We start from the raw sequence: 142,692 nt of genomic DNA on the forward strand, positions 1-142,692 counted from the left end.
AGAACCACCCGCAACACGGCAAAGAGAGCGTTTGGAACTATTTTTGGCAGTAAAATAAAATGGTTTGGCTGTTGAATTTTAAGCCGCACACAACAGCCCCCCACCCCGACTGCGTCATACAAAGTAGATGTTTAATTTTAAATGCGCTCACACATACGCACGGACGCGCTATGGTGGGTCCGTTAACACAGCGTTAGTGTAAAACTTCCCCAAGTAATGACGTTGGAGACACCAAACGACAGTGGCTTATCTTTCTCACGTGCACAATGGTATGTGTGATGATGATATGGAACACAATACAGAAGGAAACTTAATTTGAACGTTCAAAGATGAAAAGAAACAATTTTGAAAGTGGCAATACAACAAACCTTTGGTACTTTGGATCGAATGGAAGAGGATGGGTGCCATGGAATGTTTTTAGATTTTAGAATACCACGTGTTGTTTTGTACCGCATCAACAACGCAAATTTGAAGAGCATTACTTACACCTGGCCCGTTTCGTGTACTATATGGCTTCGGTGTTTATTTTGCACGTAAATTGGCACAAGTTCAAGGTAAGAACCGGGCGTGTCTTTCCGCGTGCGTTTAATCGCACCCACGTGTTATCCACACTGGGAAGATACTGTTGACCCCGCCAAAAACAGCATACCCCACAGCCCGCCTTGCTCTCTTTCTTTCGGTGCCGGAATATTGCCGGTTTATTTTAATTCTTTCATGCGCTCGGTTGTAAACTTGGAAAAACGAGACGGAAAACATATTTCGCCATACGCCCGGCTTGAATCGTTGAAAAGGTAGTATCGTTTTCTGCTCTACTACAGCTGCAATTCCGCTTAGTTGGTAGTATATGTGTTTTTCTAAATTTATCAAATAACGTTGAAGCCAATAGCCGCCATCATACGGTGTGCTCTATCTGTATCTTTGATGTGACCACCCTGCCTAGCGTGTAATTTTGACCTCTATCAGCCTCGGAAAGCTTAGCCTTTTAACGATACATTGATTTGTTTTTAAATGGTGTGCAGCACTGGCTGTTGTTGGTTTGGTTGATGTGTTGTGTTAGATGCATACCAACACTCCACCATTACCACCACCAGAAGAGGAAAAGGTCGATCGTGCCCCGTGCTCTGTTGTTTATATTTGGCAGGGGAATGAACGCCGCGCGCTCTCGTGGACGAAATGGCCGAACCTGAAATCAGGCAAGTGCGCAATTTGCTAAATGACACCGAGAGAAGAAGATAGCGAAGCAGCGCAGTACTTGTAGTAGAGCCACTCGTTTACTCGCACAGTCAGTCAGCCAGACAGAGGGGGGGGGGGGGGGGGGGATTTTTACCATCCATACTACCAAAGATTGAGATAAAAATACTCGAGAATGACACATTTCTTTTCTTATGTGTGGTTCTGGTGGGTTTTGCATGCAATGTCGAGGTGCGCGTTGTTAAATGCGTAATTTACTTTTAGTATTACTTTTCCGCGAACAACTGTATTTTAATATTAATCCAAATAATTCAGTATCACTTTTCACCATGCTAGGTAGTACAGGTTTCGTAATATTTCTTTATAAAATTCCTTGAAGACCGGAAGGGCGTCTTTATGGTATTTTTGTTAGCATACGAAGCAGTGATTTATTCGCAAAATTAAAACGGTTGCAATATATTTTCAAGCCTGTGTAAGAATTTGATTTGGAGGAGAGACTTTGCTTGCTTGCAAAATGTATCCACAGTCACGCCACCGCGTTACCCTGCTCTTCTACATACAAACACAAACATTCTATCAAAACCAAAACATTTGCAGATCGTAGTGTAGTTGTTGTAGCCCTCGGTGTATGTGTGCGCGAGTTTGGCTGTGTTTGACTATTCTGTTTTTACTTATTATTTGCCATCCGAATGTGATGTGAAGCTCTTTGCGAAGCGGACAATGTAGTTGTGTTTAGCGTAAACACACTCGCAGGGTATGGCAAGGCATCCTTCGTTCGATACTACTGTCTTGGCAGGAAAAAAGCATATACACAGCACTTTTTTGCAACCGTCAATGTGTTGGTGATGAAGGTTTGTCCGAGGGTGCGATCATGCGATCCCTTTCAACGCCTTGGCTCTCGGGAAAGACAATCAGTCGGCATCTGTCCGAGAAAATGAGCGCTATTATATTCGATGAGATATCGCGGTGAAGTCATTTCGAAAGATTTCCTTTGAAGCAACTTGAAGTGTGACTGGTTGTTACAATTTTGTGTGAAAAATTTTCATCGTATTTGCAACCATTATACCATCGGAGCTATTACCACTTACAGTTTAGTGCTGAAATCTGTTGTAAAAAATAAAAGAAAGACACAACCGGCAAACAAAATAACTTTCAAACGCAACAAACGCTTCGAACCACCGTGATCGTGTGTGTGTGTGTGTTTTTGTTTAATTTGCTGTGTAAAGTTTGAACGTTTTCAACATGAAAGTGCCAACTTCTGCATTTGTTGCCGCCGCTACTGAGGTTGCCGATACATCTGAAACGGCACATTCTGGCCGTACGATGGCGAGAACTATGACAATGTAAGCGTACTTCTATCGCCGTACATGAAACAAAATGATTGCCAGTTTGGAAAGAGTATCACCTATTAATAAACAAACATAGCTGGAATTGATTAAATACCACCACGGGAACGTGTGATTCACGATGCACTGCATAATACTTTCCATGTAATCACCAGGGTTATGTAAAGATTTGTGCTATCAAGATTGTGTGTATAATTTCAACCACACATTCGTTTACATAACAGCGTGTAGCGGATCTTGATCGTATAATATTTACCGTATCTGAGGTTACCACTGCAATAAAGCGGGGTTCTCGCTTGGTGTGACAAAATGCAAATTATTCGGAATTATTCACTAATACTACTCCTACTACGTGCACGACCTCAAATTTATTATCTTGTTTTTTATATATATATATATATATATATATAAACGATCGTACATTAGCTATGCACAATGAAGAATGATACTTACGAATTCTAAGCTGCCTTTGTCTGTCATGGATGTATTATTCTTTGTTCATTGAATAAACTAATTTTTATATGTATTCATTTATTTTTTTATCTATATTGTTTCAGTGAGCCAAGTCTTAGTAGTAGTAATCGTACCAGTAAACGTACGATTTCCTCCTCCTCCTCGTCGTCGGCGGCCTCCGACTCTTACTGTGTTTCGTTGGCTGTAGGACCGCTGTGGTGGTCCTGATGTCCCAACAATCAGGACCGATCACGATAGGGCCTCTCCCTTGAAGGGTAAGGATTATTTTCTCCCCGATATATTTTCAGCAGGACTGAAGAGGCCGCATTGCTGTCCAAGTAATTTTAAATAACTAAGAATGCGCTAACGCAACTTGTGTTCCATTGTTGCTTGCAGAATACAATCGCAAGGATTCTTTCGATTCGACAACGACCACCGCTTCCTCTGAGTACTACGATCTGGATTTCCCCGAATCAACCGTCGACTATTTGAACCATCAGGAGGCAGCTGTAATTCAAGAAGTGCTGAGTCAATCCGCCCCAACGCCGATTACTCTGAAGCTCTTCGTAACACCCCAAAAGTGCAGCAGCTGGGAAACGGTGTTTAACCCAATCGAAAACATTCTGTACGTGTCGCTGCCGTCTGCAATGTCGCACGAGGCGTCGAAACACTCGTTCATTTCGCTGCTCGAATTCGCCGAAGAGAAGCTGGAATGCGACGCCGTCGTACTGTGCATCCGCAAGGACCGCCTCGACCGCCCGAACCTGGTACGAACGTTCTCTTTTGTTGGTTTTCAGCCGCTCAGCCCGAAGTCGCCGCTAGCTCCACCACATATCGACGAGCAGCAGAAGAATGAGTATCTCTTCATGGTCTACAGCATTGAGGAGTAGAAAACACGGTCGGAAATCCATTTCACCATGATCCGTCTTACTATCCGTCATCAAGGATCATAGTATCACAAAGGAAAGGCGTGCGTGGGTACTGTTGTATTAAAATGAAATTCGTGTCTTAGATCGGTATTGCTGTGTGTGTGAGTGTTACAATATTACCATCAATAGTAACAAGCAACGATCGATCTGGATGTGAGCGGCAACAACATCATGCAGTGCTCTTAAACGATAAGAACGAAGTTGACCAACTGAGCTTCGGTTGGTGGCAGAGATCGTTGCATTCCAAATCGGTCTGGTCAAAATTCGTTCGTTTTGATACAATAGTATGATACATAGTTTAACGCAAGTTTGAAATGCTATTTAGAAAATACGCATACATTCTAGATCATCTCAATATGCGAGCATCACCATCAACTAACAACCATTATGCTTGTTGAATGGTTTCTTCAGTGAAAAATCCACCATTTCACACCCATTCTTAACAAAGCTATCGCAATCATACATATAAAGTCCAAGAAGATAACATTTCCCTTTTCGAAGATTACAATACCAGCTAGGTTCTTCACAGCAACACTTTACATGAATGGACGTTGAAGAAACTTTAGTGCGTACGTACAGTACAGTAGAATACTAATGGGAAGTAAAATATTGAAACAATGAAGAAAAGCATCATCAGAATCGGTATCACGATCTAACCAGTCGAAATACTTGCGATTTGTAATTGTTTAAGAGATATGCTACTATCATGTAATCAAAAAAAATCATTAAAAAAAAATAAGGCAAAAAAATCATAAAATTGAAAAAAAAAACCCAAAAAAAAGGTTTATTGTTTAAAACATTTTGCAACAGTTTTCTTTTCCACGTCAATATTGAAACACAACTAAGATAAAAAAATGAACTAACAAACAGCGAAAAAATAACTGTCATTCAAAATGCAATATTATGGATTAGATTTGTCAGAAGTAAAGTAACAGAGTAACAGAGAAGTAAAAACAGAGGTGTCAACATGATGTAAACAAAATGCCAGCTAGGGCTTGTCCTCAAGATACATGTTTTAGAAGCTGCGTAAATAATCAACACAACAAAGATAACCGGGAAAAGGAAAAGCGTCGACTACGAGATAGAAGACTTCTTCGGTGCGTGGCGTATAGCTAGTGCCAATGAAACAGGGAAGAGCGTAGAGAAAATGACCGATCCGGAGGTACGATTTCCCTCGTAATGCAAGTTGAACGATCATACAAGTTTGTTGGACGATCTTGTCCCGTATATAGTTGCACTAGTTGCGTTGGTTTCGTTATGTTGTCTAACTCAGCTGATATATGTCTCTTTGTGTTTCTTACTTTAATTTCTGACAAGCATATTACAACCAGTACTTACTGAGCGTTGCAATGTGTCCGCCCTATCACGAGATGACCTTAGCAACTGTTTCGTTTATCGATGAAATGATATATTTCTGGCACGTTTCCACAACATTTATTAGAGTTAAGCACTTACGTTATACCTATGTAATACATAATTTTAATGTTTCCCTTCTAATATTTCAATGAATTTGCTAAGATTCCACCACCGATGATGGTATTGTAATGCTTTGCATTGTAGCAAAATGTTCAACAGTTCCTCTCTGCATCGACACACATTCAAGCTTGTGGAAACCTATACGTTTGTAGGGTAATGGTAATCGATGTATGTTGTCAATGTGTGTGTAACAGTGCAACAGCTTCAAACCCTTTCCCTACAGACTGTGTAAGTACCATTAGGCAAACAATGAAAACGAGGCAGTAGAACCTGTAAACTTATAGCAGAAAATGTTTGAAACAACTTGACACGAAAATGGGAATGTATCTCAAAACAAAATAAGGGAAAAAGTAAGCATGAATCAAAAGGCATAACACCTTGAATAGAGACAGAAAAAGCAAGGATGAGAGAGGGGATGATTTTTCGAAACAATTATAAACACCGCGTTGTTGTTCTCGTTTACTTCTTCCCCAACTTTATATGTTGTTAATGGGTTTGGAGGCAGGAAAGTACTGTACGCAACCCTGCATATATATTATTCTTATTACTATTTTTATCTATCACAACAAAGAAAACATATAAACAAAGAGCTTTTTTTTAAAATACACTTTAAATTTCCATACGATTGATTATCTCGTGTTTTGTTTGAACTTCTTTCTAAAGACATTGTGCTTGATAACAATTGATACGAAATAAAATTTGAAGTGAATATACTTTTGACACATCATTCGTTTCTTTACTTGTGCAACGTAACAGTGACAAGTTAAGTTTCAAAAAAAGTTTGTTTTCACTCTCGTTCCGAAATAAATGTAATGAATTTACGGACTTGTGGGTAACATGAAAGAATAAACGGACACAGATTCTGTATACCAACACCGGATAAAAGTTACATACCCGTTATGAATTCTCCGAAATGATATCAACAAAATCATGATTCGGCAGCCTCGGGGCTCCATCAGCCATCCTTCCGGGGACCCTTGTCGCTAGTACTCTGTCCATATGGCATACTATAGAATGGCGATTTACGGGGCTCCCAAATCGGTGGGGCCCCAGGCGACCGCCTAGTCCGCCTACCTTTAGATCCGCCACTGTATGAATCCATAGAGATTCGTAAATCCTTCAAGGTGTATGAATCCTTTGAAATTCATGAATCTTTTTTAAGATCCATGAGTTTTGAGCGATTCATTAACCTTTGAAGATCCATTAATCTTTGGAGATTCATTTATCTTTGCAGATTCATGAATCTTTGCAGCCGAGATTCAGATTCAGTGAATAATGTCAAAGATTCCTTCATATTCATACAGATTCATGAATCTGTTCATATTCATAATATTCATTACACTGAAATCACTCACTTTGGTATTTTAAGCGTCGCGCTATCATATCCTACTTTAGATCATCAACTGCAGGCTTTTACCAGGAAAACTACTGCACGCCATTGAAATAATGTCGTTGCAATGAGAAAACTTTTATAGACAAATCCACCAGTCCAACACACATCCCATCTTTTGTGCGGCTAGGGCAGCGATCGGCAAAATGCGGCTCTTGACTTGGTTTATCAACATGGCATTTTTGCTCTTGGTGTATCTATTTGGCTGGCTCTTCACGTAAAATTCTTCAAGCATGTTTTTAGAATATTGCTCTTTCGGTCGCAAAGTTTGCCGATCGCTGTGCTAGGGCATTCAATACCAGACCCATAGTATAACTTCGCATAGTATAGGCCTCTCGATCACATCATCACCAACAAAAAGGTAGCAGCAGCAGAAGAAATTATGACAAACCTGGTTGAGTATCGTAAACGAGGAAGGTAAAGACAGGTACAATCCCAAAGGAACAATTTCATACAGCGGAATCACTTTCCCGTGATATTGATCCAGCTGTGCAATGTTGAGGTGCGAATTTTCCATGGGTTTGAAGCAAAGTGACCCACTACCCTGTCTACTCTTTAGCATCGCCTTGGTGTCATACGAGACGCGAGGATAAACAACAACATCCGTCACACGATATTCTACAGATCTTTCCACTACGTTGTCTTCGGATCATACGGATGACTTTGTTATCATCGACCGAACGACTGCAGATTTATGTGAGGCGTACCTCAAACTCGTACGTGAAGTATTGAATTGGTGAACAATGCCGGTGGTTCAGCCCGGGATTTTTTTGGAACGATCGCATTGTGTAGGGAAAGTTTTCTATGATCTTTACCGACTGCTAAAATCCAGCAGACTTTGAGACCGCCGGCAATGTGAACTTTATCTCCGGATGATCATTGACGACATGTTCGAGCATGAAGTGAGGAGGCGAAGGACGAGCCACGAGCTTGCTAAGCTATACGGCGAACCAGACATTGTAAAGGTGACTAAGGCCGGCAGAATTCGATCGCCGAAGGCGGATCTATCCGGAGTAGTGATGCTTGCTCCGGAGTGAACCTAGTAGGTTTGTTCTGTTCCATAAAAACGAAATAATCAGAACTAGACTAAACATTCTGAACTTAGCAGGTCAGGACAGGACAGACAGGACAGGAACGGTTGGATGGGTTCTAATTAGGCATGTGTAAAATGAACGAGAATCGCACCGTTCGAACAGTTCGGTAAAGTGCACGAACGAACGAGGTTCTTAACAAAAAGAACGACCAGGACTTTTGGAAGAAACTGACTACACCGAACGCGTTCGAACGTTCCGTTCAGTGTTCGACGGCACACATAAATGTGGTAATGAAACGTGCAAAATCATATTGCTTTCTCGCTCTTTCTCGCACCGTGCGAACGGGTCGTCAGAGATCAAAATGTACCCTGTTGGTGTTGAAATCGTACCCATACAACTCAATTCCTCGAACGCCGTCGAATTTGTCCAGCAGTGTTCGATACGTGTGCTGTTGGTGTGGAAATCGTATCTATACGACTGAATTCATCGAACGCGTTCGAACTGGTGTTCGATCTGTGTTCTGTTGGTGTGTAAATCGTACCTACACAACTGAATTCATCGAACGCGTTCGATCTGATCCGTTAGTGTTCGTTCTGTGTTCTGTTGGTGTATAAATCGTACCTACACAACTGAATTCATCGAACGCGTTCGAACTGGTGTTCGATCTGTGTTCTGTTGGTATGGAAATTATACCTATACAATTCAATAGATCGAGCCCGTTCAAACGGATTAGTCATTGTTCGCGAATGAACTGAACTGAATTGATTGCGCTCATCATGTTGATCCATATTTAAGTAGATTTTTTAAATAGAATCCTTAAGTGTGTATAAGGCATGGGGTACAATATATGCAGGAGACATTTTTGCTCGTATTAGTTTTTTACATGCTAGTTTTTGGTCGGTTTTGCGATGGATTGTGTTGACCAGACAGCCAAGTGTTTAATGTTTTTAAATGATTGGTTTCAACCGCAGAATGAGTACTTCTTTGGCTACAGTATGCGTCTATGGTGGGTAAATGAAAAAGATAACGAGCGTTCTTTGTGAATAAAAACCTCATGAAACAAAGAACGAAAGAATCGTCGTTCGCGTTCGGTTCTTTTTGGTGAGCGAACTAGTTCGTTCGCGTTCGGTGTAAAGAATCGTTTTGCCCATGCCTAGTCGGAACGATCGGAACGGTTATTTGAACCGATATTGCGGCGTAACGGTAACGTTAAATGAATCCCTTTGATTCGGAGCCTTGGGCCAGTTTTTGGGCTGTAAAAAATCTCAAATTCATTGCGAAAAAAAGCAAAGAAATCACACATATATTGTATTATTATTTTTCGGTAATGGTTATAAGATATTTTGGGTTAGAATTAATAGAGATTAGGTTTGATGAGTGTGTCAATACGGTACGATTGTAATTATTCTCATTGTCGGAGAGAATGAGTTGGTTTTTGGATGTGGTTGTGCTTAAGTTAATTTGGCAATTATAATTATAAGATATTTTGAACGATAAAACAAATGTAACTTTAATTACACAGGCAACCATGTCCGTATTGCACACGCACCACTTTCAAACGTTGTTGCCTATTCAGTCAACTGTGGTCTTGCATGAACGTTTGTGTTAAGAAAATTGTATCGCATTTATTGAAATGTCTGTTCATTGACGGCATGTGGTGTGTAAATTAATGACCCGTTATTGCATAGTTTATTAGCAATAAATGTTTGGCAAAAAGGAGCCAAATTCTACAAACGTCGTTCCCTGTTGCCTGGCGGCATAAAAACCACACCAACCAGCTCTATTGGAATGCTCGGTTCAGCGTCCTTTAAACAGCGGCGCAAGTGCGATTGCATCGAAGCTAGCCGTAGAGCCTAGCCGTCATTAATAAATTACTACGCCCTGATAAGATTGTTATCGATAAGATTGAAAGTCGCGGGTGGGAGACCACAATGGAGCGCGACTTATCCGCGCAACCTTCGTCAATACGGTTTATCAGAAAGGGAATCGTAATCCACACCATCAATCTACCTGTTTTACTCTTCAAACACACACACTAACGCTCTCTTTCTTTCCCTCTTGCTGGACGAGAACAGGCGGTGCGAAGATAAGATCCGGTGCCGTCCCTTAGCGATCGTCTTGATTCTCAGTTTTCTTCAAACCACCCCCCTTGGTTTGACGCGTTTGGCGCGAACAATACCTGACCAGAGTTCAATCAGGGCGTTTCGCACTTAATTGCTAGGGATTGATCTACGCCTTTCTTTTTCATTTTTGTTTGCACACCCATCCACACCTGTTGCGGCACAGAGAGAGAGGTACTTAAAATTCTTTCAAGCCCTACCTCCCCCCACCCCCTCGCGCCTCAAGCTGGTACCATTGACATAATGTGTTGATAAAAATAGCCCTGCAAGACGTGCAAGTCTTATTAGAATTTAAACCATTGTTACAAGTAGTGATCACTTTTAGTGTATAGAAATAGGGCAATCAATAAGGATGCGTTTCGTAAGTAAAACTCCCGTGTGCGTTAAATCATGCTTATGATCATTTTCGAAGTGGCCACAGTTGCATGATAGCAGGACTTTCGGTACAGCTCACAAACAGTGGCGGATCTAACGGTAGGCGGACTAGGCGGTCGCCTGGGGCCCCGCCGATTAAGGGGCCCCGTAGATCGCCATTCTATAGTATGCCGTATGGACAGAGTACCAGCGACAACGGCCCCCGGAAGGATGGACGTTGGGGCCCCGAGGCTGGCGAATCAATTTTAGAGCCTATGACTGTTGATCGTAGGGCCCCCCGACGGCGTTCAAACTCTCAACAGCCAGTTTAATGCCGCTAACACCCTCCCCCCCCCCCCCTCCTCCCGGACCACCATTTACCATTTACAGGGGGCCTCAACTCATCTTACTGCCTAGGGGCCCCGATACCCTTAATCCGCCACTGCTCACAAAACAACGAAACCCCGTTACCATGGAAGGGTGCGATCGATCGATTGTCGCCAGCTCAAATCCGATAGGGAGCTGCAGTTTAATCGATCTCGATATTATACAATCGCTCCAGTGCACCCGGTGAGAACAATGTGCAACACCTCCCCAACACCAAACAACGCATAACTGGCCTTAAGTATGCAGTGTACAATAAACCTATATCTTCGCACAAGATAATACTAAACAATACAACAGCAAACCAATAAAAAAAACATGTACGAAAGCACACCAGCAGCAAAATAATGTATGGATTAGGTTCAAAGAAAAGATTACGGTACGTGTGCTGGCGTGAGGGGGGGGGGGGACTTGAGTTCTGATAAACTTAATCGGTATTACAGTGCCATACGTTGTTATACACTACGCACAATCGTACAACACTACTAGTACACCTTCCATTCTCTAATCTGGCGATTTATCTTTATAGTACCCGACAGTAAATCAGTAACGACAGCAGGAGCATTTTGATCAAAATCTATAAAAAATATATAGCATCGAAATCCTCGTTAGCGTATCGTAGCACAAGGTAGCGAAAAGAAAACCAGGCAGAAAACCTATGCGATAAAGGCAACGGGAGGTTTGTAATCTGGCTTCTTTACCCGCTGGGGGCTCATCCTGCACTGCAGTGCCGTGTCAAAAGGTTAGTACACAGGTACCACCACGTACGAGTGGTCAAACCCGGTGTCGTGTTGTAGCAAATTCCAGTGACCGCACCAGACCGTGTGCCGGACAGTGTTACCAGTTGCTGTTGTTACTGCAGCTGCACACAGGCTGAACCATGTGCTGCTGTTCGAAGCGATATTCCAACAACGCCAAAAAGCTATGGGCCTTTGGCGGTGTGGTGGCCATCTTTGCGGCGGCCGCCTTTTTCGGCTTCGGTCTGCCCGCCATCATCGATGCCGTCGCGCTGACTGAGTTCCGCGTGAAGGAGGGTGCCCGCGTGTACGAGAACTTCTTCGACGGTGAGGTGCCGATCTTCTTCGACATCTATCTGTTTCACTGGACCAACCCGGAGCAGATCCGGGACCCGAACGTGCGGCCCAACTTTGTGCAGATGGGACCGTACGTCTTTTCCGAGCGCCACGAGCGTGGTATGGTATCGTTCAACGACAACGATACGATCACCTTCAACCAGAAACGCATCTGGCACTACATGCCCGAACTTTCGAATGGTGATTACTTCAACGATCGTGTGACGACGCTGAATCCAGTGCTGGCGGTAAGATATGGAGCCGTGTGCAAGCTGCAGGTCTTTGCTGACTAATTGAGCCCCGCCCCCCTTTATATTCTTATCACCACAATCAGACGGTCGGTAAAACGCTGGAAGGTGACCCTTTGCTGCCCCTGCTCGATGGTATCATAATGGCGAACAATCTGGCCGAGTTTCTGTACAAGGATGTGCCCGTACATGAGATGCTGTTCGATGGACATCCGGACACGCTGCTAACGACGTTGCGCGATTTGCTGGGCGCCCTGCCGCCCGGCACTGTGCCCGACATCAGCTTGCCCCCATGGGAAGGGTTTGGATGGTTCGTTGAGCGCAATGAAAGTCTCACGTACGATGGGACATTCCAGATGGGCACGGGCACGGATAATCACATCAACACGGGCGTAATGCGCCAGTGGAACAATGCGCCCCAGGTGCCGAACTATCGCGGAGTCTGCGGGCAGGTGCGCGGCTCGGCGGGTGAAGTGTGGCCACCGATGGGACGCAATCTGGGCGATAACATTCGGCCGCTTAATCTCTTCCTGCCCGATCTGTGCAGTGCGATCACGTTGCGCCATGAGCGCGAGTTTACGGTGCACGGGCTGGATGGTGAGCTGTGGGTCGGCGATGCACGAAACTTTGACAACGGACACACCATCCCGGAAACCGAGTGCCAGTGTACATCGCCCATCGACCAGTGTCCGTTCTATCGGCCCGGTGTGCTCGACGTGTCGGAGTGCAAGTTCGGTGCGCCGCTGGTAGTAAGCTATCCGCACTTCTACCTCGCCCATCCCAGTTACCGGACGGCTGTGACGGGAATGGAGCCGGACCGTGCCAAGCACGAGTTCCGCTTCGCATTGCATCCATTCTCCGGCATCCCAATGGCGGCCAATGGTCGCATTCAGTACAATATGCATCTCAGAGATAATGGCATGGCGTAAGTAGTTTCTGTGTTTTTGTGTGTGTCATTCGCTTTGTGAATGTGTGCTAACTGGTGCACCTTTCCACTGCAGGCTGTTCCGAGACGTGCCAGACGTTATCATTCCCGCATTTTGGATAGAGCAGCGCATGGTACTTACCAAAGATATTGCCGATGATCTGAAGGTAGAGTTACTGTCGCACCATTTCAATACTTTGCGGTACATTTTAACGAAAAACGTTCTCATCTTTCCAGCTTATCGAAGACCTTCGATGGGGATTCATCTATACTGCTTTCGCACTGTGCGGTGTGGCCGCTTTGCTGCTGGGACTGTCGCTCTACGCTGCATTCTTCGTGTGGAAAGACTAACACTTAAGCTATATACTGTCGGAACGACAAACCTGACCGAGTGATTCATTATCTATTTGTTTTATATACTTATTCCTATGGTTTTCTTTTTAACAAATAAACTCTGGGCTGTGCTCAAGTTTTGGATAAATAGTTTTGGAGTTTTTTCCCCCTTTTCTGTGGTTATCAATCTTTTATCTCTACCTGGATGACCTAAGCGTTTAGTGTAATTTGTATGAAATGACCATCACATCGCCGACTAGCCTTCCGGAGGATAAAGTCACTACAAGATAACAGGATGTTTACTTAATCCAGCGTATAAGGAGTCTTTAGGAGAGTTAGAGATTAGAAGGAAAGGGAGAACTTTTTCTCTGGATATAAAATGATCGACTGGCTTCCAGGGCTTTGAGCGACGTTGACTTTAAAATTAGATGACTATGACTTTAACTAGACGACGTTGTTGACTCGTCTATATCTAGAGTTGCTTTAGCTAACACCATTCATTTATATTGTGAATTTAGTGTATCTTGAATCGTGAAACCGGATGAGATCGACTCGAGCCTTAAGGGATTTGAAGTGCTTGAAAATAGCCCGATCTCATTAATTGGACTTTTAACTGCCTTTCAACTACAGTCTAAATCCATGCACCACAGATTACGCTTTAACGGCTGTGACACACTGTCGTCCTCGTGGACATTGACCGATGGCAAGTCCAGTGGACTGGGATTAAGGGCCCTAGGCAGTAAGACGAGTTGAGGCTCCCTATACATGGTGAGTGAAGGGGTGTGTAGCTGGCTTCTAGCTTGCTGTTTGGAGATTGAACAGTCTCTTTTAATTGCTGTGGGTGCTCATGGATGGACTGACCGGGGGAGGGGAGGGTTCAAGTGATTCGCCAGTCTCGGGATCCTAGTAGTCCTAGTCTCTGTCATCTTTTATACATACTACCGATCTACGGAGCCTCCAAAAGTGACGGGGTCCTAGGCGATCGCCTAGTCAGCCTACCGTTAGAGCCGCAGCTAAGGACGGCACGGCAGTCCTTCTTATTGCAATGTGATTCGCCTATCTTCATCTGATCAACGCCTAAAAAGCCTAATAAAATAACTCACCTCTTGTGGTCAAATACACCCCAAGCGTCACAGATCAAGCTTAAACGACAGGATAATAAAATTTCCAAAACGAAATTATTTAGAAAAAACGAAAGCTTCATAGCTTCACTGGTTTGCTCAATATATGGCGTACTCCCCAAATGCCACACATCCACTAAACGACTTCTAAATGGGTTCTAAACGACTCAAGCTCTCAGCCTAAACGGAATATAGAAAGACTTCGTTTAGCAGACGGCAAACGACTCATGCATTCTAAAAATAGCAAAAAGCTGGTGGCGCCATCTGTTAGTGGGATACCCAACCAGTGGAGCTTCCACGCTTGGAGGAGAGCTTTCTCATTCCCTCTGTACTGTTGTAATGTAAACCACCAGCACTGAAGCAAGTGAGATTTGAGTAATGATCGTTGGTGTTGATACCCACGTATCTGACCACCCGACCATTCATATAGATTTTTGCTCGGAAAGTTAGAAGGTTATATAGGTAATGATTAGATAAAATTTGTCGAATCACATTACAAGAAAAGGACAGCAATATAATGATGATATGTAACACGCCATCTATTGAGCAAACAAATGAAGCTATGGAGCTTTAATTTTTTTTCTATGGATATACAATTTTCCAGTCGTTTAAGCTTAATATATAAATATTCCTCTGCGCATGCCCGCGTTTTATGCCGTTGCTGCATTGCTCGGTATGCAGTATTCTTATGTTTGGTCACTTGTCTGCATTCATCGTCGAACCAGCCAGATTCGGTGTTGCCACGACGTGGTCGGAGTATATTTCTTGCACAGTCTATTATTTTTGTTTTTAGAGCGTTTCACCTCTCGCTCGTAGTTTCATATCTATTTTCTGGTAGTAGAGAATCGTCTAAAGCGGTCTTGAATTCCTGTTGGACAGTAATGTCCCTTAGAGAGTCCGTGATGAGCCGAGGCTGCGTGTTTTCTCCGCTCCCATTGGCGCGGGGGCGGGCGATTCTACAACGTATCACTAAGCCAACCAAGTAGTGATCGGAATCGATATTGGCTCCTCGATATGTTCTGACATTTAACAGACTCAACTGTCGGCGGCATAATAACAAGTGGTCAATCTGGTTGAGGGTTACTCCATCTGGGTGCGTCTATGTAACCTTATGGATTTTGTTGTGCGCAAATTTGGTACTTCCAACAACCAAATTGTTCGCTGCGGCCAATCTACTACCATCAAATTGTTACTGAGGTGTGGGATAGCGAATCGATGCCTTGTGATTGGAATCTCGGCATCATCTAACCCATATACAAGAAGGTAGACAGGTTGGACTGCTACAACTACAGGGGTATTACGGTGTTGAATACCGCCTATAAAATATTCTCCCTGATCCTTCAGAATCGCCTTGTTCCGCACGTCGAAGAGATAGTCGGAAACTATCAAAGAGCCTATATAGTACCAGTACTCACATACGCCTCTGAAACATGGACACTGTCCAAATCTGACGAAACCCTCTTAGCCGCGTTCGAGAGGAAGATGCTCAGAAGGATACTTGGCCCTGTATGTGTGGAAGTGTTGTGGGCAGCCGTGCCGACCCCTGGACTTGCCGTGGCAGTTGCGCTGCCACCGGTCAACGTCCAGGAGCAGCGCAAAGCTCTCGGCAGGGGCGCTTGGTGGGGCTGGTGCGCGGCCACCGCATTTGTGATTTAAACACTTTATTGTTTATTGTTTGTGTCAATATGTTTTATTTATTCTGTACGTTGTGTAAGTGTTTAAATAAAGTAGTAAACTGCAGAACATAACAGGAAGGACAATTGAGGAGCCGCAATAATAACGAGCTGTAGGAGATGTACGGCGACCTCACTGTCGTACCGCGTAGTAAGCTCGCCAGGCTTAGTGATGGGTAAATACAATTTTTTCCGGAGTAGGACTCGGAGTTGCTCCAGACTGTGTAGCGTGGGTGGGGGGGGGAGGGGAGGAGTGCGCACGAGAAAACCCTCGGACACATCGACACCGAGTCCGGATCAGTCCGGACACATCCAGACTGATCCGGACTGATCCGGACTGATCCGGATTGATCCGGGCTGATCCGGATTGATCCGGACTGATTCGGATTGATCCGGACTGATCCAGACTGATCCAGACTCATCCGGACTGATCCGGATTGATCTAGACTAATCCGAATTGATCCGGTCTGATCCGGACTGATCCGGATTGATCTGAACTGATCTGGACTGATCCGGATTGATCCGAACTGATCCGGAATGATCCGGAATGATCCGGATTGATCCGGATTGATCCAGACTCATCCGGACTGCTCCAGACTGATCCGGATTGATCTAGACTAATCCGGATTGATCCAGTCTGATCCGGACTGATCCGGATTGATCTGAACTGATCTGGACTGATCCGGATTGATCCGAACTGATCCAGACTCATCCGGATTGATCCGGACTGATCCGGACTGATCCGGATTGATTCGGTATGATCCGGTATGATCCGGACTGATCCGGAATGATCCGGAATGATCCGGACTGATCCGGACTGATCCGAATCGATCCGGAATGATCCGGATTGATCCGTATTGATTCGGACTGACCCGGACTGGTACGGATTGACCCGGACTGATCCAGACTGATCCGAACTGATCCGGACTGAACCAGATTGATCCGGACTGATCCAGCCTGATCCGAACTGATCCGGACTGATCCGGATTGATCCGGACTGATCCAGACTCATCTGGACTGATCCAGATTGATCCGGACTGATCCGGACTGATCCGTATTGATTCGGACTGATCCGGACTGATCCGGATTGATCCAGACTGATCGGACTGATCCGGACTGTTCCGGATTGATCCGGACTGATCCGGATTGATTCGGACTGACCCGGACTGATCCGGATTGATCCGGACTGATCCGGATTGATCTGAACTGATCCGGACTGATCCGGATTGATCCGGACTGATCCAGACTCATCTGGACTGATCCGGATTGATCCGGACTGATCCGGACTGATCTGGATTGATTTGGACTGATCCAGACTGATCCGGATTGATCTGAACTGATCTGGACTGATCCGGATTGATCCGAACTGATCCAGACTCATCTGGACTGATCCGGATTGATCCGGACTGATCCGGACTGATCCGGATTGATCCGGTATGATCCGGACTGATCCGGAATGATCCGGACTGATCCGGAATGATCCGGACTGATCCGGACTGATCGGGACTGATCCGGACTGATCCGGACTGACCCGGACTGACCCGGACTGATTCAGACTGATCCGGATTGATCCGGACTGATCCGGATTGATTCGGACTGATCCAGACTGATCCGGATTGATCCAGACTGATCGGACTGATCCGGACTGTTCCGGATTGATCCGGACTGATCCGGATTGATTCGGACTGACCCGGACTGATCCGGATTGATTCGGACTGATCCGGACTGATCCGGATTGATCCGGATTGATCCAGACTCATCCGGACTGATCCAGACTGATCCGGATTGATCTATACTAATACAGACTCATCCGGACTGATTCGGACTGATCTGGATTGATTCGGACTGATCCAGACTGATCCGGATTGATCCGGACTGATCCAGACTCATCTGAACTGATCCAGATTGATCCGAACTGATCCGGACTGATCCGTATTGATTCGGACTGATCCGGACTGATCCGGATTGATCCGGACTGATCGGACTGATCCGGACTGATCCGGATTGATCCGGACTGATCCGGATTGATTCGGACTGATCCAGACTGATCGGACTGATCCGGACTGATCCGATCTGATCCGGACTGATCCGGATTGATCCGGACTGATCCGGATTGATTCGGACTGATCCAGACTGATCCGGATTGATCCGGACTGATCCAGACTCATCTGGACTGATCCAGATTGATCCGGACTGATCCGGACTGATCCGTATTGATTCGGACTGATCCGGACTGATCCGGATTGATCCGGACTGATCGGACTGATCCGGACTGATCCGGATTGATCCGGACTGTTCCGAATTGATTCGGACTGATCCAGACTGATCTGGATTGATCCAGACTGATCGGACTGATCCGGACTGTTCCGGATTGATCCGGACTGATCCGGATTGATTCGGACTGACCCGGACTGATCCGGATTGATTCGGACTGATCCGGACTGATCCGGACTGATCCGGACTGATCCGGACTGATCCAGACTAATCCGGATTGATTCGGACTGATCTAGACTAATCCAGACTCATCCGGACTGATCCGGACTGATCCGGATTGATTCGGACTGATCCAGACTGATCCGGATTGATCTAAACTGATCTGGACTGATCCGGATTGATCCGAACTGATCCAGACTCATCTGGACTGATCCGGATTGATCCGGACTGATCCGGATTGATCTTAACTGATCCGGTATGATCCGGACTGATCCGGACTGATCCGGACTGATTCAGACTGATCCGGATTGATCCGGACTGATCCGGATTGATTCGGACTGATCCGGACTGATCCGGACTGATCCGGACTGATCCAGACTGATCCGGACTGATCCAGACTGATCCGAACTGATCCGGATTGATCCGGACTGATCCGTAGTCAAATCTGGTTATGATCCGGAATCAGAGTCATATTTTGCGCACCGGAGTCGGAGTTGATCCATGACTTCGCTCCGGATTACCCATCACTAGCCAGGCTCCGGTGGGCTGGTTATGTTGTACGCATGGAATCGGACAAGAGGCGAATGAGGCCAATTGGCTCAAAGTCTCTATAAAAATAAAGAAAAATAAAATGGAATCGGACGACCCAGCCCGTAAAGACTTTTTAGACCGTCCACAAGGACAAAAGATATCTACCGGGATAACGGACCGGCAGACCAAGGCGCGAGACCGCGAGCGGTTTCGGACACTCCTGAGGCAGGCCAAGACAGCAAAGCGGTTGTAGCGCCGGATAAGTAAGTAAGTTGTTATGTCTACGCTCTCAACTTAACTTGACGGTAAACAAAACATAAACAGTCTCAGATTATAAAACTTATATCTATTACAATGAAACTTATATTCTACAAATCCTTAGACGGAGACCCGCTCACGTCTATCTCTCGGCTCGGCTCGTGGGGGAGTGACCTCTTCGTGCTTGCTTCGTCTCCAGGTGACAGTCCCTGTCACCTGAGAGAAGGAGGCCCATGCAGCATCTGCACCTGTAAGGCCGTCTACACGAGGGCACTCCCCAACATAAGTAATGCATAATACAAAGTTTTCACACACACTAGATCGTTTAATTCCCTCGTCATTTTAAACATTAAACCTAGAGTTCTGTTTGGTAGAGGTAAGCAGTACTAATGCTGCTACCTGATACGCACACATGTTTAACGAACACAACTATTCGGGTTGGCTCGGTAAAGGTCGGGTGGGCGCCAGAACGCAAGGGAGCAGACTTTTTCATGAGTTTGTATGACTTCGGCTATTTTGGACCATACGTGTAGGTGCTGACACCCGATTCCGTGTTCGGAATCAATTCCATAGCCGATTCCAATTTCGGAACCGATCCTGGAACCAATTCCGGAGCCGATCCTGGAACTAATTTCGGAGCCGAATCTGATTTCGGAATCGATTCCGGAAACTGGTACCGGATCTACTATCCGGAATTGATCGCAGAAAAATTAGGAGCTGCCGGAATGGATTCCGACGAAAAGTTCATTTTTCCCATCACAACTAAGCACCACTAACTGGCTATCCACCCAGCAACAGATGGCGCCACCAGCTTTTTTTAATTTATTTTTTAAATGATCCAGTCGATATTCCCTGCACCCAGCAACAGATGGCGCCACCACCTTTTTTTAATTTATTTTTTAAATTACCCAGTCGTTATTCCCTGTTAAACGGAAACCTTTAAGAATTACTTCTAGACTGAGGGCATGAGCCTTTAACACCCCCTTTAGACGTCATTTAATGCACTTGTGTCGGTTTGGATATGGAGTTCCTTCCTGCGCCAAATAATTTGAAAAATGCCCTCTGGGATTTCTATTTGTCAGCCAGGGGTGCCAAACGTGTGGATCAAAATAGGTGGCACTAACTGATTACAGTTAATTGCAATTGATTACTCAACACACATTGCAGGATAAATTTACAAAAAATAAAAAGGATGCATTTTTACTTTTTACAGATATGGCAAGATAACTATTAATCGTTGTGATATATTCGAGGAAAAAGGTTCTTGTAAATAACAATATTAAAATAAAGTTTGACATCTCTGACACCGTGGAACGGTTTGACAGGCAACAATATTTATTTCCTTGGACGTTTCGCTTTGTTTTCATTTGAGTGGCGTAGGCAAAGTGGTGGAATCATTGTGTAGCGGGTGAAAATAAAGGTAAATTTTTAGTGTTGCATATTGTGTCCCTTGTTAAATACAACAGCAATCTCTTTCTTAAACCCATGTGAAAAAGATACCTACCAAGCAATATAATGTATCGATAGGTAAGCTAGTGAAAGTGCACGATAAATAAGTGAGTTCGCACGGAAAGGGTGTGGGCGATTGAAGCCATAGCTTATGAAACCAAATTTAAATCTCCGTTCCAAGCAGCTCCAAGCTCTCATTTCTAAGTCGATTTTATAAAAGCACTCCAGATAAATATCAACTAAAGTGCATTTGCTCCTAGTGACGCAAATAATCTAAAACGGCAGCACTGTGTCTCGCTCAGGTCAAGGCATGTATGGGGCACCGACGCGCAAATACAAACATTGGTTATCAGTGAAACTGTATGCTCTTCACCGTAATCAATTTCTAACCGTAGCCTTCAAACATTCATCCGGCAATGCAAAGCTTCGATGATACTGCTTGTCTAACGTAGATTGAGCCGTATCGGAGACGGCGGCAGAGTGATGCGATCTCGAACTTGCATCACACAGCCACACGTAATGTGGCTCTGTGCTTGAGCGCTCAGTTTCTCTAACGCTAAAGTTTTACGTTCCAGCAAGGTCGTTTGCAATGCTGTAACTGCCCGTCTCAACCTGTCCGCGTCCTCTAGAGTCATGCGATGCGATTACCGGTAAAGTAGGCTTCGATGAGTCAGTGGTGTGACGTTCTTCGCGGCGTGGGCACGAAAAGCATTGTGGAAAAGGTTGTAAGAGAATTTAAAAGTTTAATTCAATTATCAACCGAAAACATGCGACAAATTGCATAAATGCGATATTGCAACACAAATCCATTTTGTGCTTTGTTCGTTTATTGCTTGAAAGTAAGCAGTAGTACTCTGCGCAGCGTGTAACGTGCTGTACGTAGTAGCAATATGTAATCACATCACATTTTGCATCCCATAACCTAATGAGTATCGTTTGATGCTGAATAAAACGGGTTTTTATCATGTGCAGCAGCGCCACACACTCATGTCGAACAGCTTGAGCTGACACATTTATGATAAAAGTAAGGGTGACTTAGCGATAAGGTACAAAGGAGAGGAAATCGGCACTGAGAGTGATTCTTTGTTTCCGCTTTGGCGTGCGTCTGTGACTCATTGCAAAAAGTCATGAAAACTCATGACATAATGACCGTTTTGCTCACCGGTTTTGACAATGGCCTTTCCACTTTCACCAACCATTGTTCATCCATTTCCATCGTTTCATAATATTTATCTTTTCCCCGCAGCACACTGGATGAGCTGATAAGAGAGACAACAGTGCGCGTGACGACACCAAAACCTACCGCCACAAGGACAGCGGCCATAAAATACCAAAGCAATATAGAGGCGTTATAACGCAATCTACCCAAAAAAAAGTATTGCCCTCAGCTGCAAACTACAATGTGTTCACCATGTACAGACTTTCAGAAAAAGTTTATATCACTAGGATGTTCGTCCTTTCTAATCTTGCTAGCGATTACACTAGGCGTGCTTTGGCCATCCCTGTCCGAGCAGGTGCTGCACAATGTAGGTTCGCTACTCAACCCAATTTGCATACTGTTTCTGATTGCGTTCTGTTTTGCCGTTCTACAATCTATAGAAACTGGTCATTAAAAATGGATCGTCGAACTATGACAACTGGATTCGGACACCTATACCCATGTATCTGGAGGTATATTTCTTTAACTGGACTAATCCGGATGACGTAAAGACGAAGAACGGTACAAAGCCACACTTTGTAGAGATGGGACCGTATACGTTTTCCGAGGTTCACGAACGTGTCAACCTAGTCTGGAACGCTAACAGTACGGTAACATATGAGCAGCGCAGGACGTGGCATTTTGTACCGGAGCTATCGAAAGGCACACTGGATGATCAAGTTACAAATTTGAACGTTATCACCTTGGTAAGTAATAAGTAGGCGGAAAGCTATTTTCAACCATTTTTGCACATTTAATCATCAAATATAAATTACCCAACGTAATCTATTTGTTTCGTGCCTCTTTCCAGAATGCTGCACATTTTTTACGCAATACATATCCCCTGCTTAGACCACTAATAAATATATTCCTTAAAACGGATGGTTCGTTGCTGTGGAAAAACAAACCAGTGCGCGAGCTGCTGTTCGAAGGCGTTAAAGATCCACTGCTAGATCTGCTGAAGACTATCAATAGCACATCACTGAACATACCGTTTGATAAGTTTGGCTGGTTTGTTGGGCGTAATCTGAGCGACACGTTTGACGGCACCTTCACGATGAGAACGGGTGCGGATCGGCTGGAAAGCATGGGCTTCCTAACGCAGTGGAACGGTTCACCCAACACCGGCATGTACCGGGGAAAGTGCGGCGAAGTGTACGGTACGTCCGGCGAGCTTTGGCCAGCCTCTAGCAATGTTCCGGCAAACATTACACTCTTCCCATCGGACATTTGCCGTTCCATTACGCTGCAAGGCAGGGAACAAGTTTCGCTGTACAACATACAGGGCACGAAGTACGTTGGCGACGATCGTGTTTTCGACAACGGTGTAAAATACCCCGAGGCTAGCTGCTGGTGCAACTCCAATCCCACCCAATGCCCTGACCTTAAGCCGGGTGTGTTTAATGCTTCCGCCTGCAAATATGGATCGCCAACGTTCGTATCGTTTCCGCACTTTTATCTGGCCGATGAAAGCTACCAAACTGCTGTAACGGGACTGCGGCCAAATCAAACGGAGCACGAGTTTTACATGGCAATCGAGCCATCGACTGGCATTCCGTTGGACGTTCGTGCCCAGCTGCAGATCAATGAGCACTTGCAGCCGATAAAAGGGTTTAGGTATGGTGCACCATGTTAGCCATCGATAATCGTGAATCAGATAAATGTTAACACTTGTTTTTTTTTATATCTACCATACAGTTTCTACGAGCATGTACCGGACGTAATGGTACCGATGATCTGGTTCCGACAACGTGCAACCCTGACGCAAGAGCTGGCAGAACAGGCGAAGGTAAGGTGTTTTTGGTTTTGCGTGACTTAGTTTGCTGTCTTAATATCCACATTGAATTATTTGTCACAGCTTGCACTGGCACTACCGTCGCTCGGCATCTACGTGGCGGTCTTCTTTGGCTCTATCGGTATTATCATGACGTCCGTATTCCTATTCTGCAGTATCAAAAAATGGTCCCAAAGCGCAGAGGTAGTTCCTTACGAAGAGCTACAAAATTAACGTGTTAAAAGCATCGACGCAAACAAAAAATATCCAGCAAAAGTGCCTTAAAGTGATAAACCAATTGGGCAATTCCAAAGAAGATGCGGAAAGACATATTTTGTTTCGTTAGTAATGCGTGTAATACTCTTTTAATTTGAGCTTCATTTTTACAACTTTTTTCTTGCCTCACTTTTACTCAGTTCTTAAGAAGTGCCAAAAAAAAGATAAAAAAATATCCGAATGCACGGATAAATTAGTTATTTCAATTTTGTCTGAGTTAGACTAAATACTATTGTGGTTGCAGTAGTTTCTATAGGCACTAGCATCTTTATAATTGTACTAAAATTGCTCAATCAAAAGCGTGTTTCGTTACCGATTGGATTCCTTTGCTGCATAATATAGACTGAGAATTACGAGAAATGTAGTAATTTACGATCGAGTTGTATATAAAACCGATAACAAAGAGTAAAAATGAATTAGAATCTTAAGAATAGGCATTCTAATCTGAAGACAGGTTTTGTATATTTACAAAAAGTACATAAAATATATTTTACTTGGTGAACGTGTGTTTTTTTTTATTATGTAAAATTAGACTCTAATAAACAAAAAAAAAGTTTAAAACGTAAAAACTGCATACTTTTATTTTGTATTAACCCTATTACCATCAATCGGTTATCCGTGAAGCTTACCCAATTCTTATTATTTCTATATTTTATTGTGCCGTTCACGGAGCACATAAAGAGAGCTTGATTCTGAACTATTATCGGGAAACTGAGTGAAACTGATCCTAAACCCATACCGGTTCTGTTACCGATTCTGAACCTGTAGCAGATCTAGCAATCGCGTATTACTTTTCGACCAAAAGAGCCGAATCCTACAAAAATTATCCGTAGAGTTCCACATGAAGAGCCTAATAAATAGGCCAAGAGTAAAAATGTGTGAACGTTCTATGAAATACAGTATAACCTCACTGATTGGCTATTTTTTAGTTGGGTTGTTCACTAGTTGGCACCTCAATAGTTCGGTCGTCTCCAACCAATGAGGTTGTGCTTTGGCAGAAAGTAACATCGGCATGGTTGCCATGGAGGCTATTAAGCAAAGCCATTGCGATGAATTTCAGTTGGAATAACTAAGTGTTTAGAATAAAAATTGTTTTATGCTTTGCCGATCACAGTAGACTGTAATTGTATGAAGTAATAGTTAGTCTTAATAAAACAATCAGCGAGCTCGGACCTCTTTAGGTTATCGGCGTAGAAAAGCAGAAAGAAGAGGAATGGAATCACGGAATCCCGCAGTTTTCTGGAATAGGCTACGACACTTGGAAGTTTCGCGTTGAGATATATACAGTGAACCCTCTCTTATTTGAGAGGCGATGGGACTGTCGAATAAGAGGGGTTTTCAAATTACAGAGGTGGAAAGTGAATGAAAGGTCCATCCAAACAAGAAAGAGACAGAACATTTAGTATGCAGCCTTAACTGTTGCTATAGGAAACTGCGAACAGGATTGCCAATTTGAGCATACATCATTCAATAACCATGGCAACACCATACACAAATAAGAGGGACACAGATTTCAGAGGTTTTCCAAATTAGAGGAACAAAAATGTACTGGAAATCAAGGGACTGTGCAAAATGTTCAAATAAGAGAGGTTTTTCAAATTGGAGAGGTGTCAAATAAGAGAGGGTTCGCTGTATATACAGTAGAACGTCGATTATCCGGGGGCGGATTAACCGGCGGGCGGCTTAACCGTGCGCATAAATGTGACAGCTGTTTAAACGTACAGCGAACATTTGCAGCGATAGTCAAGTGGGCAACCAGATTTTTGTGTAGCTGTGAGGTGTCTAAAGGTATTTTCGAAATTCAGTTTTGTTCATGAACAGTTGTTAAACCTGTAGTTATTGATTAAAATATTATTTTAATAACGATTAATCGATTTATTCAAGTTGGATTAATCATAAAACTAATCAAAAACTAGTAATATAATAATTTTTATATGAAAATGACATTTCTTGGACCATTATCCGTGCAAATCGATTAACCGGCAACCGTCCGGTCCCGAGCTACCCGGATAATCGACGTTCTACTGTATATATATATGAAAGCTTCGAAAGTATGGGACGCAATAGTGTAGGATATTCTAGCAGCGGTTAGTGAGATGGCCAAGTTTGAAGAAATGGAGGCAAAGGGCATGTCCCTGCTGGTGAGTTTCATCTCCGAGTAATACTTGCCATGCATTCAAGAGCAGTCCACGGCAAAGGAATTTTGGGAAGCTCTTAAAAATACATTCGCCAAGATGTCCTCGGGAAGGTAGATGGATAGAAGGATCCAGATTGCTGACTTTAAATTGAAGGAAAGGACATCGTTGCGCAACTGCTGAATTAAGGACCTAGTTTGGCAACTTTGAATGCCCGAATCGAAGCTAGAAAACACAATGTCTGCTCGGCCATAAGGGTAACCCTGCCAGAAACCTATCACCCCCTTGGAAAACCTACCCGAATCCGAAGTGACGTATGAGATGATCAATAACCAGTTGCTAGGTGACAAATGCAACGGCTTGGATCTTTCTCGTTTACGATCTAATTGTAAGTGTTTATTACAATTCGAAATTATTCTTATATTCTATCTTACTTTCTACTCAACCCCGTTTTGCGGGATTTTACCCTTATTTTGCCTGTATCGTATTTTTTTGTTTTACGCGAGAACCGATATGTAAATTTACCGCATTAGCCTGTCCTTTACCTCGCATGGACATTTTTACCGCGATTCATTTTGAACTCGCTTAAGCGTCACTTTTTTTTTTGGCGTTATCTTTTTTTTAACGTATACCCTTAATGTAGTTTTTAAAGGTGAATATGTTTGTTGTTCTGCATGCAGGTGTTCGAATGGATCAATCGTCATATGCTAAATGTGTTATAAACCTTTTATCTTGATTCAAAGCTTGTTCAGCTGCGTCAACGTTTTGAATATGTTGTAAGTTTAATTATTTATGTATCGATTCTTATCGGATGCATCGATTTTTATTACCTTAATCATATGTTTGTTCTTATTTGCCATCGTCGCTATGAATCTTTATCGTAACCATCTGGCTTCTCGGTATTTTATTATTATCACGAATAATGAAAAAACGGGTATTGAATGGGTATTGACCATTTTACATCGTTTTAAATTCAAACAATTCGTCCAATTTAATATTTACAATTTAAATTAAACTGTGAAGTTCTGAGCAATGTAAGAAAGCTCATTTCTGGATGCTGAAATCAAGTGCCAGTGTCCAAATGATTAGTTTGAAGCAGTATTGTTCATCAGTGAAAATCTTGAACCAACCAATGTACATCGATGTACCGAAGAATCCAGAATCCCTCGTGACCAAGGAAACAAGAGTCATTAGCAGCATGAGCAACCGTGATGTTCTCATGAGCGCAGATTTTGTTCCTGTCCGTCCCAACTCTTCGGAAAAACCTCTTGTTCATCAAGAAGCTGACGCAGCCTGGAATGAAAGTGCTCTTTTAAGAAAAATAGATGATCCTGTTGATGAATGGTGAAACGATTGCGACAGGGAATCAGAAAGGAAAGTGAGCCTATGTAAGTTTGGCTGAAGTGAGGCGTGCCGTCCAAAGACATCGTCCTCTCGTTCACATCTTGGTTAACTTTACTCTTGATGTGTGGAGCACACAGAAAAAGCATGCGAAAATGATCGTGTTTGCTCGTGATAAAGAGAACCTGGTGGAACCACTGGACTAAAAGAAGATGATGGACTGCGACGAACGTTTGACGTCCAAGGACCCTTAGTATGTACATGTTCTTCGCGAGCGTCTGAAGGCACTGAATTAAGGCTGAGAGGAACTGCACCAGATGTTGGAAAACAGGTGCATAATGATGCAGACAATCGCAAATTATCTTGAATTTGTTAAAGGTTAAAGGATGTTAAAGGTATATGTCTTAACAATCTCTTACGAGCACGATGGAAGTCTGCGGTTGAAAAGAAGTGTTGTAGACTTAAGCACTATAGCCGATCACATCAGGCTGTAATAGTATGAAGTAATAGCTAGTCTTAATAAAACAATTAGCGAGTTCAGAACTCTTTAAAACCCATAGCGGTTCTGTAACAAATCCTGTAAACTAATCCAGTCCGATATTGAACACAAAATGTTTCTGATACTGATGCTGAACCTATACTGTTTCTAGGATAGATACAAAAACCCATAACATTCCAGGAATTGATTCTTAATCAATACCGTTCCTGGAAAAGATTACAAACCCATGCCGGTCCTAGAACTGATAATGAATTCATATCGATCTTGGAACTGAGCATAAACCCATATCAGTCCTGGAACGAATCACTAATCCATAACGGTCCTGGAACTACCGATCCTGCAACCAATAATAGACCCATCACGACCTTAAAACCGATTCTAAAGCCATACCTGTCCTAGAACCGATCACGAAGCCATAGCGACCTGGTAATCAATCACAAACTCATACAAACTGTAATGACAAAACCATTACATATTTCCCGCGTGTCAGTAAATAGTCGATCATCAAGTGTAATGCATGACGTTTCTTCATACGGTCCATGAAGTTCCAAAATGGTTTTGGACAAGCCCGAATGGATATCTGGATACGGCGGATGTAATTAGCATACGATTTTTGATTATGAATCTTGAGGCTGCAAGGATCTTCAATCTGCTAGGGATCCGTTATTATTGATGTCTAAGAATTTTAGTATATATTCAAATTTTATTGACTTGTCCTTTTGTGTCCCGAAATGTACAAGTGTCATACGAGACTGCATTACGTCTAATTTTAGAAGTCCATAGTTTATAAGACATTTGTTGTAATTGTGTATGTAGGCCATGGTCATGAAATCCATCACGAAATTAACACCGGTCCTGGAATTGATGCTGACCACACACCGGTCGTTTTACTATCCTTGAACCTGTTCCGGATGTGGAACGAATCGTAAACCTGTTCCACACCTGGAACCGATACAATGCCTGCTTCGGTTCAGTAACCGACTCCGCAGCTTGACGACCCGATCCGAGCAGTTTTGTGTTTCATAAGAATTAGCGTAAAAATTAAGCGGATACACCTTTTCCAGCTACGTTCGAGTCTCCTGCCGTTTGCATCGAATCGAGAATCGCCTGCTTCGAATCGCATGCCACTACGATCGAATGCGTACTGCTACGGTTGAATCACATACCAGTAAGGATGAATCGTGTGCCACTACCATTATATTTCTGAAAGGTAGAGCATTGTAAACCGTTGTTTTGCGTTTGAAAGCTGTTTCCTATTTGGTCGATTTCCAATTTGCCAAATAATTTGAAGCCGTTTCGTACAATATGTTATTTTTTCATATTTTTTTTTCTTAAAACGGACGAGAAAAGTTTTGTAAAAGGTAGATACACATTTTCTGGATGCATTTCATCCATTTTCGTGACAAAAAACGATGATAACTTACTTGATTTCCGGCACGAGATCCGGCACGACCATTCCGTTCAATTACCAAAAAATCCTCCACCAGCTGCTTCCAGATGCGCTAGTGGAAATCGAAATTACTCTAGCGAGTACGTATAATGTATCCCGGCCTTAAGATCGTGAAAAAGGAAGAAAAAGTGAAAGAAAGGTTTATAGTGCACATTTGTGAAGCATAAAAGGATAAAAATAGAACGATGGAACGACTAGATAATGTTGGATACCATCTGTAATGAGAAGAATGTTCATAGTGAGAAGAGCCGCAAATTAACTCATGTGCCGTTAAATTTAATGTTTAAATTTTAAACTGCCATGTTCCTAACAAATGCTGTACGAAATATGGCATCAAAAATGTACGGAATTGGAATTCTTACGATAACTTCCATTTAATGAACATTAGAAATCCTCATACGGTTTTGTTTTTCACGTTGCTCGATTTCTATTTAAATTTCCATTGATTTTCAATTTTATATACAAAACATACCTTAAATATTCATAATTTGAATCAAGAAAAAAATTGTTTAAAAAATTATATTCTGTACTTTTGTACGGATTGTCAAAATATTTCATTATATTACACAAATCGATCGTAGCAGAACAGGATCTTAAATTTCTCTCTGTATATCAAATGATTCTTATCAATAAAAACCTATCAACAACGGAATCAAGCGGAAGGCACATTGTTGTAATTAAACCTAACAGCTTTTAATTTGTAACAAAAACATTTTATTATATTTTTTTTACTGCATTATGACTGCATGTTATGCAACCTAACCTGTTTGACCTAATTTTGCACTGGTTAGAGACACATAGTATCATAAAAATATGCCACTTTCAAGAGCACCAAATCCAATCAGCACCTTCGACGTACTTACGCATGCAAGTCGTCAATGTTTAGCAAGTGCCGTTTCTCAAAACACACATTTTTATTAAAGTTCATGGTCAGTTTCTTACAAGCAACATACGCCCGGCTGTTGCATCGCTGCTGGGAAATCAATCAAAAAAAAGGGGCGAAAACAAAACACACAAAACGATCCTTTCCAGCCTTGCGTAAAGCCTGTCAACAGGAAACCCTACGCCAGCCGTCACGAAGTAATCGTCCGGCATCCGTCCACCTTAAAGAGCAAACGCAAGCACAATTCAATCCACAAACCTACCTCACAGCAGTACCGTCTGGCAGTCAGTTGGTCGTGCCGCTCGGTCACGTGTTTCCGCCGTACGTGGATAGATGTTGGCAGTAGCGTAGACCCAAATGGCCACTGCTACCAAGGACCAAGGAAAATCGATCTGATCACATTACCCTAATTGATGGGAAGAGGGAGCCGAATCATCGCCATCCAGTCTAATCCAATGTCACTTTCAACGAACATTTGCTTACGGTTCGTAGTTTCTACAGACTTCATTACAAAAAAAGGAACCCAAAACGATCGTAAATGTGTCAATAATAGGCATGATGCGCCGCAACATTTATTGAGCTTGACTTCTTGTCCCTTGTTACGAAACACCAAGCGCCTCCTTTAACAGGCATCAACCGAGCTAACTCGGGGCACACATTTTGATCCATCTTGTTTGTGTCATAGGCAATGTGCGGTGTGATTTAAACACTGTTTTACTATCAAACTATACTCACGGTTAACGGCCAGAGAAAAAGAATGTCGGGGAAGCGGATCCTCTATGGAGATCCTGCTTTCTCCAAGTAATTATTCCCAAACCCCGAACATGCCCAACACATGCTTTGCACAAAAACAAAAACCTTGACACGTGCTGTTTACCGCCAAAAAATGTTGCCGAATGCCACGAGTGTCCGTTGCACATTTCATGCATATACTCATCCATATTTGGGGGCTTTTCGCCAAAAAAGCAGAACGAAAAAAAAACATCCCGGGAGGGAAAACGTTCCACCTACCAATTGTAAGAAGCACTTCTTGTTCGTACGCTCGTGTCCAACGGAGCGCAAAAGACGTGTGGCCGCTCATAGCCTGCTGCCTGAATCACGAGCACACCAAGACACCAAACCGACGCACAACAGGTACAGCAACAACGGCTGTGACCGATCGATGGACGCATGCCGAACGGAGCTGACCGGCGAATGGCAGGATTCGGACCACGCGTAATTGGATCAGCAGCAATGTGTGCGACGCAACACCGTCCTGAAGGGAACGTGCGGAAAAAGCGTATAAATGGCGCCGAACCCACGGTATCTAATTCAGTTTGCGTTCATCGACAGGAACGACGGTTGTGATCCCTCCACTGGTGGTGACACGAATCATAAGCATTATTTCATACCTAAAAAACAAAATCTACAAAAAAAGCTTCATTCCCATCGAAAAAACTTTCTTGTGAAATCAACCGAGCTAACAAACAACATCCTGTGCAAAATCTAGCAGTGAAAGTGTGATATCGTATACCTGTACCTGTAAACCGTTGTGCGCGTGTGTGCCTTTGTGTATCAATTTTGTGGAAAACAGAAAATACATCAAAATGGTTTACAATTTCAAAGTCTTCAAGAAGTGCGCCCCTAATGGAAAGGTTACGCTGTACATGGGCAAGCGTGACTTTGTAGACCACGTTTCCGGCGTTGAACCGATCGGTGTGTATTCAAAGTTTGCATGTTTGGTGGCTAGAAACGCTATGCATCCCCCTGTCTGCCTCCCTCGGGAGATACGTTATGCAAAGGAGGCTTCTTCGGCCTCATCGTTACAAAACCGTTACCAAGAAACCATCATCAAAGCAATCATGTCATGTTCATATTAAGGATATTTTATAGGTTTACAATACCCAGGTGTATTACACGCCGAAGCCAAGCTCTGTTCCTTTATTTTAAATTGCAATTAGATGCGTTAGATAAATCAGATTTATCGGTTAAGTGTAATTGAAAATTTTCATTTAATTTAAATGTTAAGCCAATACAAATGCGCTGTGATATTAAAGTGATTGAAATAGCACTGTTTCTCTCGCCCATTAGATGGTATCGTCGTCCTCGATGATGAGTACATTCGTGACAACCGTAAGGTATTCGGTCAGATTGTCTGCAGTTTCCGCTACGGCCGCGAAGAGGACGAGGTGATGGGACTAAACTTCCAGAAGGAGTTATGCCTCGCTTCCGAACAGATCTACCCGCGTCCGGAAAAGTCGGACAAGGAGCAGACCAAGCTCCAGGAGCGACTGCTGAAGAAGCTGGGTTCGAACGCCATCCCGTTCACGTTCAACATCTCGCCGAATGCCCCGTCTTCGGTCACGCTGCAGCAGGGCGAAGATGATAACGGAGACCCGTGCGGTGTGTCGTACTACGTGAAGATCTTTGCCGGTGAGTCGGAAACCGATCGTACGCACCGTCGCAGCACCGTTACGCTCGGCATACGCAAGATCCAGTTCGCACCGACCAAGCAGGGCCAGCAGCCGTGCACGCTGGTGCGCAAGGACTTTATGCTAAGCCCGGGAGAGCTGGAGCTCGAGGTCACACTAGACAAGCAGCTGTACCTGCACGGGGAGCGAATAGGCGTCAACATCTGCATCCGCAACAACTCGAACAAAATGGTCAAGAAGATTAAGGCCATGGTCCAGCAGGGTGTGGATGTGGTGCTGTTCCAGAATGGTAGCTACCGCAACACAGTGGCATCGCTGGAGACTAGCGAGGGTTGCCCAATTCAGCCCGGCTCCAGTCTGCAGAAGGTTATGTACCTCACGCCGCTGCTGTCCTCGAACAAGCAGCGACGTGGCATCGCCCTGGACGGTCAGATCAAGCGTCAGGATCAGTGTTTGGCCTCGACAACCCTGTAAGTACCAGCGTAATAAATGTTTTCCCTTCAGTATTGTGTACCAACAATACTTATGCAACCAACAATTCTTCCATTTCCTTTCTGTAGCTTGGCTCAACCGGATCAGCGAGATGCTTTCGGCGTTATCATATCATATGCCGTAAAGGTTAAGCTTTTCCTCGGCGCACTCGGCGGCGAGCTGTCGGCGGAACTTCCATTTGTGCTGATGCACCCAAAGGTAAAATTATTTCAACTCAAATTATTTTGTATACACGACAAATACGACGAATGTTCATTTTTTTCCTTCTTTCTACAACGCCCACCAAACAGCCCGGCACCAAGGCTAAGGTCATCCATGCCGACAGCCAGGCCGACGTAGAAACTTTCCGACAGGATACAATCGACCAGCAGGCATCAGTTGACTTTGAATAGACGACGCAACGGTTTGGAAATGCTACCTACTACCCCAGGCATGGGCTAACACGACGAACGAACTACTACTACTAAGCATAAAAAACAGGAAAAAAAATGGAAAACTTAAAAAATGGATCATACAACCGAACGCAAACGACCTACGACGATCGATCTCACTTCCCCGTCTTTTTCATCCTAAGCAATAGAACGATGGTAGAAAAGGAAGATAAAGATGGAGAGAAAGTCACGTGTATCAATGACGACGATTACCAAAACTAAAGACGTAACACACGTTCCCCAGCGAGCGGTAACTGTTCTGTTCTGACACCTTCCGCTCGACAATGTACCTTTTAAAAACATACAAATTAGAAATCGTCTTCACTACCTTCAACCAATCCGGCCACTTTGGTATATACTTTTCATAGAATCCTTCTGAGCGCAAGGACCCTATTGAAATTCAGTGTTATTTTGTAACTGCTACCAAATGCCTAGCTGAATGTTGTTGAACGAGTTATGTACATCAAATGATTGAATAAAACAAAACAAAAATAAGAACATTGGTTTGAACACATCCAAAAGCGTTCGGTTGACTTGACTTATTAGTGCAGAGGAATCCCATCACAGGTCTTTTTACCACCCTTCATTCGTACCCCTACCGTTGAACGATTACACTACTTCCCCTAACGTGGATTTAGTAGAGGAAAACAACATACGGAGGCAGTCGAAATAATAAGACATTTTTGAATACTTCTTGTTTCTAGATTTCATGGATCTTACCTTTATTGCGATGACTTAGTTTTTTTTTATCTCTTCTTCACGATATACAATATTCTCATCTGTTCACGCCCTATACTCCTTTTACCATGCATATACTTTCCCTAGTTCACTCGGTTCCAGTCTGTGTGTCATTGAGTTGTGGGGAGGCGTATATTGATCTAAAACGACCCGTCCGGCGCTACTATTTCAATTACAAAGGAAGTACAGTACACACGCACCCGGGTATACACACCTATTCGGTCCAAATCATTTCGGTCCAACCCTTCACAGCACCGCTCCGCCGCGCTACGTATCTACGCTTGTGAAGAGTCTTTTCTTTTCTTATTTGTTCACAATTGTTCACCGGCCACGAATATTTGCAATTATTTCCTGTTTTACTTTATTATTTATCGTATTCTATATTACTTGTATATTTTGGTATTAGGATGATTCATTTTTCATTTCTATCGTTAAACCGCGACGCCTGGTTCTGCGGCTAATTATCTCTTGCGCTGCTCAATTGCCTGCTCGCCCAATGTTCCCTGTCTTCAATGATTTTATTGGCGATGAGTCCCGTGTTTTGCTCGTTCTCGATCGCTTCTCGCTCTCGGTATGTGTGTTTGCTAACGCTTACTTAACATAATGCTGTCTTAAACGCGTATGATGAATGTGAAGTAGCAAAGAATAGCATATATTTATGATTTTAACGGGGAGTTTTCTTATCCTGGAAGAGGTTCTCGTTCAACATCTTGATGATCATAGCTGGGGTGAGGAATTGTTTGCAACACACACACACACATACGTACATTCAATTGAAGAGGATTGGCTTCGATTGGAAGAGATTCGATTAGCGGGGATTGTTTCTAGCGAAAATTATTTTCTACAATTTCACTACTCTTGTCCTCTTACCCTAGGGTCAGCAATTATATCAGCAGTTGCCGTACAGAAACATAGCTAACTTCGCTTGCTGATATTTGTGTTGTTGTGTGTGTGTGTTTTATATTGATAAACTTCAAACTTATGCGGCGACACTATTTCGTCCGCATTATCTTGCATACGGGCTTGTCCAATAGACTTTTCAAGCGAAATTAATATCCAGTAAAACATAAAGCAGTTAACAGAGCTAATGTGTTTCCAAATGCTACCAGATTACTTTTTGTTCTCTGTTGCTCGGTCTCTCTTTATCTCTCTCTCTCCCTCTATCACTCTTTCTCTCTATACTTCTATCGCCGTTTGTTTCGCTCTTCTTTGCAAGTTTGCTTCGTGTTACGTGCTGTTAGGGACTAAATCTCTTTTAAAATGGCACTTAGCAGCCCATTTCGTGTATCCTGCAATACAATCACCTTACGTCCCCAAAGGCATGTCCGCGAAATTCGATTATTATTATTACTTTTATTATTATTATTCTATTTTCGTACACCTATTACACTCCGCATCGTGGGTATGTGATGTAAGAAGTAGGTAGTTTTTAGCTATATGTATAACGTCGATTCGTTCGCTCCATCCATCTTTACCTCGCAGAAAATTAGTGCCAATGGTTCGATATTACGAGCTCTTCCAGTTTTAGTTTTCCATTACTTTTTTCACACACTTCAATACACACTTTACCAAAATCTGTCGATAGGCTCGCACTTCACAGGCGCTTAATGCATACTGTCACAGTCGCGCAAGCAACGTAGAAGGATCGAATTTGTTTACATTAATGCTTTTGCGATGAATGAATGCTAATGTAGATCACATCACCATAAGTTGTGACTCAATGTTAGAAACGAGCTCTTTATCTTCACTGTGAATTTGGTGTAAAACAAAGCCGTTTGGTAGTGTATGGAGGAGTTCAGCCAATTTGAACAAAAGTATGGAACCGCAAACTCCAACCCCCTTCAATAAAGGTAGCAGTGACAAGTTCCCCATGAGTTGGAAAGAGGAAAGGGTAGATAACTTCACAACACCAATTTACGCTTATACTATACGCTAGACACGCGTATCTTACGGCGAAACGTTTAGACAGTCTGTGGCCGTTGAAAGCATCATATGTCGATGTGCGTGTGTGTCTTTCTTTTATGACCAAATCAATTGCTTTTCCTTCGTCGTTATAAAAAGGAAGTATCAAAATTACTAATTCCATCACATCGTGCTACCTTGTATAAAATTATCAGACCATCATCGCAGTACCATTCTTGGCGTACCCAACTACCGTGTTGAGCGATGTGTTTTTTATCTTCTTCTTCCGTTCCTTAGCACGTTGCTGATCGCCCCCTTAATCATGCATATCATGAATCGACTATATTAGCAAGGTTACGAATACGTTTCTTTAACGATACGTTTAGCGGTGTAAGCAAGGAATGAGAATGCTAAATGGTATGGAGGAGGAAACCTTACCCCAAAGCATATTTCGTTATTACTTCTTCTGTACACGAATGAGTATGGGTATAGATACAATGCTGCCACATTGGTTTACATATTTATGATAGTTGCATTCGGATTAAAACGGGTAAAAGGCGAACCACTGTGTCTGCTATTGAAAGCGCGACCAAACTGAAACAGAAACAACAGCACCATTGCATGCAATGTAGCTCCTTTTCCACCGAATCGATCATTTGAAAATACTGCTCTGCAGCACGCTTTAATGGTGCAAGGGGTGTTTCGTGGTATTTAACTTGGTGTGCATGATTTATCAATCAGATCAACATTTCTAGTGGCCGGATTTATGTTATGGTGTAAGAGTACACATCGGTGTCTGGAAATCAACACTCATTTCCACGTTTTTGACTGTTCCCTTGTTGTCGTAAGCACAAAACAAAAATGAAACGAGCTCTGAGACACAAAGTGAAAGTACCTTGCTAATCTGATCCATTGCCCTGATAGGTGATTCATCAACACAAATAGATGCACGAAATAGATGTACTACTATTTCTTAGTTTAATCCTTTATTGGCTTGATTTGCATCTTTTCCAATGTAAATCTATGTATCGTAGACGCTCACACGTATTCTGACTGTGGGAAGTACGGAATCTACTAAACAGAAACAAAATAAATGCCTACAATTGCATATGCGTCGTTGCGTTACTCTTGAGGATGGACCGATGTAGCAATTCCTCACGACTTTAAATTGCCATGGGGACGTTACACCATGTTGTAAGGATCTAAGTACGGTTCTCGTACACGTACCCATAATTGTATAATGAATGGTTTAAAATATTCACCCCTTTGGTTGTCATTTGAACTATGTTTACATAGCAGAATTCCTTTTAATTTAGTCTCATTGAATAGACGCAAGCCAAAGAAACCGTCTATTTTTCGTCTACTCATGATTGAAGCATTTTTTTTTTTCGTCTTCCTTTCTTAGTCGGTGTTCGATCTCTCACGCATTTGCGGAATGCTAAAAATAACTTCAAAATTATTTTTGCAGTACGTCAGAACAACGCTCGCTCAGAATATTTTTAACCGAAAAATTGTCTTATATTTTAAAATTATTTTCACACAATACATTCCGGCCAATCCTAGGTTAGCCAGAGCAAAAGAAGAAGAAAAAAACTACTGTTTTACTAAAGCTTAGCTGCTTTGAAATAAATTACTACGGTTATAATTATCATTATATCGAGCTAGCAATTCGAAGAGCTCATAATTCACCGATTTGTTGCAATGTGTCGTGGTTTGCTACAAAATTGTACACCAATGAGATCATTTCTAATGATCCCAATGGTCGTAAGATTCGATGTTACAAAAAAATATACACACGGTTGAAAAATAAACTCTTCATTTAATCCTCTCGCGAGTGCACCACACAGCGCATGTTGAGTTTAAAAAGGCGATACACTAAAATTCGCAAACACATGAAAACTAAAATTCACACAAGCATAAAAACGGCTACAAACAAATAAAATCATTGAAACAGAAGACTACTTGCAAAGCATAAAATAAAACAGACAACTTCATTTCAATACCGCCACGATCATGAACACGAACATGATTTAAAAACAAATCGGGAATCAGGCAACCGAGTTGAGTAAAAAAATTGCGACATTAACCTATCGAACGTTGCGCATCGAATTATCTTATCCACTTGCACTTTTTACCGCACACGTCTTTGTAATGCTATGATGATGGGTCATCTTTGTCCACTGTTTTACCTCACACCCCCAATACGTGGCAAATTTGACCATAATATGCTTACTAGCATCTCCAGGAGACTTTTCCATTTGCTCGCAGTTTTAGGTACCATTTGCTTTCGGCAATGGTCGAACAAGATACAGTTTTTCGCCTTGCTTGTTAGTGTAAATGGGGGCTCTTTGGTAATGGTCCACTAGTTGATCCAGTGTGTGAAATTTGCGCTGCCCGATGCAGTACATATTACCTTCGACGTGCACGCGGAAGTGCTTGTTGCGTCCAGGAGCTTTTAGCGAAACGGAATAGTCACCCAGCTGTAATACAAAGCATTGATTAGATCCACCGTTTCTAAACATACCATTCTGCTTGATGAGTTTCTTTGGAATCGACGGAAAAAAGGGTAAAACCACTTACGTTCGTTTCACTATCGCGAATCAAGTAATCTCCATCATGTCCGTGAGAGTTTAGCACCGTATCACATTGACTTCGAGTAATAGCACCGTAGTACCAGCTTTTCCCTGTCAGATGGGGTCTTTCTGGTTGCTGAGAGTTGTTGTTGTTGCTGTTGTTCGTGTTGGAATTGTTGTTATTCGATTGCGCATCGTTAGGCCGTCGGTCTAACGAATCCGGGCCGCTTCCATTGCTCCGAAATGGTTGAGCTAAGTATTCAGACAGTTCCTGTAAATAGTTACGCGGTACGAGCCCTATCTGGCCATTATTATTTCGGGCTTTATACCTGTAAAACAGACAACAAGTAGTTGGTTATTATTTTTTAAATTCAATTTAAATATTTGTGAGGTGGCTAAATTGTAATGTTCATTCTTACCATTCGGGATCAGCCGCTGGTCGATCAAGAATTTCCAATCGATCGCCCTTTTCAAACGATAGCTCGGTATCGTTGTTAGAATTGAATGAGTATAGCGCCACAACAATATCAAGCACGTTTTCTGCCATCGCGTATGTATGCAGTGTATCGTCTTCGTTCTCTTCCGTCGTGTAGTTGCTAGGAAACCAGCCGGTCGCTGAGCCGCTCTGGCCACGCCACCAGCCGTCGTTTGATTTCTCCAGGATCAGTATTCGTGTTCCCTTTGTCAACGACAGCTCATCCTGCTGTTGAGCTTGGTAGTTATACTTCACTATGGCAGTACCTATCGGGGTAGAGGCTATAGAATGGTAATAGTACATTTGTCCGGTAGACACCATTATAGCATCGATACAGCCAGACAGCGCACATGCACGAAGTAGAAGATGTTGATGATGTGTCCCAGAAAAAAGAAAAATGAACGATTAGAATTTGTAAATAAAATCAATTGTAGCGTGCAAATCTGCAAACATATTCGCACAATTTCCTTACCAATAGCCTCCGAAGGGTCCGGTGGTAATCTTCGGCTCATTGTGGGACTATCGACCTGTCTGGAAGGCGAGCAGTTCGGAAGCGTTTTGCTGCCGGAACCCTTTTTAACCTTCTTCTTGAAGCTGTCGAACAGTGAGACAGATTTTTTCTCCTTCTTAACGTAGTTACTCGGCACGTAACCCGACTGATTGCGTGTATTCTGCACCCTCCACCAGTGCTTGCTGTCGTCCAGCAGAAGATAACGATCGTTTTTCCTCAGATCTAGCTCCTGGGCACCCTGTGCCTCATAATCGTACTTTGCTACCACGTAGCAGACATCCTCTAAAAAAACAGAAGGATTAGAATACTGGTTCATAAATCTTTATCATTGGTGCAATTTTTTCACGCAGTATGTACCTTGCTTAATGCTTCCCGCCATTATACCGCGATTTGATTTGCTTCAGTTTGGAGTCTAGTATTGGTGCTGCTAAAAGTGTCGTAGGTTGTTCCTCTTTTATGGATGCAGATCTTCTTAAATTAATGACTAAACGATCCACCGAAGGATCAATAGGGGTTGTCAGTGCTTTTCTTCCCCCCTTGTTGTGCTAATGCTTGATCCACTCTTATTTGATCGTTACGTATCCGTAACAGCCGAAACTAAATTTCAGACACTATTTTTGTGTTTTTGAGTTGTTAGCTTGTTTAAGTATCACCGTGGCTTAACGTGCTACGTTCATTGTACCAAAGTTTCGTAGCACTTCAGGACCTAAATGAAAAAAAATATGTCAAAACCGTGATTAAGTTTGCAAGTTTGTTACACAATAAATGGGCAAATGACGTATTATTTCCTAGCCATATGTGTAGAAATTTGGAAATTTGACTGTATTACCTAGGACCATCTATAAACTTTATGTTAACTGGGCTATTTGGAACGGCAAAACAAATAATATTAAAATAATCACGTAATTTATATTATCAAGCCTTGTCGCGAAGCTGAACACATTTTTGGTTCAATTTTGGTAACGTTTGTTACCATATTCACCCACGCCTTCCGGTTGGGTCGAAAACGTAACCATCAAAGCCCGGGGCTATTTTACTACAAATCCGCTCAGCTGGCGATCGTACACGCTACGATCAATGTCTGAAGGTCTCCCTGGACCTAAACATATTCGTCGAGGGTTAGCTGCTGCTGGGCTCACAGACGCGTTTCTCTCGTAAACAATGAAGTAGAGAAAAAGGTTACCACGACCATTCTGAGAATCAAGTGAAGGCCGGCCGCCGTACTGATTTCCAGAGCTTACATCGTAGGTGCCCCGTTCATCACAAGTGGCCAGTAAAAAAAAGTTAAACTGCCTTAAAAAGCGCTGGCTATGTTGAGCTTCGCACAAATATAGATACAACATTTAGTTACATCAATAGCTTTTTTTCACCGACAGTATGGTTCAAACTCTATTGAAATATTTCAAATGTTTACGTATAATCAACGTGTTAGGATTTTTTTTTTGCTAAGAATGTATGATCTTTTAAGATCGTATAAGATGCGTTCAAGAAAGAAATCAAGTCATTCAATTATTATAGATTAACTTTCTTTTTTATTTTTCTTACGCACGATCTGGTCGTTCAAACCGGATCAAATAAAATACTATTAGTCATACTCATCGTTAAACATAACGTGTGATAAATGCAAATTAGGCTAGTAGGTTAGTGCAACATCTGTCGCCAAAATGGTAGATGGTCATTACTAATAAAACAAAAATGCTGCCATAAATGAAAACGCAACCACTCATCATATACTTAGCACACCACAATTCATCGCAGTCCTGGTATATGCGAGCATCGCATCGTGCACGAACCATGATGAGCAAAACGCAAAAATCGCACATACAGCACGCCCGCACTCACGCACGACGCTGTGGAGCTTCATATGCACGCATTTTCCTTACGTTGGGTTTTCCTGGGTAGCGTGCAAAGAAAGACCACCACCAGCAAATCGTGTAGGCCTTGGGGGTTGGTTGCTTGGTTTGTTTTCTTTACCCGTCGGTTGATGAATTGATAAATTGCTTCCAGACAGACACACGCGCACGTTCGGGAAAGTGTACCGCCACAGAGCTCAACCATATCTCTACATCGGATGAATTTAAAAGAAAGAAGAGCTTTCGAGAAGCATTGTTCAGCTGGTAAAAAATGATAAGGCACTGCTACTGCACCGTTGCATGCCTATCCATCATCGGATAAAAGGGGGTAACTCCTTGAAATGAAAGCCCTCTCGGATTCCCGGGAGCGTGATGCAGTAGTTACACTACTAGCAGAAACATCCAATTCAGAAATGATAGCGAAAACAAAACAAAGGTACCTTCTTTGGCCGGCGATGTTTCGGCCATGGGGGAGCGAGGAAGGGGGTTTGGGTTTCAGTAGAAAGCTGTCACACACATCTACCCAAACCGCCCAACGTTCGGTTCTTTCCACATTGCGAGAAAGCCGGGAAATCGGCAGCGACAGCCAGAATAATAACCTTAGTATACGCACCGCACTTTGCAACAGAGACACCACGAGTGCAAAGTGCAAAGGACACGCTCCAACAACAACAACAACAACCAGCAAGGAAAACTGTATCCGCCCATCTAACACACTCAAACAACTCGAACAAACCCACACGCAAAGGATACGTCGGGACGATGTTAAAACATCGCACGCGTGCACACACATACACCAATGTATACATACATACTCGCACTTGCACACACCTACACATTTGTGCGGCTCTAGCCGACCAGTCGTCCTTTTTACTCCGAGCTACCACCGTTCAGTTCGTCGCTGCTGTCGTTAACACAGTTGCCTCTGTATGCAAACTAGATTCATACACGCACACACACACACTCTCTCTCAAACAAATATACACACTATTACACATCTGCTTGTGCTTGAGCCACCCTTGGCTACCAGGAAACAAACGCAACCTCCGTCCACTTCAGGCGTTATTCCATTTACAAAACTTTCGCACATAAATCACACATTTCCGATTGCATTCCAAAAACCAACAGCGATGATAACCCTAAATGCATTGTGTCGTGACAGAAGATGATGCTACGTACCAATAACTCATTGCCAATTACGCTGTCGGCGATGTTTTGCACCCCTGCACTTCACACTACGTCCGGGTACGGGTTCTGGAACTAATTTTCTGAGCTAAAAAGCCGTTCCTGTTCACTTTACCATTGCATCGATTAGCACATTCGTTGTCACATCCATTCACTAGCACACCCCCGTTGGTGCCGACACCCCCGAAATACCAAGAAAGTTCCAGGGACTGGCGTGACGATGATGACCGCACACCGAACACGATTTTACCGATTGTGTGGTGCTGGCCTACACTCTCTAGCTATTCCAGGGCACCCGAAACCAGACACAGAGCTGTATCTTGTAGACACTGTCGCACCGGCAGGTTTCGCAGCAGCCACACCCGCGCAGTGTGTTTACCGTGGAAAAATCAAGCTCCCTGGCACGTGGAAATGTGAATTTTCCTATGTTTTACACCCGATATATTTTCAGTCTTTTTCTGACTAAAATTCTACACCAGGCTATTCGAGCAGTTGTCCGATATCGAGACGTGAAGTTTGTAAAAACTGGGTTGGTACATCACAACTGTGCGTGCGAACTTCGAAGTATCATCTGACGTTTGTGAGTGACGAATTGCTGACAGTGTGACATTCCTGCTGTTCTGTTCAGTTTTCGTAGGAGAAATGCGAGAAAGAATGGCCGAAAAATATTTGTTTCTTTTTTAACCTTATAATGTATTTATTATTGTATGTATGTCCTTTAACTGTAAAAAAAAACTTAAAAAGAAAAACAAACATTTGAGACCGATAATACACGGACCGGAATTTTGCGGCCGCGGAATTCCACCTGCTGTCAAACCCATGTACAGGCGGTCCCCGAGATACACGGTTAATGGGGACCGAAAACGGCCGCAAAATACCGCGTATCTCGAATTTCCGCGTAAGTCGAATCTCGTGATTTCCAGCTAAAATATCACTAATGTTCGTGTAATTTTGCAAGTAAGGGGTGGTTTTAGTCACTTTATGAATTATTTGATAATATTCTGACTGAATATAACTATTTTAAACCTTTCCCAAGCGCCACAGATTAAGCTTAAACGACTGGAAAATTGAATATCCATAGAAAAAAAAGAAAGCTCCACAGCTTCATTGGTTTGATCAATAGATGGCGTATTACAACTCATCATTATATTGCTATCCTTTTCTTGCAATGTGTTTCGACAAGTTTCATCTTATCATGACCTAAATAGCCTTATAACTTTCCGAGCAAAAATCTACATGAATGGTCGTGTGGTCAGATACGTGGGTACCAACACCAACGACCATTACTCAAATCTCACTTCCTTCAGTGCTGGTGGTTTGCGTTGGAGTTTAGTATTTAAACAAGCGTATCGCCGTTCTAGTTCTAGCGATTCATAACTTCAATGCGAAACCATACAACAGTACAGAGGAAATGAGAAAGCTCTCCTCCAAGCAAGGAAGCTGAACTGGTTGGGTATCCCACAAAAAGATGGCGCCACCAGCTTTTTTGCTATTTTTAGAATGCATGAGTCGTTTGCCGTCTGCTAAACGAAGTCTTTTTATATTCCGTTTAGGTAGAGAACTTAAGTCGTTTAGAAGCCGTTTAGTGGTCGTTTAGTGGATTTGTGGCACTTGGGTTTTAAATAGTTTTTAACATTCGATCAAAACGGAAATTATTTGGCAATTTGCAATTGATGTGTCAAATCAGTACAATTTGCTCAAAGAATTGTCAAATTTAGAAATCCGCGTATCTCCGAATCCGCGTATAAGAGGTACCGTGTATCTCGGGGACCGCCTGTACAAACATCCCAAATAGCCAGAATTGCTTAAGCAGCTCATTTTGGCACGCTAAAGATCGCTGCTCTAATTCGCCTTTTGCAGTAGATAAACAGCATCAAAGTTCTATGTGGGTCTTTCAAACAGCGCCTAAGCAGCTTCCTTATGCCACGATGCCAGGGATTATTTTTCTTTGTGTTTTATTTTCAAGCAAGCGTCATCGATGAAATAAACAACAAGATTTGTTTCGTTTAAACACATATGTATATTTTTAAATCCTTTGTATTGATGAATTACACAAAATTTTACACAATTTACTGATAATTCACAATCACTTCACTCAATATTCATTCTTCAATTAACGAATCTAACTTGTGCAGCAGCAATGAGATTATTGCCGGCGTCCGTCTTTGACACTTTGACAAGAGCCGCCTTGTACCGATGTCATGCATTAAAAAGCTATAAAGTTCCACCAAGTTCAGTACTCTTTCTTAACAAGCCTTCAAGTTCCATCATGAACCCTACACATAGTGCTAATCAGCCGCAAAGTTCCAAAGAGTACCATGTGCCTGTTAAAAAGCTCCATAGTTCCGCAAAGTACCGTCTATCTCTTAATCAGCCACAAAGTACGACATCGGAACGATTTTTCGTTAAACAGCCCTAATTCAGCTATAAAGTACGAGCTGGCTATTTGGGATACATGTACAAACATACAGCAAGCGAAATTCCGCGGCCGCAAAATTCCGGTTCGTGTATTTTTGGCCTTAAATTTTATCATGAAATGGTGACCCAAGCGCCACAAATTCACTAAACGATCCCTAAACGGATTAGGCAAACGGACCCGCTAGAGCTAGAACAATACTATATTTTAAATACTAAACATCAATATGAAATCTTATGCACAGAAGCAAACGAGATATGAAAGATGGTCGATGTTGTTGATATCCGTGTATCTGATTAATGGCCGTGTGATTAATATAAATTATTGCTCGAAATGTTTGAAGACTATAAAACATATGACTGGTTGAAGGCAGGTGAACACATTGCAAAAAATATAGCAATATAGTAGTTATTAAATAGCGGCATCTATTGAGCAATCCAGTGAACCTTCAAAGCGTTCGTGGTTTTTGATGGACATTTAATTATCCAGTCATTTGTGGAAATTAATGGCGCTTGGGGATGACCATGTTAAGACACGTTTCATGCTCTCCTAAGAAGAAAATAGGACAAATCTAGGAACTAGGAAGCTAGTTTTTTTTTTTTTAATTTTATGTTTCCGTTGATCTCTCTCGCAAAAAAGTGTTATTACAAAAAAGCATAAAATGGGTTAAATGACTCTGTTTCCGAAATTAGATATTTATTGGCTAAAAACGCGAAACTTCCGACTTAAGCGGAAATTCGACACACCGTTTCTCCGTGGTCAAGATTAATAGCGTTTTTCGAGAACAGCCTGTATGCCATTTTCGAGCAGTCTAGAGTTTCGAACTTTCCTCTTGTAATAAAGGTGCTTTTATACTGGGCGAGAATTGCATACAACTGCATCGAGCATTTCTACTTGCTCGTTCTATGCTATTAAATTAGGTAGGAAAATTTGATGAGCAAGAGTGATTTTAGGCTTTATTTACTTTAGACGCAACCGCAGATGGCTATTACAGCCGGTGTGGAATGCCGCTCAGAGGGAGGGGGGGGGGGGGGTGGATTTTTGATCAAAATTTCGCTAAATACAGTGAATCCTCTCTTATTTGAGAGGCGATGGGACTGTCGAATAAGAGGGGTTTTCAAATTACAGAGGTGAAAAGTGAATGAAAGGTCCATCCAAACAAGAAAGAGACAGAACATTTAGTATGCAGCCTTAACTGTTGCTATAGGAAACTGCGAACAGAATCGCCAATTTGAGCACACATCTTTCAATAACCATGGCAACACCATTCACAAATAAGAGGGATACAGATTTCAGAGGTTTTCCAAATTAAAGGAACAAAAATGTACTGGAAATCAAGGGACTGTGCAAAATGTTCAAATAAGAGAGGTTTTTCAAATTGGAGAGGTGTCAAATAAGAGAGGGTTCACTGTACAATGGTACCGCTAAATATCCACTCTCCACCCGCTTATGAACTTGTGAAGTGGGGAATGAAATCCTACATGGAGGGAAAAACTGCAAAAAGGTTGAAAACAACTGGTCTACTAGAACTTTTTAAAAGGGTTAATTATTTGTCTATTTTTCTTACCTATTTTCATTACTGTGTATGGTGGTGACATACACCTAAGGAATCGAACCAAACATGTACAGTGTAGTAAGTATCGGTCATTGATATTCTTCAACATCGATGTCTTTTTTCTTTGCGCTAATGCTAACAGAAAATCTTTTAAATGTTATTGTTTGATTCATTGTGGTGATTTGTGATCTTTGGTATACTTACATGCATTACCATATAATCAGTCATTTCTTTCGTGCTAATGACCTTTCATCGATTTTAGGTACATAAAGTGCATTTATAAATATTGACGATTAACAACTTTTTGTAACATAGACCCTTAACCAGACTAATGCAGTATTAGCAAGATCACCACGCAGCAAGCACCTACACAAAACTATTAAGTAGCAAAAACAACGGCAAAGGAACATACTCCTGAAGGATGATGCAGCTTTAGTAATATGCTTCGTGTGTACAATGAGAGCACACACCTTCTCAAGGAATCATTCCCTCCTTTGCAGACGGGGCAATTGATGGCGATGACGGTACGCTGGAGGGCAAGTTACATCCGACCTGCCGTATAACCTTCCCAGCCACTTTACACCCGTATCGAATGCAGTCCACCAATGTAGGACTTTCGTCGTTCATGAATTTGTACAGAAACCCGGCCACAAACGAATCCCCGGCTCCAGTTGTGTCGATGACAAGGTTGCCCTGAATCACTGGCACAGGGTAGCATTCCGCCACAAACTTTGACCCCGCACCGTAGTATAACCGAACACTTCGACAACCGTCGGTAGCGATGAGAATTTTGTTGCGATTATGCTTTCGATACGGTTTTATCAACAGTCGTGCGAGTGCGTCAACATCATCACAGTTGTAAATCTGTGCTAGTGCAATGAATTCGGCCAAATTTCCAAACACCAAATCGGCATGCTCCACGAGGAAACGCATCTCTGTGGTAAATTCTTGCAATATGTACGATGCATTCAGATTCGTTACCAGCAGGTTGGCCGTACCTTTGCAGTACTGCTCGTAGATGTACGTGCAGATGTGAAACTTTTCCGGCACAAAATAACCTTCGATGTAAAATATTCGCACATCCTCATCGATGTTGGTGTGGGCAGCTGATTTGCACACTCCTATCTTCGACTGGCACCAGCGTGAACTTACAAACTCCTTCTTGAAATGTAATGACGCACCAATATTTGCATTAAGACTTCGTTTGTCGCCGCTAATGAGACACATGCACGTTCCGGTCATTTCATCGGGCAATGTTTGTATACTGTGTAGCATAAAAGAAAAGGACCATTAATGAGAGTGTTATACGGCGCATCGCACATAGCACTTGCATCGCCTACCATGTGTTGAGGGCGCAATCCTTCAAAATTTGCTGCAATATTTGACCATTTTCGTCCACACCGACCGCTCCGCAAAAGATTATGTTTTTCTCTCCCAATGCACGCAAAATGCGGCACGTATTAAGTGCCGATCCACCCGGGTTATAGATTGGATTTCCGCACCTGAAATCAAGACCATCGAAATGAAATGTAAATTACAGCAGCTACACGGCTGCATGAACTATTTACATCGCGCTAAATGCGTATGTACAGGCCACACGCTACCTAAGGCCTATTTACGATACATGACATGCACGTCCATGCGTATGAGTCTGCTACAGTAGCGTGTTTTGGAGAGCACTTGCCATTGACCAAATACCTACGTTTCTACGGCAACGGAGACAAGGGCAGCCAGTTTGTCTGCAGGAACTTCCCTTTGATCGTCGGGTTTCAGATCAAAATCATGTAGAATTTTTCCATCCTTCAGTTCTACACTGATGTCCAGCAGAATATTGCCAAATGCAACCATACGCGGGCATCGATCGCTAGTTAAGGAGAAAACAAACGAGAAACACGTTGGTTAGAATCGCAATCCGACATAATGCTTGGTCGCACATGCAGCATGTTTATCTGATGTAAGGACGTGCAACAACTGCATCCAACTTGCGAAATACCAAATGAACTTACCAGCTTGTGATGGAGAGATCATCATTTTCATTGGTCATGTTGGCCAATATTACTGGTGCAGTTTTCACTGTGTTTCTGATTCTGCTGATCGTTCCAACGTCGATCTGCCCTAATATATATATGGTGCAATGTTACATTCACCGTCCGCTAAAATGCACATGCACGGACGAACTTCGCAAGGACGATTATGTCAAAATTAGTCACCGTATCTCCCTCCTTCTCCCCTTCACCCACAAGTACTATTCCAACCGGTTACGCGCGCACACGCACGGATGCCTCAAAGCATGCAAACATTGCCATCAAGTAATGTAGAGCACTGATATTTAGGGATGATTTTTAGCATAGTTTACAGCTAGCACTGATTCACTAACTGATAAGATAAAACATTTGTGAACGAAATCTGATTTTTGTGCACCAAAACGATTGCGTATGTTTGTGTTTTCTTGTTGTCAATATAGCCAGTGTGGCCAGATTATTTTGGCGATTTTCGGTAGGCGCTTCAAAATTTTATCGGTAGTTTTCGGTAGGTTAAAACTCGAAACTTAACTCGAGTTAAAAGAAGTGAAAGCGAAATAAGTGTTAAGCGGGATTGGGAGAGGGGAGGGGGGCGGTGCTAATGCGCAAAATGAAAGTTCCGTCTCACGAGAATATGCATCCTTTATCTAAGATATGGATTAGATTTGGTTCAGCGGTTACACAAATGATGGTCTTTCTGAAGTGTCGATCGGAAAATTGTACAGGCGGTCCCCAAGATACACGGTTAATGAGGACCAAAAACGGCCACAAAATACCGCGTATCTCGAATTTCCGTGTAAGTCGAATCTCGTGGTTTCCAGCTAAAATATCAGTAATGTTCGTGTAATTTTGCAAGTAGGGGGAGGTTATAGTTACTTTATGAATTAGTTGATATGATTCTTACTGAATATAACAGTTTTAAACCATTTGAAATAGTTTTTAACATTCGATCAAAACGGAAATTATTTGGCAATTTAAAATTGATGTGTCAAATCAGTACAATTTGCTCAAAGAATTGTCAATTTAGAAAACCGCGTATCTCCGAATCCGCGTATAAGAGGTACCGTGTATCTCGAGGACCACCTGTACTAGGAATTTTAAGTCAAAGAAGGACTATGAAGGACTGACAGCGGACTTTTCAAGTTGAGAAAAATTCTGTTGCTCGAGGCAACAATGCTCTTTTTTTTCTCAGTGATGGAGCAATTCTCGAAATCCACACAACTGACATTTTCTACTTATTATGAACATTAAATTTTAACGGATAAAATTTTGAATTCAAAATACAGTAGAACGTCGATTATCCGGGGACGGATTAACCGGCAGGCGGCTTAACCGTGCGCATATACCTGACAGCTGTTCATACGTACGGCGAAAGTTTGCAGCGATAATCAATTGGGTAACCAGTTTCTTGTGTAGCTCTGTAGTGTCTAGGGGTATTTTCGTAATTCATTTTTGTTCATGAACAGTTGGTAAACCTACAGTTATTGATTAAAATAATATTCTACTAACGATTAATCGATTGATTCTAGGTGAATTAATAACAAAACTAGTGAATTTAATATGTTTTATATGCGTTTGACATTTCTTGGACGATTATCCATGCAAATCGATTAACCGGCAACCGTCCGGTCCCGAGCTGCCCGGATAATCGACGCTCTACTGTACATGAAGCATTTTTCAAGTGCCAGGCAAACAAACGTGCATCAGCGCTATACGTAACAAATGAAGATAGCGATCCTTGAAACAGCATCCCAAGCGCCACAGATTAATCTTAAACGACTGAAAAATCAAATATCTGTGATTTTCGGTAAGAGCGTTTCTACATACACCGAGAATGCAGCTGAGAAAATAACTGACAGCATGCTTTGACAGCGACTGACAGCATTTTCGGTGAGAGAATTCTCCTCGGCAGAGCGTTTCTACATACACCGAGACTGCAGCTGAGAGATGGCTGTGAGAGAATTGACAACCGGTTTCTCACGCCGGTGTGTGTAGAAGCTCCGGAAAGCGCCGAGATGAGACTTTTTAAAATTATGTTGTAAGAATCCATTTGAATCGCTAAAATGAAGTAAAAAAAATTCTTTTACTTTTTAGTAAAATTTCTACGATTATTAGACTGCAAAAATACAAACAATAATTGATCGTTCGACATAAACTGCCAATTTAATTTTTTCTCAGCTCCATCGTTCTTTACATGCTGAAGAGATTTCTCTCACCGAAAATGCTGTCAGTCGCTGTCAAAGCATGCTGTCAGCTTTTTTCTCAGCTGCATTCTCGGTGTATGTAGAAACGCTCGCATGCAAAGAACGATGGAGCTGAGAAAAAATTGAATTGGTAGTTTATAGCGATCGATCAATTATAGTTTGCATTTTTGCCGTCTAATAATCGTAGAAATATTATTAAAAAGTAAAAGAAACTTTTTTGATTTCATTTTAGCGATTAAAGTGGATTTTTTCAACATCATTTTAAAAGTCTCATCTCGGCGCTTTTCAGAGCTTCTACACACACCAGCGTGAGAAACCGGTTGTCAATTCTCTCACAGCCATTTCTCAGCTGCTTTCTCGGTGTATGTAGAAACGCTCATGCGCCTACCGAAAACCGCCAAAATAATCTGGCCACACTGGGCGAGCATATCGCAAGAAAGAACTATGGGACGGAAAATTGGTTAAAATTTGGAACAAATTGACAGATATGACTGCAGGCTGACAATAAGCAATAGAAAAAAATTCCATTACGGCATCGCCAAAGGAATGGACGACTGATTACTTGGAGCAATTGGAAAATTGCAGCATTTGTGAAAAGTGAAACAGTTTACCGACTCCTATCTGGTTCCATGCTACTCCTGGTAATGTGAAGGAATTCACAAGATACAGCAGTAAAGTGAGTGCGTCGGGGGGCTGTGTGTGAGTGTATGTGTGTGTGTGGGCCGCAAGGTTACCGCTAAAGGGATCGCGTGCAGGATTTCAGGATATAGCACACGCGCGCCTGATAAAGAAAGGGATCGAAAATGTGCGGCACAATCGTGTGAGAAGGCAGCAGAGCGGGCTAGAATAAGTAAAAGTGAGATACAATGGGCAGGATAACGCGACGGAGATGGGTTTTTGATGTCGAAGCCCACGGAACGGCGCGCCCGTATGTGCGCGAAAAAGAGATAGGCAACGGTTTCGGGTATAGCTCTGGGTAGCTTGATTACCACAGAAGAGCAGCACGGCAAACGGAGAAAAAAAAGCGGTGGCTCGAGAAAACGGTTCTGAAATTACATAAAACAGAATCGAGCTCAGATCGGTCGTATATCGTAAAAAGGTACATTTTCACGTTGAACAGTGTGGCCCGGGTGTGTGGGGAGTATGCGCGTGAGGGAAGAAAATCTATTACACGCGGTTTTGGCACGGATGAGGTGCGTATGGAGTATTTTTTATATTACGCTAGTGCAAAGAAATAACCCGTTCAGCATAGCTACGGCAGCAGAGAGATTGGTTGATTCGGTAAAGCAAGTAGCGGGAATGGCTGCTAATATTCAGCTCAGTATGCTAAGCTTGGAGATAACATGCCGTTCTGTTCAGTGCCACTGTCCGGGAACGAAGAAAAGTAATCTCAGTGGAACGACGGTACCCTGAAAAGGGTTTTCCCCACTAGCAGAAAGACCGCACCGATCGCAGAATAGTAGGCGATGGAGCCTACCGGGCGTGATGGCAATCCTGACGAAAAAAGGAGCGAGCGAGCCTGAATCGTTGTGTTAGTTTTAGTGTTGGAAGATGAAGGAATTATTATTAAAGAAAAAGTGAGGAACTTGGTGCATTATCCTGAAAATGTTGGAAAGTCCATTAATACTCCAACACCATCCACGTTGTTACACATTTCTAATCAAAGGTGAAAAGTATCTGCCTTCCTGTGTTTGTGTGCGTGTGTGCCTGTGCGTGTGTCCTTGTGTCCATGGAGTGTGTGCTTCAGTGTCCTGAATGCTCCGGGTGGATAATTGTCAGGATACATTGAACTGGCAATTAAATCACCATCGGAATGTACGCTATTTTGGTTTGCAACCGAGGTAGGAAGAATTGGGCTTGGCTTGAGACTGTATGCTGTACGTGTGAAATTGGTTTCGCCAGGCACGGCACAGTGGAAGAGCCTACTGCCGCAAGCATCTTATGCGTATGATTATGTATGGCTGCAGACTGGCATCGGGATTGAAAGAGCAAGAGTGCTAAACGGGATGTATAGTACAGCCAAAGAGTAACGGAGAAGGAGAAAGTCTGGAAGGGCAGAAGGTAGAAGAAGAGCAAGACTAAAAAGGGAGATCAAAAGAGCATGTGGATCAGTGTGTTTGCGCCGAAGAAAAAACCTAGATAAAACAGAGAATAGAAGAAAGAGAACGCACACGAGAAAAAGAGAGCGAGGAAATGAGAGAGATGCTTGCTCTTTACAGTAGGAAAATGTGTATTACGTTACGAACATCCGCGAAGTAGTTTTCATTTCGTGAGATAAACACTTACGCACCTTCAGGGGTTTACCACATACCGCTGGCAATGATTTCAAAGGACATTCGTACACACGGTTCCTATACGGTTCCACAGATTTTCCTATACTCGACACGTTGGGTTTTCCTATACTTTCACACCACAATGAAAACAAAAAATCATGTATCACACTGCCTTAAAGTTACAACTGTACAAGAACTTCAATCAGAAGAAAGCTCATTGCCAAGCCTATTCGCCAAGGATGCTGTGTTATACTGCAATGATGTACGAATAGAAGGCAGGCTGTGCTGGAGGATCAACATAGGAGCACTACTGTTGACATATGTTGATAAGGAACGGTATTTATACTACATAGTTCGGAAGGTTAAAATATTTTGAATAACAACATATTACGCTTTGCAGCTTACGAATAATATATGTGAAATGGCAGTGGTCGTTTCGGAAGTGGAACACAAAGATTGGAAAAATAGAACGCTTTCGCTTGTAAGGAGCTATGCGGGACATAGTTTCCCTTTCCTGGTATTCCTTGACCTCGCGAACGTTTGAACCGTCGTTGGTTCCTGGATCATTTTTTTCACGTTCTACTATCCATCGAACCAGCGGCCTGAAGGACTCGTATTATAATTTTCGCTTCCCATCGCCCGCCCTGCTGTGTTGAGTAAACGTAGCAGTAGTTCGAAAAAATCACGCGAAGAATTTCAATACATAACGTAACGTAACGTGGTGTTCTGCCCATTCGTATGTCATGTCGTGCGTGACACCGGTGACGGGAATGAATCTGCTTACGGTAATACTGGCAGGCAAAAACATGATGGGTCGTTCAAGGGATTGGTCGACCCAGGGCAGGCTCAGATGGGGACTCTCTCGTGCAGATTCAACAACACACGGTGAACTTTGCGGTATAGAGATATTAGGCAATGGACAGCAACGGTTTTTTTTGCAGCTAAACAGTGTGTCTATTGATTTTTACCCCCATTTGTTGGGCCAGTGTATCCGGCAATCCAAGGTGTTTCTGACATCGTTGGCTAAATGTTGAAAAGTTTGGAAGATTTCAATCCTGTGCCTTTGTGTCGCAATGTAACCTAATCCGTCCAAATCGTTCCAAATCGAGCTTCTCATTTTGATGTCGCATTGTAAAGGGTGGCTGCATCGAATCCGGAAACCAAAGGAAATGAAGATTTTCGCGAGACTATATTCTGTACGCCAAAATGTGCTTTATTTTCGTGTCTCGTGTGCTTTGCTGGTTTGGTACACCGTAGTTTAGCTACTGGTGCTCTTCTTGTGCCATAAAGCATTTTGCTGTTCTTTCGCTGCTGTAGTGATAGTAAACCGACCCCTTAGCCTCTCTCCTATCAAACGAATCTGACAGCTAGAGTGTTTGACAAACGCTTAATTTGCAAAGATAGCCTCAGACGGTATAAACAACAATTGTAACAAGAATTACAAAACTAGCAAAACTACAAATTATGTGTTATTCCAAAGTGTGTACACTGCTTTAATTTAAAAAAAAATCATGTTTTAGGTGCACATCAAACGCAGTACGCAGTAATTAGTTTATTAATTTAGTTTGAATATTCGTCGAACGCGCACTGTCGAGCATGCCGGTACGGGGTGTAAGGGGTCTAAACAAGGGAAAAAAGTACTTCGATTAAACTGATCTAATACGCCCTACTGCCAGTGTTATCTACTACCTCTTTCTACAACTATCTTTTATTCAACCAGCAGATTTCGTTGGGCCGCGGAGAGTGATGTGTGTTAGTGAGTGAAGTGCAGATAAAGCGCAAAGAAGCAGCATTGAAGCACAGAATGTGCCGCAGCTAGTGAGCATCGGTAGAAATGTTGTGGAGTGGAATGAAGAGATAAGTGATCTGTGCCCCCGTGTAACAGAGAGAGAGAGAGAGAGAGAGAGAGAGAGATGTAAAGCACACGTGTGCTTTTGTGCGTTAATGATTTGCGGTTCATCAGGTTCACCAAAATATACGTGGCAACACAGCAAATAATCTCAACCCAAAACCAACCGGCTTCGTTTTCTCTCAGCCCCCTCTGCATCCTCCTGTTATCAGTTGCAGGTCGAAAATAAAAGTTTGCGCTGAGTAGCAAACAAATAGTGTTGCCGAGAAGTGTTTCTTGTTGTGTTTGTGTGCGTGTGTGTCGGTCTGGTTGGTGGCTTGGTGCGTGTGTGCGATTGGTACAGTGTTTGTGTGTAGTATAGCTTGCCAGTAGTTGCTATTTCCTGCCTCAAAACGGATCATCCTCGCAAACGGGGCAGCCCTCCTTCATCGGTCACCGACGAGTCCTCGTTACCCTTGTCAGCGTCCGCCGGGGGCCGTGGGGGAGGAGGAGTAGGAGGAGGAGCTGGTGGTGGTGGCGGCGGAAGTGTTGCTGGGGGTGCTGGTAGAAGTGGTAGTGCGGGTGCTAGTGGAAGTGGTGCCGGGGGAGCATCAGCAACAGCGGGCGGTGCAGCAGCTGTAGAAGGTGGGGCCAGAAGCAAGGGAAGAAAAGGGAGTACCGCAGGTAGTGGTAAAGGAGGAGGTGGTGGTGGTGGTGGTAAAGGTGCTGGAGGTGCTGGTGGTGCTACTGCTGACGGAAGTGTTGGCGTCGGTGACGCAGATCGCAGCAGTGGTGGCGGTAGTTCGGCGGCCAGCCATCGACACCAACCAGGATACCATCGCCATCTGCAGCAAGCGTCAACGGCGGCGGGTATAAACCCAACGGCAACGACTACGACGACGGGCTCATCATATGAGAAGACCAATAACATGGCTTCATCAAATCACCGCGGTATACAGATTGGATCCGCCTGGTTTCAACGCAAAATCAACCTACGGCCGCAGCATCGTGGCGTCCACCTGGTGACGGAGGAGATTCTACGGCAGATGCCCGAGCTTGGTCAATTTTCTGTCGGATTATGTCACGTTCAAAGTAAGTGTGTTGTGCTTTTAACAGCTGTAGCTTGTTTGATGTCGTACGGCTGTATATATTCCGCCCTGTACGGGCTCGCTTGCCAAGCTAATTTTGTTCCACATTTTCTATGTCAGACAATGAATTGCACATTTTGTACGAGTAATTAAAATGTTATCTGGCAGCTTCCGCTGCCAAAATGAAGCATTGAGTGTTGGCTTAGAATTGTTTCAAGAAGTATTGTGCCTAAATAATTAAAATGTAAAATTTATAGATTTGAATAAGCTAATTCCTGGCCAGTTAGATGGACTTTAGCATATTTAAATTTTTCTTTATCGTTTTTCTTTTATTTTTGATTTTTTTTTCGGAGTACGGATTGGTCGAACGACAGTATAACATACATGCTACATACATACATGAACGACAATACATGCGTTTCATGGGATCTAATCCTTTCTGGGGTAAGCCTCCCCAGCAGTCACAAAGAGTCACAAAAAAGAAGAATTTGTATCCTCCCATTTACTATGTTTTTAAAACTGTAACATTTTAAATTTATACTATTCTACACTTCATTCACAAAGGTCTAGGTTTGTTCATATTTTTAGCCAATAAAAGAAATTAAATTGTAGGCAAATATTATAAGTAACTGATGCGATAAAGAATTTACGCTATGATTCACACAACACAAGTTAAGCTATGGATCCCAGCTTGTTTATGGTTGCTTCATTTAAGAAAATAAATAAGGCTTGATAGAAAATATGGTTTGGTGAAAATATGTGAAGAAAATATAATTGTTATGGCTACCCGATAGCTATTTTAAAATACCATTTATAACTTTAATCAATATGTTTCTTGTTACCCGAAGTTATAAAATGCTTCGTTAGTTATTCGACGTGTTTTCAAACAATTATATCAATGTTATTAAAGTCCGGTTTCGCCAGCTTACCGCGGCCAAAAAGAGTGGGGGTAACACAGTGCATTACAAAATGCAACGAACTTGCAGTTTAAAAGCCTCGTTGCTTTTTGGTTGAGTGGCGCTCGACTCCCATTCTCGTCGATAATGATACGGCACTTAACGTGTGCTGGTACATAGCAGTAGATGGCTAATTGCAAAATGTGCTGATAATTAAAACCGATAAACAGCAAACTATTTGAAATATGTCTTGATTACTTATTTAGCTTGCACGTCGTTGTCGAAGGGGCGCTGAAAGTAGCCGTATGAACGATTTTCTTACCGAAAGCGCACTTCTCACGAGTGAAGGAAATCGTTTTTCACCCGTGGCAGACATCGCCCACTTTTGTAGCAGCGGGCTTGGGTTTGGCAAGTGAGCGAACGGAACGCCGGTGCGGAAGCGCGCTTGGCCACCATTTCAATGCTTCGTTACGTTGCGCCCTTTTCAAACTGCACTTTGTTGCAATGTGGCTAGCAAATGCGCTGGCAACGGAGAACCACCGGCCAAGGGTGTGTGTGTGTGTGTGTTTTTTTTTTTTTTGCTGAAGGAGAATGTAAGTAGTCATTCGTATCCGATTCAAACGGTGATAGGTTTAATGGTTGACATTTCCTTGCACGGCCTGGCCGGTCTGGTTGGGGCACGGTCGGTTTCGGTTGTGTGACCGAGTGTCATCGTCAGTTATTCCTGATTGTGTGTTCCATGTGGCTGCCCGGAGACGCGCATCCGTAACCCGTTGGTGAGCTAATTTTGAATTATTTACCGACTTTGTGCGGTGCACGCTTAACGAGGAGTGATGAAGCAACTCATGTTGACAGAAACGAATGCAGAGAAGGAGAGTGCGAATACCTCTTATCACTCAACGGCTACGACGGCGGTCGTAGCTACGTCTTGAAGTGTACTACTTTATTGAATGCCGCTAGTTGTAGATGGGAAAATTACTTGTGCCTTAGTGAATCTATGCAGCCGTTTTATTTTATCACGGCTGGTGGTAATTTGCAAAAAAAAAAAAACAAATTTCTGCAACAAATGACTTGTGCACAATTTACCAGTTCAAAAATGTGCCACTAAGAAATACAAATGCTCATGCGATGCATACAAAAAAGATGGTGTATTAAATAGAAAACAGGACAAAATTGGTGTACACAAAACATCTTATGATGGTAGTTTGAGGGGTTTCAAGTTTCTCAAACATCCTTACGATCGAAGACACATCAGCTTTTGGAATCGCTTCTGGGTGACACGTAGGCGCACATGAATAAAAAATATTATTCCGCAGATATAAATCTAAATTATGAAAAAGAAAACGGGGAAAGGTTCTCTCTTCTGAACCAGACCCACAGATGTTTTAGGTCGCTGGGTTGGGTTTAAAGCTCAAACGGCGATTACCATTTATGTGTATTCTACGCGCAAAAAGGGCAAGAAAAATAAAAATCCAATAACGTATCGTAACGTTGTTCAATTATTAGTTATACTGAGTTGTAACTTGACTAAGGTAAATAACAGAAAATGTAGTTGTATACTAATAATGTATATTAGAGTATGTTAGTTCTTCTACATCTCCGTTTTAATAGGGATGTACTCGCAAATAAACAATAGTGTGAGGTATAAAATTAAATTATACTAAAAGTTGAAATACCCTCTAGTTATATTCATTTTATTAATTAAAAGTATGGTTTTGCTTGAGACCAAAAATAATGAAACATCGGCAAACTTTTCCTCAGAGTGTATTATTGGACAAATGTGCAATGTACCTTCGGATCGATCGTACCAAGAATTGCTGTGGGCGCGCACTATATTTTGGCCTAGTGTACGTACGTACATTTTTCATACATCAATAATAATGTTCAATTTCCGTCTGTCTTTTTCGCACCGCTGGTTGGCTTTATCCTTCAAATGGTAAGCTATCCTTCCTAACGCTCTCTAATTCAGGACACACAATATCGACCACTCAACAAACCCGCGTCAAGATGCCGGAAGTGTGTGGTGGCTATGGTGGTGGGGTGGGTAGCAGTAGAGTGGATGAAATGAAATAGTGCTTTTGGCAGTGAATATTGTTATTGAATAATAGTATCCCGTAACAAGCACAAGGTTCCCTTAGTAGTGTTATGGATATACACATGAAGCCAACACAATTGCTCGTGTACCTCTGATATTGGACGGAAGAAAAGTGTTTCCTCAGTTTAATAAATAATTGCCAACGCATTTACGTTAATGAATGTAAACATTGGTTTTTAGAGAAAGTTTTAGCATTAATGCTCGAAACTGTTACTGAGTCATTTTAATGCGTTATTTTAGCTATACGGTTACGCCTTTCTTTATTTCCTTTTGAATGTAACCATGTTTAATTTTAAATAAACATGTTCATTCATAAGTAAGTTTGAAACATGACCGCATTGCAATGCTAAAGATGCTCCGGTGCAATAGGTCGGTGCATTTGCAGCTCGACTGCTACTGCTACTACTGCTGGTTCGCCAATCACGAACCAAGGTGCAGTGGAGGTAGCAGGTGGAAAGACGCTTCAATAGGTCGTTCCCATTTATGCTGCAGCATACTATCGGGTCATCGCTGTGCAGTGTGAGTTAAATGCCAAACGCGGTCAAATAGAATGAGGAACTGACAAAATTTCGTGTCCATGACCTGACTAAAGTAATCGTAACGATGGCAGTGTACCTCGTTCTGTTCTTTCTATCTCTATATGTATGTGTTTGGCAGTTTCACTCTCATGCATCAGTTGTTTACGCTACGTTATGTTGTAATGATAGCTGCATATATCAAGAGAGAGAGAGAGAAAGAGAAATTAGGATTTTCAAGCTAAAATGCCAGAGAATATTTTTGCGAAAGAGAGTTTGGGGTTTGGAGGGCTAAATAGTCCGGCGAGAGAATGGATCCTAGGCGTGTTTGCTCGTTTGCTCTCTTTCGACAAATGGAAAAAAAGGATATGTGTAAATGGAAACTCCGATAGATGGAACCGATTTTCAGATCTCCATTTAGAGCTGTCAAATGGTATAATTTCATAACCATTTCACCTCTTCAAGATCAGTGTCACAGTATCTGCTGTAACTATTCTGTTCCGAACATATAGTTGCAAAAAACTATAGGATTACGATACAATAAATCTTTGAGAGATGATGCATTTTGCAAGTCTCATTGCAGAGTGATATCGCAACACGGCTGCATCGCCAAATGTTGGGGTACTATTAATTCCTCGGTGTGATTGTAGAGCACTCACTCGGAGAATTGTATTGCCCTATAGACTGAGATGGCTTGTGCGTGTGAGTGCATGTCAGAATGAGATGTTTCTCTACCGTAGGAAGATAGTAGAAAATGGTCAGAGAATTCGAGAGATTTGTTGAGAAAAAGTGTTGATGTACTAAGAACTCCAAGAGAGGAAAGATGGGACTTATTTTGTATGAGCTGAGCGTAGGTGTTTGTGCAGAGAAGTGAAATACGCTAGACCGCATAGGATATAGCGCGAAGCACAGGTGTATAGAACGAGCTAGAAGCCAGATCTAGGGATGTATAATTTGTTTTCAGTAATGATCTGTCCCCGGTAAACGTACATACATTAATTCACTGCAAGGGATGCAGAATGAAGATTCCAAGGGGTGTTAGACAAAACAGGATCAAATCAGACAAACAGAACGTAAAGAAATAAATGGTATGAGTGTATAACAATTTAAACGAATTAAACTGATAATACATATATTGCATCATACCATACAATCTATACAACCAAGTGACCCATTGCCAAATTGTTTTGTTTTTTTTTATATGTTTTACTTTGCCAACCAACATATAACAAAAACTCCTCAATTAAATTTGCTCAATGAGGTTTCTCACTCACTGCACTGATAAAGAACATTGTCACGTTGTTAATACGCAAACCACCTGCTTTTGGGGAATTCTCATCAGCACATCTTCAAATGATCATGTACGATCCGCAACATTTGCCTGTTGGTGAGTGGTTAATACTCTTTCATTGATCGGCTGGTTCATTTGATGGATTTGATCGTATTTTTTTTCTGTTTGGATCAATGAAGCATTAATTAAATAAACATTAGTCGATAACCAACTAGTGATTTAACTCGAATTAAACTAAAAAAATATATATATTAAAATGACGTAAAAGATCGATTTGTACATGATATTTACAGGATATACATCAGACTTTTGATGTCTGCAAAAGTGGTCAAACCAAATATAGGGTATAATGCCAATGATTTTACAGTTAAGGGAATAGCTAATGTATTGCATATGTAAGAGATGGATTCAACCACAATACTTATGTTATGTTATCTATTCATGGATATGCAGGTAAAGCATGGATAATGTCAAGAAATAGTAATTTCTAAACCTACTCAAAAGGTCAATTATTAAAAACTGACAAAATCTCCAATTTCTATTATTGTACACTTTAAAAAATGGATGTTTTTCAATAGAACAGTGTTTAGTATGATAAGAAACGCTGTTACACGTTGGTCCTTGGTTCAATCCGGAATTCCGCAAAATTAGTAGTAAACCAACATCTGCTATCGCACGCCAATGATAAAGAAAACACTAGAATAGACGTAACGCATAGACGAACATAAATGTGTTTTTTACATCAACATTTAAGCAAATTAGTAACTTTTATGAATGTTTCATTAATATCTAGAAATTTTACAATTTATAAGCAGTACACAATAATTAGATGGTGTTGTGCAACAATATACCATATTGGGTTAATTTTATCCTAAAAATATTAATTACTTTTTCTTACTTTGCGCAGCAGTCGTTATCGGTCAAGGTAGACCTTACCACAAACAGTCTAGACCAGCGGTCGGCAAACTTTATAACTGAACTAGCCAAATTCTACATTAATGTTTGTAGAGTTTCACGAGAAGAGCAAAATTGTTAAACCAAGAGCAAAAATGCGCAAAAGTTCTATGAAATATATGAACTGTTCAAAGAGCCGCACTTTGCCGATCGCTGGTCAAGGCTATCAGTGACTTTTTGATTAGCCATAGCTGGATAGTCAGTGCTACGTATGGGGTGGAGGTATGGTACTGTGGGTTAAATATTCCTTAGAATCTTCGATGAACTCCGGTTTTTTGGGCCGCATATTACGAATAAAATGTATGTTATTCTGTAATGATAAGCTTTTCGTAGCAAATAGGCATTTACTATTTTTTTGATACATATAAGGGCTCGTAGGAGCATTCAAATATGTTTTCTAAGTTCATATTGAGTAAATTCAAGTGTGTTTATTTGTTCCACTTCGATTGGTAGTGTCTTTATTTTTGCTTTTTAATCTAAATGCATTGAACCAGTATGTTAGTTGCCTTTCATGAGCGTTTATCAAGCTCATGTTTTTCTGTAACGTACTGTACTACAACAATGCTTGCGTTCAGCTGCAGGGGTGTCTATTTGTTAGCAAGCGCGAGCGCCAGTGTTTTGAATGAGGAACAACGACAGCACTTGCAGTACTGGCTTTCATGTCGCATTAAACCGCACATCTATGACACCGCCGGCAGTGGCCACTTCCGGCGAGAGGAAGTAGTATAGTTTCCGCCGGCTCGTAGGTTGGGCAACAGGAGGGTAAAATGTGTACGTTGCCTGCCTAGCCATTCGACAGAATCGCCGCAGTGAGGTAAAGCAAAATGTGTATCTCTTTTGTGGTGCAGACAGTTTGCCTAGGTAACGGTAGGCATTCGCAGAATGCAAAGAATCATGAATGAATGAAAAGCTCTCGTATTAGTAAGAAGAAGAAGGCGCAACAACGATGGGACGATGGAATCCTAGCAGGACTTGGAATTTCCCGCTTTCCTTTGGGTTCCTTCTATCCTTGCAATTAACCAAGTAAATGCTTTCAAGTGTGTGCGCGTGTTGGTCAAGTGAAACGAGTGTGCTGTAAACAACTTCCTTTCTCCTTTACATTGTCGTTTTGTCCGTTCAGATTGTGTATCTCTGTACTGTAATGTTAACTCTTTATTATGTATGTAATTTTCAATGGAATGCAAGAGTTTACATGATCTGAAATTGTTTTGTCTCTCATATTTTAAAATTTTGCTAGGAAAATCTTCTTTTGTTTTAATCGGAATACATAAGTATTGTTTTATAAAATATATTTTATTTAAATTTGTCAAGTAACAAGTGCATATGGATAGTAAAAAAGCACTTCAAGGATTTGTGCAAATCTAGCAAATCTAGAGGAACTGTGTTACAATGTTTACAGTGTTTTACTTTAAGGAATTGGGTTGGATGATCTGCCTTAAGAGCAGAGTTTTATTAATACAGGATGTCCCTGAGATACACTACGGGTAATTTGACCGTTCTTTGAGCAAATTGTACTGATTTGACATATATAGTGTCAAATGCAAAACAAATTCCCTTTTGGTCGAATGTTATTACTCTTTGATGGTTTGAAAATTGTAATATACAGTCAGAAATGTATAACATAATTAATTTATTAGTTAAAACCAACCATGTCAAGCAGAATTACACGAAAATAATTGGTGTAATGGCTAAAAACTGTGAAATTCGACTTAAGCGGAAATTGAAGATACAAGATATTTTGCGGCCGTTTTCGGGCCCATTCATAGTATATCTCGGGGACCGCCTGCATTGATGCGGACCGTGAATAAACCGCGTAGCTCGAATTTCGCGAATTCTATCAAAGTGGGTTTGCTTTAGATTTGACAATTGATTAGTTAAATTAGCCCATTTTGCTCAAAGAGCTGACAAATTTAGAAATCCGCTTATACCACCTATGATGTATTGATGAATTGAAGATATGACTCTTAATCATGTCATGCTACAATTGTTCTATTGATTAGTTATAAATAAAAATGTAGACTGTTTAATGTAACTATGGTTTTTTTTTTTACTTTTTGGTAACAACTGCCAATTTTAGCCAATTAGGTCCCGAAATAGGACCGCTACGTCTTGCTATTAGAGTTGATTTGTCCTAAAAACCTGTTTAATCATTCAGGCCTTTATATAATCATATAATGAAATAGTTCAATCACATAGGGCAGTGATCTCCAACCTGTCCCTGTCCGCGAACCACTTGTGATCCGTGGAGTTAACAGATGCAGTCCACTAAAGCATTTATTTTTGAAAAAGAAAAGGCTATTACTATAGATATCGTGCATTATTTTTCCCACAATAATGATTAAACTTTCTACAGGCATGCTCAGAATAAGATTTAAATATTTTTTTTTTTATCAAAAATTTTGAATTAAGTTTAAAACATGTATGCCCTCGATGGATGGATGCATGTATGAAATGCATTTTCAAAGCCAAATGGTCTGCGATCCTAAAAAGGTTGGAATGTTGTAAGCATACTGTGAAAATTTCCAACACTAAAATAGGGTGGTGCATCCGAACAGAGGAATTTTGCAAACATACTGTGAAGCAGTCACTTTGGCAGCCGATGTAATTTTTAAAATAATTAAATAATATGGGATCGAATTTTATCTATCTACTCGATCAATAAAACGTAGATCGATGGTAATGTTTGCACCAAAGAAGAACGTATATGCTTTTAAGCCAGAATTCATAACATGTATATGGTGTAGTAAACTTTGATGTTTTGCACAAATTTTGAAATACATTCGTATTTGTGCATTTACTTTAATTCTTCTCTTTAATTCTCTTCTTCCAAAGAAGAAGGCACATACAACCGTTGTCGGTCAACACCAGCCATTTAGTTGAATCAGTTTTAAACTTACTAGTTTATTTTAAGAGGAATACGACGCCAACGCTTCGGAATAAGATAATTCAGGAATGCGTGCTACAATTGCGACTATCAGTGGAGATATCTATGAGTTTATTAAAGATTAGAAATCCTACATACTTTGTTTTACTATAGAATTACTATACTATAAACAATTCGAGACAATATAAACAAGTAATGTGTGGGTTAGACACATCATAATGTCAGGAATATTAAAACCGATGAGAAACCTGTCGGTTGGTACGAAATAATCAAATAAACAATTTGCCTAATTCAATAAGCTTTTTTTTATCTTTTTACACCCTTCGTTTATTTCACCTTCTGTTATATTTCATTTCAATGTGCTTTACTTTACAATAGGTTTTGTTCTATGGCCTTAAGATTTACTTCTGTAATAGGTAAATTTGTGTATCAGATTTGTATTGACATTTACTGAGAATTAAAAAAGCCTAGCCATTTAATTTGGTAACTACTTAGCGATTGGTTACGATAATTGTGTGCGAAAGAAGTTTTGGTGTTAAGAAATATCGGTGACTATTTTCCAACTGACACAACATTATTAATGTAGCAGTGCCGGAATCAGGGTGAGTGCACATGGATAGGAGCTATTCGCAAGCTAATCTCTTAATCGTCATGAACAGTGCATCGTGACAAAACGTTCATATACACGCGACGTTAGAAATAGGCCACTGAAAGAGAGGAGGGCATGTTAGGTGTGGTTCATTTTTAGTTGTTCACGAAGCTAAGTGCGCACGATATGTTTCCGTTTCCAGGATAGACTTACACCGGAAGTATTGTGGCGTTGCAAATAAATTTGCAGCATTACAGCTAACGCCAAAGCTGATCACGACACTACACTTACTGGTTGAACGATCTTCTACCGTAAGATTTTTAGTAAAGAATTTTAATGGTTATTCAACTTGTTTATAATTCGGGTGACCCACCATACCATATGCATGGAACTAGATTCGAATTTTTCCCTCGTCCTTCCACCCATATGCTGTTGAATCTATTAATGGGGGCCTTCACGATTCTAGTTAGTTTTTTGTATGAAGTTTGACAGTTGGAGGCTGAAATCATGTAAACACTCCATACAAAACCACACAAAAAACTATCCTGCGATTTTCAGTCTAGGAAATTTTAACCTAAAAGCTAGAATTAGATTCGAGTACATGCTCGAAAACACGGGTTTGTTTACATTTATCCCAAGGTGCATTAAAGAAATCAGGTGATCGAATCTGGAATCAAAGTGTATGTAGTCCACGTGGTCTCAAAGCATTTTTTCATAACCAATTTTGAACATCACTTTTTGGCAGAACGGTTGAAATTTTTTTCTCAAACAAGCTTTCTGGAGGCTTGACGAATACTCAAAACACTTTTACAATCTTCATTCAGAAGCAGAAGCGATAAAAATCAGCCTTCTAAATTCATACACCTTGGGATAAGCCCACCTGTATATTATACCTACTTAGATAGCTGCTCGAAAACTGCTATTCAATGCGAACAGCTGACAGGCTGAAATTTCAGCCTACTAATTTCAAACGGAAAGGACCCCAATGATAGGTGAGTTGAATCTATCAATCAAAGTCCATATAATACAGAGGTCGATGCATAGCTCGATTTTGGTCCACCATTTTGAAAGCTTATTTTTGACATTTAGATGAAAATTTTCACAAACGATTCCAAACAACCATACACTTTTAAGGGCTAATTGTGCATTTTGTGCTCAAAACTTAGTTTAACTATACATTTCTTTCTCATGAACGTGGCATAATAGTTTTTTCAGTTATTCATCACTTAAAAATGACCACAATCAGAAATCTGGCCCCTTAGCTTTGACCCTCTTGAGCTGCACATGATTTCGTCGTAATTTTGGGCACTGATCTTGTTGTAATTGATTATTTCACTCTAATTCTATCTTTTCTTAATATTCGTCAACTTTTTAATGTACAATATTACAAAAAACGATGTAAAAATGGCCGAAAATGCTTTCAGACCACTGCATGCACAACAACTAAAACCTCAATGTATGCTACGATGAAACTATTGAAGCTTTTTCATCCAGCTGTCAAAACTTTCCCACGCTTTTTGATCAAATGTTCTGGACGACTCGACCTCTGTATTATATAGACTTTGCTATCAATGATCAGAGATGGGTGCAGATTCATTTTTAAAGTGGATGGGTGCAGAACAAATTAAAAAAAAAAAAGAGAGCAGTTGCAGGGCTGGCATTATGTAATGTTAGGGATTAATTACATGACTGCTAGGGGATCAGGCTTGGTTCCAGGAACGTTATTTTATAAAGCAGCTTTTCAGTTCGCGGGCCGCATTGCTTCACAATTAACGTTGTTGAGGGAAATTTTGACGATACCTTGACATTAGGTAAAATTTCAAATCTCATTTTAATTAAAAAATACAAATTGAATGTATCAAATTTCTACAGCTTTCTTTTATTGAAATTTGATTTTCATCTTTCAAAAGTAAATAATTGAATTTTCATGAATGAGTTAATAAAATAAGCTATTTATTTTAACATTTACAAAGTCAATATGGGCCGTATTACATACCCTTGAGGACCGTAGTTTGGAGATCCCTGTTATAAAGATCTGTTCTAGGATTGGTATGAATTGATTATCAATTCCATGACAGGTATCAGTTCGGTGCCAAAACCTCCAGGAATTCCAGGACCTGTTCGATTTCCAACAGTGGGGCCCTTTCCGTTTGAAGCTCGTAGGCTGAAATTTCAGCCTGTCAGCTGTTTGCATTGTATAGCAGTTTTCGAGCAGCTATCTAAGTGAGTATAATATACAGGTGGGCTTATCCCAAGGTGTATTAATTTAGAAGGTTGATTTTTATCGCTTCTGCTTCTGAATGAAGATTGTAAGAGTGTTTTGAGTATTCGTCAAGCCTCCAGAAAGCTCGTTGGAGCAAAAGTTTTTACTGGTTCTGTCAAAAAGTGATATTCAAATTTGGTTATAAAAAATGCTATGAGACCACCTGGACTACATACACTTTGATTCCAGATTCGATCACCTGATTTCTTTAATGCACCTTGGGATAAATGTAAACAAACCCGTGTGTTCGAGCAGGTACTCGAATCTAATTCTAGCTTTTAGGCTAAAATTTTCTAGACTGAAAATCGCAGGATAGTTTTTTGTGTGGTTTTGTATGGAGTGTTTACATGATTTCAGCCTCCAACTGTCAAACTCCATACAAAAAACTAACTAGAATCGTGAAGGCCCCCTAGAATCGTGAAGGCCCGCAGTTTCATAATTCTGGCCCGTGTGGAATCAAGTTCAGTTTAAAACGTGGTATGGGTCCTCCGTATGGGTTGGACCGTTATTGGTTTCGGATCAGTTACAGGACGGTTATGGGTTTAGGATGAGCTCCAGGACGGATATGGATTATTTAATTATTTAAACCGTTTAATTTGGATTTGCCTTATCGTTCATCCTCTTTAACCCCAGTATTGTGACTGTAAAATTTATAAAAAGTCACAAATTTGTACTCCAGATTTCGAAGCATTTCTTCTTACATTGCAATCTCCAATACACTGTATCAGCAATGTCCGAAACCGCTCACGGTCTCGCGCCTTAGTCTGCCATTCCGTTACCTCGGCCTTAATGGCGGACGCCTCCATGCCATCTTGCCACCTCAATTAGGGTCTACCACGCCTCCTCCGTCTTTGTGGACGGCCTAAAAAGACTTAACGCGCTGGGACGTCCGTGTCCATGCGTACAACACGGTCAGCCCACCGGAGCCTGGTGAGCTTGATACGCTACAAGACAGTGAGGTCGCTATAACGGCTCCTCCAAGAATCCTTCTGAGCATCTTCCTCTCGAATGCGCGCAACTCAGCTAACATGCTATTGTCATTGCTGACCTTTGACCCAATATATGTTAATTCTTGGACGACTTGAAAAGTGCGTTCACCTATCTATTTGAAGCCACCATCAGTTTGGTCTTGTCCTCGTTTATCTGCAATCCAAGGTTCTCTGCCGCCTGCTCTAACCCATGATAGGCTTTTGCTACATAGGAGAGCCGCAGACCAATGATGTCTATGTTATCAGTGTATGCCAGAATCTGGGTTGACTTATAGAAGATGGTTCGCGAAGTCTCCACCCTCTAGTCGCCAGGTTGAATAGGAGGTCCCCGTTCCCAGGGCGCGCAGACCTTTGGTGGTAGCAAAAGACGGTGAGAGTTTTCTATCCACCTTCACCTGGCGTTGACGTTCAGTGACGTTGGTCATAGTCATTCTAACTAGCCTTATCAGTTTGGCCGGGATTTGAAAAGAGCTCATAGCGTCGTATAGTTTTACCATGGCTACGCTATCATATGTGGCTTTGAAGTCAATGAAGAGATGGTATGTGTTTGGTCTGTATTCTATCATCTGCTCTAGGATCTGCCGCATGGTGAAGATCTGTGATCAGTAGTTGATTTTCCGTTTCGAAATCCTTGTTGATATTTCCCGACCTCACGTTAAAGGGACAAGTCGATCGTGTAGGAGAATATTTTATTGGCGGTATTCAACGTCGTAATACCCCTGTAGTTGTTACAGTCCAAACTGTCTCCCTTGTGTATAGGTCATGCATTGTTTGTGGGTATAGAATTCGTCAACATAATTTTACTCTATTGTTATATCAGCGTTGCGGCATTATATGAAAATATATTAAATAATGTTTTTTTCGTTATTATTATTATTATTATTTACTAATCTTCAACGGGCCCCCTATGGCCTAATTAAGATGTAACAGTTCATTAAAAAAAAAACATAACAAAACATGATTTGCAGCGCAATTCACTGTGGCCTTGGCAAAAGCCGGAGACGTTCCTTGAAGCACTGAGTTGAGATGTCGAAGTCGAAGCAATCCGAGACAGTGTTGAAGACAGCCGACATGCGGAACATAGGGTCAGACCGACCAGCACTGGAACGGGGTTGAGCGAGCCGTAGAGTTTCTCTAGACCTAAGTGTTCGGGATGGTGCATAGATATCGACTCGATGCAACAAAGGCGATGAGTCGATAGAGCCATTTAGCAATCCAGCGATGAAAGAACACTGTGCATTGCGTCTTCTAACCGAAAGAGGTTCAAGGCCTAGAAGACGGCACCGCGCAGCATACGGAGGAAGATTATTGCGATCCTGCCAGGGAAGTAGGCGTAGGGCATATCGCGCGAGTTTACGTTGAATCGCCTCAAGTCGAGCAATTGAAGAAGCGGTAGTTGGGCTCCAGACTACGCACGAATATTCCAGAACCGAACGAACGATACAGTTGTAGACAGCTTTGATGCACATGGGGTTGCGGAATTCATTAGTTGTCCGGATAACCACGCCAAGTAATTGATTTCCTCTAGCTACAACGTCATCAATATGCTGTTTAAAGTTCAAACTAGAGTCAAGCAGAACACCCAGGTCTTTGGCATGATTTTGTCGATTAATTGCAGTGCCGTCTATGAAGTAGGTACCAGTGACTGGGCTCCTGCATCGACTAAAAGACACACTGTAGCATTTTTCGATGCAGATAGTCAGTCCATTACGCTTGCACCACGAACAGAAAATTTCGATGCAGTCTTGCAGCAATGTACAATCACCTGTGTTGTGAATAGGCGCAAAAATTTTTGCATCGTCGGCAAACAGACTGATACTGTCGGGAGGTAGAGCGAGGGTAACATCGTTGATGAACAATATGAAGAGAAGCGGGCCAATATTGCTTCCTTGTGGCACACCCAAGCTGCTGACTATTTCTTTGGACATGTGCTTATCAATTTTCACGATGTATGTGCGATTAATTAGGTAAGACTTAAGCCACTGTACGAGCGAGCTGGGAAGTCCTAGCTTATCGAGTTTAGCGAGAAGAATGTTAATAACACATCATCATTACACTCGTTAACCCCTATCCTTCCTCTTCTATCGTAAATATTTCTGCAAATCTCACAAAACGCGGTGTAATATTTGTTTTTATTAAATAAAGACAAATGATTTATTTTACTAATCATTGTACGTGCTGATGACAGACTATCGAGCTTGAAAAAAATAAAGTAGGTTCGATCAGTTTCTTTTACTTGGCGTAGCGTCCTACGTGGACATGCCGGCCTATACCGGCTTTCGAGACTTATTCAGTACCTCGCAGCCGGATAGTCACAAGTCGGGAGGACAGCTTGTTTGGTTAAGGTTTGAACCCACGACCAGCATGTTGTTAAATCGTGTGAGTTGACGAATGTACCACGGGATCGATCAGTTTAGTATCAACAGTTAAAGCGAATGATAAAAAATCCAATGTAAATGAAAACATGACAATGGAATTCGTAACTAATACGAGAGAAAAAGTATGAATTTGAACTCCAATTTTAATTGCGTTTTTTTTTCTCAAATAAAATAAAACCCTACTTTACTGTTATTTGTCTAAGTTTCATTCGCAGGGTTATGCCTATTGATCGACTTCATACAGTCGTGTAGTTGTAACAATTCATTTATTTATTAAATAATTAATTATTTATTCCATTCTAATTTCCTGTCTCATTGCTATTAAGGAGATGTGTGTAATGTTCGTAATCAATAATGATATTATACCTTAATACCTTTATAACTATACTATTTCATGTACGGCTTTTTGGCTTCCATTAATTCTAGTATAACTTATATTAAAAAAAAGTATAACTTTATATTTAAAAAAACAAGCTAAAATGTTTGAACTAAATGTCTTTAAAATACATTTTGTATGTATTTCCGAGCACTTGGGGTAAAAATGTAAAGTATTTTAAAAATCAAAATTGGCTATTTATGTCCTTTTTGTAATTTATGATTTGAATGAATGATAAGTTATTATTTTTACAACTATGGCCAATGCTGTATTTGGCACCCTTGTTGACGTGTTCTTTCGATACATGGAAGGCATTTTTCTTTTACATTTATTTTTAAATTATATATTGTAGTTGAAGATTTTAACGTAAAACATATTCCATATTGCATTTAGCAATCGAGCAAGCCATAAGAATACATTTGAAGGTTTAAAACATGTTTTCTATTTTGAATCATTCATGGAACTATAATAAAATACATAAGCATTTTTAACCCGTTTTTTGTTGTGGACAAAAGTATTAACAAATTTTACTTTGTATTTTTCTTTCAGTTTTGCACACATCCGCCAGCTTAGCGTTAAACGAAAGCTGGGATCCAGACGTAAGGTAAGTTAATCGAAAAGCGCAGTTTTTTTTTAAATAACGTAATGTTGACATTCGTAATGTTCCTTATCCGTAGCATTTTTGTAGTATAAAATTTACAAACATTTAATATGTGCGTTTTGTGTTTTTAGGGATGATATGGAAATGATGTTAAACAAAATAGTGCCCGAAGGTCTACCATACAGGCATTCTTGCGAAGGTCCAGATGATATGGTATTTATTCCTTGACCCGTAGAGTTACACGCCACTCGTAACAGTTACGGCAATGCTAATGTATTGTTTGCAATCGATTGTTTTTTTTCTCAGCCCGCTCACGTAAAAGCCTGCTTTCTTGGAAGTTCACTGACAATCCCAATCACCGATGGCAAATTGTCACTCGGTACATGGCAGGGTGTTTGGCTGTGCGAACATCGTGACCACGCGGGCTCCCGGAAGCTGGTGATAACGCTCTCCGGTTGTCCCCGGGATTCAGCGCGAAGTCCCCTGTCGCCAGTGTCACCGATCGCCTCCACCTCCAGTTAGGGACGGCCGCGCTCTGCTCGCGATAGTCGGTAATCGTGGGTTAGAGCGGCTTTCTGCTGTAAGGTCAACAATTGTTCAACTGCAACTACAACATCAACAGCAATTTTAACCAAATCAACAACAGCAACCACAACAAGAAATACAACTAACGCGAACAGTAATGCTACTACTACTAATACCATTACTAAACTAAATAATAACGCTACTTACGACACTACTTTTACTACTACAACTACTAATACTATCACTACTTCTAAAACTATAACGGTATCAAATTGTAATGGAAGCGAATCTGTTTGAAAAGTGCTGAATGAACAAAGCAATTGAGGAGGAGCAAGTGGAAAACGGAACACATTAAAACAGCTAGCGAGATATTTAACAAAATAAATAAAACTCTATAAAAAACACCTTTGCTATCGCTTTTCGACGAATCGAATAAGCGAAAGAAACAAATGCAAAACTTTCCGCTAATTGATCAACCAAAGTTGAAATTAGCAATTGAAGAAATAAAATGGTGAAAACGCGACAGAAACAGATAAATGTTTGGCAAGCGAAAAAATAACAAACTGCTAAAGCATGGAGTAAGAAAACTAGCAATGAATTCAATTGTTAAAGCATTTTTTTAGAAGCGTTACAAAGCGAGCAAAGCAAAACAGCAACCTCCTGATGCCGTCACTTTCACAATTGCAAACAAACAATAGAATGAATACAACTGATACAAACTTATCCTTCCAAGTGACGCGTGGAACATAGATGCTGGGTGCATAATTCTAGAGGAATGCAATTGTTACAAATAAAAAAAAAACTTCAACTAATGAGCGGTAGCAGCAACGCGTCGAGGAAAATAAATAGTAGCATGGTGCGCAATAAATAATCGCAAACGACGATAGAGGATTGGAACAAATATAGTTGCAGCAGGGTCAAATTAATAAGTGAAGTAATTTAGGGAATAGGTGTACGTGTGAGTGTATATGTGGGTGTTTTCTAAGTTTAAATCAAGTTGGGACATTCCTTTCGTTGTTTGATGGATAATTTGTTGTCACGTTGTAAATTGCTACTCATAAATGACCACACATGTGCCGATAAGTTAACGAAACTGTTACGGGGGGGAGGGTAGTCTGATCTTTTGCTTTTGATCAACACATAGGGTTCTTAGTCTAGTAGTTTGCACTAGAATCATGTAAATGCATTCCTTGTGTGAATCATGTAAATGCATTCCTTGTGTTTAAAACAGTTTTATTTACAGCGCATTTTGAATTGAATTATTGTTTGCCGGTCACACTTCAAATCGATACAGAAACACCACCACAGGGGCATTTCATGTGTGCTATCGCTCTAGGAATATGTTATCAAAACTATTAAAAATATCATTTATTGTAATTTCCTGCCGGGGACCATAGGGTCACATTTTTTAAATTCCCCATGCCCCATTTCACAAAAATCCACAGTCTTCACGATCCTATTATTGTGCAATCTATACTAATGTTGAAATTCAAATGATAGGGATCAATTTTATTACATCGTTAGAAAGTTGTTTATGATTTTACAATACAAAAAAATGTGGAATTATGTTATGACGTTTGATTATTACAAACTGCTGATCTTGCCAGGGAAACGAAACATCATTGAACGAATAAACGTAACCGTAAAGAACATACATTGGAAAATGCTTATTTGATAAAAATATTTAATGCGTGCGACGTGTCAATAGAAAAAAAGGATAAACATTGTATATAGGACAACATTTTTCATACTTTCTGTGATTTAAGTAAAAGCAGAAGAAAACTTCGTACGCAAATCTTGTTCAAATCCAGTTTATCATAATGTTGTCGAGCAGATTCGATTTATCAGAGATAATAGTGGCGTTATTTTCATTTTATCATCCAACACACGATCAGTTTCCATATGGCTGATATATTGGTAGCTTCTTGTGGTTTTTGCATCCAACGAATTTTATGAACTTGATGAATGTCATTTTACTGTCTCCTTTTCGATGAAACACACAGATTGGCGATCTAATTTGGATTAATTTGAGTTTTGTTACCGCAATCGCTCAAATGATAAATTGTTTCAAATCCTATTATAATAGGGTTCGTTGTTAGAGATAGGTGGGTGTATTGATAACCGAACGATCAAGAACGATCGACCGTTGTGCGAAACCCGATTGTTCGCTCGTTTTAGCTGATATTTGTGGCATGCAAGATCACTATAATTTGTGACAAAATTTTATGAGTTATTTAGACATATTTGGGATCATTTCACGTTTATGTTTTTGCATATAATTTTAACTATAGGATCATTTAAGATCCGCTTATGATTGTTCTTTTTTATCAAATTCATGATGAACGATTGCTCCCGACCGATCCATCTTCAGAACAGCTACCAAAGTGTCCGTTTTTTAGAGGATTGTGAAGAATTTTTTAAAATGATGTTACTTTAACTTCTCTTCACAGTTTCGTGTCATGATTGTATGTCCTGTTAAGTGTACGTATGAGTACCTAGCCATCCCGTGGTGGTTTCATTTTACTGCGCAATCGATTACGCTAACACAGAATAAGCAATCATTAATCACGCAGAAACGTAATTGTTTCGCACTGTTATCTGACCGACATACTAGACCGTGGATGATGTTTCATTGTTTCGTTATTTCAATATCGCACATTCTGTTACTGCACTAAACGGAAAGCACACACTTAGTGGTGGATAGAGATGGTAACACAGAAAGGAGGGGGGTGGGGGAATGGGTGGTGGGGAGGGAGGAAGAAATAAACCAACGCAGCAATAAATTTTAGAAAAGATGAATTCTAGAGCCATTGATGCCACACCGAATGTGGGGTCTTACCGTGACGAACCTAAACAATCCCTATTGCTAAACGCATTGCGTTACTATTCCGCATGAACTTCCTAACGTGATCCGGGATACAACCGCAAAAGTTGAATGTTTACGGGACCGTGTTTACTTTGTGGACTGCGTCAACCGGCGTCGAAACATCTTAAATTACGAAAATGAAAAAATAAAAAAAAATCATTCAAAAATGTACTTACATTCATTGACTCCACTGACACGCGTATTAAACACGAAAACAAAATTGAACTTAATAAAACATCACATAAAGAGAAAGGCATATTGAATTGGATGCAAATGAGGTAAACAAAATTAAAAAAATAATCTTGGTATGAGCTTTAAACACGAAAAAAATATAATAAAGTAACAAGTAACTAACGTTAAACGATTAGATAATGGCATGCGCGTATACATTAACTAGTGAAAATACAAATTTATCTCGAACATTTAGGAGCTACCATAGGGAGAGTTAAAGAAGCTAAAAATGGTTGCTCTGCTCTGCTGCCGTACCTATGTACACGCTAACAACAAACATTTGTCGGGCCCTCGTCTATAAAATGTACGTAGCACGTAACCGTGTAACGATGTTGAACTAAATTCGGTTTATTTCTTCTTTCTGTGTCTGTGAATCCCTTGTTGGAAGGTTTAAAGTTTGTTAACGCATACTAAAAATTCAATACAATGAAATCGATCGTTTTGAGCAAATATGACACGTGCTTTTTACTTTACCTTCATTTTACTTCACACAGCCGTATGACATTGTATCGAAAGGAAAATCCTGCAATGCTGCTGGTAAATGGTTGTTTGAGCGTGTGCATTAGTGAAGACGGCAGCGACTATAACGTGTTCAGGACTCCACTCTTTCTCGACAAACGGGGGTTCGAAGAGGTAAAGCAGAAAACATTAAATTCCATCTACTCCAATAGTGGATCGAAAAATAATAATAATAATCATAAAAAGAGACGTAGATAAGCGAAACTTAGCAGTAAACCAGAGGCACGAAAGAAAGGAACAATCTTTTTGCAAGGCAATTTAGTTGAATTTTCTAGAACAGAGCAATTATTTAGCATGTAAGTTACAAGGGTGGTAACTTTGTAAAGTTATAATATTATCATAGGATTGAAGAAGAAAGAAAACAAACCATCCCCCAAGCGGGGGATTTAAAGTAAAGCAACTATGCACTAATGGTACGCATGGTTGGAAATGGCGAATAGTAATAAACTTTCGGGGCCTGATTTTTGCCGTTTTCCGTTGGACAAAATAAACAGCAACAGCAAGAGGATGATGAATGGTGCAATAAAGAGCCCGTGGCTGGCTAGTTGGTTGGTTTTAATTCAGTGCAATGTTGAACGGCAGCTGAGCGGACAAAACGAGAGTTTCTTCCCCCTCGTTGTTCGGGTTCGGGCCGCGCCGATGTGCCATCAGCTAGGTTCTCGCTGCTGTTTGTAAAGCAAAAAGGTCGCTGACAACGGCATTCAACATTTTGCTGAACATAAACCATGGTGTATATGATAGGAAATCGTTAATTAACACACACACACACGTACATAGACATTCAGTTCTGTTATATTGTTTGTAATGGTGGAAAAAAAGTCAATTTATTTGAATATTATCTATATTCGTAATAGTTTGTTAGGTTTTGAAATTATTCCATTTTTTTCACCCCCCAAAAACGCATGTTTATGGATATCCTCGATAGATAAACGTAATAGGCTGCAACAGAAGAGCCAACGAAAGAAGCCTATTTTATATACATATATTGTATACATATAGAAAGAACGTATTGTGAATCAAACCGCAAAGCTCGTTGCATCTCAATGGAACCATAGGAGAACGAATGTGTTATATAGATGCAAAGTGAAGTTCGCCTCTCACTACTGTCTCTTGGACGGCAAACCGGAGAAATGTGTTACGGAAGGAAGCGCGATCGAGCGGTAGAAAACAAAACAAACCCAAACCAACAAACAACCAAACAAACAACACATAAAATACCAAAAGAAATAAATCCGTCGTCAGCAAGAGGAACGTAATATTCGATGAACAAGATGAAGATATTTTGTTTCCCAATTCCCAATTCCCCTTATTGTTGCACCTCACGCATAACAACGGAACGGAGTTGCCCTCCCTACTGAACCCCAGCAACACCCCCCCCCCCGAGCGCTGTGCCGGTAGGCGGACACACAGGATATGGTCTTTATACTGCATTGAGCTGTGTTTCCGCAATGGTGCGCAAAAAGTTGAGCATGCGGGCATCGACTATTCCAAAAGAGGTTCTACATCCTTGCATAATTTGAAAAAAAGGCTTTTGCGCTGTAGTATTTAAACACCCGTTAAAGCCGGCAAACGGGTTTGGGCAGCAAGGTGGATAGGGAGGTGAGGGGGGAGTAATGCGATACAATACAGGAAAAGCAGATTTTCGGCAAGCAAATATTGAGGTAACAAAAAAAAAAAAAAACAAGAAACAAAAAAACATGTAAAAAACGCAACCAAAACGAAAAGATATAATCAAGCAAAATCCATTATTTTGTATACTAGTTAATATTGCGCGCGCAATGCAAATGCAAAATTTCCGCCCTCTCTACCGAATAAGCACAATAGCTCTTAATATCCGGCCGTACGCTGTTCACACACACACACACACACACACACACACACACACACACACACACACACACACACACACACACACACACACACACATAATCACACACACACACCACACCGGTAGCGCAACACCCGTACACTCACTCATCCACGTGCGCACTTGCACTCTTGCACATACGCGCAACCACTTTTTACCGTATGCTCATAACGCATGGTTACAAGGACTAAAGCGCCACCAAACACAAAACAGCTGGACACACACACACACACACAGGCCACGGAGACCAATACGCACACAGACACAAACCGATTAGCCAATTTTGAAAGAACTGCAGCAACACCCGGCACGCATGTTTTGCGCACTATTTGCGCATGTGTGTTCCGGTTAGCGCATGATAGTTGAAGCGACAACAGCACAGTGTAGTGTGTAGTGTATCGCTGCTATCATCATTTTCTACACCACACCAAAGCACACCGCTCGTCGAGCCAACTCGAATGTCCAAACGCGTCCAAAGGTAGTAAAACAAACGTGTTTTCTTCGGATTTTTCATTTTTCATTTGCTATAGAGTAGCAGCAGAAGGTAGCACGGGAGAGGGAGAGGTGAATAGGGTGGAAACATGTGCTTAGTAGTCATGTACATAGTATGGCGAAGAGCTAGTGGCGGTCCGGGTGTAATGATTGAATGTTATGCTATTAGCACGTGGATTGTTCTTGTTTTGAGGTGAACACGTTGAAAAAATATATGGCTTCCTCTCATTTAGAAGTCTTACTTTACTTGATTCGATTTTTCATCACAGCATCTTTGTGTTAAGCCTGTTGAATGAGTCAATCAATCGCAATAGTAAAACAATATTCAATCGGATCATTCCCAACGTGTTGCGTTTGGTCCCATCTCTCATAGGCCGGTAGCGCGCAGTGGCGCGCATATACTCTCCATTTCGAAGCCGATCTATGCTGTAGCGTAGCCATTTGTTCTCTTGATCTTTGTGTCCACGTACCCCGCACCACGCGCATGTTCACTATCGTCTCATCGTCCACTCTGTTGTAACCCTCATCGGCTCTCGTTGCATTTGTGCTGCAGATGTGCAGTGCAGCCACTTGTGCACCTGTGTCCCGTCCTGTTTCATCAAGAGAGATTTATTCGTATCTGCGGAAACTGTCTAATCTAATCGAGCTGAAACGATGTTAGCCTTAAAGTCTTTAGAGAAGGATGAAGAAGAAGAAGAGAAAAAAAAACTTTAGCTCGACAGAACGGCAATTAATACTAGATTTCACTAATATTGCATTGCAGCACCTAACGCGCAATTACTGCTGATGAGAGAGAGAGAGAGAGAGGTGGGTGGGTGTGTGTAGCTGACGACAGGGAGTATGCGAAACAGGCCGGCAGTGTAAAGAGTAAAGAAAAAGGGGCAAAACTGTTAAATAAAACGCTTGTATTGTATAAACGATTATATGGTGCAAATCGAAGGAAAGGGTGGTTTGCAAACACTTATTTATTGATATATTTGATTGTAGTTGATGAATTATTTCTCCTAACCAAACAACCCCTCCCCTAATTGCTAAAAGCAGCGAGTCTATAGAATCTCTATTATAAAGAAATGAAAAGAAACAGGCCGAAGAAAAATTCAAAAAAAAAAAAAGAAACCATACACACAAATGCGCACTGCCAATTTGTAAACAAAATATTATTACAAACTTTAAGAAGGTATATATAGGCGGTTCACACAAACAAAGCAGCTGTGAACGCGAATGAATGAGTTTCACGATGCAAATATAAGTGCATTTGCATAACGATACTACTGTTCCGTTTGCAAATCAAAACACACGTGTAGAATTTAAAAGTTGATCATAAGAAATAGTGTTTTTTTGTTTTGTTTTTTTTTTTTGTTCGTTGCCCCAAAAATCGTATTTAAATATCATTAATTTGATTAACTTTTTAGCAAAAAATAGAACGCTAAAACACGTTGTCCCGCAAAGTACGCAGCGCCTCGAAGTGCGTATATGCCAACTAATGGAAAGCGACCGTTTTTGTGTTTCATTGTGATCATTTATAACACACCTCCACGTGTTAAGTGTTTTTTTTTTAATTGCCGCTAACTCTCAAAACAGACCATTCATGAACGATCAGCAACTGATTAAATACAAACAGTATCAACACAGGGCCTGAATACATTGGGCCAATAAAGTCCAAGATACATATGTTGTTTTTTTCGGGTTATTTTTGAACACCAGCAAAAGAAACAGCAATGCAAAAACAAGCAGAAAAAATGTAAAAAAAAATCAACAACAAAAAAACACAGCATTAATTTCATTAAGTATACTCCGTATTAATAATACCAAACAGCGCTCGCAAGTTATTGAAAATTAGAGAGAAAAAGAACAAACCAACAAAAAAAAAACAAGGTAACAAACAAATTAAAAAGCTAGAAACAAAAACAAAACAAAACATAACCGGCACTGTGGCTCCAGTTTTGGTGGGGTAAGCGGGGTGGGGTGGTTGGGGGGGGGGGGGGGTGATTGAGGGAATAGTAGTTAAAGATTTGAAGCCGAATTTGAAAGAAAATTAAACATAGTTACACTCATGCACACAAAATCGACAATATGTAAATAGATAATGAGGAACAAAATCTATCTTAAAACTAATAAAACTAGCTAACTAACTAGAAGAGGGGAAAGACGGATCGATTCCAGTTACAGAAGGGGCATAAGGACGAATAATGACGCACACATACACTCACACAAGCACAAACACACATGCACATACATACATGCATACATGCATACGTTAACCCTTTCTTCGCTGTGGCACGATCGTGGCTCCGTGGATTGCTTACTTAAGGTCCTAAAGCTACACTCTTACTAGCCACGATCACATTTTAGGTAACAATACTACTACTGCAAAAGAGAGCAGAAGAAACAAAGCAAAGCAAATAAAGAGCAGACTTAGTAAGCTGTGGTGTGGTCGGAAACACAAACAAAACAAAATTCAACATTTTTTGTACATAAAACTTAGTAAGCACTGTGTGTGTATGTATGTGCGTGCGTGCGTGTGCGCGCGTGTGCGTGTGTGTGTGATTGGGCGTGTTAATAATATGCGCATTTGCACAGTGAATACCTACGCTCTTAGTAGTAACAGAATAGATACCGAACGCAGCAGAACTGTGCAAAATTCCAGCAAAATACGTTGTTTTTCCTACACATTTCAAAACAAAACAAACCAAAAACGAATGCTTGAAAAAATGTTACAAAAATCACACAGCAAAATCTGTTTTTCTTTTTCCTCGGTATTCGGTCTAAAGTACGTATTTAAAGCGGAGGAAGAAAGTCTACGACAAGTGTGAGCGCGCACGGTCGATTGTCAGTATCGGACAGAGGGCACACTGGGAGCCACTTAGTAGGCAGGGAGGGTGTTTGTTGCTGCCTTCGTGAGAGCGTGCGTGTGTGTGTGTGCGTTTGAGGAGAACGCGATGGCAAGCGACATGAAAGCGCAACGTAAATAAGCAAATAAAGCAAGAAACACTTGAACAGCAATGAAAAAGTAGTAAACATTACAATAACGATAGAATGAAACGCTACTACCCAAACACTCTCTAACATTAAGGAGACGCATTATTTTGGGCGGAAGGAGTGAATCTAACTAACAAAAAGTAAAGAAAACAAACAAAACAAAACCAAAAAAAGCGCAACAGTCAATAGTGTCACACAAAAAGTATAACACACACACACACACATACACAAAACCAAGCGGAAAAAATAATAGTGATCCAGTAGTGCCACGCACGGACGATAGTTTGTACCCAGGTCTCTGCTACTGCGCGTGTTTACGTATAACGGCAGAACGCGCGGGAACGCGAAGGCGTAAACGACGTGGAGTGTGTAGAGCAAACAACTAGAGAAGTACCACAGATGATGTGTATTATTATTATTATTATGGCCTTTTTGTTTTTGGAGTTTTGGGGGTTCAACACCAGCCGCCTGGATTTACGTTTTTGAAATGCCGAGTCCAAACTTTCGTAACCAAAGTACTCTTTGCTGCTCTCTAAGATACTACACAGATAAGGGTGGGATAAGGGAGGCGGCAGCAGTAAGCGAAACTTAAAAATAATAATAAAGAAAAAAAAACAAAAGAATGAAATGCCAGCGGAAGGGAGTGAGTTAATATTAGAATAAACGAAAAGCAAATAAACAAACGCAAAAAAACACTGGTCGAATTAGAAGAAGAATAACGCAACAGAGGAACATAAAGAAGGCAGAACAGATATGATGAATTAAAGGAATACTTTGAGGAGGAGAAGCAGAAGTGGATCAAAGAAAACGAAAATAATGAAAAAATAAACAAAATATTGAAAAAAAAAACCATTTGTCCGTGTTTTAAGTGATTCAATTGTTGCGATTGTTCTTTTCGCAGCAAAGCAAAACTACCACAATCAAACACACACTAGTAGTAGCGCTGGTTGTTTTGTTTGTTCGTTTTTATTTTTCATAATTTCATCTTCCATTACACATAAATAAAAATATCTACTACATACTTTTATTTATTTTAGTTTCCTCTCTGAAACTGTTTTCCATGTTCAGCAGCGCGCGCGCAAAACAATTGAATCTTTCAACTGCCGGAGCAGCATCAATGCGCAGCCATCATCCCACATTACTACCACCCACCGAACGGTCTCATCACTGATGAAAGCTCAAACTGCTGCACGTTTCTTTCACTGGACACTCTCAATTTGCTGCTTGCTACACTACATGTGCTCGTCCCTTTTACTTTAAACGACGCTGCCCGTCGCTGCCGCAACTACTGAGCGTTTCCGTTATCAAATGGTGTGATTAAATTAAACGCATTGTTTAGCATTGGTTTAGTAGCGCATTGCTGAATCTCGCTGAATTTTTACGTTTGGTTGTCGATTTTAAGTTGATTGATTCTTTGCCATGTTGCTGTGCTGTGCAAAATGCTCCTCAACGCATGTTTGAATGAGAATTTTGGGCTCAGAGCGGAGAGTGGAAAATGTTGGTAAAGTTTTATTACAACTATTGTTACAGAGTGTTCATTTTAACTGGTTTTCTTGTCCTCTTTTAAGGGGGGGGGGGGGGGGGGGGGGGCATTAAAGCAAAGTAGCACGACAGAGGTTTTAACAAAAACTCAGATAGTGATGAAGCAATTGTCATTCATTACGCTTAGCAAATTAAATTGCTAATGTTTTATCAGTTCTTGAGTGGATGCACTGACGTTTATTCAAATTTCGTACCGGACGTTATTGTGTTTTATTATTGGTTTGCAAAACATCATGGTGAGTTATGTTGTATGGCAAAAGATTACGCCTTGAAATTATTAGATTAACAGATATAAGAGGCATAACAGTGGTCGGTAATGAAAAATACGAAAAACTTAAGTTCGGGAAACGTTTTCAAGACCATTTTGTGGTGTGTGTGTGTGTGTGTGTGTGTGTGTGTGTGTGTGTGTGTGTGTGTATGTGTATGTGTGTGTGTGTGAGTGGTAGTTGTCTTGATGTTTGCCTAAATAATCCAAAGGAATGCGCTTAGCGCGTGCGGGAATAGCAACAATAACAGCGGCAAATAATGCAAACGACAGCGCAGACGGCGCTGTCTACAATGATGCTGGTGATATTTCTTCGTTTAATCTGTTAATCGTTCGTTATCAGATTGGTGGCGAAGTTGGTGCACGTACAGGGGAAAGGATGTCTGATATAAGGGGAATCATTCCCACTCGGTTGTCCCTGGTGGTTTCGACGTCAGGTCTAGCAGTACTCGAGAGATTCCCGGCATGTTGGACAATTCATCTACCATTTTTTGTAGTACCTGTAGCAACAGTTCGAAAACGCAGTAATCAATAAATACATTTTCGCTTAAGATTACCTTTCGAACTATCTCGTTACATCAAACTGAACGAGTTATACTCACATTTGTCGGTAACCTATCGGTTCCGGGAATCGCTGGCACACCGGTCATGAAATCGTTTGTAACGAAAGGTCGCAACACTACCGATCGCATGCAGGATGGGGTTTTTTGCGCCGGATCTCGATCAAAGTGGATTGGTATCAGGATGACAGGCATTTGAGAAATTTTACGCATACATTCGTGTTCCATCAAAATCTGAAAATATCATATCAAAGATCATTTTTAGATTTATGCTCGATTAAAACGTATATCTTCAACTACCTTATTAACGATGCTATCGGCTTGACGTAGCTGACAAACGACGCTTTCTGTAAGGAGTGTGTGGGTTATGTCCTGCACCGGATACTGGACCACATCCCCAAAGATATAGCATACTCTATTCACATTGTGCAGAATACGCGGTATTAGCTTGGCTAGGAAGAGCATGTCTTGCCAATTTGGAACATCTTTGCTCGAGAGACCCACCGCGTAGCTGTAAGAGCGTTTATCGCCTGAAATGATGATGAAGATCAAATCATTTGTCTGATTTTCAACGGTCCATTCTATCCCAATATACCTTGAACCCCTACGCTTCTTATTGGCAGTAGAGTAGCATTCAATTTGATGTTACTAGATATACGACAAAGCTGCTGTTGATCTTCCTTGGTGGTTGTTCCGGAAACACGGTTCAACAGGGCGTGATTTTTCTCAAGCTTATTTTTATAGTCCACTATCACTTTAACAATGACCTACATCAAACAAACAGTTCTTATTAACTTCATTGCTCAGACATTTCGCATTTGCTAGCAATTACTTACTTGCGTCTCTGAATAGTCTTTCATGAATGCTTCCTCAGCGCAGAGCACTCGGATGGCTAGCCCGGGACCGGGGAAGGGATGCCGCTCGACCAAATGAGCCGGCAGTCCCAGCGAGTAGCCTAATTGTCGCACTTCATCCTTGTGAAAGTCTCGTAACGGCTCAATCACACGCCCTGCCTCCCGCAGCTTCCGTATCAGTTCTGTATCATTGTGATGCGTCTTGATCGTGTCGGCTTTCGCGCTAACCAACGTAGAGGCGGATTCGATAAGGTCGGGCCGAAGGGTACCCTGGGCCAAGTACACTTCGTCCGCGTTCAGATTCATCTCGCGCAGCACGTCGTTGGACACCTTCACGAAAACATCGCCAATAATCTTGCGCTTGTCCTCCGGACTGATCGTCTGGCACAGCATCTGTGTGTCCTGATTATATAAGGAACCGGGAAGTTTGATTGTGGTCGTACCCTTCATGAACTTGTAGATCGCATTCTTTACGAACAAATCGACCCCCAGCTCACGCAACGATTTTTCCACATTCGCACTCTCATTCAGGCGCATAAAACCTTGAAAAAGCAAACAAACAAAAACAATGCCGTTAGAATTTGAGGATGTCAGCGCGAGTTCATTTAAATCAATTACCATTATCGATGTGAACGGCAATGACTTGATCCGGTTTTAAGGCATGTCTTAGCAATGCTGCACAAACAGTAGAATCCACACCACCACTTACCAGCAGCTGAAGAGGCGAGAGAACCGTCATATCAATGGAATGTGATTGAAAGGTGTTTCCAAGACACACGAGCAATACTTACCAACACCTTACTGTTACCCACATGCTCCCTAATGTACGCAATGCATTCTTCTTCGCGATTACGCATCGTAAAGTTCGGCTGCATACCCGCAATGTCCATCAGGAAATTAGAGAGCATCTGTTTGCCGTTCACGGTTAGGTCAACCTGTGTGAAAAGAAGCGTTGCGTTTAATATACATGACGAACGAGTGGAACGTGTTTCCATTATTCGTTTTACGCAGACGAAGATAGCTACCTCCGGATGAAACTGCACACCGTAAATACGCAGTTGTTCGTTGTAAACCGCGGCAACGATGCGGTTTGAGGAATAAGCTCCCACCTTCAGCTTGCTTCCTACTCGATCGATACTATCGCCGTGAGTGAGCAAAACCTTCTGTGAACGCTGCATGCGTCTGGAAACGTAAAAAAAAAAATTGACGCAAAGTTTATCATCAATATTTTAGATAATTTTATAAACTAAACTACTTTCTCCCAATGCTGGCCACGAGATACAGAACATCCCTTGGCTTCATAGATAAAATGTTCAACCAGGTGTAGCTTTCTGCAATAATCTTACAAGCCGGAAAGTTGTTCCTGGTTTACATTATGCTCTGGGAGAATTGTATCAACGATCATCGTACACTGAGGAGATGATCCTTTTCTTATTCCTCCTGTACTGTACTCAGTTTGAGATCGCAACAAATAGTACCACTCACTTGAACAATGGACAGCTTTCTTCAACTTCTATCGCATGTTCGCCGTCTTCGCGGATGTCCTTTTTCTGTACGGTTCCATCAAACTCTTTGTTGATAATTTGCATTCCATAGCAAATACCTGTGGGTGGAAAAAAAGAGAGTAAACAGATGCATTGAATTACGTTGCTTTACTACCATATCACACTGGAAAACAGGTAGTATTTGCTTAATAGATGTCTAAATGCTTACTTACCTAGTATCGGTAAGCCTAACTTAAAAATATCGGGATCATACTTTGGCGCATCCTCGGCGTAGACAGAGTTGGGTCCACCGGATATAACAACTGCTCGGTAGCCGAGTTCTTTGAGTTTTAAGGCAGATGTTTCCAGAGGTAAAATATCTGATTTTACATTGAGTTCGCGCACCTTACGGTCGATTACCTGTGTAATACAAAAGGGAAATACGGTAATTTAGTTTTAGAAGATAGGATCGAAGATTTGTGGTTTCTAATGAGCTGTAACGAACCTTCCCGTACTGTGATCCGGCGTCCAGTATTGCCACGCGGTCATTATGTAACCCTCCATTCTCCGTTAGGCCAGTGGATTTGTTCAATGCACTCATGTCTTTATCGTTACAGCACTAGAAGAATTAATTAAACATTACTTACAGTTAAAAGCTGAAAAAGTCTAACGAATATCAGCACATCCGCCAATGCCGCACTTTACTAGAGCGTTGTTACATTTACATAATTGATTGATAATGTACGAAGTAGGAGAATTATGATCATAGGTTATTATTGCCGGTGTTCTACTGTTTTGTTGCTATGGTAAATCAAAGCTGAGGTAGTGATCTCGCTAGCACAAACATGTGTAAAACATTGCAGCAAGAGTTCCGATGAAATGGCTGGATTGTGTTTGTGTTTGATAAGATTAGTAAGTCGTTTGAGAATGAACTAGCAACAAACAAACAAGCTAAACACGAATACAAAGAGCAAGCAACAGTCGGAACGATCGGAATATTATAGTCATACGACTTTTGACCCATTCGGGCCGCCGTTCCAAAACAACAGCTTAACAATGCTACACTTTCTAGGTTATGGGGAGCAGCTTTTCTCGGCACTTTTCCCGATGACGACAGTATTTTTGCACCGTGCAAAAATACTCGCTTTTTACACACAACGTCAGATGACACACCAGCCAATTAAGCAAAGCGTCCCACGAGCAATAGCCGAAAACACTAAAAGTATGATTTTTTCAGCAGCCCTATACCGTTCTTTAAGGTCACCGTGACCATCTAGTATGCCGAAGAGTTGCAGTGCAATGCGCATGCAGTGAAGGTGAGCGGCAACAATACAGGGCAATGGTATGGAAAGTGCACGAAAGGCGAATACGACAACACGCGCATAATGGACATGAACGGACACAACAGAAACAATCAGTAGCGGACACTAGACTAGAATCTGTTGTGTTGCCGTCTTTCGAAACGATGATAGGGAGGTGCATTCTGCGAGAAAAGCTTTTTATCCCAGCAGCAGTACATCTGGCAGGCGACGCACACTGGAGTGCAGTATTTACACGAAAAAGGATACGCAAGAACATCCACGACAACTTCCGACGGCCGGATCCGGAGTGCTCCGTTTTCTTATCCTCTTCGTAGTCGCCTGTACCGCGACACTACCTCAAACCGAATCACCACACTCCTCTTATCTATCGATGGATGGAGCTTCACACTACACCGAAAAAGGCTATGGACCACGACAAACTGAGCCCGAAGAGCAACGCACAAGATAGGTTACGGGTGCAGGAAGAGGCAAAAAATAAATACGATCGTATCGCGAACCGATGGATGATTCGGTCGCTAATTAGGCCGCGACGGACGGGTCGGTGAAGCGTTGCTCCGGCGTAAAAACACCTACGATCAAATACTTTACGCTGCAGCTATGCGTCAGGCTAGCAAAACGATTTGCACGATTTTCACACTTTCAGCCGTTCAGCTGAGAAAGAACAAAACCAAAAACCTTTTCTTTTTCACTTTGCACGGACGATGATTTCCAACACCAACACCAAGCTGTCATGGGCGCTTCCGCACTGTCATTTGCCATCCGACAACTGACATTTGTCGGAAAACGTGACAGACGCTGCACACCACGAACAAAAAAAAATCCACACCGGCTTCCCCTTCGCGACACCCGCTTTCACCCCCCCCGTAAGCATGTGCGTTCGACGAAGCTGCAACCACGAGAATGTATGCAAAGGTCTGCTTATCGGGCATAATCTAATCAGCAAACGAACACTTTTTCCATTTCATCCTTTCACACTAATGGTTTCATGCATTATTTTTGGCTGGCGACACATCTTATCTCACACAAAGCTCCCATGCGGAACGGTACGGGGCGCAGTACATTCTCAGTCGAACCGATCGGCTGGAATTTAGTGCGTTTTACTAGCTGTTAACGTACCTTTCTGCCGAAACACACTAAACACGACAACACGATAGAGATCGAAACGATGCCCTTGCTCTTTCACTGCAGTTTTCAATCTTTTTCACAGGTTGCAGTTATCTATTTGTTTCGGAATGTAAATCAGCAATCAAAAGCCCGACGCTTCGCCGCTGAACGTTTCTCCTACTTGCGAACTGTGTGCACATTAATAGACTAGTGGTCAAGGAATTTGACATTTCGTGGAAGAAATTTGCTTCAAAATAGAAATGCTTTAATTTGGAAGTTACATTTTAAAACAAATTAATTTGTAGTGCTTTTTACCACTGAAATTCGCAAAATATGTATGATTTTTATGAAAATGAACTTAAATTTGGAGTGATATTGTTTTCTCCATTATTTTTTAAAATTTTTACACACAAAAGCGATATTTCCAGGTGAACGTTCGACATTACACGTTTCTTCAGTCACTTTCATTTATTTCATGACTACTATCTTCGGCTCCTTCACTTAACGATTTGGATTGTCTACAACCGTTGAAGCAGCTTTGGCGCGCTGTTCCTTAATCGCATTCACGATGTCAACAACCAAGGGATGGGAAAATTTATTTTCCGTCGAATCAAAAAACTCCTGCAGTTTTTGTGGAAAACTGTCCCGTTTCTCGTATTCGTATGCCTGCATCACCATGTCGAGCCGGTCGAGATCTTTCACGAACTTTGCCTCTGGTGTCTTGCCTTCCTCATATTCCTGTCAATAGTCAATAGTTATCGTTATGCGAGTAGTTGGAACAAGTTCTCAATGTACATATTCGGCATTACTCACGTTGAACAGCGCCAACATCTTATCCTTGTTAGGGCCAAGTAAACTGGCTATCTCTGTCATGGCGGAAAATTCTTTGAGCAATTTTTCCTCGCGCGAAACACCGCAGTACGGTGTTATATCGCCCACGATTCCTTCCGCCAGATCGTGCACGAGGGCTTAACGAACAGAGAAAGAAAAGTAAATTACAATGACACGATCGGAATGTTTAATTGCAAGCATAACGTTTGCTTACACATTTCCATTACACGGATCCTGTCCAAACCGTGACTATCTTCTAGAAAAAATGACATCATCGCCATTCGGTACATGTGACCCGATACGGTTTCGCAGTCTTTAACCTTTCTCAAGACCCATCCGGTCCGTTTTAAATGCTGCAAAATTTAAAAAAAGTTTGTTAATCTCAATCGTTAATCATCGTGATACATTCGCAATACATGATGATGAAGGGTTACCTTAACATTCCCTAGGACCTCCAAGAATTTGATATAATTATTCATATCTAGCTTTTCTATGCGGATAACAGACCGGTAAGATTTAATACACTACGTCTATAATTTCGCAATTCTGGTGCGCTGGTAAAAATAATAAATAGAACACCAACACTGGGTTAAACAAAACTAAGCCCGCAAACTTCCACTCCACGCTTGTAGAGTTAAACTAAAGAATGCTTATTCGACGAACGCATGATTTCTTTTTACCGGGTTGCGAAGTGTGCCAAGAAATTTGGTTTTATTTCCTAAAAATGGATCACAGGCAGATAAAATATTATTTTTGCTGAGTAAAACCGAAATGCTCCCTATTTGTTTTCATCGTGAAAATTTTGACAGCGCTCGCCGAATGCCGAAGGGTGACGACAGTTCAACAAAAAAAATCGATAATGCAGGGGTTTTCGTTCATTTCATAGAATTGTTTCGAACAGTCTGCATGGTTGGGGGAAAATAGTGTATAACAGTTTTAAAACACGTTAATTTTCGTTTCAAATTTATTTCTGGGAGAGCAAACAGGATAAATAGAATTATTAAATATGATATCAGCTTGGACAATGCATAAATCCATGTAAAAAAAATTACTTGTATAAAATCCAATAAATTTAGCACACTTGGATTTTTTGCTTCCTTCGAGTTGCTCTTCTTTATTTCGTCTCGTCCGCCGGTGACAGCTGTCATCGACCAGGTCTATATACACGCGACATGAGGTGTGGTTAGGTAGCATTTACACGTATCACGCTCAAGGTTTACATTTTCTCATCTGCAAGGTTTACAACTCGGCCTATTCTGACATCTAAAATTGCCCTCAATTTACATTACATTTAAATCAATTTGTGTCGCATCATACGATTCGGGAAAAAGGTCAGCATCTGCCGCAATCCAATGCCTAAGTTTATCAGACTCTAAAATACCATCATAAGGAATTTGTGTGTGTTGGAAACCATCGATATCTTTTATCACGTAACGGTCATTTGGAAGTCGTTTGTCAATTATATAAGGGCCTTTAAACTTGGGAATAAATTTTTTGTTAGCATTTGGTGTGTTATCCACGTTTCGAATAACAACAAGATCTCCTTCTGAAAATTCTACCGCAGGTTTGTGTCTTTTGCTGAACTGAACCATGTTTGTTTCTTGAGACCTCGTTATGTTCTCAGAAGCTTCGACGCGAAAAGATTCAAGATCTCTAGCATGTACGTTTTTGTCATCTAAGTATTCGGTAAATTCATCAATTATGGTTCCGCGTTGTTCAACACCGAATAGTAAAATGGAAGGTGTGTAGTTTGTTGATGAGTGTACTGTGTTATTGAGTGCATATTCGACATCCGGCAATCTAGAACACCAATCTGCATGATCTAAGGGATCTGTTATTTTACTAAGCATAGGTTTGATTACCCTGTTAACCCTCTCAACCTGGCCATTGGCTTGAGGAGAACAAACTGCGTTTTGAATATGAATTATATTATTATCCTCTAGAAACGTTTTAAACTCATGAGAAGAAAAACAAGTAGCACGATCACTCACTATCCGTCGGGGACGACTATAATAATTGAAGTATTGCTTTAGAACTAAACACACTTCTCGAGTATTGGTTGAATTAGTGGGGTACAATTTTGTGAACTTTGTAAAAGAATCAATTACCACCAAAATATACTTTTTTTTCGATCTTATAGATGGTAACGGACCAAAATGGTCGATGTGAAGAGTATCGAAAGGTACCGGACTTTTTGGTATAGTGTGCAAGTTGCGTTTATTTTTTCTGGAGGGGGCAGAGAAGAGAATGCATTTAAGACAATTTTGAATAAAATTTTGTACATGATTTTTCATTCCAGGGAACCAATAATGTTTGGTAATTTGAGAACAGCATTTATCTACTCCTAAATGGCCAATGTTTTCGTGAACATTACGAATAATGCTTTTAATTAATTCTTTTGGAACCATCATTTGCAATTTCTTCTGAGGAGATTCACGATAGACAACACCATCTTTTAAAAGGTATCCTACGGTTGGCTTATTTTCCAGATCAGATTTAAGTTTAGAGATGTCAGGATCACGGCACTGAGCAATTTGCAACTGCGTATCAATGTCCAAATCATCAACAACTCCCACTGTTTGGATACGACTAAGTGCATCGGCATGACCCATAGTCGTTCCAGGTCGATATTGCATGGTATATTGGTAGTTCTCCAAGAACAAAGACCACCTTGCAATTTTGGCGGAACAATTTCGATTTTTTAAAGTTTCTACAAGCGAATTGCAATCGGTCACTATCTTCAGAGGTATACCATGTACGTACGAATGAAAACGTTTGAGAGCGTAAATCACTGACAAAGTTTCCAACTCGTAGCTGTGGAGGTTCGATTCACTAGGAGAAGCAGTTTTTGAAAAATATGCCACTGGATGAAATTTGCCATCATTCTGCTTTTGAAGTAGCACCGAACCAAACCCAACGGTACTGGCATCGCAGTGCAATTCAGTTTCCCGATGGGGGTCATAAATAGCTAATACAGGAGCATTCATTAATCTTGTTTTTAAATCATTAAACGCTTTCAAGCAATTGTCATCAAACTTAAAAGATACGTTTTCTTTAAGCAAATTGCTGAGAGGTTTGGCAACACTCGAAAATGACGGAACAAATCGCCTGAAATAGGAGAAGAGACCCAAACAACGTTGAACCTCTTTAGGGGTTTTGGGAACGGGATAATTTTGTATAGCTTTAAGGTGGTGGTCACTTAGTTGAATTCCTTTAGAAGTTACAAAATAGCCAAGGTAGTCCAAACTGCTGCATGCAAATTTACATTTATCTAGTCTCAACTCTATTCCGTTTTTTCTAAGCGTTGTCAAAACCGCAGCTAGTATTTTCAAATGATCTTGGAAATTCTTTGACGCTATAATGATGTCATCGAGATAGACAACTAGCTTTTCCTCTTCAATAAATTCACGTAAAATGTTATTAATAAACCTCTGGAAGCTTGAAGGAGCGTTTTTAAGGCCAAATGGCATTTTCAAGTATTCGTAATGCCCGTCTGGTGTTACGAATGCAGTATATTTGATGGATTCTTCGTGCATATTAATTTGATGAAACCCGCTCTTCAGATCCAAAAGCGTAAAAATCTGTTTACTACTTAGATGCTCGAGACAAGTATCAATTAGGGGTATGGGGTAGTTGTCACGTATGGTAATCTTATTTAACGGACGGTAATCAACGCACATACGCACCTCACCATTCTTTTTACGCACTAACACAATAGCAGATGCATATGGAGAATTGCTTGGTCGAATAATCCCTTTTTCTAATAGATCTTTGACTACATCACGAACTTGATTGCGTTCTGCAAAAGACAACCGCCTCGGTTTACAAAATATGGGTGTTTCGTTTGTGACACTAATTTTCATGGAATATTTCGATTTTTCAACGGGCTCATTCAGCACCTCAAGGTAATTTTTCTGTATGCATGAATTTATGAGACATATATCATCTTCACTTAAATTGTTTCCTATATCCAATGTATTTGATTCTGTTCTAAGGTCAATGGCACACAACTCCGAAAAAGTTTTAGAAATGGTTTCGCTTTTGGAATAATTATGATTATTCATAACACTATCAAATTCACTATCAGGTAGATTTTCTTTTGGTATACAAATGGATTGCAAAAAAATGTCTGCCTCTTCCCTTGACTTTATTTTAAGAATACCCAACGAATTAAGACGCGCTTTTACGTGTGTTTCTATAGTGCATTTATTTGTATTCAATAAGCTCATCAAATTTTCACGCGAGTAACGATAATATATATATTTCAAATGAATATTCATTCTTTTCAATAAATCTCTTCCAACAATCATTGGCCAAGCTGTTTGATGTTTGGGCAGTATAATAAAAGAATGAGTAACGTTTGTATTCCGAAAACCAATAGTGCCTTCTACATGGCCCAATGATGTGAGTTGCTGATTACCTAGGCCACGGAATCCGGACAGCCGAGGATTAAATTTATGGTTTGGCACAAGCTGCTCGCTGATAAAACTTTTAGGGCTGCCGGAATCAAACAAACAACACACACGTAAATACACTTTGCCTAATTCATTGTTATTCTCAAATGCGACACTTACCTCCTGAACTGGATCTATTCTAACCCCTCCTTCAGCATGGTGAATTCCACTATCGTCACGATAGTTGTCCTCAACTGCAACAGCTACCGACTGATTACGACGCGAACCATCATTAATCGAGTAAAGCGGTGATTGTGGTTGCGAATATCCTCTCAATGTGTTGCTTTCATTTGGTTGTTGGTTTGTAAAAATCTCTTGATCACACGGCGCAAATACTGCAGCAGGCATTCGATGGCTTACTCGCGGACATTCCTGTCTTTTATGGTCAGGATCACCACACAGGAAGCATGATTGGACTGGCTGGCGAGGTTTTCGGCATTGGTTGGAATAATGGCCGAAACTGGAACAATTATAGCAACGAACTTCTTCACGCTTGTTGGCTGTTTTTGTATTCACAGATGGTGTCGATGTAAAGCGATTAGCTGGTAGCATGCGAGGCATGGGAGCTGGAAGCTCACGCATTTGGTAATGCATCTCACACCGCTTCACATGGTCGATGAGATCGTAAATGTCTTTGTACTCTTTCGCCACAAGATTGTTGTACATAGGATCGCGCGATAATCCTCGGATGACGTAAGTTGTTATCGCCTCGTTGCTCACATTTCCTGTAGTACCAAGGGCGTTCACGCGAAAAATGTAAGCTGTATAAGACTCGTCTTTCTTTTTTGTTACTTGCAACAGTTGCTTATGGATAGCAGCTTCATTTTGTTTGTTTGGGAAAGCTTTTTCCATTCCGTCAGCAAATTCTTTGAACGATGTTATGCAACTTCGAAACCCATTGTACCATTCTTTGGCAGCACCAGTTAGCTGGCTGCTAGCATATAACATCGTTATTTTATCATCCCAGCCATAAATTTCAGCACTTTGTTTAATAGTTTTTATCCACTGAATACAATTGGTACACTCATCGAACAGGGGAATGATTTGCTTCACTTCTTCGGGGTGCAATAGTTTTGACGAGTGAGCGGTGTTTACGTTGGTATGTGCTTCAAGAGCGGCTAGTTTATTCCGCAGCTCCAATATTTCGCATCGCTGTTTTAGGAGTGCGATTTCTGCTGCAGCTTCATCGTTCGTATTCAGCGTATTTGTACCCATGACGTGGTTAAGGTTTCCGCCATTTTCTTTTGTGTCGGTTGTGCTTTCGCTTAATGCGGGCTGACTGGAATCGCTCAGCAGGACGCCATGTTGTTCAAAATCAGGGGAAGCTTGCTGGTACATTGTACGAATCTGTGATATCGTTGCCATGCTTGGAACGGTAATGTCGGCCGATTCAAGGGCACACAACATCTGGTCCTTGGTCACTTTCTTATCGGTTTTAGACATTTTCGGGTCACTATCCCACTTCTGACCGTAGCAATAGACGATGCGCAATCTCAGATTGCGCATATATTTATCTGTCAAACGGGTCGGTTTGATATATTTATCTGTCAAAAAATATTTATATATCTCGGACATATAATCTTGAAAATTTATGCGCAATCTTGGCGCAATCTGAAATTGTATGGAAATGACGTTTATAGCTCAGGGTTGGCTACGCGAAATGACATATATTTTGATAAAACGAATATATGCGCAATCTGAGATTGCGCATCGTCTATTGCTACGGTGAGATATAAAATCCAATAAATTTAGCACACTTGGATTTTTTGCTTCCTTCGAGTTGCTCTTCTTTATTTCGTCTCGTCCGCCGGTGACAGCTGTCATCGACCAGGTCTATATACACGCGACATGAGGTGTGGTTAGGTAGCATTTACACGTATCACGCTCAAGGTTTACATTTTCTCATCTGCAAGGTTTACACTTGCATGAAAAAAGTAAGAAAAGCAAAAATAAAATTCAATTCCACGACACGGGCCTAATTCCATGTGCTGCCAAATTGCTCACCCCTGGCCTTTGAGGAGATGGACCTGTTGTGAGAATGACAGATGTAACAACAACAAAGCAAAAGCTGTAAAATAAAAATAAATACCGCACCGAATCAAACCAAAATCAACGCAATCAACCGGAACGAATATTAGATAAATAGAGGCGCCTGGCGAGTAGAATCTGGTACTTACACCCTATGTTCTATCGCCGACTTTGAGCTGTCGAAGGTTTGAAACTAAACAACTACCTCAGATTCTGAGCCGAATCTTGCACAATTCGACGTAACAGCGGAAAGCGATGTTCAAAGTTTCCCATAGCAATGCAGTTTACAAAGTGTTGCAGGCACAAGTGAGGTAAATTACCGTTGGCGTAGCTTAAAAAAAGAAAACGTGTAGCCCAATTTACATGCTCCACATTTACCATTGCAGGTATACACATCGAACGCACTACAATGTGTTAAAGCTACAACCGAACTGCTCAGCGAGGGACGTTCGAACAGCTTTCATTCAGCTTTCGAAAGAAGTATGAAGTCGAATGGAAGTGTTGTTTATTTGGAGAAAATTCACTCGTTGCTGTTTCAATTTTCCTTTTCGCATTACAGCTACATCCTGATGCGAATGTAAGCAACCAGGCAAAATATGACAAAAAATCGTTTGTGGAGCTTCTGGAAGCGTACAAAGTTCTCAGCAAACCGGAAAGCAGAGCAGCTTATGATTACGAACTATCGCTTAGCAAGAATCCCGGCAATCAGGTGTTCCATAGGTATTGAAACTTGCGTCGTCATTGTTCTCTACCCCGAGCTACGTAAATCTCTTAACAAATTCTACTTATAGACCATGGGCGGCGAATACGATGCATTATAGCAATGAGGAACAGCCCTACTACGGAATAAAGGGGGTGAAAAAGGTCAGCAATTGGACGATTGTGTTATGCTGCGGAATTTTCATGCTGGTCGGCATCGTGCTGCAGGCTGTTGCAATCAAGTAATTCGTTATATTTCATGTTGGATGCAGTATGGGAATGTAATATGTTTTTTTGTTTTGCTACAGCAAATCGTTCACTTTTCAACGAGATCAGCTCGATGAATACTCAAGACAGAATGCGATCACTCATGCTGAAGTTCGCGAGGAGGCGGAAAAATATGGAAACAAAGCACAGATAGAGCGCATGAAAGCAAAGCTGAACAAGGAAGGAATGTGGTAGAAATGTGTAAATAGAGTTTTGTTACAATGATTTACAAAATGTAAAAATATATTTGTAAATAATAAAATATAGCAGTGGTGTGTTAGATAGCTATGAAAATAGCCGTTGATTCGAAAGATCCTTTTTTCTCATCGTATAGAAATATTGACTCAAACACTTGCTGAGAAAATAGCATTTAGTCAATTTTCAATAAGATGATCGAGCTGGTGGATAAATGAAGCTATCCAGTAGTGGTTTTTCTTATAAAATGATTTGTGGAAAAGATTATTGTTCGTTTTCTTGCATATTAGACTCGATTAGAGTACATTAAAATATTTAAATAAAATAATGGTCGACGAAGAGCTTCAGTATAAACATATAAGGTCATAACCATTTATAGCTGAATTTAAAGAGCAGTTAAAACCCAGTCTAGAGTAAGGTAACACATTATTTAGACTTACATTTGCATCTATTAAATTATTAACTTCTCTCGGGAATAGAAAAATCCTTAGCTAAATTCATAACTGTCCAATAATATTATTTCTTTGAAGGTTTTAGTGATTTTATGGACCCTTTCAGACATGAATATCCACGTGGGAAAGGCGGCCCACGATGACTTTCTCTCTCTCTTGTTGGCCTGCTCACGATAGAGCACGTCGATGTGACATGGCCCGGTCAACAATCATTCTCCAGGATGCTCAGTCCCTGGCAGCAGCCTCCCGTCCATGTAGACACCCGATCTCCGACAGATCTCGCTTCACCTGATCCAGCCATCGAGTTCGCTGTGCTCCCCTGCGCCTTATGCCGAACTGGGGATCGCTATCGAACACCTTCTTGGTGGGGCATGAGTCCGGAATCCTCATGACATGCCCCAGCCATCGTATTCACCATGACTTTGTAGACCTTAAATCAAAACATCATATCGCCTGATTTTATATTGGCAGGGTGCAGGAATTTGATATATTTAGTTAGTATTTTAGTACCATCAAAAGGACAATTAAACGTTCACCCTTTAACTGAAGGCTAAAGTCAAAATGATCAAAATGGACTCCGGTCAACTCCGGTCAACGAACAGAAGAGCTTTAAGAACACTGGACTATACCATGGGAACCCGATTCTGAATACTTCAGCAGTAGACCGCCACCGCAAAACACTAAATAAGTAAGTAAAGAATTGCAAACATGCTGTTGAATTTATTCAATTTACATGATTGGGAAATCTTTCATTTTAATAGTTCATTCATTCGTTAAGATTAAATAACATTGTTATAAATTATAAATTATTGATAAATTATTGTTCCCTGCTCGATCGATATCGTATCGGCAGATGAAATCGTGAATCGGTTTCAAGCAAGTGAATAAGTATATCCTACTATATTTCGACCATTCATTTTTAAACTTTAACGATTTTTGCACCGAATAGATGTGTTTTTTTATTATTTTGAAGAATTTTATATCATGTATTTAACGAAATATATTTCCTTTTCATAAAGGAAATTATATTTTTTCATTACCTTTGTCTCTACGGTTAACATTTGTGTGTGTCCTTAACACGGAGAGTAAAATGTTTTCATATTTAAACTTAAATAACACATACGAACATAAGTCTTAATCATTTTCGCGAAGAAAGTGAAACGCGACTTTCTTTATCTTTTTATGTATTCATGTTTACATACACAAATAATTATACAACATCGCTGTTGTAACAATATAATTATTTGAAGTTGAAAAAAAAAAAAACATGTCTTAACAAACGGATCATATACAAAAAAGCAAAATTTTAAAATCTTCTTACTGTTCTGAATCTGAATTTATGTTACTATGCACTCCATAGTGTTGAAAAGTTATAAAAAGTGTCAATAAAAGTAAATTAATTCGGCCCGGTCTGGTGATACAATCGTCAACTCCCACGACTTAACAACATGCCGAATGAACCTGGCCCCCATACGTAGGACTGACCAGTCTGCTTTGATTAATAGTCAATAGTTTAGTTACTGACAAAAGAAGAAGATTAAACTTATTTGTTAGTTAATCTTCATCGGGTTATACGGCCTAATTAAGATGCGTTTTAGTACAAAATTACAAAAATTACACAGCAAAATTAAGGGTTTTATCACAGTTCATTGCGGCAATGGCAGAAGCCCAAGACGTTCTTTGAAGCACTGGGTTATTAAATATATTATTAAAATTAATATTTCAATCAAAATAATCCCAAAAAGTGTTGAATACCAGCCGACATGCCGAACATCGGGCCGGACCGACAGGCGCTGGATCGGGGATGAACAACCCGTAGAGTCTCTCTAGACCTAAGTGGTTGAGATAGTGCGAAGATATCTATGCGATGGCTCGATAGAGCCATTTAGCAGGCCAGCGATAAAAGAGCACTGTGCATTGCGTCTTCTAACCGAAAGAGACGCAAGGGCTAGAATATGGCACTGAGCAGCACACGAAGGAAGGTTATTGCGATCCTGCCAGGGAAGTAGTCATAGGGCATATCGCTGGGGAGCTTTCGATGAATCGCTTCAAGTCGAACATTTGAAGAAGCTTTAGTTGAGCCTCAGACTACGCACGAATATTTCAAGACCGAGCGAACGATACTACTGTGGACAGTGTTAATGCACATAGGATCGAGACATTCTTTAGTTTTACGAATAGCCAGGCCAAGTCGTTCGTTTCTTCTAGCTACAACGTAATCGATGTGCTGTTTAAAATTCAAATTGGAGTCTAAAAGAACGTCCAGGTCTGTAGTATAATTTAATCGATTAACCGCGGCACCGTCTATGAATTGGGATGTGAGCTCCTGCATTGACAAAATCACAAACAAAAGCATTTCTTAATGCAGATAGTCAGGTCGTTGCGTTTGCACTAGTGATGGGTACAGTTGGCGAAATCCGGAGTCGACTCCAATCCGACTCCGTTTAATTCGGAATCGACTCCGCAAGGTACGTCCACCCCGCATTATCTGGAGTCGTTCGGAATCGTCCAGAATCGCGCGGAGTCATTCGAAATCGTCCGGGGTCGTTCGGAGTCGTTCGGAGTCGTTCGGAGTCGTTCGGAGTCGTTCGGAGTCGGAGTCGTCCGGAATCGTTCGGAGTCGTCTGGAGTCGTCTGCATTCATCCGGAATCGGCTACAGACAGCGTCATCCGGAGTCGTCTGGAGTCGGCCGAAGTCGTCCTTTGAAACAAAGGCCTGTACAACAAGTGCTCGCGCAAAGTGAAAGACAAAAAACACAACGAAAGGAAATGTCTGATCACAATCACAAAGGCTCCTGTTGACTCCGACCAACTCCGATTCCGGTCAACTCCGTATGACTCCGAACGACTCCGAACGACTCCGAACGACTCTGAACGACTCCGAACGACTCCGAAAGACTCCGAATGACTCCGAATGACTCCGAATGACTTCGACTCAGGACGACTCCGGACGACTCCGAACGACTCCGAACGACTCCGAATGACTCCGACGACTCCGGACGACTCCGGACGACTCCGAACGACTCCGAATGACTCCGGACGACTCCGGGCGACTCCGACACTGGGCGACTCCGACTCTGGGCGACTCCGACTCCAGGCGGATCTAGTTGTTCCATTTTGCCGAAGTTGGAAGCAGACTAACAATAGTCGGAGTCGGATCGGAGTCGTGGGTGCGCTCCAGAAGGCACATCACTAGTTTGCACCACGTGCATAAAGGTATTGAGACAGTCTTGCAGCAACATGCAGTCATCTGTGTTGTGTATAGGCGTGAACATTTTTGCGTCGTCGGCATCTTTTTTCTCATCCAATTATTTTGTTTTTTAAATATAAAAATCTAACAATATAAACACTGAAGTGATTTTTTATCAACTATTTAAACTATACCTTGTTAAAACATGTCCGAAAAGCTAGAATTTCGCAACATTGGAACCTGCATTATGAAATGAAACGCACTGACTGATAATTTTTCCAATCCATTTTATTTGCACATTTTGAAAGAACGCTCCGTAGCTGTTGCACGAATTGCGAACAAAAGATACAGCAAATTAAATATGAACAATAAATTCGGTGCTGAAATTCATTCAAGTTGTTTTTTGGTAGCGCAAATTTAATCAATGCAAACGTTCATAAACGCATCTCAACCATAAAACAAAACGGCTCCGAGTCGGTCGCGCCGAAAACTGTGTCCATTCACCTAATATTTTACGGACACGCGTCGACATGCCCCATTGAGAATTGCATATCTACACGTCGTTTTGCGATTCTTTCCGACTCTTCGATGAAAAAAAAACAGACAACCAATACAATGGTTTTGTCTGGATTTTCTGACTGATGTCTTTAATACATTTTAATGAATCTCTTCTTGCTTCTGTTTTACGCAAACAGTAATTACACGCCACTGGCAACAGGCAACACTAACAACAACACTAGAGGTACTATTTCGGACTCACCGCAACACGATCAAGTCTGTGTGCGTGTACTACGTATAAATTATTATTTATTATCTGATTACCAATTACATATATTTATGCGCAACACTGTTGCAATTATCGCATCATCACCTTAGAGGATTGCACCCAACTTATGTTAATGTCCACCGTGACGATCAAATGCAGCACACTTAAAAAAGAAGCATTATCACAAGTTGGCATATCTATGCAACTATGACTTCTTGTTGTTAACATTACCCCACCCCAAAGGAATCAAATGGATGCTGTGTGTGTGTCCTTTTTCTGTTAAATAGTAATTGACATGGCGCGATTGCGGCAGTTGAGTGAATAAAATCCGGTTCTATTACTCCATGCCAAACAGCGATGTCCTAGTGGGTCCATTTTTGTGTATTGTTGTTTTCATGTACGAGCTGGACAACGGTGAAACAACTTCCCTTTACGCTCATTGATCTCAGCTACTGGTCTAAGCGTTTGGTGAGGATTCGCAGCGCTACGTGCGGCTTCTCGGGATCGAACACCTGCTCACCGTTCACCAGATAGTCGGCGTACGGCAAGCGATACACCTCGTTAAAGTCCATCTTCTCCATGACGCGGGCGGAGAAGTGGCTGCTGCACAGCACGTGTATCAGCTTGATGCCGTTCCGCGATGCGTAGTCCAGCGTGCGGTCAGTTAGCATACCGGCAATGCCCATGCCACGGTAGTTCGTATCGACCGAAATGATTTTGCAGTCCAAAAATCGATCAATGTCCGGGTACAGCTCGAAGATGTCGAACTGCTCGTCCACATGGTCCATTAGGGCCATGATTTTCCTAAACTTTGGATGCGCACAGTTATCAGCCAGCTTGGCCGGAGGTTCATCGCCGGGTTGCTGCAAATAGAAAGAAGGTAAATCAAAACGGGGGACGCAAAATTGGGCTTGTAGTTTGCCGTTAGCAAGCAAGAAGCCGAAAGTGTCTGTACGAAGATAAATCACCTACCGGTTTCATGATGGTTCCGTTCAGGATTACACCCACAATTTCGCTCCGTGAGTTGACGGCCTTGTAAGAGGAGTGTTCGCCCAGGCTTTTGGTACAGTACTTTTCCAGCTCCTTACATTCGCCGAGCTGAACGTACGTGTTGAGCGGTTCATCCTGGAAAGAAAAGCAGAGCCACCGGTAAGGGCAAGGACACTCGAATATGCTAAACCCACAAGAATATCCTGACTGCTAGGCGCTACAGCTGACGGACTAGAGGAGGTGGTGGAGATACTGGTGGAGATACTGTTTCCGTGCGAAATTGGGGAACCAAGAAGAGGGAGACCCTCAAAGATGCATAAATTGAATTCTTTTCATATTTTATTCATCCCATTTCCATGATGATGCATTATTCATGGTCATAGACCGATTCGTGATCCCCGTTACCTGGGCCTAAGATAATATGAACGGAAAATTTGCAAATCCACAGCAAAATGGCGTACATCGTAGTGTAGCGGTTAGAATACGTTAAACCAACGCACAGTTCTTGGGATACAGGGGGCAAAGGGGTTTTGATATGAGCTGCATACACTTATTTGTATTATAGGTAAGCTTAGTATGAGGTTTAGTCAACCGCGCGATCTAATACAAGAAACTTGCAAAACACAGGGCGTGGTTCGATTCCCATCCGGACTGGTCGTCCATATTTACTTTCCTACTATTGGTTTAAAAAAAGTCAAAAATGCAAATCCTTTCAAAAACTTTGGCCTTTTAAAATCAATAACGGTTTGTTTTACCAATTGAAAAAAAAAAGTAATTGTAAACTCTATTTGCACACAAACACAAACCAGTGGTTTAAATGTGGTTTAAACACTTGAAATTGTGCAAACATTAATTTGGCCTTTTTTTCGTTCTAGCAAATGGGACACTTACCTTAAAGAAAAATCGTTTCAGCAGATCCAGCACCGGTTCGGTGTCTTCCTCCGTGATAACCGAAATCGATAGCTCCCTGTCGATCTCGCTCAGCTTCGCATCCACCGCATTAGCCGTTCCATCGCAGATGGTCGGTGCCTTCGAAGCCATGCGGTTGCTTCTGGTCAGTAAATTCGACAGCTAAAATAAGGAATGGCAACGCAAAAACACGATGTAAATTAATGCGGGAAACAAAACCGACGGTACGGAGGTACAGAATTTCATTCCGGCCTAGAATGGTGCAGCTCCGCAACCGACCAGTCGCGGAACATGAACACCGTTTTGCATCGTAACCCGTAAGCACACCACAAAGAGCTGGTGAAACGATTTTGCCAACTATGCAAACATTTGTTGAAAGGTGTTATTGTTGCTGCATGTATCGTCAACGGTTGGTTTGTGTGTGTGTATGTTTGTTGGTTGTGGCGGCGGGGTTGCAAAGAGCGGGTGATTTTGCAGTGAAATAATAAATAATACTTGCCATCAGACATGTTTCATCCAGCATGTGAGGATCATGATGGGTGGATGAAACGGTCATGCCGTTGAGCGCCGATGGTAGATGCTCGACGTGATTTTGAATCTCAACCTTCATTTTGGCCGGATGTGATTGGATGCGTTTGTGGAGGGTTTTTTGTTTTTACAGCACGCGATATGCGAGCAGATGTGTGAATTGGGGATGGGAGGGCTCGAATTCGAATTTCGCTTGTGCAATGGCGATCGGAGTCGGACGACGTTGATGCAAATAAAGCGATCGCGATAATATGCTGCAGATATGCGATGTAATGTATGTAACAGCAGCTCAAGAGGGTGATTATTATCGGTACAAACTATAACGGAAAGCTCAAATGCTCATGCAGGATATCGAACGGGTCAGGTGGTGTAGATGTTTATTCTAAATGAACGAATTTACCTGTAATGAAATGAAGCAAAACAAAACAAAGGAAGGGAAAACGAAAAACATAAGTTAAAGAAATTTAGAAAATTAGTAACAAATGAGTGGCCCAGGAAAAAAATGAGTAATAAAAATAATGTAACGTAATTGATCATAATGGATCGTGTAAGATTCGAAATGTTCAAACAACTTTTTTTAAAAGGTAAACATAGCCTAAATCGTTCACATCAATTTTAGACTAGAGGTGTGCCTAAAGAATCACAACCATACGGTTCGTTAAGTTCATTCAAAAGAAAGAACGTCCTTGGTGCATCTAATAACGTAAATCAATACTTTATAAATCATAATGTACTGAGTTGTTCATAAAAAGAACGTCCTATCCGTCGAAATAAAGAACGTCCTAGTAAGCCAGGTTGTTTATTTCCTCCAATACAAATATGATCGTGAACCGCATGACCAGGACGTTCACAAAAAGCGTCCTATCCGTCGAAATAAAGAACGTCCTATAGTAAGTTTTACATCTATATGAAATACAGAAATTTCCAAGCCACATCAATCTGGTATTGTTGAAAATTATGTGCTGAATCTGGAAGTTCATTTTGAACCAAATACACCATCTGACGGCTGTTGAAAAACATCTTGGAAGCGGTGAATAATTATGTGCACATTCGAAAGTGTCTTGGAAAATCCTGTAAGTAGTACGTTAACGTTCATGAAAATGTACCAAATTGCCCAAAACTAATCGTAGACCCAATACAACGCATGTACACTACATGACCCATACAATACAAATGTTCAAACTATCTATCGTCATAAACCCCTAACTTTTCTTTACAAAAAAATGAAAATTCCTAAAAATGTTCAAGTTTTATCTCAATGAAACAAAAACTGAGTATTTTATTGAAAAAAAGTATTGCACTTTGTTTTTGTTTTGTTATTTTAGTAAATAAATTACAAAATTATTTTAAAAAAATGAAAAAAAATGAAAACTAATTTTGAAGCATTTCCAATGAATCATTTTGTAAAAAAAACAATTTTGTAAATTTTTTTTTGCGTTTTAGCTACCAACACATAATAAATTGAATGGGTCTGAAATTAACTAAAACATACGATTGGATCGATTACTAAAACGATTTGATGATGCACTAAAAGCATGTGGAATAAAACCTTCAATTCCTTACGAAATATAAATACCAATTATTTAAAATGCACACTACCAAATTCTTATCTCACTGTATTTCAATAGACTCCCTATTTGAATTTGAATATCGAATAGTCCGCTGTACTACGTGTTTTTTATTAGATCTTTAATCAACTGCTCATCCGATGGAGCTTCTCAGTGATGCATAACAATTTGCGCACATGCAGTTACATCGTAAAATCAATGCATCGAAGTGTAACCGTCCCGAAACGTATTCTAAGTGCAAACGTTGCCCACTGAGCTCGGTGCTATTTAAATGCGAGAAGGTATTGTTTAGGGCAGGAAATTACAATGGGCGCACTGTTACACCTGTTTGTAAGAGGGGAACACGCCCGTATTCGAACGACGCTCAAGCTCACGTGTTTTCTTGCGATTGAGCTCATTAATATGCAAAGAAACAACGAAAAAGAAAAGTAAAATAATAGAACAGTGTCATCTAACGACGGTAATAACCGGCAATAGCGGGTCGCACTCTAGAAACACTAAACGGAATATACAACAACAGCAAACTAATTTCGCAAAAATCGTCGCACCCATCCCGATTACGTACACATGCCACAGGGTCACGAACGAACAAAATGCACACGTGTTTTGCTTATGTATTTTTTGTTTTTCTGCACACAATCTTCCAGATTAGCCAATCTGTTCGCCGTCGCCGGATGATGGGGCCGGTTAGCTCGAACAGAATTTGCTGTATGACACTTGGCGGGGCACCCGAAGCCCAACTGTTTCACACTTTAAGTTTTCGAAAGAATCGCGGAACCGTTTCCGTTCGCACACGCGACTACAGCACTAAGAACACCAGGACTCGTGTAACTGCCACTCTGGCAAATGCACGTATATTTTTAGTGGAATTTCGCGTGCGCCTTCGAAAAACACAGTGAACACCGCAGGGACAACAGATGCAATGAGCTTTCATTAGAAACGGGCTCGTATATATACTGCACCACCGTTCTGCCGTGCTTCTAGCCGCGAAAGCTTCTAGCACACGCGACTAGCTCGCTAGTCAGGCGGCAGCGCGCGTTCGCACACATGCGCTACGTGCGCGATGTGAATGTGTGCGCCGCCGGGCTGGGTTCCCCTTGTTCTGATTGTGTGCGATAGTGTACGGACAGACAATCGGTTTTAGCTGGTGGGGTGTGCAGCAGCATCCGGCAAAGGGGCGCGGTGGGAGGTCGGGAGGGACTCGTGCGGGATTTTGTCCGCTACACCTAGGATGCATTGAGATAAAACAATATGCAACCTTCCTTCCGTTTTGCTCGCCGTTCTTACAGACAGGCAGCTAAGAAGGGCGGCTTTCCTGTTCTAGAATGGGTACAGTGCTTGTGCAAAGTTGTACAACAGTGGAAGAAATTGATAGAAAATAAGAATTTGGGCTTGTGTTAAAGAATAGTGTGGAACATAAAATGTTTTTTTTTAAATTAGTAAGGACTTTACGCCTTTTCTTTAGTGACACTTTTTTTTAATTTAATTGTACTAATTAAATTAAAATTATCCTAATAAAAATATAACAAACAAAAATTATACAAATTATTAATTAATAATTACCCTATCCTATTAATATTATCCTTAACAAAAATAATTAAAAGGATTCAAACAATAAATTATTATTGCAATAAATATTACCAAAAATAAGAAATATATACATGTATTCCCCGATATACGCTATTAATGCGGATATCGTTAATAGCGTATCTCGAATATTAGTGTAAGGCGAATTTCGAAGTTTTCAGTAAAATTATACCTAAATTTTCGTATAATTTTGCTTCAAATAGTAGGTTTTTGCTACTAAATTAGTTATTTGATGTGATTTCAAATGATAATTACAATTTTGTACCTTTCAAAATAGTCGACAAAAAGGGAAATTTGTTTGGTTTTTGACATTTAATGTAATCAGTATAATTAGTTAAAACAACAAATTAAATTATTAAATTAAATTAAATCATATTTAGTCAAATTAAGAAAAAAAAAGTATAACGAAATCACGGCTACCGCGTACAGCGTACATCGGGGAATACCTGTAATTTTGCAAGAAAAAATAAAAAAGTTTTTTGATCTTAAATAATAAAGTAATATTATAATCTGGCCGGTCTCGTGGTACAGTCGTCAACTCGTACAACGTAACAACATGCCCGTCATGGGTTCAATTCTGCTATGGTAACAATAAGTCACTGAAAGCCAAGCTCACTTCACTAGTGGGTACTTGGCAGGCCTTGACCGACAGCGGTTGTTGTGCCAAAGAAGAAGAAGAATATAATAATATTGTTGAATACGACCTTTCAACAGTTTTAATGACACTTAAAACACTTTAATCCAAAATTATATTCAAGTCAACATGTATGTTTGGTTAAATACTAGCATCAAAAGATAATAAATTAAACAATAAATAAAGCATGTGTGAAACAAGAAACATGAACAAATCCACCCCATAAAGTAATGTGCTGCGCGTGTGCCAACAACTTTTATTGCACACTGTAAAATAAGAACGAGAACGGTTTTTGTTTTTGTCAAGCCTCAAAAAAGCCTGTTCTCCCTTTCTTTTTCCTTGTTCTTACGTTCCCACCGCAATGCCAATCACTTTGCTTCGTCCATGTTTGCACTTTTATTCCTTCGCAAGATATCGGGCAAAGCATACATATGAAGCCAATAATACTTTCCGGTGTCTGCAGCCTCGCCATATTCCTTGCTCTAATTTTCAAAACGAAGCATAACGTACGACTAGTTTGTTTTGTGTTTTGTGGCCAGGAAGATGGATGCCTATGCGGAGGGTAAAGAGAATACCGAGCAAGGTTCGTGAATGTTTCAAGAATATCATATTACCTGTACTGGTTTTAGAATACAACGATTGTATGCTATACATTGTACACAGTTTATGCGGCAAAATCTGCACATTACAGCACACAAAGTTTTAGAAACTATGAAACGCACATCGCACCCATTAAGTGCAACATGTACACATCATTGTGTTAAATGTAACAGCTCAAAGCAGATTAAATTATCCTTACTCTAAAGCATGGTTTTACAGCAAAGAGAAACAAGCACAATGAACACCAGCAAGGTGTAAGCGTACACCGACACACGGTGGTAATTAATTCGTTCCGATACGATAAACATTCGATATGAAGCGTTTAAAGTGGAAGTGTCCGAAATCTGCCTGGTTGTTCCATGCGACTCCAGCGATCGAAAGATAAGCGCGAGAAGAGTAATTCAAGGTACTTCCGCCCATGTCTCATGTTTCCCTCGCCCGAGTAAAACCATGACATTGACAGACCATCCGATGTGGTTGTTTTATGTAGAAACTCTAAAAAATCCTGTCCCACGACGGTAAGCTATTTTTAAAACCGCAACAAAGCCTTGAACGAACGAACCTACCAGTGCACTTCTGGCACTCCCGGGCGTATCCCCTGCGTACGGTCAACACGAACCGGGCAGGGAAGCAGGGCATTCGAGTTGCACTTTGTTTTTATTTATGCTCCAGTTACTACTATTAAACTCCACTGTTTGACTTTCTCTTGCTTACCTCACTGTAATAGTTTTGTGTACGTCAATACAGACGGAGTGTCCTTTCCCTGGGGAGAGGGTGGCGAGTTATCGCGGTTCTTTTAAACTCATAAACGCAGTATGCAACATGTTTCAAACACTGACTGACGGGATGATTTGGGGCGGGTTGAAGGAACGAAAGTAATAACCGATTTCATTGCACCATTTTTTTTGTACGCCACCATCCGACAGTGGCCGCTTCCAAATCGTCACTATGTATACTACTCGGTCCACGTTGCGCGATCGCGTGAGCAGAAACCAGAATGGGACACTGGCGAGCAATCTGCATCAGTCAGCCTCAGCTGGTTGATTGATGGTTAGAGAACCGTTGACACGGACAGACAGAACCGAATCATCTCGTCTCGTCAATGTTGTTGGCCATCTGTGGGATTTGACTCGACGGGAGCGGGTTAGCAGGATAGCAAGTTTTCGGGTGTCGCTGCTGCGCTAAAAATACTACATTTCTCTTCTTCTCTCTATCTCTCTCTCACTGTCTGTGAGTTTTCCGCGCAAAAATCGGTTCATCTTCCAGCTGCTATCGGTACCTGGCTATTAATAGTTTTTGTAACGAACGAACAACGACGGAAGGTGCAAACCAGTGGCGCGAATAGCCTGACGCTACCGCAATAGTTATGATTGACAGAATAAGGACGAAGTACTTTGTTGTTTGTAGTAGCTTTTAGTATGTCCGGGTTTGATTGCCTTTTTGATGCAATGCAATTGCATCGGCTCTAGCGCGTGGGTAGAGGACCGGTAGTGCGCCGGGATGAACTACAGTGGCAAATGTGCAACGATGAATAGTACGATTCAGCTTCATTTAAACCATTCTCTTTATTAATTCCTACTCTGCAGGATAGTCTGCTCGTGATGAGTTTTTGCATTTGCTTTTCATCTTTGCTTTTGCGTTGTTGTTATGAAACCATTCTATTTCAGATTACCCCCTTTCAAATGTATTAGAACTTTATGTTTTTACATTCTATTAGTTTTGTTTTGTTTGTTAAGATATTCTGAAATCAGTTGTATTTGTATTATAAAAAGCACATCTTTACTTAGTTTTACTTATTAACTTATTACTTGTTATTTTTCTTTACGTATTAACTTTATTAAAGATTCTTAGATGGTTGGATTTTAGATCCGTTTTGAAAAGATGTATTTTAAAAGTTATATGTTTAAATTATGCTGATTATATTGATTTTTATGTTAATAATTTTTGTTAAATGTAATTTTACATTTTTTAAGAAACACTGCAAGCAAACCTTCTTTAAATTAATACAGAAAAAATAAGACTACAAGTTTGGCATCAAATATAAGGATATAATCTACTTGTTTTTTGCATTACAATGTTGTTTATTTGTATTTTAAGTTTTTATTTAGATTCAATACTAATCCAATTTTCACAACGTTTGTATAAAATATTGTTTCAACTTTTGTTAAAAAAGTAACTAAAAATCAATATTTAAAAAAATATGTTTTACATTGTCATTGCATTGTTTCGCGTCTTGTTTCTGAAACTGTAAACTATACGTTAAAACAATACGATCCTTTCCCCTTTTGAATTATTAACCATGTTTATTGCCCCATATGCAACTGACGTGCACCGCCCGCGAACGGTGTCATTGTCCATCGCACCAACGAGTCAGCTGATAGCGAATGAAGGGATAAGTAAACTGAACGCTCAACCTTGTGCGCTAAATAAACGTGCAATGTCGCAGACGGAACAGGTTGGCGGTGACTATTTTTGGATCAAAGGGAAATTCTGCTCCGATTCTTATCCGGGTGCAATACGCACTACGGTAACTGGAATCGGCTGGAGCGACTCAAGTCATGAAAAATCATTTCAACGAATGTCACAAGTCCCACGATTATTCCTGCCCCAAAACCCGCTCACAGTGTAGTGCACTCTTTGTCGTGCGAGTGCAATAAGGAGCCGAGAAGGTGAGCAAAGTGAAAAAAAAACATGATTGAGCCTAAAATGTAGCTCGTTTAATTAATTTCGTTGCACTCGTCGGCGGCAGCCGGCCTGCAATTGTTGATCGCGGCGGCTCTCGCAGTAGAATGGAGCAAACTTTAGATGAATTTATCACTAGATTCGGGCGCATAAATTAGCCTACCTTGGTTGGGATCAGTACGACCAGACGCCGCTCCAATCCGACCGTATGTCCTTCCGTTGCTGCCGTGTCGCATGTTTGCATGTTGATCTACGTACACCGGTCGTGAGCCACGCGACCACACCATTAGCGTTGCGCGTCGATCCGCTCCCGGTTCGCATTTAATTTATGCATCTCATGCGGTGACGATATGAAAATCGGAAACACTCCCGTAAGCAAGTGTGCTGGATATGGGAGCACTTATTACCATACAGCCATGATCATCGAGCTTCGAGCACCGTGAGCCGCAACACAATGCTGTTTGATAAGAAAGTACGGGCGAGCAAGCGAAACACCTGCTGCGCTTTGTTGCCTGCTGTTCGCTACGCTCACCCCGGTGAACCTGCAAGGGTGCCCCGGGGGTGTTAATTCATTACCACCAGTGGCTTAGTGCGGCTAATGGGATTAAATGTTTGCGTATCCAGCCGGACCTAATTTTTATTAGAATTGCACACAAACATGCTTTGTTTGACGACTGCTTGATGTAGATTGGTTAATGTTTGTATTTTATCTGCAATTTCTGACCCAATTGTCTCAGTTCAAGATATCTGAACGTAGTATGAATCTTTTTTACTTTTCTTAAGCTATGTGGTCATAAGTACTTCTAGCAAATATATCCTCTTCTTTTTAATAACACTTTGAATAGAGAAGAATGTAGATAGCCGCATGAAATTTTGCTAAAATTGCTTCTACACGGACGGACTGGTATAGAGTTTTATCTGCAACACTAATAACACGTATAACCAGACTGGACAGTAAATACTGAATAGTTATTGTATACAGTGAAGTACTCCTTCGCATAACGAGCAGTCTAAATACGCAGAAAAAAACGAGCAATATCATTCGTGTTAAAGGTACATTTTTAGAGCTGATCTGAAATCAAGATCAAGATCGGATAAGAATCGTTTAATATAAATCTATTGCTAGGAGGAGATGTATCGTATCCTTGTGTGATGCATAAGTGTGTGCTATAATGACGAGTGTTATTAGTGCGCTTTTCTGCATCTACTTGTTCATGAAGACGATAGTTACCGCTGCCAATTGCTGTCAGCAGGAGAAGTTTCGTATGACTGCATACATTTATCGAAAAGTTAAAAAAACTGTATTCGTGCTGAAATTCTTGATTCGTAAATTGATATTCTTGATTCGTAAAAAATGTATCCACAACAATTTTTTTATTGTGATGAAACTGGCTTATTTTCGAGGGGTATAAAATGTAGTAGGAAATTTTTAACGGTGAAACAATAAAGTTAATTTTAACAACAATCTTTTCGGGAACTTTACTTTTAAATATTAAAAACAAAATAAAAAACGACACCTTTTGAAGAAAATGGATCAATACTAATCACAAAGAAATTGTGATCTACAAATATCTTTGAAATTATTAGTATTATAAAGACATTTTCCATTTTTGGAAATACATAAACATGGATTGCCATGAACTAGGCATAACTTGGATTGCCAACTTGGATTCCCAGGAACGAGCTCAATAGTAATGAAACGCAAGTATAACAATTTTAGTACAACCAATTTGTGTACTAAATAACTCGCAAAATAATCACTCTTGATTGGAATATCTTGAAAAATCAAAATTATCATTCCCGCCAGCTAATTCGTCTAGTCTGTCTGATGTGCATTAAAATTCCAGCTAGTACAGTAATTGCCGGTGCTAGAGTAATACATTGTTCTTTAAAACATTCCACTACCCCATCATTTGCTATTCAATTAATAATATACTCAACCGTCGACTTGGAACCGCACCAAAAATCGCGTCACTTGAAACCGCTTCCGCATCTGGGAGGATTACGTAAACGGCGAAGAATTGATTGCCGGCCTTTTTAGCGCGTGCATCGATCATGCTCGCCACCATTGTGCAGGTTATCAGGTTGATACGAAAGGGATTGTCTGTTAAAAAATGTAGGAAGGGGGACTGTCACGACACGGCAACGGTCACGGGTGCCACCACGAAGCGCGTGCAACAGTGTACCGTCCCTTCCACCCTATTCCATAAACAGATCGGTTGGTGTTTTGCCGAACGGATATTAAATATCCGCCAACGTGCGTTAGATTGAATTAGTTTTTTTCAGATTAACACTGGGCCGTCGTGCTGAGCTGAGCCGTGAAGAGCTGAGCGTGCGAGTGAAACGAACGAATGTACGACGATAGAAAAACAAACCGTCTGCCGTGATAAATATTGGTTACACTCGCAAGCAGAGCCAGCGACACAGTCCCCGGTTTCGGCTTGCCCTGGGCGAAAGGGACCGCGGAACCGCACGTCAGCACCGGCGGGATCCATCTGATACCCATTAAGGTAAAGGTTTATTCTGGCCGTTGTGGACGATTAGATGTATACTTTTTTTTCTTCCTCTGCATAATCCGATCGCTCGCTTGTGGGACGGGCGGGCGGATCGTAGTTTTCCGTGGGAAATAAGCATCGGCCGTACCAGACTTGGCCGCATCAAGCTTGTTAAACGACGCTGCTCGCTGCCTAGCCCGGCAACGCGATTCTCGAGGGGTAGAACAACATTCACGTTTTCTGCTGGGCGAGCTTGAGGTTCGCGACAGGGTGGGCCACAGTTGGCAACATTCGAACCAGGAAATGGCACATGCGTTCTCTCGTGTCCTTTCACACGGCCGTTTGTCTGTGAATGTGTGAGGTTGCATTAAACGAGGGAAAATTTATATATTTATATTTATATTTATATTAGCAATTATTTTGAAATCTATTCAATCGGTTAGTTTTACAGTAATTTCCTTTCAATGACCGATTTGTGACAATTAATTTAATAAACACCTTTAAACAATGTCTCTGCTGACGAATTCGATAGTAAAAATAGATACATATATCGGTTCAAATTTGTTCAAAATCAACAACCGCATCGATTATCATTAAATCTCAATTCATTTATACCAACAGCTCGTGAACTGGCCGTAACAGTGCGTTGTTTTGGTTCACCCCGAGACAACCGCAGGTACCATCACCGACTGACGCTCGCGTTGCATCGGTATGCTGTGGAACGGACCTGTCTGCTTGAGTCGACGGCATGCGGCGAAGAGAATGTCCACTGCGAGCGGGTCGCGAATCGCAAGAACAAAACAAAATCCAACACACCGATTGCGCCCGCGGGTCGCGACGGGCTAAACCTTCTTAAGCGTGCGGCCGGCCTGTGTCACGCGCCATAATTTCAAGGAACTCCTTCGAAAAGTTTATCACATCGCCATCATCGCCGAACCGGGTCGAACCGTGCCGGGTCGGGCATTTTTGCATGGTCGCCGCATATATGCCGCTACACGTGCCGCCATAATTAGCCTGATCGTCGAGGACGCAAGGAGCGGCAAATCGAGCAGACAGAGGGTAAGCGTATAACCGGAGTGCGGCTGCGGACTGGGAGACGGGTTTGGCGAACAACTTATTTTTCGATCTGCATCCTCTCCGATCGTACAGCGCGGGGACTGGGGAGATTTAACTTTTCGTACAATTTGAATCCACGCGACAGCCAGAGGAATTAATATGCCAGTTCTTTCCGCTGAAACAAGACAGGAAGTGAATCAACGCTTTCAAAATTTATAATGTGTGACATGTGGCACGCGCCCGCACGCTTGATAGACGCGAGAAACAAACAACAGATCGTCACGGGCAAGTATTTTGAAGTTGCTATTGGAAGTCCAGTATGATTAGCCCGTCCAGGCCGTTAGTATCCGCGCAATCGAGTGGGAACGTACACTAAAGGTGCATAAAAAAATTGCTGTAAAATTCAACCTGTCTCGGTGGCACGCGCCAATGTTGTGTGTGTGTGTGGGGGTACACGATAGCATGAGATTGAAATACGACACTGACAAAGTTTTTTGCATTGAAAAAAAGCCTGCTGCTACTGCCGCCTTATTCCCTCCAACGAGCTAACGACAGTTGATCAGCCTAGGGAGTGGGAAGCCCGGGGCAAGGAGCTTTAATGCCCAGGTGGGCGGTAGTGATCGTTTTTTTCTTTCGCTGCGTTAGCTCGCGATTCGAGTTTGACACTCGGTAACAGGCGCGATCGGTACGCGATCGAGCGATCGATTGATCGTGATCAAGTGATTATTTATGAGCAATTAAAGTAATTTTTAATGCCACTTTCCGCTGTTTCCACTTAGCGCGTGCTGGCGGACAGCTGGGTGAACAGTGGTGATAAGCGCTTTTCCGGGCCAAAAGTGGGGTGTAGCGGAAAATTTAATAAAGAATAGATGAACGTCGAGCATACAACTTTTTTAAAGACGTTTATATTATTATAATAAGTGTTTTCCAAAACTTTGTAAACGTTCATAGAAATTATACATTGCAGTGAATCAATACATCTTTTTGTACGCTTTGTAATATTGTGGCCATATGGTAGCTGCTGGGAGGCAATGTGCTTGCAGGTCCAACAATATAGACCCACTAACATTCCGCCCGTTGCATGCCCAATGCTCATAGTTTTGCGAGAAGCGAGTTTGCTATTTAATTACATTTAATTTAGCAATTCCTTTTTGCCGGTCGTGGTGTGGTCGTTTTTTTTCTTCACCCCATTAACTTTTCGTGACATTCGTGATGCGGCGGGGAAAGGGGAGTCTGTCATCACGGCTGTGACCCGATGGTGCTTAAGCATCAATTTCCTGCTTGTTGTTTGAGTTTCCGCACCAGTGTGGTTGAGTGTTTGGATTGTTATCATATCGTTCGTTCAATTGTATTGGAAACATTTTCAGTTATCTCCAGCAGTAAGTGTAGCAGTCATGAATAAACACATAAATGTACACTCTCGATCTTCAACAGGGTTTGCCAAGCCACAACAAAGGGTGCGGTTGGTATCTTGCAAAAAATCAAGACATCATCGACGATGCTGGTTTATTTTCACACGCCTGTCTTTTATAATTGTCTTTTTCTCTACGCATCGGTTGCTGTCTCGTTAAATATGATGCGTTTTTCACGTTTTTGCTATATTTATCTTCAGAAAAGTTGTTTGTCAAGTGTAGCTTGCACAAAGCACATCGAATGGGATAGTTTGTGCGAAGGCACGATCTTTCTATACCAACGCTTCTTAATTTAGCACAAATAAAAAAAGGCTTTAGTTTGATTTTCACTTACAAAAGGGATATTTAATGCAAATTGAAGCTATAATTGACGTTCAATTGTTGTATGAAATCATACCGTATGGCAGCTTCCAATATTTTTACTATAATTTACAGGATTCTGTAAATTTGAGCAAAAAAGGAACTTTATTAAATATTTTTTTTATACGGTGTTCAAAACTTCATACAAAATGCTGATGTTATATACGCAACACTAAAACAAAAAAATTTAATATTAATTATTTTGCTAACCATCAATACAATTTACATTGCTGTAAGCTTCAAACTCCCGGTGCGTAATAGTTACCATCAGATTGAATTTATAAATTGTGAAGATAATAGGTTAACACAATCATTACCCATTCTCCTGCTTGCCTTGATTGGGACCTCCGGTGCATGGAAAGTCCTTCTATAATAAAACAACAACAAAAACCCTATCGTGGATCGGTGTGATTGTTGCTCGCACACGCCGCATTTTATTTCCGTCAAGCCTTCGCTGCGAGTAGATCCTATCCTATCAATCGCTGAGTCGCGTGCCGTTCCTAGCATTTCCTTGCACAAAAAAAGGGGACACATAGAAGTGACATATTTATTTATGTGTCTCAAGTTAGCGATGGATGGATCGCAGCGAGAGAGAAGGCGAGCGGAAACGCTCGCTTGTAACGCGCATCACGACATCACAACGCATGGGGAGCGTTCCCTTTGTAGAGCCACCTGTGCATGGTCGGTCTTTTGGGCTACCAGCCGGATATGCAAGTGTCTCACGGTTGACCAAGCGCCGACTGCACCGCTACAACGCGGCTATGCTGTTAGGCCGGCGCAGCAGTACAGCTGATATCAGAGCTTGATTTCACGCTGGCTCGTCGTGCGGCCCAAGTGAAGGTAGAAGGTCATGGACTTCGATAATCAGTGCTAGCCGCTGTTTCCCGCGGTATCACGGTTCCCGAGGCGCCAAGCGCTGTATGTCGTGGTAACCATTGGATCGGACCGTGTTTAGAGTAGGGCATCGTTGGCGTCATGTCCATTGGGACAGCTGACGTTATTTATAGCATAATCTACCCACAATCCGTTGCCCTCGTCGCACTGCAGCTATGCTGTGATCTCTAATTCTAATTGTAATTCTAATTAATAGCAGCCGGACGGACGGGGCATCGACAGTTCAAGTGCAGAAGCATGCCACACGGTTTGGTGCCGAGTGTGCGATCATGTATAGGTTCGATCGGTTGGTAGCCTCAATTCCCGGTAGCCTGTATGGCGGCCACTCCCCGTTCATTTAGCGCACCTACCGGAGAGCTAGCACGTGGGATTAGAGCATTCCACTATTGGAAGTCCGATAAATCTTGCTGTCGGTGGAATGCGTACAAAAATATTTATGTAATCTGTATGATAATCAGGGTATCGCATAGCCGACGACAGATCGTTTATCAGATTAAAATTTCCCATGACGAATAACGTCGTGGTTGCGATCGAGATCAGCTCCCGGGAATGAGCACCGTGTAATCGGTGTTGGTTATTCACGACTACGATCTCGCACTTTCAGCAGTTTAATCACTTGCTGTAACATTAATGAAACGTGTGGCTTAGTAGATAATTGATTACTATTTAGATGTGTAGCTGGAACTTGCAATTTATAGGCAGTCAATACTACTTTGTTTCTAATTGAGTGTAAGATATGTTTGCTGCCATTTCTCATTGTTTGTGTGTATTTTTTGACACAATAGCAATAACTAATCGCACGGAACGGCTAATGATATTGCCTTATCGCAGGCGGACTCTGATCGGGGTCAGTAAAGCAGTTTGGTACAGGTATCCGTTTCCAGGTATGATAGTAGGAACCACACGAATTCACCAATCAATCTTGTTATCTACCAGCTGTACGAGAAGGTTCGTTTTGCCTGTTTTTATAATCTTTAAACAATTGCTGCCCTAAGATTGGATGGCTGTGGATGGTCTTAGGGATCGGGAAGGATGGTACATTTACAGTAGAAGTAACGTTGTGTGTAGAAATGATTTTACCATCGAATTAAGCACAACCTACATTTAATTGTTGTATAGATCTTGTTGGTTAAATAAAAAGAACCTTAAGTAAAATTAATATATAATTTTTCATACAATATAAAATTCTTCAAATTTCCTAATATTTATCAAGTTTTGGTTATTATTTGATTATGATCATTTACGAATATTATATCAAAATAGTAAATAATATAAATTAATGCTACTACTTTATTAATATATTAAATATCAACAAAATGCAAAATAATTTTCAACACAAGGCAATGGCGCAGAAATCTGGAGTGAATGCTTATAAACAGCCAGACTTACAAACTACGATGATGCCGCCCTGGCACAACATCATTAGACAATCATGTGATTTCCTTTGCAATCATTTTAAATAAGATTCCACCAGGCCAGCAATCTGTAACATAAGGTACAGGCAGCTGTCACACGGCATAAACATAAAAGCGAACGTTGATTTCGTGTATGTAAAGAGCACTCCTTAGCGTTCAGGTTGCTTTGTGAGCCACATCTGCCAAAAGCAGATCGTTACAAAACGTGTGCTTTTAGTATTATCTAGCACCGACACACACACACACACACACACACACACTTACATAGTGTTGAAGACAAGCAAGGAGAAAAAAGTAAATCACAAAATAAAAAGGAAAAGTCTACCAAAAAAAAAGGGCTAACAGTTCAGCATGGTTGCAACACTTTCCCAACGCGGGCAGGATTGGACTGGGTTATGTACTCAACATTTTTCCTCCTTCTCTGCCGGTGCGATCGAAGAAAGCACCATGAAAGTGGTAGAATTCCGAACGAAAGCACAGTTTCATCTGGTTGAAACGAGTATTTCGAGTCGGGTTAGTGGTGCAAGACCGAAAGATGGAAGCCGAACGTGTGAATCTGTATTTCTGTTTGACGAATGGTACAAGGGGAACGTGCCGGGGCGAACACTGCCAGGGTGGAAGGTCAAGCCAAATAAAATCAAATAAAACATTAGTCAGCATTCAGAACGTGTCCGGTGGTTTGGGATGTACCAAGCCGTTTGCCTGTGGTATACAGTAGATAATTTCCTGCGAGATAAACACCCACCCTGGGTGGAATTGGATTTGAGTGAAAGCAAAAGCCCCAGGCTATAGCGAATCGAGCGAAAGGGGGGCGATGCCGGTTCCGGGTACGAGCGACATAAAGGGAATCGCTTAAGGTGACGGGCGGAGGGACAGTGGGACAGTGCGAATGGAAACGAAAAACGAACGACATAGATTCCGGAACCCGCCGGTTCAGTTCAATCCGATCTCAAACCAATTGAAGCGATTTCTGTACATAGCATCCTGGGTCCTCGGGATTGCTACCGTACGATTACCGAACCCTACGAAGTGGGAAATCTTCTTCCCCCGGTGGTATCTCCCCCTATCATTACCGCGCTTATATAAATAAATGCCGGGTATATAAATATTCTCTGCACCCGCTCCTGACTGTGGCTGACTGACTGGTGGCCGCTTTCGCTATAAAATCGAGGGAAACTCATGTCCCTCCATAAACGGCAATCAGCTAGAAAACGTAGTAAAGTTTGTCCGCTCGTTTTCATTTCGCTTGCTCCCTTTCCATCCATCTTTTACCAGCACGTCCGCAGTGCGATGTTGTGGGGAAAATGGGCGCGAAAAGTAACTTTTCAAATCTTCTACATCCTCGTCACTGTGGAACGTGCCACACCATCTATCCCAGGACGACATCGTTATGAAAGACCTAGTCTCTCTCTATGTGTGTGTGTGTACTATTTGGCGATGGTAAAGGATTTTCTGTTAAGCTTGCTCATCGCAGTTTGTTTGAATAGAGCGTAACATCTTGCTTATTTGCATGTTTGCATATTGAAATCTGTATTTTCCTTGCGAACAGACAGTTGGTTTCATCGACATGCGACATCGGGCGAGAAATAGCGGATGAAGAACCATCCCACCAGTTGGACGATCAATCTTGTGCCCCAGGTTAGAATGCTTGTAACGTAGGTACACTAGTATAGTAATAAATCTGAAAACAGCTTTGCCGCATCCGATGTGTGCGAAGGGGTTGGTAGTTTACGAGACCATTACACAGAGCTATCCTTTTGCAATAATTACCCGTAACGTACTAAACGTGCATGTGGAACGATGCGCATCGTTTGGAGAATTTATTCAGAAGGCCAGCACGCGATGAGGATAAAAGACGATGAATTGAAATATTAATCACGGAGCTGTGACACAGTAATTAATAACCGAAATTTGCAGCTCTAGTGCTTCATGTCACGAATCACGATGTTTTAATTTTGCTTTACGATCTTTTTGAGTACAGTTATAGTCGTTTAACGATTTCATTTGCAACGATTTTCTAGCCATATTTTGAAAGAACTAAATCGTATAAACATGTGTATAATATGAATAATATTTATTTGACCAAGTTAAGAACAACATAGAATCAAATCAACACAAAATACTCATTTTTGGGCGCTATAATATGTATGTACGAATATGGTACACTAAAACAATCTTTAAATGTTAGATATAAGAAATTAATGTTGATTTATACATAAGTCTGTTGAATAAATATCAACAATAAGTAGAATAATTGCAATACTAGCTTAATATTATTCTGATTTTACAGATATGCTAAAAATGATACTTGGTTAGTTCTCGCGCTGGTAATAGTTAGCTCCCGCACAGCTTGAATTAATCGAAGAAAATCTTATTGCATTAGAATCCTTCTATCCCATGGTATATGATCTATTTAGTGATCGATTGAAAATGAAGGGTTTATTTTTTTTAAACCTCAAATTGTTCATCCAAATGTGGGGTTTATACATCGTTCCACATTGAGGCTTGAACTGACAATGGGCATTATTAACTTGTGCGAGTTCACGACAGTACCACGATGACAACATCACTTGTTATAAAAAAAAAACTTTAATTCATTTCATAAACATTTTCTCAAACCGTCAACAGTGAAATTTGATTGACAATGAAATTTATAGGGAATGACGAAAGAAGGATGTTTGAAGTCACATGTTATTGTAGTAAACGATTCAAATGGCAGGTGAATGGAATTATTCATTTTCCCTGGTACCTAATGATTGTTTTCTATGTGTCGTATAAATGAATAAATGTGAGTGAAATAAATAAATGAATGAAAGAAATATCTCTGTTACACATTATTTAACGTTCACTGTTTCTCGATCATTAGATTTGGGACCTTTGTGGTGACAGCCACTGTTCAAGTAGTGTGTATGATATGTTTGAGAAATCTTCTAGTTTAGTTAAAATTTAACTAAAAACGAAGATTGTTTCGCAAAGTTTACCCATTATTGCCTTGGTGTTATGACTATCGCGCTGATACTCTGCAACATTTACAAGATTTTTGCATTTTTCCATTTTTGCAACGATGCTCCTTCCTTCGATTAATCTTCGAAAATAATTAAACCAAAGCTAAGTACATCCGGCATTCATCAAATACATACAGTCTTCAGCAATAGTTTTGCTGTGTATAGTTTGCTTGATACTTGTAATCTTGAAATTGACTGGAGGTTTAAAGCACTTTTTTGGGGAAATATTTATCTTAATCACAATCGCCTGTATGCCGTGCATTTGTGATTAGATCACATACACTCATGCCTTAGTGTCACATACACGCTTCCCATTCCAAATGTCAAATATTCACTACTTACTAATTAGAAGTCGCTTGGAAAACATAATCTAATTAAATGGTATGTACAACAACAAATTAGAAAGCAAATGATATGAATGTAGTTAATGTGCCTGTTTTTTTGTGTTATTCGTAGTGTGTGTGGTTAATTTAACGACAATTGTGTATATGAACAGAATCCATTTAACGATAAGCAACGCTTGCGGAAACTACCCCAGCCAGCTTGCACATTGAGCCGTGTTTATATCGCTGCGTAATGAATGACCGTTATCACTACGAAAACACTCTTAACCGCAGGTAACAAGATTGGCATGCTGGTAAACTCAAATAGACCGTTCACACACTGGACTTACCTAAACAATTAAACGATACTGATGAATATACACCCGACGATTGATTGTTCCTGCGGCGGCTGCGTTCCAGTCGGTCCGACACTCGAACACACACTCTCACCAAACTGACCCGCACTGGAATCACGGTTTCGTCGGAAAACTCTTTAGCACCCGTTAGAGAAAAACGTTCTGTACCGTACGCCGGATGAAAGCTCACTGATACCCGGGTTACACAGTTCTGAGGATGATTCCCGCTCCGTGCTCGAGAAGGAAATTTCACCTATAGTTCAGTCCAACGCCCCCTTAACTTATCCACCCGCACCGTGTGGGCTCCACAAATACGGGACGCTGTGTATGCCTCCGCCCAGGGTACAAGTCCTGCCTTTCTTTCAGCACTGTATCTTATGCGGCCGCACTTGACGAAGCCGAAGTCGTCGTCGTCGTCTTCATCGTCGTTGTCATCGTGGCCAGCGTTGCTCCAGCACTGTGTCGTCGTTTTCTTATCACTCTCGCTTATCTCGCTTCCACTCCGCGCTGGAAGCCACGCTGCATCCGCGCACACTTCTATCCTGTTGGAGCAGTGTGTACTAAAACCGAATTTGTGGCGAGGAAAGATGTATCGGGTTTCTTTCGGAACTGTATCAGAAATGTGCGCTCGGATCACGTTTCGCCTGATTGTGGCGCTGGCTTTGCTACCTCGCCATGGGGAGAATAGCTGTGTGGCGGGTGTCTGGTAACGTTGGCACGAGGATTTCGTTGGTCACATTCAGTCCCGAGTTTGTTGCGGTTGTTGCCAAACAACCCGACCCACCCTCCCCCAGGCACACCGGGAAAGGTGGCGAAATAGGCGTTCGAGCCGAACAGTCTGAGGTTTCCGTTAGATTGATCGACCCGTGAAGATGAGTACGTGCTTCGTTAGTGGGTTTGCTTCAAGTATCCCTTCAGTCGCTTTTGCATATACTTCTACCGCCCTTCTGGAGTAGGGTAGTCTTTTTGTGCTCGGATTGTGTGTACGTATGTGTGTGTGAGTGTGTTTGTTGTAATTTTTCCGTTTTCCTTCTCTTATCCTGCTAGTAAAAGCAAGTCGTCACGATGGGGCGGCGTGTTAAAGGACACAGCTGCTACCTTTCTCGACTCACCCACACGCAATTCAAGCACAAAAAGTGACAAACCCTGTACACAAAATGAGCAGAGTTGTACTATTCCCGTACACGTTTAGATGCGCCGTCGTCGAACGATAGTCTAGAACTGAGCCGGACCCTGACCCATCGGTCTGGCTGATGGGGACCGACCACTCGTATGGATTTCCAACGGTTCTGTTAACGCGCCAACGAGGCAACTTCCCGGCAACTGCTAAAATAACAACAATCACGACGACAACACAGCGACTGGTTGGGTTAGAAAAATGCTCTCCCTATCTGTGTCAATTTCTTATGCTCCCTCGCGCAGCGCCCCGCCTCCTCCCCGCGTACTGCTAATCCCCGGGCAGCTCCGGCACCGTATCAGCACCCCTCGTGCTGCGGAAAGTCACAGTCACGAACGTGCTACCACCGATATCGGATATATCGACGTACCGTTTAGGGCAACTCCAAATGGTGCACACCACAAATGCGAGCAGCACACCACGGCAAGTGGCATGCGGGAAGGCGTAACGGAGAACGCGGTGGTCCCAAATTAGCATTCTCGTAGCCCATTTTGGTTGGTGCAGGTTGAAGGGGCTTTTTAGAGTTGGGTGGAAAACTATATCCTAAACAAAAATAGGCCAGCGCAAGGAACGGTCGCGTTTCCCTTCCGTAAGCGAACCTGGCGTTATAGTCCTATTTTCAAACAGGCAGGCTGAATGAATCATCCAAGAAAGTGAAAACCACTACACATTGTGGAGTGGATTTGTGCTTTTTTTTCTGTGTGTGTGTGTGGGACTTTTTATGCTACCAATGTAGAATTGGGGAAGCCACATGAAGTTCGATGAATGCCGTAGCTTAGGCGTCTCGGTACGTATTTATTTCATAACGCAAAAAGACTGATTATTTTTCCGGAATCAATAGTCATATGATCAATGTCAACAATCAATGTCAAAAAAATCTTAAATTTTGTCATTGAGTATGATTTTTATCAAAAAACTGCTACGGATCAACTCTTTATTGCTACAGGATTTTGTCAAGAGGATGAAATGTGTTCTTATTGCCGTCGATTGGCCAAACGTTTGTTGAAAGGTTGCGATAACTTATACAACCGTCCACTTCACGAACCTTCGCGCGCCAACACTCAACCGGCAGACTGAAAATTGATAATTACAAATGTAGTATATCAGCGGTCGGCAAAGGGCAAAATTTACTAAATGATCAAGAATCGCGAGCCAGGCGTAATTTTTTGCTTTTCTTGCATTATACAATTGTAGAAACAAAATAATTCATTGATGCTATCGGACACTGCGATTGCTGATAGAGTTATTTTTTGTAATTATATCGGCCGAACAAAGTTTAAAATTGGAAGCTCCTATTATGAAATCGTAATGTAAAAATTCATAAGTTAAGGATCTGCTGAAAAATTATCGAAATAAATGTACGTACAAACGTACATGCAACTATCGAAATGCTTTTCGAACAAACAAGAGTGGTTTTTTATTGCTAGTTTTAGTTTTTTTTAAACGACCGAAAATTGTTCCTAAAATAGATGAAAATAAAACCAACTGATTTGTGTGGAATTCAGAAGAACTAATTGAAGAAGAAATTATTATCACAAGAAAAATCCATAAATCTTTATCACTATTACTAAAACTTTGTCTTGCATGTATTGCGTTGACGAAAGTCAAATATCTCTCGTCGTAAAGTCGCATGCAAAATTTTTAAGAAAATTTACAGCAACCAGACTTTAATTGACCATCTCTATACTGAATTTTGTATGCTACTTCCTCCATTCTTAAAGACTTATTGTTGTGTTGAAACAATGTTTTTATTACATAGTTCCGTCAGTCATTGCACATTACGATAATTAAAGTTGAAAGATACAACGGTATAAAATATCGTTCTAAAAAAATCTTCAGTGATTTGTATACGAATAGTTTCTTCCAATATTTTCAAATCAGTCGAATCCTTTCGCGGGCCGGTTTGAATGTTGCGGCGGGCCGGACTTTGCCGACCGCTGTAGTAGCTGATACCACCGTACCAATTCAAGCCACTCGAGATACGTGAATCGCTTTTGAATCGCTACGGCTTGTGAATGAAAACGTCATGTCATGCATAAATGAAATGAAAAACAAAAACTTTACCGCTCTTATCACCTCTTCTAATATTTGAAAAATACACAAGCGCACAGTCATACACAACCGCTTGAACCAAACAAAACCAGACGCTACCGAACGTGCTTGATCGCTCAAGCGCGTTAGCTCAATATGTGAGCCACTGTTGAGTTGCAATACGTATCGAACACGACAGAAGGGCGAACAAAATAGTAAAATAGTGATTTGTTAGAAATTGTATTGTTAACAGCGGTAGATCAACATAATGCTAAGCGGGAAAGGAATAGTCACGTGAGCATATTCAGAAACACAAAATCACTGTTGCGCCGAGTGAGACGGGGATGCTAGGGGCTTATTAGACAACTCAGGAAGATATTTGATTAGTGGAGAGGGGGCGTATACGATGTTATTTCATTCTAACCAAGGCATTCGTAAGTACTTGCTTAATCGCTCATTCCAATATTTATATGTTGCGTTTTGCCATCTTCGAGCCCTTTTTGGTATCTGGTTATCTGCTCCTGGTTGCCGGCTACTCCGCCTGCAGTTAGATCCACAATTGAACATAACTTGTATTGCCAAGACAGACCTAGACCTAACATATAAGAAGAAGAAAATGTTAAAACCTTAAGCAAAGCATAATTCCAATCCATAATTGTAAAAAATCAATAAAAAATGATTAACATATAAAAATACAAATTTTTACACACATTATTTCTTGGTCAACAGATAGAGAGTTTTAGAGAGTATTTCTTTAGTTGCATTACGAATACTCCATATTCTCGTAATAAGTTTGTTTTTTTTTAAATATGAAACAATTGCTTTAGCACACATTATACAAATATTGTTTTATCAGTCTCTTACAGATTTAGATAATATAATCCTGATAATTATTGGTTGTATAATTATGTTTGGCAGTCTATATTGCTATTTATAATGATAGCCTCACCAAGTTTTTGTTGATTTAAGGCAATTCAAAATCATCGGATAATTTTGGACAATATCATGTTTTCCAATGCGTCTGAGCAAACTTTTACAACAAAAAATTTCAAAAAAAAGGTTGGAAATATTCTTTATGATAAAAAAAAACTTTGAAAAGACGGCGTATCAAATTTTAAATCAAATTTAATTTGGCAGCCATTTGAATTTTTCACTGTCCTACATTAAATTTTAGTTCCAGTTTAGATATAATAGCTCTCTGATTACGAAATAGGCCAAATTGATGTTTACCATGCATTTGGCAAATCAAATCGAGAAATCAGCGCACTTATTCAAAGATCTACGAAAGTCATTAACAATTATCTCAATCATCCAAGTGCTTAAGGCAAAAGGATGTCTACGGGGCGTCAAGAAAAACTATCCGTAAGAGATAAATGAAGAATAATTAGAGCAGTTTCGCATACAATAAAAGGAAGTCTGAGAATTGAGAAAGGATTGATTGAGTTTTTTTTTTTCAAAATTATCCGATAATTTTTAATTGTTCAAAATCAACAAAAACTAGGTGAGGCTATCATTATGAAAGGTAGTGCATACGAGCTCCACTAACTAAATCTAACTGATCTAAACAATTACAGCAGCAATCAATTTTAAAAGAGGAAGTTTGAGAAAAAAGTAATGACAAAATCGTGTTTGAAAGAAGCTATAAGGATTGTTAACATTAAGTATTAATTAAGCGGTACGACCGTTTCAGACCGTTCCTCATGAACAAAACACATGTAATATTTATGTATGTGTTGTATATTTTATTTGTGTATGTATGTGTTGTATATATACATATATGTAACTCGTCGCAAACCTGGCCAACGATAAGCTTCGGGCTTCCTTAGGCGCTAGAGATCGGTTATTACGTATGCCCCAAGACCTGAACACGGTATTTGACCTTTTTGAACTTGGAATCTCGACGGCAGTACTATTGTCTCGTCAAAAATCCTGCGCCCTGAAATTATGACCCATTGAGCATTTTTTAATCATTGCGTTAAAATACTAATAATAATAATAATCAAAATAATAAAAACAATAATAATAATAAACATCATCATAATACAAATTCATCATAATAGTTATAATAACAGTTATAATAAGAATAATAAAAAAAAATAATAATAATAGTAATATCAATAATAATAATATTAATAATAATAATAATAATAGTAATGATAATAAAATTAATAAAATTAAATAATATTTATACTAATGATAATAATATTTATAAGAATAATAAAAATAATAATAATAAAAATAAAAATAATAATAATAATAATAATAATAATAATAATAATAATAATAATAATAATAATAATAATAATAATAATAATAAAAATAATAATAATAATAATAATAATAATAATAATAATAATAATAATAATAATAATAATAATAATAATAACAATAATAATAATAATAATAATAATAATAAGAATAATAATAATAATAATAATAACAATAAAAATAATAATAATAATAATAATAATAATAATAATAATAATAATAATAATAATAATAATAATAATAATAATAATAATAAAAGTAATACTAATAATAATAATAAAATAATAATACTAAGAATAATAATAATAATAATAATAATAAAAATAAAAATACTATAAATGATATTAACAATAATAATAATAATAATAATGATAGTAAAAATAATATTAATTATGATAATAATAATAAAAAGAATAATTAAAAAAATTACAATAATAATAATAATAATAATAATAATAATAATAATAATAATTATAATAATAATAATCATAACCATAATCATAAGAATAATAATAAAAATAATAATAATAATAATAATAATAATAATAATAATAAAAGTAAAAATAAATAATAGTTTATTATTAAGGATAATGATAATATTAATAACAGAATCTGACCATATCACTGGGCCGTAGTTTACAAGATACATGATATCTTTTAAAAAAGTAAATTGACGACGGTGGTACAGACGTCAATCTCGCACGACTTCTCATAATACTCGTCGTGGGTTCAAGCCTCGTATGAAGCGTCCCCCACAGCTGAATAAGTCTCGAATGTTAGCATGACCGCGTAGGTCATTACGCCAACAAGAAAATTACGAAGAAAAGAGAAACCAGCACGTAATTGCACTTATTACAAATGTGATAATTCTACACAAACATGAACAAAATAAATAAATAAAAGGTAATGATCGTCCTTATTTACTATTGTACCATTAAGTTTGTATTCAAGTTCATAGCATTGAACGTTTAGACGTATACATTAAAAACAATACAATTTTGCACAATTATTGCGTGTCTTTTAAACTCCCATACTTTCGCGTCTTCACAAGACTCTGTGAATGCGTTGACGCACTGAAAAAATACTCAAAAACTACCTCTACCACTACTCATGATTGCATGTTATTATAAACGCTTCAAAACAGCGTCGGGTAGGTACAGAATGCACTTGTACATGCAGCGTAGTAAGAAGTGTAGTTCGCTGGTTTGGTTTTATTTATTTTATTCAAGTGGAAAGGAAACTTGATGATAAAACATTTTGTCCAGCATTGACCCCTGAGGTTCTTGGGACCTTGAGTATAAAAATAGCTTTAAAAGTCGTCTGTACACGATTAACTGCATCACGAGAGTGCAACGATGCTAAAAATATCCAGAACTGTTCTTAAGACCACCCCTATCAACATTCAATGTCACCCAGTAAACCAATTCGGGAAGTACAATTTATGGAACAGGAACGGCCAAGTTCAAGAGTTCTTCGGGCAAACCGTAAAATGAGCTGCTATACCTAGGTAAAGAGCAGTTCTGGTAAATTAAACGGTAAAAGACAAACTTTTGCAGCCAACGCCAATTTGTTCGTAGGTGTGGACATACTTGAATGTCATGCGAATCAGATACACGGCTTGGTGAATATATTAAACGTTATTTACTTACTTACTTTCATAATTACTTATCAATTGTGCTAGTTTTAAATATTTGCAACAAATGGTAATGGTATTAACTTATAAGTTAAGGTGTAGCCCACTCAACAAAAAACAATGAGTTGATCATTTTAGAATCTAATAAAGAAAAGCATGAATTCAAAATTCATATTTGAAAACGATTATCATACAGTTAATTTTTTCTGCCTTTTTGGCATAGAGATAAAGGGATCATGTCCGTAGCGTGATCAAATCTCCTATGACCCGTACGATCCCATCTTAAGCTAGGCTCTATATAGTTTTTTATGCTGCTGTATGTGAAACAATTGCTCACAGAATGCCAAGCTCATTAAAGACTAAGTTTTTTTTAGCTAAAAAATTATTTGTAACTAAGTAATTATCGAATGAATGTAGGAGTCATCCTTGTGCTTTTATTATTTATGGCATTTATACGAAAAAAACTCTGGGGGACTCACTTGAGCGCAGCCGCTCGCAATCAGGAAACTAATTGTAAATGAATCATTTAACTATAAATTACACCAATTATTGGTTTTATTAAACTAAAAACAAATAATTTTCCTCCTCGTTTGAAATTTCTTTTGAATACAAGATGTGGTCGTACGATTCGTTTAGTATCATTAGAATCATTCTAGTTATGGTGGTAAAGAAAACTTAAAGTAATCGGTATGATTTGTTATTACTTTTGAGACTTATTGCAAACGGAAACGATTTTTTACAATCAAAGTAAAACTGTAATCAGCATGTAATATTAACTGATGAAAATATGTTACCAATTTTGAAATATTTCATGGTAAATTAAAAGCTAATAAAACTCTGATAACTTTTAAGCAATACAACAATGCCGTCCCTCCTGACTAAAAAAAACTCTGATAACTATACCAAAACTACTATTTTATAATGTTTTGAAATTATTATTGTTTGGTTATGGATATGAGATCGAACATGATGATTCTAATGACTATAATATCAAAATAAATGGATGCAAAATGAAATCAAATAAAATGCATTCCTACTGTATAAATCAGTAATGTAAATAGTAAATTATACTTTCAATTTGATAGGGTTCAGAATCCGCAGTAACTATCCGCAGTACATAATTATCAAAATACACGAAATTGAAGAACGCAATTTCTTTTGAATATTGCTTAAAGTAGTTGGAATATGATTGAAGCTCTTTAAGAAAAGGTCAAATTTGAAGGTGCATTGGAGCAAATATCTTAAACGTTTTAATCCTTCTTTTTTCATTTATTTTGTGTTGGTTCCACATAATTAGAACGCCGGTATATTTATTGAAAGAGTAAAGTAAAGTGTTATATATTTAACCCTAGATGAATCTTTCTAGCTGACGGTAAACGATTGGAGGTTTAAACAAATTAGAGCACGTTTTAAATGTATGAAAAATAAGCAAAAATTTTGCATTAAAAACTTATGTTTTATTTTATCTCCTTTTATTCAACACTAGGGCCGGTCTGGTGGTAAAGTCGTCGACTCGTACGACTTAACAACATGACCGTCATGGGTTCAAGCCCCGAATAGACCGTGCCTCCATACGTAGGACTGACTATCCTGTTATGGTAACAATAAGTCACTGAAAGCCAAAGCTCACTTCACTAGAGTGGGGTACAAGGCAGGCCTTGACCCGACAACGGTTGTTGTGCCAAAAAAGAAGAAGAAAAAGATTCAAACTTTCATTATAATGCTAGAAATTATTAATGAAACATACCTCAAGTTTTTAAAAGCAATCGTGTTATTATTTTTGTTGCATTCAAAATCACATGTAAAATATTTTATTTTTTTTTTTTCAATATTTCTCATCTAATTTGATACTTCGTAAATCAGACTCATCTTACTACAGGTATTGTCAGACATTGTGGAGAGAGAAAGATTAACAGCAATAGGGAAGGAGGGCACGGCTCATCCTAGCAAAGGAGAGCGCAATTTAGATCGTAAGCACAATATGAAATGGTTGATGAGCGTTTTTTATTGTTTTATTTTTTTATTTTGCACGACAAAAAGTTATCACGAGTGGGCTTAGCTTTCAAACTTATTGATTACACATTGCAGGTTAGTTAGACCTACGTATGGGGGCACGTTCCATTCGGGTCTTGAACCCATGACAGGTATGTAGGTGACATGGCTCATTTCAAAGTACGGCGATGGGTTGAGCATAAAATTGATTATAATAAAAAAAATCTAAAATAATAATATTCAAGGTTCATAAATTACTACTGGTCGGACCGTCTAGTGTACTATGACTAATCTCATCAAGGCTACTAAAATCAGTACTAAGAACCCACTTTTTGTGTAGCTAGTCATCTTGGTTATAACAAAAAAAGGATGGCCAAGCGCCACAGATTAAGCTCAAAAAGCTGGAAAATATAATAGTATTGCTGTCCTTTTCTTGCACTGTGTTTCGACAAGGTAAACTTATGATAACCTATAAAGCCTTCCAACTTTCCGAGCAAAAATCTTTATGAATGGTCTATATGCCCCGAGTTACGACCCCCTCGAGATAATCACAGATACGACGAATTTGATTTTGACAGTTAAAAGAAGTCATTGACAAGAAATTGATGTATGTTTTTGAATTTCTGGGCTGATAACCGTTACAAACACATTTCCAAAGATTCGAAAACTAGCCGATCTTGTATATCTGCATTGTGTACGACTTTTGGAATTTAATTATAACATTATCGAACATATATTTAATAAAATATACGATATCATAGATTCCAACTCTTCAACTTCGATTATAGACTTTATATTCATAGATATTCGACATACGAATTTTTCGACTTACGTCTTGCTTTGGGACATTTTTTCGGTCCCAAATACAGTCGTATCTCGGGAGACACCTGTATCCATAGAAAAAATACGAAAGCTCCATAGCTTCACTGGTGTGTTCAATAGATGGCGTATTACAACTTGTCATTATATTGCTGTCCTTTTCTCGCAAATGTATTTCACTTAGCTTCATCTAATCATGGCCGTCTAACTATCCGAGCAAATATGTATGTTAATAGTCGTGTGGTCAAATACATGGGTATCAACACCATCAACCGTTATTCAAATCTCACTTGCTTCAGTGCTGCTGGTTTCCGTTGGAGTTTAGTATTTAAACAATCGTATCGCCGTTCTAGTTCTAGCGATGCATAACTTCAATGCGAAACCATACAACAGTACAGAGGAAATGAGAAAGCTCTCCTCCAAGCGATGAAGCTCAACTGGTTGGGGTATCCCACCAACAGAGAGCACCACCAGCTTTTTCGCTATTTTTAGAATGCATGAGTCGTTTGCCGTCTGCTAAACGAAGTCTTTCTATATTCCGTTTAGGTAGAGAACTTGAGTCGTTTAGAAGCCGTTTAGTGGTCGTTTAGTGGATTTGTGGCACTTGGGTTTGCTGTTTTTAGAATGCATCAGTTGATTGCTGTCTGCTAATCGAAGTCTTTTTATTTTCCGTTTGGGTTGAGAACTTGAGCCGTTTAGAACCCGTTGAGTGGTCGTTTAGTAGATTTGTGGCACTTGGGTAGGGATTCCATCTGTTGTGGGATACGAAAAACAGCGGAGGTATCGTTTCGAAAGCTTTCATTTTCTCTCTTTGGATGGTTTGAGTTGATGCAACGATAGATCGGACAAAAAGTACAGAACCAAGCGAGAAATGATTGTAGGTCGATATCTAGACCACAAGACCATTTCAATTTATTTTGCTCGTGATGCTAGATGATTGGTAAAAAGTAGACAGAAAAATAAATAAAATGGAAAATAGCTGTGTTGACGAGCCTTTAGCGAAAGCCGCATGCCAAAACACACATACAAAGAAACTGGTTCAGATATTTTTCGATTTTCTTTATGAATTTTCAAATTCGATATTCGTAAAAAGCAGTCGACATGAAACGACTCCATTTGTAAGCAGCCCTGAAACGCATCTGTCATTGCGGTTGTCAAATAATCTTCCTTCTGCTTATGAACTAACCTGACCATTTAATGCTTGTTCAGGTTGTCACCAGTGTGGCCAGATTATTTTGGCGGTTTTCGGTAGGCGCATCAAAATTTTATCGGTAGTTTTCGGTAGGTTAAAACTCGAAACTTTACTCGAGTTGAAAGAAGTGAATGCGAAAGAAGTGTTAAGCGTGATGGGGGGGGGGGGGGGGGGGGGGGGTGGTACTAATGCGCAAAATTGAAGTTCCATTTCAAAAGAATATGCATCCTTTACTTAGGATATGAATTAGATTTGGTTCAGCGGTTACACAAATGAAGGTCTTTCTGAAGTGTTGATCTGAAAATGGTACTAGGAATTCTAAACCAAAGAATAACTAAGATGCTCATTCTTTTTTCTCAGTAGTGGCAAGTTCTTTTTCTTGGGGCTCCACGCGACCGCTTAGGGCCACTGCAGTGCTCCATTGGATACGATTTTATCGTACGTGTTGTAATTTGATTTTCGCTGGATTATTTAGATTGATTTGATTGTTTGGCTGAGTTTCATCGTTCAATGATTACAAAAAATTGAGATTTTTTCCTTCAAACCCAAATATATATATACATCGGTATTTCTGGTCACTTTGCCCACAGGGCAAGGCGAGCTTTTGGCGGCCACCGTCGCAAAACCGTCGCAAAACGTCAAAACTGGCGTCGCATGTACTGCAAACCGACGTCGCCAGCGAGCGAAACTCGCAACGATTTCGAGGCGCTGGCGACGGTCGTTTTTGACGTTTTGCGACGGTTGTTGACCTTTCGAGCGAGCTTTTGCCCTGCGGTCCAATGTGACCAGATTATATTGGCAGATTTCGGCAGGAGCACTGTTGAGAACGCAACCATTTAACCGTCTTGTGTACGACCAAAAAACTTTACGTAATCGTACAACCGCCTACACGGGTAGGCCATACAATTTGTATGGAAGAATGATGTTTTTTGTGATTAAAAGAGTATGGCTGGTATTATTTAATCCGTTCGTAGCGGGAACGTACGGCGCTCACATGAAATTATAGGGATGGCAACACATTTCTTGCGCCCGGTCCTACAACGCCGCGGTGAATAACTGTAGCAACGATCTAGTACGTTAGGAAAATGAGTGTCGGGACATACGCCGCCGCTACGAACGGATTCAATAATACCAGCCTATATCTTTTGAATTTGTAGTAAGATTTGAATTAAAACTGTCTTATAGGTTCATAATAATGTTTTATAACATATCGTTGTAAAATTAGAATTTTAAAAATCCTATCAATATTTATTTTAATCAAAAATGTGCAGTAACTCCAACACCCCAACCGGCCTTGCCGCATGTTTTAAGTGGATGCTTATGTTTTTTCTTTTCTTTCAAATGTTGTATTACAGTTGTGTACAGTTAAATTTTATTGCATGATGTGTAACAATATTTTGAAATTAACACTGAAATCATCTCTTTTAAAATGATACCAACCACTACAGGCAAACGAAATATAATTGGCTGAAAGTTAACACATACATTCATACTTTTGTCATAGTGTTACTGCCGAATAGGAATGGGTGTTTTGGAGTGCACCAATGGCACCCACGGTTCCAGAGCCAGATCTACACCAACAGCTCCAGAGCCGGATCCGCACCAACAGCTCCGGAGCCGGCTCCGTACCAACAGCCCGGAGCCGGCGGCGAATCAATGGCTCCAGAGCCGGCGATGAATCAACGGCTCCGGACCAACGGCTCTGGACTAACGTTTCAATAGTTTTATGTTTAGAACTTTTGTACTTAAATATTTTATTACACTCATACAACATACAAAATAAATAAGATACACAATACACTTTAAAATAACAAGTGTGGTGGCCGCCCACCAGCCGCACCGAGCGCCCCTACCGAGAGCTCCTGCTCGATCGGCTCGCAAACACACTCTAATTGTGCGCTCGGCACACACTAAGCCTTGCGCTGCTTAGTGTGTGCGACAGTGTGCGTGACACACTGTCGTTCCCCTGGACGTTGACCGGTGGCAGCGCAACTGCCACAGCAAGTCCAGGGGTCGGCACGGCTGCCCACAACAAATAGAGACGGCATTGTATGATAGCGTATAAAACGAATCTATCATCTCGCAAGTGTAGAATATAACACCCGATGTGATTGTGTGATTGTTGAACAATGTTCAAAACTTATCGATTTTTTTATAGATTCCTTTCAACATTATTTACTCAGCTAATTATGGATATTCCTGTTTTAAAAAATATTTAAAATGATTGTTTTGGTGCAATCTGTAAAAACCGGCTCCGGAGCCGTGAACGTGGAGTAGTTGGTGCGGAGCCGGCTCCGGAGCAGCTGGAGCGGAGTCAGCTTCGGAGCCGTGGGTGCAGAGCCGGCTCCGTTGGATTGGAGTGGAGGAGGTTCCGAAGTTGTCTGGAGCCGGTCGGAGCCAGTTTTTAATAAAACAGATTTTTGTGTTTCGGACTGGTGCACAATTGAGGATACTAAAGGACACACGCGGCTCTTCTGTATCAATCGCTATATTCTAATATAAATAATATACAGTAGAACGTCGATTATCCGGGGGCGGATTAACCGGCGGGCGGCTTACCCGGCGCTAGCACCAATCGAACACGACATCGAACATCAAAAATGTATGGGATTTGACATGTTTGTCTTGTTTGTTTGTTTGTGTCTGACAGTGCACCGACATATGATTATATGGGTTTGTTCGTGTCGGATGTCGTGTTCGATTGCTGCTAGAGCGCCGCCTTAACCGTGCGCATAAATGTGACAGCTGTTCAAACGTACAGTGAACATTTGCTGCGATAGTCAACCAGTGGGCAACCAGTTTTTTGTGCAGCTCTGTAGTGTCTAGTGGTGTTTTCGAAATTTATTTTTGTTCATGAACAGTTGTTCATGAACAACAACCTATAGTTATTGATTAAAATAATATTCTACTAACGATTTATCGATTGATTCAAGGTGAATTAATCATAAAACTAGTGGATTATTTAATTTTTATATGAATTTGACATTTCTTAGACCATTATCCGCGCAAATCGATTAACCGGCAAACGCCCGGTCCCGAGCTGCCCGGATAATCGACGTTCCACTGTATATGCTACAAGACTGTTGTGCGTGTCGGGTCGCAGCCTATGATCGAGTGCGAACCCTCGGTAGCCCGATCGCTCCCGAAGCCCTTAACGGCCATTCGGACGTCGGATGCTGTCAGTTCCACGACAGCATCGAGTCGCGGTTACACTGCACTGTTTCTGTACACAACACAGATGAGTATATTTTATAGATCGTCAACATATATGTTTATACAACAAGCAAAACAATTGAAAAATGTATATAACTTTTGAAAGAAACGTAAGTAAAACTTAGAAAAAGACTATTCATCCACTTAAAACATGCGGCAAGGCCGGTTGGGGTGTTGAAGTTAGGCTCGTGTCTGTGCTCCATCGGATGCGATTTTATCGGAAGGCCTGTCAAAATTTGATATGAGATTTGACAGATAACGTCGGACGTGCGATTTCGTAGTACGACGGAATCAAAAATTTTTGATTTCATCGGACGCCGCATCCGATTTTATCTGTCAAACTAAATGTGTGGTGTTTTGTAGGAACAATCTCAACTTAATTTTTCATAATCGTTTTATTATTAAAATCATCCCAATAATCGCAATATTATACAAAAAAGCGTCTGACAGCACGTGCGATAAAATCGCATGCGATGGAGCACAGACACGTGCCTTACTGCACATTTTTGATTAAAAAAAATATTGATAGGATTTTTAAAATTATAATTTTACAACGATATGTTATAAAACATTATTATGAACCTATCTTCTTCTTCTTCTTTGGCTCAACAACTGTTGTCGGTCAAGGCCTGCCTGTACCACTAGTGGGCTTTGGCTTTCAGTGACTAATTGATTTCCCCCCATAGCAGGATAGTCAATCCTACGTATGGCGGCAAGGTCTATTTGGGGATCGAACCCATGACGGGCATGTTGTTAAGTCGTACGAGTTGACGACTGTACTACCCCAAGCGCTACAGATTACGCTTAAACGACTGGAAAATTGAATATCCATAGAAAAAAATGAAAGCTCCACAGCTTCATTGGTTTGATCAATAGATGGCGTATTACAACTCATCATTATATTGCTAATCCTTTTCTTGCAATGTGTTTCGACAAGTTTCATCTTATCATATAGGTGATATATCTTATCATATATCTTATCACCTATATAGCCTTCTAACTTTCTGAGCAAAAATCTATATGAATGGTCGCGTGGTCAGTTACGTGGGTATCAACACCAACGACCATTACTCAAAGCTCACTTGCTTCAGTGCTGGAGGTTTCCGTTGGAGTTTAGTATTTAAACAATCGTATCGCCGTTCTAGTTCTAGCGATGCATAACTTCAATGCGAAACCATACAACAGTACAGAGGAAATGAGAAAGCTCTCCTTCAAGCGATGAAGCTCAGCTGGTTGGAGTACACACCAACAGATAGCGCCACCGGCTTTTTTGCTATTTTTAGAACGCATGAGTCGTTTGCTGTCTGCTAAACGAAGTCTTTCTATATTCCGTTTAGGTAGAGAACTTGAGTCGTTTAGAAGCCGTTTAGTGGTCGTTTAGTGGATTTGTGGCACTTGGGACGAGACCGGCTCAAATTATGAACCTATAAGACAGTTTTAATTCAAATCTTACAACAAATCTAAAAGATATACTCTTTTAATCACAAAAAACATCATTCTTCCATACAAATTGTATGGCCTACCCGTGTAGGCGGTTGTACGATTACGTAAAGTTTTTTGGTCGTACACAAGACGGTTAAATGGTTGCGTTCTCAACAGTGCTCCTGCCGAAATCTGCCAATATAATCTGGTCACATTGGACCGCAGGGCAAAAGCTCGCTCGAAAGGTCAACAACCGTCGCAAAACGTCAAAAACGACCGTCGCCAGCGCCTCGAAATCGTTGCGAGTTTTGCTCGCTGGCGACGTCGGTTTGCAGTACATGCGACGCCGGTTTTGACGTTTTGCGACGGTTTTACGACGGTGGCCGCCAAAAAGCTCGCCTGACCTGCGGACCAGTGTGGCCAGATTATTTTGGCAGATTTCGGCAGGAGCACTGTTCAGAACGCAACAATTTAAATTTAATCAATTATTTTAATGATTATCCTACTAGCAAAGAGAATGAAAAAGTGTGCGACTTTCAGACGAGGGGCATGTAGAAGCAGGGGGAGACGGTTGGAAATACACGGAATTACGCAGAGCCGCGAGCGTGTTTTGGTTTCCACACAGTTTTTGCACTCACACAATTACACATGTGTGAATTTGTGCGTTCAATTTCAGCCTGCGCGCTCAGTTTGGTTTTCTCCTAGCGGCATGGTGGTATCGGTGTCTCGCTCGCACTAGTGCAGCTTGTTCGGGAAGAAACGGAAAGGAAGGGGTATGAGGAAAATACAATGAAACAGCGCGAGCGAGCGTTCTTTTCAGTGAGAGCGCCTCGTGTATTTTAAAGGCATGCAAGAGAGCGCCGGTCTGATGGTACAGTCGTCAACTCGAACGACTTAATAACATGCCCGTCGTGGGTTCAAGCCCCGAATAGACTGACCCCCCATAGGTAGGACTGACTATCCTGCTATGGTACCAATAAGTCACTGAAAGCCAAGCCCACTTCACTAGTGGGTACAGGCAGGCCTTGACCGGCAGCGACTGTTGTGCCAAATGAAGAAGAAGAATGAGCAAGAGAGCGCATTCTCCCTGTGGTAGCGCTCCATCCGCCATTCATTAATTATCAGCCCAAAACAACGGACTTCGGATCCGATCTAGGGCCGGACCCCCACCGTGTGTTTCTACCTTCCCTTCGCCTGAAAATTTAATTCTCTTTTTCTGTCAGGTGAGCTTAAACCGCGGACAGCGAGATTCAAATTCAAATTAAAATAATTTTCTTTGGCGAGCAATTCTCGGAATCCCCACAACTGACATAGTCTACTTATTATGAACATTAAATTTTAACGGATAAAAAGTGCCAGGCAAACAAACGTGCATCAGCGCGTTAAGTAACAAATGTGGTTAACAATCCTTGAAATAGCATCCCAAGCGCCACAGATTAAGCTTAAACGACTGAAAAATCAAATATCTGTGATTTTCGGTAGGATAAATGGAAAATCGGTAGTTTTAGGGCGGTCATCTGTGAATCGGTAGGCATATAAAAAATCGGTAGGAACACAGATAAATCGGTATTTCTGGTCACTCTGTTTGTCACGTACACGCGTCATGGTGTTAGTGAGGGCCATCTTTCTGACATCCACCTCGTCGTTCGTCGAATTGCCGTGAAAAAATTGCAAACGCCCTGTGAAAAGTTAAAAATTTAAGGCCATAATCGACGATATTTGTGCTTAACCTGTGATAAAAACATAGATTTGCCGACATTCGTAACAAAGGCCGATAGATTGGTGCAAACATCGTGCTCTTGAAGCTGAATTCTTCGTTTTCGTGAGGCATCTGAGAACAAGCCCCGGACGGAATCGAGCAACGTCAGGGGAAGTGAAGGGGAACGATTAGAAGTTGAAAATTTTACCTGTGTCAGCAGCAATAGAATTCAGCTTTTCTGCGTAAAAAACCCTTTGCAGTAAACCAGATCTAACGCAGCGATGGGTCGCAAGAAGAAAAAGGCGTCAAAGCCTTGGTGCTGGTATCCTTTTAAAAAATATTTACATTTGACCGATTCATCCAATCGTAAATGGCTTCTGATAGACGGCATCGTCGAATGGAAGAGCGTTTTTAGGGTGATTGTTTAATATTTTATCTTGCTGCAAGTGCATCCCACTCCGAAATCGAATTTCACCGTTCGGTTCGCCTTTATTATTATATAACCTATAACTTTCCTTAGCGAAAACGTGCACCTCTCGGTGCAATTATCAACTTCTTAATAGGTACTGCAACAGAGAATTCGATGACGAGAAGATTTTGGTGCAACATCAGAAGGCAAAGCATTTCAAATGCCACATTTGTCATAAGAAGCTGTATACGGGTCCCGGACTATCGATACATTGCATGCAGGTGCACAAGGAATCGATTGACAAGGTTCCAAATTCTCTTCCAAATCGGTCCAATATTGTGATCGAAATTTACGGAATGGAAGGCATACCTCCGGAGGATATTCGTGAGCACGAGAAACAAAAGAATGGAAATCGATCAGAATCGGAAGAAGAGGAGCCGGCGCACAAGAAAATGAAGCAAGCTGAGGGTAATTTTCGTCCACTAATGTGTTAGCTCGAGTGGCTAAATCTAACGTTATTAACCATTTGTCATATTTTTGCAGCGTCCGTATCGCAGGGAATGATGCAAATGCAGAATATGATGCCTCCGCATTTACAGGCTGCGTACAGCATAAACCCCATGATGAGCGCAATGGGAGGGATCAATCCGTACATGGTACCACCCGGTATGCCGATGATGCCCGCGATGATGGCAGGGGCCCAGAGACCCCTCTTTCCAGCCGCCGCCGCAGCCAGTGCTGCCACTGTGACTAGTGCATCAAAGCCGACGTTTCCAGCATACAGTTCCGCCACGATTAGTGCTCCTCCAACAACCAACAGTGCTATCTCGGCAGCAGCAAGTGGCAACAGCAACAACGGATTGGGTGGTGGTGATGCGACGAAAGGCGCATCGTCGTCCATCATGCCTAATTCGGGTACTGCGACCTCTAAGATTGTGCACCCGCCAGAGGATCTCAGCTTGGAAGAGCTTCGAGCGCGCAAGCCCCAGTATCAAAAGCAAATTCAGCAAGCTACTCAGCAAATGCTGCAGCAAAAACAGCAAGAAAAACAACAAGCACAGGTAGCTGCTGCGGTTGCGGCGGCCCAGCAACAACTGCAGGCACAAGCGCAGGCACAACTTAAGCAGCACCATCAGCAGCAGCAGCAACAACATCAACAACAATTGCACCAACAGCAGCAGCAGCACCAGCAACAGCAACAGCAACAACAGCAGCAACAGCAACAGCAGCAGCACCAACAACAACAGCAGTTGCAACAATTATCGCCGTTTTCCTCAGCAGCTGGTACCGCTTCAATCGTTTCCAACACACAAACAACCGCCGCTATGAAAGATAATCGAATGATGTCGCCACAAGAGGTGAGTCCTAATATTCCGTTTGTTTTATGTTTTCACTCTTAACGTATCCATCCAACTTCCTGTCATGCCATTGCCCTATCCTAATTTACTGAGTAGCTTTTCTTAATTGTTGAGATGTATGGTGCGTGAGATAAATTATTTCTATATGGATGTGATCGGATGCGTTACCGTACGTTTGACAGACGGATTATGTAGTCAATGGTAATCGGTAATGATATCGGTTGAATGTATCTTTCATCCTACCTCTAAGTTGCCTTTTTAACTAATAGGGTACTCTGTGGACTGATGGGAACATACAAAAAGTTATCACACACTTAGTGTTGTTTAGTTTTTTAGTTAGCCGTAATACTTAATGCTTAATGTTTCATAACAAAACAGTTTTTCGTATTTTGGTCTAATTTTTATGTTTTTATGTTGTTTATCTCAAATTTGTAGATTTGTTATTGGTTGAGTTTCGTTTTTTTTTCATATCTTATACGGGCTTTTATGCATGGGTGTTCGGGTATATTATTAACCTGTTCGCTTTTACTTTAATAAATTCTTATAGTGCTCTGCACCGCTGAATGTATTGGTATTTTAAATTACAGATTTAAAAAAATATTTACTATTGAGTGGTCTGTACTCATATTGATAGACTGCGTTCAATTATAATGTTGTAAATTGTAAAATTGAACGCAGTTGTTGCAAACTATTATTTCTCCGGATTTTTTACGGTATGTAAGGACATCTTTTAATAGTTACGAGCGATAGAATAGGTGAAAATAAAGACTAATTTTAGATATTTGTTTTGCCAATCTTTCTGACCATTCTGTTGGACGAATGTTCTGCTCCCAGGGGAATCAAAATATTCAAATACAATCCTTCTGTTGTTATGGAAATGGATCACATAGTATAAATTGAATTTTCAGTAGATTGCAACCAAAATTGTGCAAAATAACATGTGAGAATGAATGATTGTAAAGAAGGGACCCCGAGTGGTCTAATGGTAGACGCGCCCACTTTTGTAAAGAATGGACGTAGTTTGATTACAATGAAAACCGTCCCTCCGTGGCAAGGACTGGTTATCATACGGTTACGTAGCACAAATGAGTATAACTACTATGTCTATA

General features: G+C 40.9%; 12 protein-coding genes across 41 annotated transcripts in view; 7 read left to right on the top strand and 5 right to left on the bottom strand.

Moving 5' to 3' along the window:
• Positions 1–2,433: 2,433 nt before the first annotated feature.
• On the top strand, positions 2,434–6,117 carry LOC1279551 (ornithine decarboxylase antizyme). The gene is given in 4 exon segments (XM_554017.4): positions 2,434–2,534; positions 3,095–3,215; positions 3,217–3,265; positions 3,387–6,117. Coding segments are annotated over 4 exon segments (765 nt in total). The 3' UTR covers positions 3,881–6,117.
• Positions 6,118–9,982: 3,865 nt separating this feature from the next.
• On the top strand, positions 9,983–13,406 carry LOC3292631 (protein croquemort). 2 transcript variants are annotated; one of them, XM_061657183.1, is made up of 5 exons: positions 9,983–10,113; positions 11,207–11,998; positions 12,085–12,923; positions 13,000–13,090; positions 13,161–13,406. In XM_061657183.1, exons 2-5 carry the CDS (start codon positions 11,558–11,560, stop codon positions 13,272–13,274), a joined length of 1,485 nt encoding a protein of 494 aa, XP_061513167.1. In that variant the 5' UTR covers positions 9,983–10,113; positions 11,207–11,557; the 3' UTR covers positions 13,275–13,406. The 2 variants fall into 2 exon arrangements, with proteins under 2 accessions (XP_061513167.1, XP_061513166.1); XM_061657182.1 differs by lacking the exon at positions 9,983–10,113 and adding an exon at positions 10,747–11,056.
• A 7,131-nt stretch (positions 13,407–20,537) lies between these two features.
• On the top strand, positions 20,538–24,538 carry LOC1279553 (protein croquemort). Of its 4 annotated transcripts, none has more exons than XM_319288.4 (6): positions 20,538–20,692; positions 21,968–22,247; positions 22,321–22,626; positions 22,731–23,536; positions 23,618–23,708; positions 23,778–24,538. In XM_319288.4, the coding sequence occupies exons 2-6, from the start codon at positions 22,122–22,124 to the stop codon at positions 23,925–23,927; spliced, it is 1,479 nt and encodes a 492-aa protein (XP_319288.3). In that variant the 5' UTR covers positions 20,538–20,692; positions 21,968–22,121; the 3' UTR covers positions 23,928–24,538. The 4 variants fall into 4 exon arrangements, with proteins under 4 accessions (XP_319288.3, XP_061510020.1, XP_061510019.1 ...); XM_061654036.1 differs by having other exon boundaries at positions 20,628–20,799; XM_061654035.1 differs by lacking the exon at positions 20,538–20,692 and adding an exon at positions 21,118–21,371.
• A 7,035-nt stretch (positions 24,539–31,573) lies between these two features.
• LOC1279554 (arrestin homolog) lies at positions 31,574–34,132 on the top strand. 2 transcript variants are annotated; one of them, XM_319289.4, is made up of 4 exons: positions 31,575–31,972; positions 32,348–33,158; positions 33,249–33,378; positions 33,471–34,132. In XM_319289.4, the coding sequence occupies exons 1-4, from the start codon at positions 31,864–31,866 to the stop codon at positions 33,570–33,572; spliced, it is 1,152 nt and encodes a 383-aa protein (XP_319289.2). In that variant the 5' UTR covers positions 31,575–31,863; the 3' UTR covers positions 33,573–34,132. The 2 variants fall into 2 exon arrangements, with proteins under 2 accessions (XP_061510725.1, XP_319289.2); XM_061654741.1 differs by having other exon boundaries at positions 31,574–31,972; positions 33,249–34,132.
• Positions 34,133–34,302: 170 nt separating this feature from the next.
• LOC1279555 (cytoplasmic protein NCK1) lies at positions 34,303–43,416 on the bottom strand. Of its 4 annotated transcripts, none has more exons than XM_061654739.1 (6): positions 43,228–43,416; positions 40,168–40,516; positions 39,772–40,092; positions 39,244–39,580; positions 38,832–39,153; positions 34,303–38,731 (listed from the first exon to the last, which is right to left on the bottom strand). In XM_061654739.1, the coding sequence occupies exons 2-6, from the start codon at positions 40,187–40,189 to the stop codon at positions 38,522–38,524; spliced, it is 1,212 nt and encodes a 403-aa protein (XP_061510723.1). In that variant the 5' UTR covers positions 40,190–40,516; positions 43,228–43,416; the 3' UTR covers positions 34,303–38,521. The 4 variants fall into 4 exon arrangements, with proteins under 4 accessions (XP_061510723.1, XP_061510721.1, XP_061510722.1 ...); XM_061654737.1 differs by having other exon boundaries at positions 42,843–43,363; XM_061654738.1 differs by having other exon boundaries at positions 42,495–43,357.
• Positions 43,417–47,075: 3,659 nt separating this feature from the next.
• LOC1279556 (adenosine kinase) lies at positions 47,076–49,312 on the bottom strand. Its single transcript, XM_319291.5, has 4 exons — positions 48,826–49,312; positions 48,522–48,683; positions 48,160–48,321; positions 47,076–48,083 (listed from the first exon to the last, which is right to left on the bottom strand). The coding sequence occupies exons 1-4, from the start codon at positions 48,861–48,863 to the stop codon at positions 47,294–47,296; spliced, it is 1,152 nt and encodes a 383-aa protein (XP_319291.5). The 5' UTR covers positions 48,864–49,312; the 3' UTR covers positions 47,076–47,293.
• A 2,212-nt stretch (positions 49,313–51,524) lies between these two features.
• LOC1279558 (UPF0047 protein YjbQ) lies at positions 51,525–83,124 on the top strand. 6 transcript variants are annotated; one of them, XM_061657193.1, is made up of 5 exons: positions 51,525–51,720; positions 55,038–56,237; positions 72,013–72,067; positions 72,196–72,277; positions 72,371–83,124. In XM_061657193.1, the coding sequence occupies exons 2-5, from the start codon at positions 56,075–56,077 to the stop codon at positions 72,584–72,586; spliced, it is 516 nt and encodes a 171-aa protein (XP_061513177.1). In that variant the 5' UTR covers positions 51,525–51,720; positions 55,038–56,074; the 3' UTR covers positions 72,587–83,124. The 6 variants fall into 6 exon arrangements, with proteins under 6 accessions (XP_061513177.1, XP_061513180.1, XP_061513181.1 ...); XM_061657196.1 differs by having other exon boundaries at positions 51,526–51,685; positions 55,041–56,237; XM_061657197.1 differs by having other exon boundaries at positions 51,527–51,685.
• A 106-nt stretch (positions 83,125–83,230) lies between these two features.
• LOC1279559 (GMP synthase [glutamine-hydrolyzing]) lies at positions 83,231–88,376 on the bottom strand. 3 transcript variants are annotated; one of them, XM_061657188.1, is made up of 12 exons: positions 88,246–88,376; positions 86,754–86,867; positions 86,482–86,668; positions 86,250–86,367; positions 85,790–85,946; positions 85,556–85,699; positions 85,383–85,479; positions 84,747–85,306; positions 84,506–84,677; positions 84,211–84,440; positions 83,953–84,144; positions 83,231–83,850 (listed from the first exon to the last, which is right to left on the bottom strand). In XM_061657188.1, exons 1-12 carry the CDS (start codon positions 88,327–88,329, stop codon positions 83,749–83,751), a joined length of 2,157 nt encoding a protein of 718 aa, XP_061513172.1. In that variant the 5' UTR covers positions 88,330–88,376; the 3' UTR covers positions 83,231–83,748. The 3 variants fall into 3 exon arrangements, with proteins under 3 accessions (XP_061513172.1, XP_061513173.1, XP_061513174.1); XM_061657189.1 differs by having other exon boundaries at positions 87,803–88,311; XM_061657190.1 differs by lacking the exon at positions 88,246–88,376 and adding an exon at positions 87,906–88,046.
• Positions 88,377–89,095: 719 nt separating this feature from the next.
• Positions 89,096–90,323, bottom strand: LOC1268222 (5'-deoxynucleotidase HDDC2). The gene is made up of 5 exons (XM_306780.5): positions 90,186–90,323; positions 89,940–90,059; positions 89,720–89,858; positions 89,488–89,642; positions 89,096–89,412 (listed from the first exon to the last, which is right to left on the bottom strand). Exons 2-5 carry the CDS (start codon positions 89,982–89,984, stop codon positions 89,176–89,178), a joined length of 576 nt encoding a protein of 191 aa, XP_306780.5. The 5' UTR covers positions 89,985–90,059; positions 90,186–90,323; the 3' UTR covers positions 89,096–89,175.
• Positions 90,324–95,858: 5,535 nt separating this feature from the next.
• Positions 95,859–97,264, top strand: LOC1268770 (dnaJ-like protein 60). The gene is made up of 5 exons (XM_061657192.1): positions 95,859–96,298; positions 96,374–96,467; positions 96,547–96,707; positions 96,779–96,928; positions 96,995–97,264. The coding sequence occupies exons 1-5, from the start codon at positions 96,243–96,245 to the stop codon at positions 97,146–97,148; spliced, it is 615 nt and encodes a 204-aa protein (XP_061513176.1). The 5' UTR covers positions 95,859–96,242; the 3' UTR covers positions 97,149–97,264.
• A 4,313-nt stretch (positions 97,265–101,577) lies between these two features.
• On the bottom strand, positions 101,578–124,946 carry LOC1279562 (arylalkylamine N-acetyltransferase 1). Of its 5 annotated transcripts, none has more exons than XM_061657200.1 (5): positions 122,365–124,946; positions 103,955–104,383; positions 103,438–103,617; positions 102,529–102,681; positions 101,578–102,419 (listed from the first exon to the last, which is right to left on the bottom strand). In XM_061657200.1, the coding sequence occupies exons 2-5, from the start codon at positions 104,063–104,065 to the stop codon at positions 102,006–102,008; spliced, it is 858 nt and encodes a 285-aa protein (XP_061513184.1). In that variant the 5' UTR covers positions 104,066–104,383; positions 122,365–124,946; the 3' UTR covers positions 101,578–102,005. The 5 variants fall into 5 exon arrangements, with proteins under 5 accessions (XP_061513184.1, XP_061513187.1, XP_061513186.1 ...); XM_061657203.1 differs by lacking the exon at positions 122,365–124,946 and adding an exon at positions 111,218–112,093; XM_061657202.1 differs by lacking the exon at positions 122,365–124,946 and adding an exon at positions 109,087–109,436.
• Positions 124,947–139,687: 14,741 nt separating this feature from the next.
• LOC1279563 (BUB3-interacting and GLEBS motif-containing protein ZNF207) overlaps positions 139,688–142,692 on the top strand; it is a 16,103-nt gene continuing 13,098 nt past the window's right edge. For 10 of the 11 annotated variants that reach the window (XR_009766050.1, XR_009766051.1, XR_009766049.1 and 7 more), the window contains exons 1-3: positions 139,710–140,138; positions 140,380–140,693; positions 140,769–141,583. Coding sequence is in view for 3 of the 11 variants with exons in the window: in XM_061657205.1 (XP_061513189.1) it covers positions 140,098–140,138; positions 140,380–140,693; positions 140,769–141,583 (1,170 nt within the window). In the remaining 8 variants the exon portion in view is untranslated. Of the gene's footprint in view, positions 140,139–140,379; positions 140,694–140,768; positions 141,584–142,692 lie in introns of all 11 variants that reach the window. The other variant, XR_009766046.1, reaches the window with a different exon arrangement.

Source organism: Anopheles gambiae, chromosome 3 (genome assembly GCF_943734735.2).
Source record: "Anopheles gambiae chromosome 3, idAnoGambNW_F1_1, whole genome shotgun sequence".
Taxonomy (NCBI): domain Eukaryota; kingdom Metazoa; phylum Arthropoda; class Insecta; order Diptera; family Culicidae; genus Anopheles; species Anopheles gambiae.

Coding starts and splice junctions, on each gene's coding strand:
- LOC3292631 (XM_061657183.1), top strand. CDS start 11,558: ATGTGCTGCTGTTCGAAGCGATATTCCAACAACGCCAAAAAGCTATGG. Junction 11,999..12,084: donor CGCTGAATCCAGTGCTGGCG/GTAAGATATGGA, acceptor CACCACAATCAG/ACGGTCGGTAAAACGCTGGA. Junction 13,091..13,160: donor ATATTGCCGATGATCTGAAG/GTAGAGTTACTG, acceptor TCATCTTTCCAG/CTTATCGAAGACCTTCGATG.
- LOC1279553 (XM_319288.4), top strand. CDS start 22,122: ATGTGTTCACCATGTACAGACTTTCAGAAAAAGTTTATATCACTAGGA. Junction 23,537..23,617: donor CAGCCGATAAAAGGGTTTAG/GTATGGTGCACC, acceptor TCTACCATACAG/TTTCTACGAGCATGTACCGG. Junction 23,709..23,777: donor AGCTGGCAGAACAGGCGAAG/GTAAGGTGTTTT, acceptor TATTTGTCACAG/CTTGCACTGGCACTACCGTC.
- LOC1279554 (XM_061654741.1), top strand. CDS start 31,864: ATGGTTTACAATTTCAAAGTCTTCAAGAAGTGCGCCCCTAATGGAAAG. Junction 31,973..32,347: donor TTCCGGCGTTGAACCGATCG/GTGTGTATTCAA, acceptor CTCGCCCATTAG/ATGGTATCGTCGTCCTCGAT. Junction 33,159..33,248: donor TGTTTGGCCTCGACAACCCT/GTAAGTACCAGC, acceptor TCCTTTCTGTAG/CTTGGCTCAACCGGATCAGC.
- LOC1279555 (XM_061654739.1), bottom strand. CDS start 40,189: ATGGCGGGAAGCATTAAGCAAG. Junction 39,154..39,243: donor CCAGCGGCTGATCCCGAATG/GTAAGAATGAAC, acceptor TCTGTTTTACAG/GTATAAAGCCCGAAATAATA. Junction 38,732..38,831: donor TTCGCGATAGTGAAACGAAC/GTAAGTGGTTTT, acceptor TTTGTATTACAG/CTGGGTGACTATTCCGTTTC.
- LOC1279556 (XM_319291.5), bottom strand. CDS start 48,863: ATGACCAATGAAAATGATGATCTCTCCATCACAAGCTG. Junction 48,322..48,521: donor GTCTCCGTTGCCGTAGAAAC/GTAGGTATTTGG, acceptor TCTTGATTTCAG/GTGCGGAAATCCAATCTATA. Junction 48,084..48,159: donor GATTGCGCCCTCAACACATG/GTAGGCGATGCA, acceptor TATGCTACACAG/TATACAAACATTGCCCGATG.
- LOC1279558 (XM_061657193.1), top strand. CDS start 56,075: ATGGCTTCATCAAATCACCGCGGTATACAGATTGGATCCGCCTGGTTT. Junction 56,238..72,012: donor CGGATTATGTCACGTTCAAA/GTAAGTGTGTTG, acceptor TTTTTCTTTCAG/TTTTGCACACATCCGCCAGC. Junction 72,278..72,370: donor GCGAAGGTCCAGATGATATG/GTATTTATTCCT, acceptor TTTTTTTCTCAG/CCCGCTCACGTAAAAGCCTG.
- LOC1279559 (XM_061657188.1), bottom strand. CDS start 88,329: ATGGCAAATGACAGTGCGGAAGCGCCCATGACAGCTTGGTGTTGGTGT. Junction 85,480..85,555: donor TGGGTAACAGTAAGGTGTTG/GTAAGTATTGCT, acceptor TCGCCTCTTCAG/CTGCTGGTAAGTGGTGGTGT. Junction 84,678..84,746: donor AAGACTATTCAGAGACGCAA/GTAAGTAATTGC, acceptor TGTTTGATGTAG/GTCATTGTTAAAGTGATAGT.
- LOC1268222 (XM_306780.5), bottom strand. CDS start 89,984: ATGAATAATTATATCAAATTCTTGGAGGTCCTAGGGAATGTTAAG. Junction 89,643..89,719: donor GATCCGTGTAATGGAAATGT/GTAAGCAAACGT, acceptor CTGTTCGTTAAG/CCCTCGTGCACGATCTGGCG. Junction 89,413..89,487: donor AGATGTTGGCGCTGTTCAAC/GTGAGTAATGCC, acceptor GACTATTGACAG/GAATATGAGGAAGGCAAGAC.
- LOC1268770 (XM_061657192.1), top strand. CDS start 96,243: ATGTTCAAAGTTTCCCATAGCAATGCAGTTTACAAAGTGTTGCAGGCA. Junction 96,708..96,778: donor GGCAATCAGGTGTTCCATAG/GTATTGAAACTT, acceptor TTCTACTTATAG/ACCATGGGCGGCGAATACGA. Junction 96,929..96,994: donor CTGCAGGCTGTTGCAATCAA/GTAATTCGTTAT, acceptor GTTTTGCTACAG/CAAATCGTTCACTTTTCAAC.
- LOC1279562 (XM_061657200.1), bottom strand. CDS start 104,065: ATGAAGGTTGAGATTCAAAATCACGTCGAGCATCTACCATCGGCGCTC. Junction 103,618..103,954: donor TGGATGAAACATGTCTGATG/GCAAGTATTATT, acceptor TCCTTATTTTAG/CTGTCGAATTTACTGACCAG. Junction 102,420..102,528: donor ACGGAACCATCATGAAACCG/GTAGGTGATTTA, acceptor TTCTATTTGCAG/CAACCCGGCGATGAACCTCC.